At 40.3% G+C, this 123,608-nt stretch overlaps 1 protein-coding gene across 8 annotated transcripts; it reads right to left on the reverse strand.

Annotated features, from left to right (window-relative positions):
* Nucleotides 1-43,859: 43,859 nt before the first annotated feature.
* On the reverse strand, nucleotides 43,860-90,303 carry AKAP11 (A-kinase anchoring protein 11). Of its 8 annotated transcripts, XM_042926909.1 has the most exons (14): nucleotides 90,220-90,256; nucleotides 88,876-88,988; nucleotides 82,914-83,015; nucleotides 77,349-77,458; nucleotides 71,811-71,927; nucleotides 68,973-69,020; nucleotides 66,751-66,885; nucleotides 64,879-65,143; nucleotides 59,781-64,293; nucleotides 55,774-55,929; nucleotides 50,930-51,013; nucleotides 50,103-50,149; nucleotides 46,968-47,128; nucleotides 43,860-44,833 (listed from the first exon to the last, which is right to left on the reverse strand). In XM_042926909.1, exons 4-14 carry the CDS (start codon nucleotides 77,406-77,408, stop codon nucleotides 44,693-44,695), a joined length of 5,727 nt encoding a protein of 1,908 aa, XP_042782843.1. In that variant the 5' UTR covers nucleotides 77,409-77,458; nucleotides 82,914-83,015; nucleotides 88,876-88,988; nucleotides 90,220-90,256; the 3' UTR covers nucleotides 43,860-44,692. The 8 variants fall into 8 exon arrangements, with proteins under 8 accessions (XP_042782843.1, XP_042782876.1, XP_042782853.1 ...); XM_042926942.1 differs by lacking the exons at nucleotides 82,914-83,015; nucleotides 88,876-88,988 and adding an exon at nucleotides 86,750-86,844 and having other exon boundaries at nucleotides 90,220-90,287; XM_042926919.1 differs by lacking the exon at nucleotides 82,914-83,015.
* Between the last annotated feature and the right edge of the window lie 33,305 nt (nucleotides 90,304-123,608).

The raw sequence follows: 123,608 nt of genomic DNA on the forward strand, positions 1-123,608 counted from the left end.
CGTGCCTGTGGGATTTGTAAAATTCCACCCCAACCTCTGAATCAAAATCTTTAGCCATTGGCCCAGGCATCATTCTATGTTAGAAGTTGCACAGGTGACTTTGAAGCAGGGGTCCAGTTGAAAAGCAGCATCACACAGAGAATCCGGTAGACATAGAATCGGAAGCATGGTGGGGGCACCAGAGTGGTTCACTAAGGAGTTCGGGGAAGAGGGTCCAGGGGAATGACTCGTGAGCTGAATCCTTGAGTGAGGAGGAATTTGCCCAGAGGACAAGGAGAGGAGGAGCAAGAGGGTTGTGTGTGCAAAGGCACAGAGGCGCGCATGTGAGGACGCTCTGGTCTAGATGAATGTGATGCCGGGGGCCAGCAGAGAGCTAAATCAGAGGCAGGTCACAGCAGGCTTGGGGCACCGTGGCAAGAGCTTGACTTTAGCCCGTGGACTAAGGATCTCTTAAGCAAGAAAAGATTGGGATCAGATTTGCAGCTTAGAAAAAATGTCTTTGACCTCTGCATGGGAGGAAGGTTGGAGGTGGACAATCGGAGTCCATCAGAAGCCAGAGAGAAAGGTGATGCGGGCTGACCCGAGGCAGCGGTACCGGGGAGGGTAAGGGAAGGGCAGTTCCAGAGTCGAGTTGGAATCAATGTGACTTAGTGATGGGCTGGAGGTGAGGGGGAAGGAATGAGTCTAAGAGGACTCTGCAGCCTCTGGCTGTGGTGAGTGGATGGCTGGAGGTGCTGTTAACCAGAAGGGGGACGGGGAGGGAGGAGGAGGAGGAGGAGGAGGAGAAGGAGAAGGAGGAGAAGGAGAAGAAGAGGAAGGGAAATGCCCAGCACCTGGGGGAGCCCCTGGAGAGCTCAGTGTGGTGCATGCTGACTGGCGAGCACCTGTGCAGTGCCCAGGTGGGACTGTGCAGCAGGCAGCCAGCACAGAAGTCTGACTCACGGGAGAGTACAGGGCAACAAGTTTTTAGTACACATTATCTGACATGATGGGGTGTGGGTGACCCTTCCAGCAGACACAGAGACACCTGAGGAACCTGGGGTCTACTCCCAGCAAACCTCACTATCCACCCACCTGTTAGAGAGGATCTGGACACGTCTCCTCCATGTATAGAGGCATCAGGGCTAACAACAACCCTTAGCTCAAAGCGAAAAGCCTAATGCTCAATGACCACCCGTGGATTATGGAATCAAGTTCATAACCATTAATCTAGCAGGTCCAACCTCATTTCCCAGTCTCAACTTCTTCTACTCCCCTTAGAGAACCTGTTCGTTTCTCCTTCCTCCAAACCAACCCTACTCTTTCATGCTTCTCTATCTTTGAACTGATTCCCCAACACCTAATACCATCACAAAGCGGGAGCCCCAAAAGTGTATGAAGAATAAATGGTGAGTGAATGAATGAATGAATGAATGGAAATCCTCCCCCTCAAGGGCCTCATTTTGCCTTCTACAAGTGGTAGAGTCCTCAAAGTCCTGAAAGAAGTGAGCAGCAGCTTTTTACCTGGAGAAGCACAGAGAGGGAAGCCTCCTCTGGGAAAAACAAAAGGGAGAGGCTTGGGCAGAGTGATAAAAGCCCATGGCACTGGGATCAAAGATGATCTGACAAATTACCGTCTGAAACGTTCAGGGTAAAGTGGGTAGAAATGTTTGCCCCCCTGTCGTCTATTCTCAACCTAACAGCCAGAGTGATCCTGTTAGAACACAAGCCAGATCCCCGCACTCCTCTGCTAAAACCCTCCCTTGGCCCATCTCTTGCTCAGAGAAGCCAAGTCCTTATGGTGACACTTCAGGCCCTCCAGGATAGGGTTCCCTATCCCCATCTGACTTCCTCTCCCCCTCTTGTCCTCCTCTTATTACTCTCCCCTCCACTATCATTACTATTCACCACTCCAGCCACACTGGTCTCCTTGCTGTTCATTCGAGTTCATCACACATGCTCCTACCCCAGGGCCTTTGTACTGGCTCTTCCTTCTGCCTGCACGGAACACTCTTCCTCTTAACAGCCCCCCAAACCACTCTTCTGCCCCCAAACTCAACTATTCCAGGAAAACGTGGTGAGGGAGGTTTGAGGGGCCTCCTTCTTCCTGAGACAAGGTAGCTTCGTTCGTTTTATTTAATTTTTGATTTGGGAACAACAGGCTCATGAGGCTGACTGCTGTGGATGGCAGATGATGCATTTTAGGTTCTCTCTCTTTCCTAAAACACTCGACATTGTAAAATAATCTCAATCCGTTAGAAGGCGGAGCATCTTTGGCCAGCTACACCGTGGCTTTTGTCTTAACGCCGGCAGCCCAAGGCCTCCCTTGGCCTTATCTGAAGACACACTGGGCCGACTTGTTCGTGGTAGCGGGACCACGGGCTCTGCTTCTCAAATCCTCCATTTGCTTATGTTCATTGAGCAACTAGGATGTAGTCCCACACCTGGCACACTTAGCACAGTATCTGCAGGAACACCTGACACCTCGCTCCTCACTAGAGCACAGGTGCAGGTGTATGAGGAAGCACGGGCTGCAGTGTGGGGGCACACGGACCTCGCGCCGCCCCCCTCACTTCTCCATCCCTCTGCTCCCATCATGATCATCTCCTTGGTATTCCCAGACCGCGCCGGCCCCACTCCTGCCTGGGGTCTTTGTACTTACTGCTCCCTCTGTCCGGAACCCTCTTCCCGGCGTATGAACATAGCCAACTTCTTTCCTTCTGCCAGTCTTGGCATTTGAAAAGTCTTCTCATCAAAATGACGCGTGCATACACACACGATCTCCTTTCATTGCTCCCTACCCCCTTATCCTGGTTTATTTTCTTCCCAGAACTTAGCAGCATTAGATATATTATATAGAGATATAGATATAGATGTTATAGATATATAGATATATAATTAATTTTTAAATTTCTGTCTTCCCTTCCCCTATTTCATAATGAAAAATCCTGGTTTATTTTCTTCCCAGAACTTAGCAGCATTAGATATATTATATAGAGATATAGATATAGATGTTATAGATATAGATATATAATTAATTTTTAAATTTCTGTCTTCCCTTCCCCTATTTCATAATGAAAATTCCATGAAAGCAGGGACTATTTTGGTCGTAACTATTGGGAGGTGCTCCATAAATACTTGTTGAATAAATGAACAACAAATTAATACATCCCTGCAGCAGCTTCAGGCACCACGTCCATATTCAAAGCAGAAAGAAGGGGAAAGAATTGTTCTAGCAATCGCTACAGGAAATTCTCAACTTTTAATGTTTGTGGGCCCTGCTCCTGGGCTCCCAGGGAAGCTCTACTTTTTACCGAGGTCAGAATGAGTCAGCAAAACCTCAAAGCATGGGCTCTATTTCTGCCCCAAGCGCTGGACATTGTATTTCTGCTTCGTTAAAAAATAAAATAACCAAAAAAAAAAAAAAAAAAAGAACATTCCAAACAAAAAGATAAGAAAAACAAGAAAACCTCCCTGATTCCCATAAGAAAAAAGTCATACAGCCTTGCACATACTAAAACCATAAGATAAAGTCTGTAACTTTCTGGAATGTCCTTCCTCATGATGATTTATAACTCTTTATGTAAAAAGCATGTATAACCCTGCATCAAATGTTCCTTTCCCAGAGCACTCCCTTCTTTGTGAAGAGTGGGTATCCTGGACAGTTGTCCTAACTCAGACTCAAATCAAACTCTTTTCCTTTCCCTTTAATTTTTAAGAAACGGGTTGCTCAGTTCGCATCAGCACAATGTTTGTACTTGTATCAGGAAAGCAAAATTTTGCCGGGCCCCTGACTTCCATTTACGTCCCTTTGGCCAGAATGCGAGTACACTGCCCACCCCCACCCCCCCCCCCCCCCCCCAGCAAGGACAGCAAACAAGGGAGGGGTGGCAAGGAAAGCAAATATTTAGCTTTTACCACCTGTTAATGGAGGCACCCAAGGGAGAAGGGTTAGGAATGGTGCTGGATTAGCCAAAACAGTGTGGCCACAAGAGACGACACTAATAGAAACAAACACAGAAGGATCACTACATATTTAAAAGAGATCAATTCCATAAAAACACCTAAAATGTCTATAGGGTTTAAATTACATATGTACCTATTTTTTCCCACCACCGTCCAGGACTGGTATACTGGTCGTAAAATAAGCCAATGGGCCAAATAATCCAAACTGTTTTTCTACTGCTATGAGGATACATATTTGTCAATTAAGAAAGAGATCAAAAAGTGGGCTGGAGACATAGATTTGGGGGAACTTAGGGAGGACGTGGCCAAACACTCTCATTTTTTAGCTGAGGAAACAGGAGCCAAATGGTTATGCAACTGACTCAAAGCCACCCAACTAAATTGACTGTATATAAACAATGAAAAAGTTTAAATCTTACTCCAAGGGCGTGGTGAGTGTATTAGTTTCCTATCACTACCGTAACAAATGACCAGAGACTGGGGAGCTTCGGACAAATTTACGGTCTCACACTTCAGGAAGCCAGAAGTCCAAAATCAGCTTCACTGGGCCGAAATCAAGGTATCAGAACGGTGCTCCCTCCAGAGGCATGAGTATCTCTTCTGCCTTCTGGTGGCCTCCAGCATTCCTTGGCTTGTGGCCCCACTGCTCTGATCTCTGCCCTTAAGGTCACACTGCCTCTTCCTCTTCTGTGTGAAATCTCCCTCTGACTTCCTTTCATAATAACACATGTGATTGTATTCAGGGCCCATTTGGATAATCCAGGATAATTTCTTCATCTCAAAATCCTTAATTAGTCACTTCTGCAATCATCATTGTTTTGCTGTATAAGGTAACATTCACAGATTCCAGGGATTAGGATGTGCATGTTTTTGTGGGACCATTTTTCAGCCCGACACAGAGTGAGTGGAGAGAATAACCGAGTGTTACAAATTCGTTAGTAGAGTTAGTGGCAGAACTGGGATTAGAGTGTTTGGCTTCAGACCCCCATGGGGTTCCGTGGCCCTTGCAGCCTCTCACACAGGCTTATCTAATGGATTAAGAAGGGACACACATTTGAAATGTTTACAATAATTATAAGGAAATATACCTTCATGGATTCATAGAAGTTTAGCAATCTTCAAGTCTATGCTAGCAATTTATGTATGTTGCTTAATTTAACAACTGTTCTCAAGGTTATACTAAGATGACCAAGGCTGTAGCTTCTATGAATTTAGATGTGTGCAGCCCCATCTGACAATTGGTGGGGCAGGACCCAAATGGGTTCATTTGCCTGAGGGTCAATGAACCTCTTGGGAATGACAACAAGGAGACCTGGTGGGGATGATTTGGGGCCCCTGAAGGTCATTATTGACATTTTCCATTTCCTCCTTAACTACTTGCAGTTCCTCACCAAACCACACCACTGCATTTCCTTTATACACACATACACACATATATCACTTTTTACCATGGCTAACTCCCATCTTACTTCAAAATTTGGCTAAGGTATTGCTTTTGTCTGGATTGTTTGCCTGCCGGGTGCTCTGTTACCGTATTATCATTTCTCTGTCACCTTATCTAATTCCTTTGGGGTGGGGGGGCCTGGGTGGCTCAGTCGGTTAAGCGGTTGAGTATCTGACTCTCGGTTTTGGCTCAGGTCATGATCTCGCACTTCATGAGTTCAAGCCCCTCATAGGGTTCTATGATGGCAGCGCGGAGTCTAATTAGGATTCTCTCTCTCTCTCTCTCTCTCTCTGCCCCTCCCCCCCTCACATTGTATCTGTCTCTCTCAAATAAATAAATAAACTTAAAAAAAATAAATAAATCCTTTGGGGGCTGGGACCTTATTTTTTCTGTCTGTATCTCCAGCTTCTAATGCATTGAACGAGCACCCAGTAAATGACAAACGGTATGGATAGATGGATCTAGAGAAAGTGAGAAGTTATAATTCTTACACCAGAGATAACAGCTAAGAATAGGAAGTTAGTGGGATGCCTAGGTGGCTCAGTCAGTTAAGTATCCAACTCTCGGTTTCAGCTTAGGTCATGATCTTGCGGCTTTGTGGGTTTGAGCCCCACATAGGGCTCTCTGCTGACAGAGTGAGCCTACCTGGAATTCTCTCTCTCTTCCCCTACCCGACTTGCACTGTCTCTGTCTCTCTCAAAATGAATAAATAAACTTAAAAAAAAGAATAGGAAGTTAGCATTTGCTGCATAACAAACAGCTCCAAAACTTAATGACTTAAACCATTTTATTTATTGTTTGTTTTTAAGATAATTTTTAAATGTTTATTTATTTACCTTGAGAGAGAGAGAGAGAGAGATAGTGGGGGAAAGGCAGAGAGGAAATCTCAAGGAGGCTCCGCACTGTCAGTGCAGAGCTGGACTGAGGGCTCGGTCCGACGAACCATGAGATCATGACCTGAGCTGAAATCAGGAGTCAGACGCTTAACCGACTGAACCACCCAGGCGCCCCCAAACCAATCATGTATTTAGTTTGTGGTTCTTCAGGTCACAATTAGGGCTGGACTGAGCTGCATCATTTTTCTGATCTGATATGGGATCAGATGATCTTGACTGGGTTTGTTTCTGCTTCTACTGACAGCTGGTGAGTTGACTGAGGCTGGCTAGTTTATGATGGCCTTGCTAGGCTAGTTGGGACAACTGGGGCATCTCTCCATATGGCTGTTATCCTCCAACAGCTTGCCCAGGCATGCTTACTCAGTAGATTCAGAGTTCCCAGCAGTAACAGCAGAAGCTACATGATTTCTTGAGACCTAGGATCAAAACTTCCCCAAAGAAACTTGATCCAAGAAAGTCACAAAATGAAATACAAAGGATGGGAAAATAGACTTCAACTCTTACTAAAAAGAGTTGCGGAATACTGTGGCCATTTTGGAAATTGACCTTAGAAGAGGATGAAGGGAATAACCGAGTTCTACTTTTCCACCTGTGTTCAGACTGTTCCTTTAATTTTTAGGTGTCTCCTTATCTCCAATCTCCACTCTCATTCCTCTCCTCTGGCCAAACTACCCTGATTTGTGCATCTTTTTGTTTGTATACCTTCCTACAAAACGTATACGGGTATTTGTGTGTATGTTTCTATTTTATGTAAAATTTCATTTGTGTATATCTCTCTATTGTTTTACTCAGCTTTATGATGCCTTTAAGATCAATCTGTGATACTATGATCCATCTAATGCCATTCTCATGTTTATGGATCTACCCCATTCAATCATAATGCGTTTATAAAGCGATTGTCGGATTCAGTTAGCTAACATTTTAGCTAAGGATTGTGCATTTATTACATTCAACAGTGAAATGGGCCCATGATGAGCACTGGGTGTGGTATGTAAGTGATGAATCACTAAATTCTACTCCTGAAACCAATATTCCACTATATGTTAACTAACTGGAATTTAAATAAAAACTTGAAATAATATAAATAAATAGATAAATACAAAAATAAGTGAAATATGACGATTGCTTTAATGTGAAAAAATAAAAAGAAATGAGCTGATATTGTTTCATAGCTGTAGAACATAGTCTACATGCTACTCATTCTTTGGTATTTCTAGAGGCTTTCTTTGTGGCTTAATAAATGGTCTGTTTTCTTTGTGGAACTTCTCCTGTGTCCCTCTTACAATAAGTCTATGTATGGAGCTTTCTATGTTTTGATATGGGTTGTTTAACCTATTCTTCCACCTGTAATTCTAGGAAATTGAATGCTGGTTCCTTGGTTTCTCCAAACATTTTTCTTCTTCTTCTTCTTCTTCTTCTTCTTCTTCTTCTTCTTCTTCTTCTTCTCCTCCTTCTTCTCCTTCTTCTCCTTCTCCTTCTCCTCCTCCTCCTCCTCCTCCTCCCCCTCCTTCTTCTTCTCCTTTTTAATATTTTTCTCTTTCTGGGATTCCTACCAGATGAATAATGGCACTTATTCTCATATCTTCTGGGTCCTTGGCTTTTATTGTAATGTTCTGTCTCTTGACCCTTTCCTTCTAGGAGAGTTCTTCATCTGATATTGTAACTCACAAGCTTAGTCTCAGCCAGATTCTTCCAAGTATTCACCCCTTCACCATGTTACTGAGCTCAACTACTAAATTTTTCACACCTGCTTCCATTTTGTTCTTTTTTACTTCTTGGCCTTGCTTTGCAACACTTGTTTCGTAGCGTCCCTTATCTCTCTAGGTGTATGTAATTGTGTGCCAGTGCCAACTTCACGCTGTCCGACTTGTCTTGAAGGCAGTTACGGGGACTCAGAGCTCATTTCCCCTGGGGGCATGAGGTCCTTTGTCAGGGCATGTGTTTTGGGGAAGAGCCAGGAGCCCTAGTGTGTGTCACTGTGGATGAGGGGAAGGGGGATGTGGCCCTACTGGGGAGCCCCAGACCCCACAGAAGCTTTGTTGGTTGCTCCCATTTGGTGCTTCTTCACCAAGTCCCTACTCCAGCCAGAGCTATACACTTAAATGCTTAAGGATGCACCAAGCAGAAAAGACAGTCTTCTCACTTCACAACCTAGAAGGAGAGAGGAGGCTGCAAGTCAGCAAGTCGTCTGCACCTGTTTCCTGACGCCTGAGTCCAGCAGGGCTCTTGCGTTGCCCTGAGGTCACACGGGGGGCAAGGCACGCCACTGTATAGTCTCCTACTGCTGCTGTAACAAATTACCACAAACTTCATGGCTTACAAGCACAGAAATTCATTCTCTTATAGTTCTGGAGGTCAGAAATTCTCAATCGGTTTCAATAGGCTAACGTGTCAAGGTGTCAGGAGGACTGGTTCCTTCTGGGGACTCTGGGGCAGAATCCATTTCCTTGACTTTTTCAGCTTCTAATGGCCCCTTCTACCTTCAAATCTTTTTTTTTTTTCTTTTAATGTTTGTTTTTGAGAGAGAGAAAGAGTGTGATCAGGGGAGGGGCAGAGGGAGAGGGAGACACAGAACCCGAAGCAGGCTCCAGGCTGTCAGCCCAGAGCCCGATGTGGGGCTTGAACCCACAAACGGTGAGATCATGACCTGAGCCAAAGTTGGACGCTTAACCGACTGAGCCACACAGGCGCCCCAACCCCTTCTATCTTCAAAGTACATCCTACCTCTGCTTCTGGGGCTACATCACCTTCTCTTGACTGACTCCTCCTGTGTCCCTCTTAAAGGGAGGGTTGTGATTCCATCAGGCCCCCCAGATAATCCGGGATGATCTCCTCACCTCAAGATTCTTAACTCCATCACATCTGCGAAGTCCTCTAGCTATATAAAGGTCATATTTACAAGGTCCAGGGATTAGGATATGGACATACTGGGGAGCCTTTCATCCACCTACCACAACCACTCAGGCTCATTCAAGCTGAGGAAACTTAGATCACACAAACATTCTTGAAACACCTACTAAGTACAGAGTGTTACGCTAAGTGGGGGAGGGGTGTTGGGAAGCATGGAATTTACACATGTAAATGAGGCTGCATGTCTCCCTAGAAAGTCACAGTACAGACGTAGTAGGGAAGACAGATATGTCGAAAAATAGGATGTGGGCTGCCTGTGAAATGAAGCTGCTTCAAGCTTCCAGAGTATCATATTGCAACGTGCTTGGTGGGGTGGCCAGGCTAGAAGGACCTTCAGATTCTCGAGTATCGGTGCTCCCCTGGAGGTGACGTGAGGCAGGGGGCACTCTTCTTGAGTCGTCAGTCTCCCTGACTGGGCAGGTTGTGTGCACCTGGTTGTCAGAAGTGGGGAGGTGGGGTAAAAATGGATATGCAGCTCAGCTCGTGTCCTCATGGGAGTTCAGGCCGGCGAGAGAGACAGCCGCACAGCAAATGGTGGAGAGTAACACGGTGTGCTGGGACACAGCTGTCACCAGGGTCAGGGAGGTCTGGCTAACCACCAGGCGCCCAGTACCAGCAAAAGCTCCAGCGGTTCCTGGATGAGAAAGGAGATAAGGGTGGCCCGGGTGGGAGAACCGCAACCACACGGAGGTCTGAAGGGGCAGATGCATCCTGCAAACGGTGAGCAGGCAGGTGCTCTGGGCCCTTTTAGAGCCTCTCTCTGCCTTCTGAGCTCTGAAGAAGAGATCAGCATCAAAGCCCTCCTTGGCCACCCCCTCTGACCTTCCCTCTCTCTCTCCCTTCTTCTCTCCCAGAGACGTTACAGGTGATCACAGTACCTTTCCACACCACCCCGGGAACCCAAGCCCTTACGTTACAACAAACCGAATGCCCAAGGGCTTGGCAAGGCACATAGGAAAATCAGTTGTACTGATGCTGTCAGCCCTCAAAAGGCCTCCTGACCATCATTCATCTCCAGAAACTCTTATCTCATGTTCTTACAGCACCTGCCTTCAAAGGCCTGAGCGCCTCCCAAATGCCTTATGGCACCTGAACGTAGGCGGGGCTCAGCCCCCTGATCTTCCCTCACTGATGAGAAAAGGGGCCAGCAGGACACCAGACCTCCTATGCAGGCCCTTCCTGGAGCCAGTGCTCAGACCCAGAAACCCACTGCTTCTGGGCTCAGTGTAGCCAGATCACAGAGGACGCCTAGGCTACAGCTTTGTTGTTACAAGACAGAATCAGAAGATAATAAAGATTCTCCAAGCTGACTTTGGCTGGGGCCTTTATTTTTCCCCCCACCCGATCCTGCTGCTCCAACAGAAAGAAAGACTGAAAAAGCACCACCTCTCTCCATCTTCCTGCATGGTATTATTTCCACGGCGTCACAGAGGAAACACATAAAAATTGCCCAAGCATGGGAAAATAGAGAATGACTATTGTATGATAGAAATTGGACCAGATACCTCACTAGATATCTGAGACCATGAAGAGTGTGTCTCCTTCATAAACACTGAATCAGGAAATCCACAAAGACCAAACTGACGTCATAGTTCCCTTCTGGCTAATAATCATTCCTTAACTTGACAGAAATAAACAGCACCCAACGGCTGATGCCGAGGGAGTGTGCAACCCCCTCACTGGGAGGGCCCTGGGAGACTACGCGGGCTGCTCTATAGACTGCTTACTTTGTGCACTGATCGAGGGTGAGCAAGCATCTGCCCAGATATATGGGCGGTATTTGCCGTGGGGGACATCACAGCAAGGCTACCCTTGCTCTGTAGGGGGGCTGGGGGCCAGGGGCCGGGGCCACGTGGATTACCCTAAACAACGCTGGCACTCCGGTCAGGGAATGACAACACGTTGGCTGTGATTCAAGCCCAGTTCAGAAACACAGCTACGGAGAAGGGGACTCTGGCAGATCTCCCATTGTGGACTGACTGGTGGCATTCAGAAAACCACCATCACGAAGTTGTTATGGTCGTTTATTCATAATTTCCGTGGCTTGCTTGAATGGGTTATATTTGCTCCATGAGTAACACAGAAGGCACTGCCATGTTTTTACCCCAGATGTGGAATTAAATCATCCTACTCTTTCAATTATCTATTTCCTAAGTTTGAAAACAAAAAGTGGGTTGTATCTCATCGGATAATCCTGCAGCTTCTAAGGAGTCTGTAATTCTTCAGCATTTGATCTGGACACATTTGTAGCATCTAAGGAAATATCAAGACCAGATAATGTGAGAATCTCTAAGGACATTGATGTTTTAGTAGAGCATATTTTGCAAATCGTAAGAAAGCAAATTCAATGATTTTTTGGCCATCGGCTTACAGTAAATTAGGAAAAAAAGAATTCAAATAAAAACTAATTTGTACCCTCTGTGAGGACAAAAAAACCACTCCAAACTTCAATTCCCTTGCATCTCTTAATGTACTTAACATAAAGGATTATGGACTCTGACTTCTTTGGTATCAACTTTTCCTACTAAATGGTTGAGGGCTGGGGCTGGGGCCTGAGGCTGGGGCTGAGGCTAGGGACAAGGGACCGGGGCTGGGGACTGGGGCTGGGGGCCGGGGGCCTGGGGTAGAGCAGAGGGCTGGGGGCCTGGGGTAGGGCTGGGGGTTGGGGGCCTGGGGTAGGGCTGGGGGTTGGGGGCCTGGGGTAGGGCTGGGGGCTGAGGGGGCTGGGGTAGGGCTGGGGGCTGGGGGCCCGGGGTCGGGCTGGGGGCTGAGGAGGCTGGGGTAGGGCTGGGGGCTGGGGGCTTGGGTAGGGCTGGGGGCCTCGGGTAAGGCTGGGGCCGGGGGCCTGGGGTAGAGCTGGGGGCTGGGAGCCTGGGGTAGGGCTGGGGGCTGAGGGGGCTGGGGTAGGGCTGGGGGCTGGGGGCCTGGGGTCGGGCTGGGGGCTGGGAGCCTGGGGTAGGGCTGGGGGCTGGGGGCCTGGGGTAGGGCTGGGGGCTGGGAGCCTGGGATAGGGCTGGGGGCTGAGGGGGCTGGGGTAGGGCTGGGGGCTGGGGGCCTGGAGTAGAGCTGGGGGCTGGGGGCCTGAGGTAGGGCTCGGGCTGGGAGCCTGGGGTAGGGCTGGGGGCTGGGAGCCTGGGGTAGGGCTGGGGGCTGAGGGGGCTGGGGTAGGGCTGGGGGCCTGGGGTAAGGCTGGGGCCGGGGGCCTGGGGTAGAGCTGGGGGCTGGGAGCCTGGGGTAGGGCTGGGGGCTGAGGGGGCTGGGGTAGGGCTGGGGGCTGGGGGCTGGGGGCCTGGGGTAGGGCTGGGGCAGGGCTGGGGCTGGGAGCCTGGGGTAGGGCTGGGGGCTAGGGGCCTGGGGTAGGGCTGGGGGCTGGGGGCCTGGGGTAGGGCTGGGGCCAGGGGTAGGGCATGGATTGGAACTTAGCAGGGAGGCAGTTGGTTTACTACAGCCCTTTACAAATCTGTTGAAAAATAGGCTATTGCTTCTATTGCCAAATCTTCTTTCAAGAACCTCTGAATAATTTCTTTTTCTCCATACTGCGCAAATATATTTTTAAAATCTGCATTTCCAATAATGCACGGTAGTTCTGTTAGTTGTATATATCAAACCCTATCTGTCAAGTGAAATAACCCTAACTCAAAATCTTTAGGGAGAAAAGGGGAACTTACTTGCTCCCATGATTGGGACATCTAGGAGGTCATGCTAGCATCAGGCGCCCTGGATCCCTGAAGTTCACAAGCTGCCTTCAGGATGCCAGCTCTTTTTCCCAAACTTTCAGTTCTGCCTTCCTCCCTCCCGGCTTCATTCTTGGCAAGCTCATTCCACATGGTGGCAAAGATAGACTCCTACAACCCCAGGTCTTTATGATTTTTTAGCCCTCCGATCTCAGGAATAAATCTGGCCTGAGAGACAGAGTGGGGACTCCAGAAACGTGATGAGGTCATTCTCTCTCTGTACCCACCCCCAGTAATCTCAGCTCTGCAGGTCTCTGTATGTCAGCCTCACTCTCCTGCTGTCAGTTGCACTTCCCCCCAGGCGCAGAGAGAAGGGGCACGTGGGGTCATAGATAGCTTCAATCTTGCATCATCCCCGCTCAGCAACTCCGGGGGAAAGACAGAGATTATCATTTCCATGTTCATATAAAATCCCCGGAGAGGCCCCTGATTGCTTTGACTCAAGTACTACACCAACAGCCCATTACCTCGGCCTGGGGGTAGAATACCATGATTGCCAGACCTGAGTCCTGTACCCATGACTGTAGTTGGGGCAAGGGATGATTAACTGCAGTTAGGAACCCCATCAAATTCGAATGCATCCCCCTCCCCACCCCCAAAGGATTTGCACTGCTCTTTGGGAAGTGACCCAAACTTTTCACAGTCCCACCTCAGTTACCCACACCCAAGTGCAACCTTCGAGTGCTGGCAGCCTCCTGCAGCTCTGGCTGCCATGGACGATGCAGCTGTAAACCTGTGGCCCGACCTCTCTTTTACACTGAGGAGTGCAAAACGTTTGCTTAAATAAGCAAGTACGGTATTAGCTTACTATTGCTGCTCTGCAAATTACCGTAAACTTAGTGACTGAAAATAATAGAATCTTCTTATCTTAGAGTTCTGGAAGCCAGAAGTCCAAAATGGTCTCCACTGGGCAGAAACAAAGATACGGTCAGGGCCACACTCCCTCCAGAGGCTCTAGAAGAGAGTGTGTTCCTTTGTCTTTCCCGGCTTCTAGTGCTGCAGTCCTTGCCCACGGCACCTTCCTCCACCTTCAAAGCCAGATCATAGCATGTTCAAACCTGTCTCTGCAGCCATCATCACATTGCCTTCTGCTTTTTGTGTCAAATCCCTCTCTGCCTCCCTCTACTGATTACAGTTAGGGCTCATCCAGATAATTGGGGATAATCTCCCCATTTCAAGATCTTTAACCTTATCAGCAAAATCCCTCGTACCATATAAGGTAACAATCACAGGTTTGAGGGATTCGGACCTGGACATCTTTGGGACCATTATTCAGTTTACCACCAAGGTGTTAGAGGTAGAATAAGCATTTTGAAGAAGAAGGCAGGTCCTTACAGCTGCAAGGCCAGTGAGATGGAAGGGTAGAGAGAGGGGAAGGGTGGCTGAGGTGAGGCCAGAAGAGCAAGCAAGAAACGGACCTTCCAGAGCCTGTGCCCTGAGGAAGATTTGGTTCTTTTTCCTAGTGCGTTGTAAACCCATTTTGGGTGGGAAAGAGGAATGCATTTCCATTTTTTTAAATATTTATTAATTTTTGAGAGAGAAAGAGGGGTTGAGCAGGGGAGGGGCTGAGAGAGAGGGAGACAGAGAATCCAAAGCACACTCTACTCTGTCAGCGCAGAGCCCGAGGAACCCATGAACTGTGAGATCATGACCTGAGCTGAAGTTGGTGTCTCTACTGACTGAGCCACCCAGGAGGCCCTATGTTTGCATTTCATAAGAGATCACTCCTTCAGTAGTGTGGAAGGAGCCTGGAGGAAGAGGGCCAGGGAAGATGGAGGAAGACCAAGTTAGGAAGCCAACACGGCAGTCTCAGTGAGAGGTGGTGACGGCTTGCATGGCGACAGGGCAGTAGAAATGGAAAGAGGGAGACAGGAGAACAAATTAGTGAGAACGCTGGTAAGACTTGGTAATGAATCTAGAGGAAGAGTGCCAGAGAGGGCAGTATAAAAGATAATTCCTGGACTTCTGGCTTACATAAATAATGGGCATTCAGGACAACTAGAAGAAAACCAGGAGGGGATATTGGGAGAAGAGTGGTCAGCATGCGCTTAGCTTGGAACCTAAATTCATGGTGCCCTGGGGAGCTGAAGACCTGAATTTAGAACTCATCAGTATAGAAGTAGCCACTGAAACCCTTGTCTTAGATGGTGATGCACTGGAAGGAAGAAGGAATGAAAAGAGAGGGGGTGGAGGATCTAGCCTGAAGAAATACCAACACTTACTGGCTGGATACAAAGGGGAAATTTTTCAAAAGAGGCTGAAAAGGAGTAGCCACAAAGAGAGGGTCGCCTTACAAAAGCCTGGGAAGAGTGTTTCAAGAAGGAAGTGCTCAGCAGGGTCAAATGGTGGGGAGCAATTCAATAGGATAAGGACTAAAAGCCACCCATAGGATGTAAATGCAGCATCTAAGTACGGTACATTTACAACCTCCTCATCACCACCAATCACACACACACACACACACACACACACACACACACACCACAGCAACTTGCACGTAGCATGTATTCACTAAATATTGATACATCCATCACCTTAATAATCTGCACTGCATCATAGGAGGTGTAGGGGAAAGAGCGTGACTTTAAATCCCAGACCATCCACTTGCCATGTGTAGTGTTTGGAACAAGTCCTCTCTGAGTCTTAATCTCCTCACCAGTAAAATGCATCTGGTAATGATGAGTTTAGCAGGGACCCAAGAAATGATGACTATACATAGTACTTTATTCCTCAAGGTGTTCTCTTGTGAATAATATCTTTTGATTCCAAGCACAACCCAATGATTTTGGCAAATAATAGGCTAGCAAGGTATCCAAGGACCCAGCTCTGGCCAGTTGCCAAACCAAATGCCAGTCTAGTGCTCTTGGAAGGAAAATGCTCTCAGGATCTCAGAGTTGTTGCTGTTTACCCTTATAGATGGATGGGTCAACCGTCATTCCTGGGCACCTGACATGACAGATTCTGAGTGTGGGGCTAGAGATATAAAGATGAGGGAGATATAGTTCCTGCCCTCTAGGGAGTCACGGTCCCAGGAAGGAGACAGGTACTATAAATAGATAACTATAATATCACATGACAAACTCTCCAATGGGGAGCCTTAAGGACAAAGCACCGTGGGAACACAGTGGAAGGAAAAGTGAACTCTGGAACATGGGGGAAGGAAAAGAGAAACCTGAAAAGCCTTGGTAAGTAAGAAAAAGGCTTTAAAAATATCCCGACTTAAGCTATGATTTTCTTTTCCTTTCATTAGAATCATAGCATTTCAGAGCCAGAACAGACCTTTTAAATTATCACCTTCTTACACCAGAGATGGCAAATTTGAAGACCAGAGAGGTGAGGTAACATCCCAAGGACAAGAGTGGGAAAAATATCCAGGAGTCCCAATGTCCAGTCCAAAGTTCTTCAACCACGGCTGAAAGTCAGGAATGGAGTCAGCTAGCACAAAGGGCTCTCCTGAGCACTCAGATGGGCTGGCCAGGGGGTTCGGGCAGGAATGGACTGCCATAATCTGAAAGAGCCCCTCAAATCATGAAGACCAGACCCTGGAGGCATTGTTGGGCATTCACTGGAAGGTAGTTAAGAGACAAACAGTGGTTTCTCCCTTCCAGTAGGTTATATAGCTGGCATTAGAAAAAATGGAAGAAACAGCAGAACAGAGAGTCTTCATAGAACCCTCAGTAACACTGGGACAAGGTCATGCTGGGAATAGGGAGAAAATGGCTACTTACTCTGTATAGATTGGAGGAGGAACTATTGCAAAGTTTCCACATTAAAAAAGCAAGACTGAAGCCCCATAATTTCTAGGATATTTGATACAGTAAATTCAGACAATGAAGTACTAAAATATTAACCTCAATAATCCAGACCCATTTAAGGAATGACAGAAAATTAGAAAATCGGACGTGGAAAAACAAAATAAAATCAATCATTTCAAGTAGATGAACAGATTGTTGTCAAGTAAAGCCTTTGGAAGTTAAATAAAAAGAGTAGATAGATCAGTAATGTCAGATACCACACACTGTTTGTTTGTGAACAGACACCTGTACCAAAACTTGATGATACTTTAGAAGTTTGTTTCCTGAAAATTTAACCGAAGTCTTTCACTTTGTAAACCCTGTCTTTATAGATGGTAAAAAACATAAGCTTCTATCAGCCCCTTTTGGAACTGCGAATTCCATGTGGAGCTCAAATAAATTAATTTGGAAAGTCCCTTGAATTCTTTGGAAACGAATCAGACCTGTGGGTCGTTTTTCTGAGTCTCACTATGGCCACTGTCAATATTTTATAGTGATGCTTTCTTAAACAACTTGAACAAGGAGGGAAGAGTCTAATCCAAGATAGTTAACGTAGTGATAAGCAAACAGATCTGTCTGAAGACAGCATTTTTTAAAGTAAGAGTATATGGTTAAGAAGACTAAATACAGTAAGGTTTCATTTATCCAGCATTGCTAAGTGATGAGTTTGACTGTATACGTGCGTTTTCCAAATAACAGCTGATTTCCCCTTGATGAAGATTATTTTAATATGTGCTAAACACTTCGCCACTAGATTACATGAGCCAGTCTATTATGTCTTTCCTAAGCCCTTGTGTTAACATTTGCAGTAGTAAAATGTGTTCACAGGGTTGTGGAGTCCCTAGGGTTTCCACTGTGGACCCAACTGCGACACTTTCTTAATTCTTATGTGGCCCTCTTCACTGCTTGGCCCCCCTTCTCACAATTGTTGGTATGCCTTCCTCCCGCGGTCGTTCCCCCCTTTTAATTTGATACATTAAACAGTTTGTCCTATTATTTCCCGTTTTCAATTATGAAAATAACACAGGCTTATTCCATAAAACTTAAAAAGCCATGAACATAATTTCAAGTTAATGGAAAATTTTAAAATATTCACCTGCTCATACACAGATGTTCCTTTCTTGTCTTCTTTTTTAAAACTCATGGATCTGTTTTAAAGTATATTCAGAAAGCACCCGATGCCATAATGACTGATAAAAGGTGTAATCTGGTTTTTTGCGCTTAGTATAACAAATTTTTTGTTATCTATATATTTAAAAATTTTTCAAAAGAGAGATTTTTTTCACTAACAACAATTCTCCTTGTACCTCACACATGGGCAATCTCTGGTTTTTCTATACCACCTTGAGGATGGATGCAATACTTCATATCACATCCCCAAAGTAACTCCACCTCACAAAGCACGAGTGGCAAATACAGATTGCACTGAAGAGTTTATGGAAAGAAGGGAAGAATTTACTTCCAAAATTAGAATTTGATACTATCCACCAAGATGAAATGTATTACAATAATCATGGGTACATTGTTTGTAACGCGAAGGAGATATAATATTCCACTGGATTTATATATAAAAGACGAAATACTATGTTGTCATTTAAAATAGTCATATAGTCCATGTTGCAGATATGAAATGATTGCTAAGATATGTTATAAAGTAGAACTGTAAGGTGCAAAATGATTCATAGAAGTATGTATGTATAAGGACACATGCACATATACATATTTCAGATTCAGAGGAAAGAAGGCACATTTATTTAGATTTATATATAAATATATACATATATATTTATATATATAATTTATATATTATATATTTTTTATTTTATTTTATGTTATAATACTTTATTATTATATATTATATACTTTATTTATATATCATATATTTTTTATTTTATATATAATATATAAATTTATATTTTATAATATATAATATATAACATATAATATACAAATCTAGAAACTCCACCTGATTCTGGAAGGACACACAAGAAATGTCACAGTGAAGGCCTCAGGCTGGGGAGGCGCTGGATGACTGGGGATGGGAGAGTTTCATTTACTGTTCTCTCTCTATTTGTTGCTTTGCTGTGTGTATGTATTGTTCTTTTCAGTTCTTTCAACACCAATATGAATAATTCATTTAGTTTTTAAAACACAATAACAATAGCAAAAACTTATTATGTACTCTGTGCCAGGCAATAAAGGCTTTTACATGTATAATTTCATTTATTCCTCACGATAACCCTGAAAAATACCTACTATTATTATCTCCATTCTACAGAAAAAGAAACTAAGCAGCAGGAGAGTCAAGTACTTTGCCCATCGTCCAATGTCTGGGACCAATGCTTGGTTCAAACCCAGGCAGGGTAGCCCACAGGCCTGCATTCTTAAGCCCCTAAATATACAGGCTATGAGCACAAGACAAAAATAAAAGGCATAAAGTCATTTACAAAGTCAAAACAGATTTACACAAATAAATTATTCATTTTCGGGGGAAAAAAATTCCACACAAGTTTAAGGATACCTGTGCGTATTGTTTCCTACATCTTCTAAAAAGCTCAGAACTGGAAGTGACAGAAAACTGGTGAGAAAAGCTGCCTTCCCCCTGCAGAGAATTATGCCCAATATCTTTAATGTACGTATAAAGTGCATTTGATGCTGTTACCACAGAATAATAGAAAACACTCTTCTAACGTGGAAGCCCCAAACAGTGTCACTCCTACGTCCCTTCTCTTTCCTCTTCCCACATTTAGCTCCAAGTGCTGCCTGGTCATCTAAGGGACCCTGAGGATATGCCCTACTCCTGTGCTCTGCCGTCCCCCAGCCATTCTTACAACTGTATATTCCTGCCAGCCACAGGCCTACCTATCTTCAAGGTCACAATCAAATCCACCTGCCGTAAGACTCTCCTGATCATCACCTTGAAAGCCCACCTCTCCTTCCTTTGGCGCTTTCCTAACACTCCACTCAATAGAAATACAAGCAGACATAAATAATGCAAAAGAAATGTAAATTATGAAAAAAATGTATCCACCTGCCCCTTGCAGCATGGGTCTCTGGAGAGCAAGAACTAAATCTTTCCATTATTTACACTGCCACCCTCACACTGTCTGGCACAATATTTGACTAATTATTCAGTGAAGGTTTGCAAGAAATGGAACACGGGGAATGGCATGAGTCATCAAGAAAAACCAGGCAGATGGAAACACCGGGTGTATGCTGGGTCACCACTGGGCTCTGGGATGTTCGTTATCCTTGCTCTCTCCAAGGAGATGAAGGTGCCCTTCTCATGAGAAGCATGAACTTCCTGCCAAAGGAAGTGCATGCTTTGAAAGAAACAGGGCACATGCATCCTGCTTTAGGGAAACCTGTGTCATGCTGGTCCCCAAACTACATACAGCTGGGAATCCTCAAGACTACTGAAGAATTGCTAATGGAGTCAGAGGAGCCTCCATTCACACTCACTCTCCCAACCTCACTCCCCGTTTGTGTGTGGTGTGCGTTAGGCTGCAAAGGTAGTAGCAGCATACACATCAACTTCCAAATTACCAAGAGGGCTTATTGCTGTTTGGGAGAGAGTGGGGGCGGGGGGGGGGGGGGAGGGCACACGTGTGTGTGTGTGTGTGTGTGTGTGTGTATGTGTGCAAGCCAGGGGGAGGGGCTGGGGAAGGGCAGAGGGAGAGAGAGAGAGAGAGAGAGAGAGAGAATCCCAAGCAGGCTCCCTGCTCAGCATGGAGCCAACACAGAGCTCGATCCCACGACCCCGGGATCATGACCTGAGCCAAAATCAAAAGTTGGACGCTTAACCGACTGAGCCACCCAGGCGCCAGTTTTTGTTATTTTAAATCTTGTGTGTACTTGGCTTGGGAGAAGGTTAAGGCTCTAGAGTCAATGGAGGCTATCCACACCCAAACAAGAAGAGAGACTGCCCTCTTTGCAGGAGGAGGCAGAATGCTGAGGTGAGAGGTAGAAGGGGATAATGGACAAAGGGCCAAGAGGAAAGGGAACTTCTGAGAGCCCGTGCAAGGTCGGCTTCCCTTGTCCAAAGGAAACCCAAGAGGAGCCCCCAGAGACATGCCTGCACCACCCTCTGCCTGTGGGTGTGCTCCCATTTGGCCGTGAGGGAGAAGGGCCCCCCTTTTGATGAGGAACCAAGCCAACCCGTGAGTTGTGGCAATCATTGCAGGTTGGGACCCAGTAGCCAGGTCTCAGCATTTCAAGGTTTAAAACGCCAGGCTTCACTGAAGACTAGAAACTGCTTTCATATTTGGTAGCGTTCTAGATGCTAACAATTTAGGAGGAAGAAATGGGTGAGGGGGTAGCGTGGAATCGCACTGTGACCTCCCAGAGGAAGGGAATGAAGGAGGTGACCGCAAGGTCAGCGCTGGGTGGCCGGAAGCCCAGCTGAGCATCCGCAGGGAACACACAGGAAAGTACCTTCTCAGTGGGGGACAGGCCTGGAGAGGAACTGGCGGGAGGGAAGGGAGGGCAGCACAGTGCAGCCTGGGGCCAGAAGAGAGGGCCCAGGAAAGAGGTGGGGAGGCAGCTCCAGGGCAGAAACCCTGGGTCGCCATCCTAAAGACAAGACCCGTAGCTCCACCTAGCGCTTTGCAAATCCACAAAGACGCACAAAGATCTTTTTTTTTTTTAATCTTTATTTGTGTTTGCGCCCCTGTGAGAGTCGCATTCCGGTCGTAATGCGATTGTTGGTTTATTTGCGTGGATTCTGCTGTCTATCAACGTGCAATCATCGTCGCACACCTTTAAGAGTTTTATGAGTTGGAAGGAGAAAAACAAGGAAACCCTTATCAGCAGTTTCCTCAGCTGTACAACGAGGCGGTGCGTCTACCTCGGAATGTCATTATGAAAATGTCATTGAGTTGAGTGGGAGGACTTTTCTCAACTAGACACCATTCAACAGATGCAAGTCGCCTTACTGCCGTGGTCAACGTCACCTTTGCCATCGGGATTCCAGACCTGGAGTGGAAGCTCAAAGGAAAGCTACCCACCCACCCATCCCAAGACACAGATAGTTACACAGATTGTCGGAGTTGCTGGAGTTAGGGGTTGTTGGAGTCGTCGAAGTGTGTTGGCACACCCTTGCATTCGATTATTTCAGATGCAGTTCTTTTTTCCTCTTGACTTCAGGAGCGAAATTACAAATTCCTCCCAGGTGGCAGCAAGAGAATTAAAAGTAGAGCCCATCTGCACTCTTGCCTCAAATGGAAAAAAACAAAAAAACAAAAAAAACCAGACAGCAATCCCATTTCAAATGAATCTCCGCCATAAACTCAAGCCCAGCAACAGATGGGGAAAAGCCCTGAGAGACAATATACAACATCCCCGATCCCCAATAAAGATAATCAATAGTGGCTTAAGCGCTAAAAACCACAAGTGCTTCCAGATTGGCATTGAGCGTGCCAAGAATCATACCTGGAGGACAGCTCCTGCTGACAGGGTAGCCTGCCAGAGGGAGATTACCTGGAGGCAGTCCTTACAAGTCCTCAGCAGAACTGAGGGAGGATGTGTACTGGGGGGGGGGGGGGGGGGGAGATAGGGGGAGGGACATTTGGGTAAAGAGGAGGAAGAATAATCCAAATGGATAATATGGGGGGTGTACATAATAATAAGCAAGCGATTCCTGACATCACTCAGCAGTTTAAAAACACCATAATGTCAAGGAAGACATGTAATTTGTTGTTACCACAGATTAGAAATACTACCAGAAGCATTTTGCAAAGGTGAACAGATGTTCAACCACAGCAGAGGAGCCAAGGCAAATCTAGAAACCAAGGAAGAGCCAAGAAAAGCAGGAGCCAGTTACCTTCATGGCAGGACGGTTCTGTGTGTTGTTGTGTTTTGTCTTCACTGTAGAATGTTAAGAATTTGATGTGTCTATACAGCATGCCCTTCCCACAGTGACAGGCTTTGAATCTAATCCAGTTATAAAGGGTGGATGGCAGTGACCAAGGTAGTTGGAAGAAATGTTTCCCCATGTGTGTGCAAGTCTTCATGGACACACACACACACACACACACACACCACCTGCATACACACAGACACGCACTCAATACCCTATGTGAACACAAAGTCAATTCTTTCTCATTTCCATAGCACGGGCTTACCCACAGCCCAGTTTTTCCCTCACACAGCCCGTCTCTGAAGAACACCTCTACCCTACTCCACAGCTAGCCCCCTGTGTTTGTTGTCCAAGGTCTTTTCTGACCGTCTCTCTCATGGAAGTCACCAGAAAGTCCCAGCAAGCAGCTGAGATGGCTCCAGATCCTCTGACAGGGACGGGACGAGCTCAGGGCACCCAGCATCATACCTGTGGCCCAGGAGCCCTGCAGCTCCCAGGAAAATGCTTCATTGATGACTCTCCTCAGATGAGTCCTGGTCTCTTGACTGGGTTTGAATAACTGCCTTTTTGTGCATGCCCTGGCTATAGATGTTACAGAATAAACTGAGGAGATTTTGAAGACACAAGTTATTCTATGAGGTGTTTTTTTTTTTAATGACTTTGTCCCCTATCCACCAATAAGCAGGCCAGTTGGAAATTTCTGGTTTTGATGGCTGAGAACAGTAAATATTGAATTTTAGCATGTGCTGGAGCCTGTTGAAAATGTGGATTCTTGGAGCATCTTTCAGTGGAAGAAGGCTCCAGAGTGCTGAAAGAACCCCGCAGCAATGGGGATATATCAAAGGGATATGGGAGTCGACTGAAAGAACTCCCCGTGGACAAAGCGGGAGTGATTTGATTAAAAGTAGTATTAGCTTACAACCCAAAATCCATGAGGTTACACTGATATAAACAAATGATTGAATAGATAAATAAATGGAAAGAGTAGACAAATTTCCCATGCAGAAGAATTCCAAATTGTTTTACAGCTACTCTCCCCCTCAAGGTGGACAATACCTCCCCACTCCTTTTGTGTGGACTGCCCACAATGATATGCTTGCAAAGAGTACAGTGTGCAACGGTGGGAAAAAAAGAGTAAATTTACAGTGGAGAAACCTGTCAAAACCACCTCAGACAGGGAATCAAGGTTACCATCAACAATGAGTCATGGTGATAGTACATCCCCCTGATGTGATGTGACAAGAAGGGCACTTTACCTCTGTGGTCTTCCTTCCAGAAAGCCATAAGCCCAGTCTGACCATGAGAAAAACGTCAAACAAATCCTAATTGAGAAACATTCTTAAAAAAAACCCTCTCCCGGACTCCTCAAACCTCTTAAAGGTCATCAAATACAAGGATCCTCTGTATTTGGATCTCACAGCAAAGAGAAGTCTAAGGAGATATTTACATGACAATTAAATGAAAGGTGGTATCCTGGATAGGACCCTGTGATAGAAAAAGGGCATAATGTGAATAATGTGTGGACTTTCGTTAATAATGTGTCAGTATTGGTTCATTAACTGTAACAAATGTACCATACTCATATAAGATATGAATCAAGAAAATTGGGTGTGGCGGGGACGGGACCTCTCTGTACTGTCTTTGCAACTTTTCTATAAATCTAAAACTACTCTCAAATTAAAAGTTTATGTAAAGCAATTGGGATTCCTGCCTACCCCATCCCCAGAGGTTGTGACTCAGCAGGTCCGGTGGGAGACTCACTAACCTGCTAGAGCAAGCTAAGCAGGTGACATCATTGCAGGTGCCTGAGTAGTCTGTTAAAAGGCTACAATCCGGGTACATCTGTTTAAGCAGAAAGACAAATGGCTCCTGAAATGTCTACCCCCTCTATACTGGAGTGCCACTGGCTTCCAGGACAAAATTAACTGCTTCGCATCTGCCTGGCATGGGTAGTATCACCTGTACTAGGCCACTCTGAAAATGCTGTCATATTATTCCGTGGCCCTTCACCAAAGGCCACGTTTCCTCGGGTTTTGACAACCCTCCGTACAATCACCTCCACAAAGATAAGCTTTAAATGGTGATGATGAAAACAGACCGTGCCATGGCCTCTGCGAGCTAGCAAAATAAAGGAAATAAAAGGGGGAATAAAAGACATTGCTTCCAGGCACCTCTCAAACTGAACATAGTGTTACATGGACAAAAGCTATTCATTCAGCAGGAGGGGAGCAGGGGAGGGAATTCAACATGTGCATCTTCAAAGCTAGAGCCAACAATGCTCAGTCGTTCATGAGCTACTGCTATTTTCCAAAACTCTAAGATATTTTGTCTATGTTTGGTCAACTAAAAGAAACATAATTTTAATGAATGAGTGGTCTCCAGTTTTAAACAAGAGGCTTGGGGCTATTAAAATGGTTTATTTGAAGAGGATAAACATAGATGGCTTAAGGTTGTTATAGGTTATTATGAAATAGTTGGATTGTGTCTCTATTATTTTCTCCGTGGGTAGTTAATGCCCTGATCTCTTCATTAATATAGGCTTTTTGGCGGCCATGTTATTCATGTCCTGTGACTATGCATCTTCATAGTGAGAGGACGGTCGGTTGCTCCCAGGCGATATCGTTTGTTTTCACTTACAGACTTTCTTGAAGCATCAGGAAAAACTTAACTTTGCATGCGTGTGCATGTGCATGTGCTTGTGTGTGTGTGTGTGTGTGTGTGTGTGTGTGTTTAACCAACCAGCCATGCTGTCTGCCGAAGACAGCTCTGTGAGCAGGGCTATGGATATGAACACACGCTGTCTTCAATTACCAGACCATCAGCACTTTCTCCCTGGTCACACACACCATGCCCCAGCATGGGGGTCAGACTAATGAGCTCGGCCTACGTACCAGGCAACAGTCTCCACTGACAACACCGTCATGACTAATTCACTTTCTGGCTCCTGGGAATAAACGGTGACACTCTGTTTCTGACTAAAATGTAATGCGTTCTGAACCTTGCCAACCTCAGAGAAGGGCTGACTGTGGTATCCGACAGGCTAGCAGTCTTTCGGAGGGCCCGTGTGTAGATTTGCCTTTGGAAAACAGCCTAGGATTGGAGATTTTTGGTCTGAAGTAGAGAACCATGGAAAAAAAATTCATTGAAGAAATTTAGCCCAAATCCACGTTGCCAACCTCAAATTATTAGTTTCCATATAGAAAACAAAAATAAAGACAAGGACAAGGTAAAGTTTATTCCCCGGGCTGCTCTGCTACATGAATCATCCCAACCAAGTAACCAGGATATTTCCGTCCACAATACCTCAAAACAGACTCAAATGGCATTGCAATCAATTGTATTTCCCCATTTCTAATGGCACAAAGTTCATTTCAGTTAAGCAAATGACATCATACAGGGAAAAATAACCAGCAACATTTAGCTACATATAACCATGGTGGACAACTACAGTATGTTGGACCTATAATAACCATTGAACCACAACAGATCCCACAAATGTCAAAGCCATTGCTGCAGCAAAGCAACTGATCAGGATCCCAAATCCTGTGCCAGGATAATTTGTTTCAGAGGCAAATTATTTCTGCTATTTTAAAAAGTACTTCTAATCAGAGCCACTAATTCATCCTCACAGTGCCCTGTAGTGATAGATATAAACATGTACCTCCTTACACAAGCATGGTGAAAGAAACTAGAGGGAAGCTAAGTCAATCATGCAGCAAATCAGAGGAGAACCACAAGTTCAGATGAAGAATTTGTCTCCCGATTCTAAGCTCAACCCATGTACCCTCTGCATTACTGAGAAATTGCCACCGAGATAAGAAATAGGCCAGACAGAAATGCTGGAATTCTTCTTGGTATTTGGGTTTTTGACTCTGAGGCTGCCTTTTGGTTTCTAAACCTTTTTGATGTCTTTTCTGCTCTGGAAATGCTAACTGGCCCTGTGCAAGAGAGGTAAGGTAGGGCAACAGATACTGGTCAAAAGGGAAAAGGCCAGTCGTTGCATCTTGTTACCTTTCAGACCACAGTTTCTAGTTCCTGCAGGACAATTGTTCGAGACAAATTTGCCATCTTGTTGTGCCTTGTCAAAGCACCCTCTAGGGTCAGGAACATCAAATGCATGCTCTACAAACACATACTGAGCATGTGCCAGTCTCTCTGCTGGGTGCTGAGGATATAAAGACCTTTAGGACACCTGCTCTTTCAGTCCGGTATAGGAAGACACGAGAAAACCTGGCCTTTCCTCCTGGAAGCCTCTCTCTAATTATTCTCATCACAGCTTGCCACTTGGTTGGAGAACTTTACATCACTGAAGTGACCGCTTTCTATCCTTCAGTGATGCTCTATAGTAATGCTGACCCATAGAGGTATAGTGTGGGCCACAAATACATGCAGGGTAATTTAAATTTTCGAACAGTAACATTTTTTAAAAAGTTAAAAAAAGAACAGGTGAATACACTTTAATTATATATTTCATTTAAATCAATGTATCCAAAATAGTACCATTTCGACATGTAATCGAATGAATAAATTACTAATGAGATTTTTGTTCATACCACATCATCGAAATCTGTGTGCACTCTATACTTAGAGCACATCTCAACTTGAACTGGTCACATTTCAAGTGCTCGGTGGCCACATGTGGCTGGTGGCACAGCTCTAGACTCCTGGTCTGGCGTCTCTTTTACTCTGGGGAACTCAAAGTTTTCATTCAAACAAGAAAGTAATGTATCAGTTTCCTATTGTTGCTGTAACAAATTACTACACATTTAGTGGCGTAACACAACACAAATTTTATCATCTTACAGTTCTGTAGACCGGAAGTCTGACGTTCTCACGAGGCTAAAATCAGTGTCCTCAGGACCACATACATCCCTTTTGAAGACCCCAAGGGAGAATCCATTTCCTTGCCTTTTCCAGCTGCTACAGGCTGCCTGCTTTCATGGGCTCTTGGCCCCTTCCTCCACCTTCAAAGCCAGCTATGTGGCCTCTCTTTGACTCTCTCTGATCATGTCTTCCTCTGACTACAGCTGTGAAAGATTCTCCCACTTTAAGAAGATTAGATTGGGCCCACCTGGATAATCCAAAGTAATCTCCCCATCTCAAGGTCCTTAACTCTATTATGTCTACAAAGTCCCTTTTGCCATGTAAGGGAAAACATTCACAGGGTCTAAGGATAGGGACTTGGACATATTTGAAGGGTCATTATTCTGCCTACCACAGGCATCACGTTTTCTTGTGTGCTTTTTATTATAAAGAGACAAGAATAGACATTTAAAGTTGGGGGACTTGAAAGGCAATGCCTTTTGCCCTCAAGCTCATTTGGATTACCTCTCTTGGATAAGAAAGGGCCACTTTCATGAATTTCTACCTATGTCTCAGGACATGAGTTTTTTCTCTCACGTGCCATTGACCACTCATTCAAAAAAATATTTTAAGGTTTTATAGATACCAGACATGTACCAATCCCACAAAACAATGACAACCAAGTACCAAGAAGAAAATTATGGCGTAACATGGTAGTTCTTTTTAAAAAATAAGGGGTATTATTATTATTATTTTGAAACTTACTTACCGTGTTTGAAGCACACTAAGAGTGTGGCATTGTTCCCAAAATAAAGTTACTGATTTTCCAATATTGGGAACCTGAAGCTGTGTCTGATATAGAATATTCTCAACTCTAGACAACTGGAAATTACTAATGGGAAGAAATAACAGGAAGATCCCAAAAGAAGAACAATAATTTAAGAAAACAAAACTTTGTCAAAAAAATTCAGAATCATCAATACATAGAGCCAGAGACCAAAATGGGAATATAAGCAAAGACCAATACATACAAGATTTTCTTAGGAAAATGATCTTTTAAAGACTTTATGATGCAATTATGTGTTTATTCGCATGTAATAAATGCATCCTTTGAAGCTAGGTTAATATTTGCAACAGTTTCCTGCTACAAATGCATGTTGTTTATCACCTGGTTTATGGTGTTGGCCCTTTTATAAGCTTAATCATGAAACCAAAACTGTCAGGGCAGGAAAGAACTTCAGATCATTAAGTCCAGCCCACTCATTTTCAGATTAGGAAACAGGCCACACACTGGGAGATCAAGTAGCTTGCTCAAAGTCCTATAAGTGACTAGTGGGTCAACTCTAGACTGCAAACTCTCAGTTCACTGCTTCAAACCCTGGCCTGCCGGGGAGGGGTAAATCCTTATCACATCCATCCACCCATCCATCCATTCATTCAACAAACACTTGCCGCATGTCCACTATCTGCCAGATCCCGTGTTCTAGGGCTGAGGACACAATACAGGACAAAACTGGCAAAGTCCCAGCTCTAAGGAAGCTTACATTCTAGGGGGTAAAGAGGTAATAAATACATGCTTATCTCAGATGGGAAAGGGGCTAAGAAGGAAAATAAAGCAATGATGCAATAATATAATGTAAGAGGATAATAAGTGATGGAAGGTAGTTGCTATTTCACGGAAGATTGTATTGATAGGGGGACATTTTGAACACAGACTGAATTCGGAGTAAAATTTAGAGGACACTTAGGATAAAAGCTAATTATGAGTGGTGAGGACAGGATGAAATGCTAATAGAAAAATCCAAAAAACCTACTGAGGAGTGACGGAGACGGGTGGGAATGGGTCAGTTTTATTTTACCCATTTCCCTCCCAAGGAAAGGGGAGGCTTGAACACAGGAAGAATGCAGGTGGTGGCCATCTGCACATGCTCACCTGAGCACCCGAGCAGGCTGTGACCCGAGGTTCCCCCTGGGCGTACCTCTCCTGTGTGCCTGGCACTGTCTAGGTGGTGCCCGCGAAGACAGGTCCCACGACCACAGGGCAGCAGTTCTGACCTGAAACTGAGGGGTGAATCTGAGCAGAAGTGACCAAAGCATTGAGAAAATGGTCCAGGTTCTGGCTGGGGATGGAAGTGGATGGACCAGTAAGAAGAGACCTTGCAAGTCAGACTAGATATTAGGAGCCAGCCTAGCTGAAACAGGGCATGCCCGCCAGAGACTGAGAAATTGTTCAAGCAGTCAGGCTAATCGTGCCTAAGGAAGCTTTTTGCAAAGTTTACTTGGGTTTTTTCCGCAAGCCGTAGACTGTGCTGCTGTACCACCTTGAGGCTCAAAGTAACACTGCAGCTTTAAGAGAGCAGAGTGGATCCTCCGTGTACCTGGAGCAGGAGTCTGGGCTTCTGGTCCCTTCCCAGACTCCCTCATTGTAATAAAATGCTGTGTGCCCCTGGGTTGTTTTGAGCACTGCTCTGTTGTGAACCCCGTGGGAAAGGCTGTAGTAGCATCTGCGGAAGGGCAGTGCGTCTGGCCCTGCAGCTCTATGGCCAGGCCAGCTGGCTTGGGGGGTGCACGGGTACCCGCCTTAGCCCACACGGGGCTCAAGCATCTCAGTTCCTATTTCTTCAGCCTGAATCACAGGGCAGCGTCCCAGGAAGCCAGCATTTCCCCACTCTTGGCTGAGGACCACACTGGCTGTGCTACAGCTTTGCCCTTTTCAACATCCCCTGGCTAAATGGAGTCCTGGAGGCTCTGGTGTGAAGTGTCCTCCTCTATCTCCTTCCCTCCTCTGCCCACCTGCCTCCAGCATCTTCTTCTGATCCGGTCCCTTTGTAGGGCGACAGACACTCCTTATTGCAACATCCCCTATAAGGGTAAATAATGAAGCTTCATTATCAGGAGGTGGGGAGGGAATCCACATGTAGGAATACAGACTAGGAGATTCAAGAAAGACATAGAGATAAGACAGGCGATGGTAATAGCTTCCCTTTGATGACCTCCAAGGACAGCAGTCTCCTCCCTCACCCCTACCCGCCCCAACTTTAAGAGGTTGACAAACAGAAAACCCAGGTAATGTTTACCTTTTCCAGGGGGAAATTCAGGAAACACAAAAAAGTGTCCGGACTGGTTTTTTCCTTAATTTTCAGTTGTGCTCGAACATTTTTCTTCAAAGTTTTTCTTTTTTTTGCAAAATTTTTAGAAACCACCTAATTAATACATTCTGCAGACTTCTTTGAATAAATTTTGTTGAGTAATTTATTTTATTTTAAATGTTTATTTTGAGAGAGAGAGAGAGAGCAGGGGAGGGGCAGAGAGAGAGGGAGAGAATCTCAAGCAGGGTCTGTGCTTTCAGCACAGAGCCCAAAGCGGGGCTTGATCTCATAAACCATGAATACAGGACCTGAGCTGAAATCAAGAGTCTGATGCTTAACCGAGTTACCCAGGCACCCCAAGTAATTTATTTTAAATGCATTTTTCCATTGTGAAGTATACTTCACATTAAAAATATTATATAAGGGGGCGCCTGGGTGGCTCAGTCGGTTGAGTGTCCAACTTCGGCTCAGGTCATGATCTCGCAGTTCGTGAGTTCGAGCCCTGCGTCGGGCTCTGTGCTGACAGCTCAGGGCCTGGAGCCTGCTTCAGATTCTGTGTCTCCCTCTCTCTCTGCCCCTTCCCCGCTCATGCTCTCTGTCTCCCAAAAATGAATAAACGTTAAAAACATTTTTTTAAATATTATATAATGGATGTGTCTAATTTGAAGAAAATGAGTTGAACATCCAGGTACTCACCATTCATAAGTAGAATATTACTGGTACTTTGGAAGTCTCTCCTGTGTCCTCTTCCTTTCTCTCCTCTCCACAAGCAATTCCTTGTCTTGAATTTTGTATTACTTATTCCTTATATTTTTATAGTTATGTATATGTATATATATGTGTGTGTATATATATACATATATATGACTATGAAGGGATATGTATATATATACATATATGCATTTGTGTATATATAATAATACAGCGAATTATTTTGCCTATTTTTGAACTTTAGCTAAATAGACTCTTCTTGTATTCTTCTGTGACTTGCTCCTTTCGCTATTATATTTTTGCAATGCATCCATGTTGATGCATGTGGCTATGGCCCTTTTCTGCTGTTGTATAAAATTCCATTGGTTGCATATAACATGATTTATTCATCCAGTCTACTATTGATGAGCATTGTACATACCTCCTGGTGTATATATGGCAGATTATGTCTAGAGTTTATTTCTAACAGTAAAATTGTTGTGACATATGACACACAGAAGTCCAATTTAAGTAGGTACTACTCAATCCTTTCCCAGAGCAGTTGTACCAATTTCACAGATCAGGTTGCCCTGGAAACAGATTCAAATATTCCCATATAGGAAATTTATTGGGGGATGCTCTTGGGAACACCCATAAGGGATGAGGGAAGCAGGATTTAGATCTACTGTCTTATTTGGTGCTTCCTAGTTTTTGGTCCAGTTGTGTTTCTTTTTCTATTTTTTTTTTTTCTTTTTGAGAGAGAGAGAGAGAGCACATGCAAGCAGAGGGAGAGCAAATCTTTTTTCAAAACAATGTTTATTTTTGAGAGAGCAAGTGTGCATGAGAGCTGAGGGGCAGAGAGAGAGGTGGACAGATGATCCAAAGCGAGCTCTGTGCTAACAGCAGAGAGCCCGATGAGGGGCTCGAACTCTCAAACCGTGAGATCATGACCTGAGACAAAGTCAGATGCTTAACTAAATCTTAAGCAGGCTCTCCGCCCAGCATAGAGCCCAACACGGGGCTCCATCTCACCGACCGAGAGATCATGACTAGAGCTGCAATCAAGTTGGACGCTTAACCGACTGAGGCGAGCCACCCAGGCTACCTTTTCTTAACTTCTATTTTTTTCTCTACTAGTTTGAACATATGCAATTTATTTATATTCTCTTACTGATTGCACTGGAAATTTTAGCTTGCTTATTCAATAATCTAGAAAAGTAGATAAATATATGTACAACTTTTCCTAGAAAATTTAATGTGTATTGTTTTTGCTTGAGGGTTGTTGGGTTTCTTGAAAACTGTGGATGGTTCTTCTATCATTTCTGGAAAATTTCCAGCGAATTTCTTTTCAAATACTAATTCTACACTGTCTTCTCCCTCTTCTCCTTCTGTAACTATTGGACATGTGTCAGCTCTCCTTTCCCTCAATGTCACTTAACCTCTCTCTCATACGTCCCATCTTTGTTTTTCTACACTGTATTCTGGAGAATTTTTTCCAAGTCACTAATTCTCTCTCAGGTATGTCTAATCTGCTGTTAAACTTACCCACTGAGTGTTCTCATTTCAATTATTTTAGTTTTCCTTTTTAGAAGTTTGTTTTTAAAGTGTATTTTCGTTCTGTTGATATTTTTATAAGACTTACTGAAGTATAATTTCCATAGCCCCAAATTCATCCTTTTTAAATGTGCAATTCAATGGATTTTAGTATCTTCAGAGACTTGTACAATCATTAACATGTTTATCACCCGAAAGGAAACTCATACGCATAAAGCAGTCACTTTCCTTTTTCTTCAGTCTCCAGTCTACTAATCTACTTTCTGTCACTATGGATCTGCTTATTCTGGGTATTATGTATAAATGGAATCATATAATATGTGGCCTCTAGTGTCCGTTGTCTTACACAGCACAGTTTTTAAGGTTCATCTGTGTTGTAGCTTATGTCCCTACTTTATTCCTTTTAATGGCTAAACAATCTTCTATTATATGGATAAACCACATCTTGTATATCTATCAGTTGATTGACATTTGGGTCATTTCCACTTTGGGGTTATTATGAGTAATGCCACGAACATTCATGTATAAGTTTTTGTGCCGATATGTTTTCATTTCTCTTGGGTATATATATCCTTAGAAGTGGAATTGTTGGATCACATGGTAACTCTGTCTCACTTTTTTGAGGAACTGTCAAACTGTTTTAAAAATGGCTGCATTTTTAATTCCCACCAATAGAGTATGAGGGTCCCGATTTCTTCACATCCTTGTTATTGTCCATCTTTTTTTTTTGTTATACTATCCTAGTGGGTGTGGACAGGTCCCCTATTCATATTTAAGCTTCCATTTATGTCTTAAAAATATCTAACACAACTACTTTTTTTTTTTAATTTTTTTCAACACTTATTTATTTTTGAGAGAGAAAAACCGAGCATGAGCAGGGGAGGGGGCAGAGAGAGAGGGAGACAGAATCTGAAGCAGGCTCCAGGCTCTGAGCTGTCAGCACAGAGCCTGACCTGGGGCTCGAACTCACGAAGCATGAGGTCATGAACTGAGCCGAAGTCAGACACTTAACCAACTGAGCCATCCAGGTGCCCTCTAACACAACTACTTTTTATTCTGTTTGATAACGCTAACATAGAGCATCTTTGAACTGATTTCCACTCTGTCATTTCTGCTGCTTCCTGCTCATGGTCTTGTAATTTGTTTCTTTTATCTAAGCTTCTTATTGTTTGGGGGAATTTAAATTGGAAATAATTGAAACCTAGGACGGAGGGGGACTTTCAAGAGGATTCCTGTTTGCCTCTGATAAGTGCATAGAAGCATTAACAGAAAAATGTTAAACTAAATTCTCAGCTTGGGGTTTTGAGACCACCCAGGCAGGATGAATTTAGACTACAAAAACTCACATGAAAATCAGTTTATCAAGTCTCAGAAAAAAATTTTTCCCCTTGATTCACTGCCAAAGGTCTGAACAGAGAAGTTTTCTTCCAATCCGCAGGGTGGGAGAGTCGTGGGTTTTTTCCCCCTCCCAACTTCACTTTCATACTGTGGGAATGGTCCTTTGGGGTCTTCACTTTGGCCAGGCCCAAAAGCTCGGTGTGATCGTTCAATTTCTGTGCCAACTTTGCTAGGCCACAGCGTCGACACTTTTAACATTTCACTTTCTTTCCCCAATCCCCCAGGAGAGGACTATTTTTTCCCCTAACACCTGCCATCTCTTCTTCCTGTCCAATATCACGCTCTCCTACTTCTGTTGGAGACAGGCATCAGAGCAGAGAGGGAAAGGTCAAAGATAACGGACTTCTCAAAGGTGTTCAACCCGAATGACTAGAACAACGTATGGGAGAGTGTACCCAGGAGGAGATGCCTGCCTGCTGGGGCAAGACGAACTCAACTTGAAATGCTTACCTTGTAAAGACGGTCAACTTTGTAACTAAGGCTCAAAGCGGCACCACATAACAGGAATGCAAAGAAAATACAACATTATATACACATCAGTCAAACCGAAGAGTTCAGGTCAAGGTATCTCCAGCCAAGAGTGGCAAGATTCATCAGCCACCGAACTTGAAAAGCCCAAAGGTGAATGTGGAAATTTTAAAAAGACGTTTGGGCAAACAGTTAGGAAATAAAAGAAATCCCAGTTGTATAACATAAACGTGTGGGAGAAAAACGTGCCAGTGTAAATAAATAGCTGTTGTCTCTATGTATTGTGACAGGTAATTCTGTCACCTTTTGGCTTTTGGTTTTTTAATATGGTGACACAGTGTAATGTAATGAGAACAGGAGCCTGGCAGACCCGGGCATTACCTCTATGCCCACTGGGTAAGACACTTCACTTCTTTCAACCCAAGTTTTCTCACGTGAAAACAGGAACACTAATGACAAGGTTGGTATCTGAATTCAATAACACAAAGGGCCTGCCATAGACAGTAAGTAGAAATTATAAGAACAGTATTGCATTGGGGTGGTTGCTCCTTCTCGCTTTCATTTTCTATGTTAATTGTTATTTGAAACACTGCTTCTTCACTGTTTCCATAGCATTCAATACCCTTCTTATGAAAGTAGTATATTCATGGGGCACCCAGGTGGCTCAGTCAGTAAAGCGTCAGCTCAGGTCACAATCTCATGGTCTGTGGGTTCAAGCCCCGCGTCAGGCTCTATCCTGACAGCTCAGAGCCTGGAGCCTGCTTCGGATTCTGTGTCTCCCTCTCTCTGCCGCTCCCCCACTCACACTCTGTCCCTCTCTCTCTCTCTGTCTCTCTCAAAAATAAATAAATAAACATTAAAAATTTTTTTAAAAAAAGAAAGCTGTACATTCAGCAGTTTTTCTCAGCACAGGTAAGTAAACTGTAAATTCTTTTGGTCTATTAGAAATTACCTTGATTTTATGTTCACTCCTGAGGAATAGTTTATAAGCACATGCCATTCTAGGTCTGACTTTAACCAGCACTGGAAGATATCATTCTTTTATCTCTGGACTTCTGTCACAACAGCAAACTGCTGTGAGTCAAACTGCTGCTTTACAGGTAATCCACCTGTTCTCTCTAGTTGTTTTTGAGATGATCGCTTTGCAGCTGTTTCTATAAACGGTGTGGTGCATGTGTGTGCACACACATACACATTAAATGCAACGTATACACAGAATTGCATAGATCTATACCAACAATTTAACCACTATTCGAGGCAAGAAACAGAGGATTATTGACACCACATTAGCCTCCTGTATATCATACGTCTGTCTGCCCCAGGAGTAATCACTAACCCGGCTTTTACGGTAACCATTTCCTGGCTTTTGACCCTTTCAGACCGACGTCTAACAGTAACTTACAACAGCTAATCCAAGCTTGGAAACATCTTATTTTCGCACAATTGCTGTATAGCATAAACTGGTAATGTGGCGGTCTCTAGGAGGGCTGCTTGGTGGCCGGAGAGCAGCAGTAAGGACTTGTTACCATATGTCCTTATGCCTTTTAGAATTGCATCATCATTTGCATGTATGGCCCTTTGAAAAAAAGATAAATAACAATACAGAAATAAAAGGGGTGTCAAGGATAAAGCACATGGAGGACAGCAAAACAAATTTTTTTTAAGTATTACGTGTAAATTATTATGAGTAGTTGCCTGGGAGGAGAAATTGGATGAAATATCAAAACATCCTCTTGAACGCATCAAACAGCTTATATATAGATTATCGAGGAATCAATGGATCAAAATCTAACAAAAGTGAAGAACCCCAGGTAAACTCAGCACTTAATACCACTTTTTTGTCATAGGAATATTTGCCAAACCTGAAGAAAAAACCGTGATACAGACTAGTGTTTTGGCCGCCTCATCAGCGTTAGAAAAGCAAAAGTCATTTCTCTCCACCCGTTCTAACAAAGGGATTCTCAAAAACCACCCCCTTTTGGCTGGAGCCCTGAGGGGCTGCACCCTTCATACGCGGGCCCCGCCCCAACGTGCAGCACAATTGCCAGCCACCTGACTTATTCAGAAAACTTTGAGGCTTGAATTTAAATTAAGGAGCTCCAAAACTAGTTGTGCGCCCAGGCACCCGGCAGACGCACAGGAAAGTCCCCCCCAGAGGAAAATACCACCATCCCAGGCCTTCGCTCTCTAGACGATACAGATAGGTTAGAAGTGGCAGAGTTGTGATTTTAAATCAAGCTCTTTTGACCCTAAAGCCTACGTTCTTCAACTTTACTAAACTGCCATGGGAGAAATTAGGGATATATGGGAAAGCAGGTCACCTAATCCAAAGTTAGGAGGTGTTGAGATTTCTTACGAAACTTGCAGAAGTGATCAGCCAGCACGACAGATGTGTCCAAGGACAAGCACATTGTTGTTCATGGAAAGGGTCTGGTCCCTTTTTATACACGTTCAATTTGGGGAGAGCAAGCTGAAATCTGCTGCTAATTTCTACCTCACTGATCCTTACCTGGTCCTCTAGGGCCACAAGTGTCCATCTGTCTCCACTGACAGACCTTTGTATGTTTAAGGATGGTTTTGAGGTCATCCCTCCCTCCCCTGCCTCGCCTTCTCCAGGCCAAGCGGCCTTTTGTCTTTCGGTGAAAACTCAATTAAATCGTTTTTATTTTTAGCTCCTTCAGCATTAGACAGTCACGAATGTGGATGGTTCAGTTTATCTATGTCCTTCGTAAAATGGTATCTGGGACTAAACCTAAAACTCTAGGCATGGTCTATAAAGCACAGGGTCAAGTAAGACTATCACTCACCATGCCACAAGTTTAAAACCAACTGCTACAGTAGAAAAAACCCGCATTACTGCAGTATAGACAACTATAAACACTTTCTTTAAGCATCTGAGTGAGAGCTATCTAAGATGCTTACATATTTTTCAAGATGTGTCACAACTCCTCAGCTTCTAGCCAAACTGGTCTTTGGTTCTTCAAATAAGCCGCAAGCTTATTTGATATCGAGGAAGCCTTCTCAAGGTGTGTTTGCTCTACTGAAAAACCTCTCTACCTCCCTGAACCACCCTGACTCCCTTTGCCTGGTTGGTTCCCACTGGGCTCAACCCTAGCTTATGCCTCAGCATCACATTTTTAGGGAAGCCCAATTAGGCTCCTCTGTTTTAGGTTCCCATCACCCTTACAACAGTAAATATTTTTATAATTACTCATTTAATGACTCTTCTTCACTAAACAATAAACTTCATAGAGGCAGGGACTAATATTAGAGCATTTTTCCCCCCCAAACATATTCCACTCCCAAAAGGGCACTGGCAATGGCATACTTTCTCTCCCTGCAGACTTTTAGGACTCTGATATAAGCCTTGAAGGTCTCTCACCTCCCACTACCCTGTACTTAATTACACAGAACTAATTGGGGCGCCTGGGTGGCTCAGTCCGTTAAGCGTCCAACTTCAGCTCAGGTCATGATCTCACGGTTTGTGAGTTCGAGTCCCGCATCGGGATCTGTGCTGACAGCTCAGAGCCTGAAGCCTGCTTTGGATTCTGTGTCTCCCTCTCTCTGTTCCTCCCCCACTCACAGTCTCTCTCTCTCTCTCAAAAATAAATCAAGATTTAAAAAATTTAAAAACTAATATTCACCTCCTGCCTTACTAGAGCACTTAGCCATTTGGGTCTACTGGGGCATTACTGGATCAGACTCATTCAACATACTGACTCTATCTCCCCAGCTCTACCAGCTCTGTATCCATTGCAGACTCTGCCATTTAACCAGGGACCACTTCTGGAAGCCACGGCTTCTTAGGGTTCAAGGCAGTGAAGAGGTCAGCTGGCTTGCCCAAACCTAGGCAACTTAAGTTTGCCCAACATTTGCCACAATGCTTCTGAGGTGATTCGAAGACATATAGGTTGGAAAAGCTATTGTAACATTTTAGTCTCCCCAGAATCCACATGCCCCACAACTACCCATATTGTTATAAACGGAAATAGAGATGAGGTTGATTTCATACCTAAGGAATTCTGGCAGCTTCTTCCTTTTTTTTTAAAGCCTTGTTCTGACTCTTCAGAAGTCTACATCATTGTCAGCCCTTATGGGATCTCTAAGCATCAATTCCTGTGTTCATAGGATTTATGTAACAGGGAGAAAACTAAGTTAATATCAAGAAAGTCATAAAAAAATTATTTGGAGGAAACCATTTGAGCCCAAAATATTCAATTTGTAGAAGTATGAAAACAGAACCTCCCCACATTTGGAGGAAAATGTCAAGTCATAGTTCAGTCACAAGGACGACCAACGGGGGGAAAAAACAGATTCAGAAGTTCCTTGTCCTAGTTTATTGCAATTGTTTGAATACCATCCTTGGAAATGGAATTGTTACTGTGTAATGCTTCACAATGCTCTTAGACACCCCTGGTTGGTATATTCCAACACAATCTTCACCCAAGGCGGTATAAAACAGCTCTACATCCAATGGCCCATGGTACACCATGTGCTGACCCTCTAGACAAACACTGACCTATCTATTTAACAAGTCTTTGGCAACACATTTGCAAAATGTCAAGAAGCCACAATTGTTCATTCCTTTGTCCATATAAAATGCCTTGTTAAAATACAGATACTAGGTTTCTGGTATTCTAATAGCCAGTTGAAGAATTCTATTGAAAAAAGAAATGGACATCTGATAAAATCTGCTTTCGGTAAACTTGTGATCTCTCCCCTTCTTTCTTGTCTACATAAAAAAACAAAGCAAAACTGTGCTTTTAAACAACTAGGATTTGTCTTTTGCTCAGGAGCAGTAAACCCAAGTTTATAATTTCTAGAACCTTTCTCTCCTCTTTGAGCAATCCTGGAGAATGGAAGAGTTGCTAGAGTATTGTCCAGTGTTGCTAAGCATGTTATCTCCCCTGCTTTAAGTCAGAGGTTGCATCACAAACACCGATAGGGTCCCAATGGGCAACAGAAACGCGCCCAGTGCAGCAGGTCATGCTGGAGGCAAAAAACCCTGCTAAGCCCAGACTAAAGTGGCCATCATTCGGCTCCTGACAAACTGTCACCACAAAGTCCAATGGGTGTTTCCAGAGCTTCAGAGCTTTCCAGAGCTAAATTTCAAGAGAAGCTGAAATACAAAACATATTCAAATGTGACATCTCCTTATTTTTAAGTGTTAATAATTAGCTCTCACATTGGGCCAAACCATTTCAATGGGCAGATATCGTACACAGGATCGTTTAAACCCTCGCTCTAAGCTAACAAGTCTATTTAGGTGTCTGTTTAAAGGGCGGGGGGGTACCAAAAAGTCAAATTTGGAGCTCTGATTCTCTCTTGAAAAAACGTTTATTTTTATCTCTTTCCAATCTAAAATATTACCCTCCTTGCCCTAGAGCACAAAAGTAAAAGGAGGTGATTACAAGCCTACCAAGGAAGGAAAAAAGAATGTAACCACCACTCCTAAGGAGAAAGCTTCACACATTCTTTGCTCCTGTTGTAAACACAATGCTGCAAAAAGCTCTTAGATTTTCACTCTTACCCTTTTTGCACAATAGCATTCCTCCTTGGATATGTGACCTCTTTCCACCTTTCACAATTTGAAAAATCTGCACTCACTCTTCGGGTCCCATCCCTCACCCTCCTCCCTGTCCCAGCCAAGACAGACTGCAAATGAGCCCAACGTGCAAAACTGAGCCCTTTCTCCTTTTTAGAATTACAGGCTAAGGAATCTTGCTTACTTTTTCTCAGCATTTTCTGAATTGTTTTCTTGGTGACCGGGATCCACTCATGCCCAAGTCATTACCTGCTATCGTCACCTCCTAGCATTTTGCAACATTCATACAAAGCTAGAAAATCATTCCCTAATTTCTGGTCTTTACATACCTAAGTCAAATTCCATTAGCAACAAACAGTTAGCATCTAACTTTTAAGCGCCTGATGCTACATGGCATGACAAATATGCTCTCTATATCCTACAGAAGGAGTGCTGGATCCAGGTCAGAAGAATTCCCTACCACGCAAGCATAATACTCTACGGGGCACTTAAATACAGAACAGACTGGGCCAACAGCCTTTGAAGTCACTTATGTCAGCATCAGAGGCACCTGAACATGTAGCTAGAATCTAGTGTCCGACTAAAAATACCTAGCCTCTCTTGTTCTTGGAAACCATGTTAGAAGCATAAGGATCGTGCAATGAGTCTTCTATCATGGAAGTTCCACTTGTATGCCTTTGTTTAGTTCAGAACAGAGAAGTTAACAAGATATTACAGAATGGAAACGAAGGCCAGGCATCTCTTAAGTTTATTGGAGAATTCTTAGTTGGGAGAGGAAAGATCACAGACAAATAATTCATAAAAGATAAAAAGAACAATTAATTGCAAATTATTACAAAAGTAATTTCTGAAATGTTTATTTTGAGCCACTGCAAAAACAAAATTATAGTGCATCCTGAAGTTCATATTTTGATAAATGAACATATTAAATGACTGAAAAGCCAAAAAAAAGTCACCGTTATACAAGATCTTAATGTAGTAATTCTGCACAAATAAACAGCTACGATTACTCAAAGCTGCTTTTACTATATATATATTAAACAAGAATGTGAATTACTTCAAACACTGCACAAGTAACCAAAGTTAGCAAATCCAGCAATATTAAAACCTGATATTAAATAGTATTCAAACATTACAGCAAAAACAAAACAATGAACTTCTAGAACTACAATCCTACCCATGTGAAAGGAATGTACAGGGATGGAAAAAACAATAATAAATAAATAAAGTGACAAGAGTGACCAACACTGCATCTGCGTCTTCAGAGCAGGAATCCAGTAAGTGAGTAAATGTGTGCAGGGTCTTTTGCTAAAAACGGAAACAAAAATGCATTTCACTTTTCGCTTTAGTATAATCACGTAATTCCCACTGATGCTCTAACTGTCTTGTGCTGGTGACAGGTGGGCAGGGTTTTCAATGGAAAGCATTTTCCCTACACCCTGAGTGTGGATGCATTAATATTTTTTTTTAAACTGTGGAAAGTTTCTTTTGAGAAATATAAAATTTAAAGCAATATACTGATGGGAAAGTGATAGTTATTTGTGAAAGAATACTACTAGCTAAATAATTAACTAAGAAGACATCTGACTCTGGACTCTGATGATGAGTCAGGGTTAAGGTCTGCGACTGGGAAATGTGCACTGATGTCAAAGCCATGTGAGTAAATGATCTTTCACTTTATACATGGTACATTTAATAAGTAATTAAATTCTCCTGCCAGCAACATAAAACCCTTATTTAAGCAAAATGGAAGTATTATGAATTGAATTAATTCACGTCAAATATCTGAAAGGGTAAGTGGAACATTTTTCAAAGTATAAAGATGTTATCACGTATATTCACCGAGTGAATACTCTCAGAGGTTTTATTACTTCATTAAATTCTATCAACCATCCCAATAGATATTTTAATTTTCTTCTGTGATTTACAAATGAATCATTCATTTTGTATAAATCAGGAAGTATTTTCAAAATCAACATTAATAACATCCAAAATATAAATGTAGTTTAAACGTGGCTTGGGAAAAGACTATCAAAGAATTGTTACATTTCGGTCTAAAATAATGTTCTAAAAAAAAAAAAAAAACCTATCAGAAGGCCTCGTCCACTTTCTTCCCACAGATCCTTCAAGGGTTCTGAAATTGATAAACAGAATTCAACTCAACGCACATCACAACTTAACAGTTCTGAGTAAGACATGGTAATTTCATAAGAGCCAAAATGCACAGAATGGCAAGATCACAATGTTATATAATACAAATAGGTCAAGTAGATCTGTAATAAAATAAGACGGGTAGTCCTCAACAAACAGAGCTGTTCTGAAGACTGGGCAACCAAACAGACGGAACATGTCTTTGGAATAATCACAAAGTGCCTTTAAAGAATGTGAGTTTAGACTGCACTTGATTAAAAGATACTTCTCTCCCTACAAGGAGCTTTAACTCACGCTTCTTTTCACATCTGCCAATACTTAATATTTTTCTCTATGCCCCTGCGTGAAACTGATACAGGGGTAGAGTTCCACTAGGATTCTTACCATGCATGCTAACTAACACCTAAAGACTGGTCTGTCCTTACGTCGTGGCTAAATCAGGGAACTCTGAATCCAGCAAAGCTCCAGGTAAATGCAGAGAAACCAAAGACAGGAGGAAAATCTTCAAAATGATTTCTACCATAATAGAAATAAACATAAACACTTTCAAGCACAGAAAGTTTTAACGAAACTAATATATTTTCACTTTAGCTGAAAAGAAAGTCCGAACACAATCTGGCTGTTAATCACACCCGTACATATATCCAAGTTACTAAACACAACTTGATAGTTATATACTTGTAAAAATTCAATCCAAGCTTAATAAACCATAAATCTGTGTTATCATCAACAACCCAGGTGCCAGCATGTATAAACCCAGTCCAGTGCTGCTAAATCTCAAGTTCTGAGAAGCAAAAGACAGAAACAATTCTGGTTATATACATTTCCTGCATTTCTCCACCTCAAAAAATACTTGAAGAAACTTTAGGCAAATTTATTTTTAAGGCTCACTCCATTTCTGTATCTTAAGTTGAGAAAAAACAAAGCTTACAATGTAATCTCAAAATATTTAAGTGGCTTTTGGTATTTTTCTTACAAAGCAAATTTTACTCTCTCATTACAAAATACATTTCTCTACCATAATTATTAATTCAAATTAATGTAAGTGCCCTTATTCCTTGCCCCTTGGTGGGTGCTATGTCTTCTACACTTTGTGCAGCTTCCAGAACAGTCAGTGCTCAGGGAAAAAGAAAATGCAATGGCAGGAAAAAAGAAAATGTAATGGAGCAAAACCAAAGCCCCCAACAAAAGGTGATTTACTCTAGATTATAAAATCCACTAATGGAAGAACCAAAAACTCACACGCGCATACCCTCACGTACAAAACCAACACACAAGCACTATTCGAGTCAACTTGCAGTTTCTAAAGACAAGGTAGTAAAAAAACACAGAGCCCAGAAAAATCATGTCAGTCAACTTTACAAAACAGTGCAGATACTATTTTATCGGGGAGAGGGAGCCTGGGCATCCCTTCTTTTTCTAGAAAAAGCTCATCCTTGCTAAGAAGAGAGTTGTTTGTTTTTCAAAAATCCAACAGTGAAAATTATTGGGCTTCTCTAAATGCATTTCCATATTAACATTAATTTTTAAAATTTTAACATGTTTTGCACCTTTATTTTAATTTATAGGATAAATTAGGGATGCAAAATAGTTAAAAAAAAAACAAGAAATAAAAATTCTTACTGCACAATCTTTATAGACATTTTATTTTAAAGCACCTTTTAAATGTCAACAGTGGGTTTCTAACCAAGAAAACAGTAAAATAAAAAAGGGCACAAACCCACTAGGCAAGTCAAAAATATTCCTCTACACACACACACACACACACACACACACACACACACACACACACTTTCATGCCAGATGGATTGGCAACATTAGCAAATAATGTCATTTAATGAAAGGCTGGGGAAACTATCATTTACGGTATTTAGAGAAACCTAAAATACTAACGTTTCTAAGAAATTAAATAGTTTGGGGGGATTCAAAAACCTACCAATAGCTGAGCTATGAAAATAAAAATGACTTTTAAAAATAAGAAAAAAATTCTATTGGGGGAAGAAAAACCATTAGCCTCAAAGCTATTTTGTCAGATTAGTTCTTAACAGGATAGCATTTGTCTGCAACGTCCTTGGCCGCCTGGGTGCGGTTCATAGCAGCACTAACTTGGATGCAAAAAGAATGCTGTCAGTCAGTGTCCCTGAAAACCTCATGGTCAGACCTTCCGTCAAATCAGTGTTCTTAGGATCTTAACACACTATGCACGTGTCTAGAAGAATAAATGAAGATCATATTTGACAGAGATTACAAAAGTATGAACTATATATATACAACGTGGGATGACGGAATGCGCTTTTAAAAAGCTCTATCTACTTCCCTCCCAGTTCACGGTAAGTGGTAACAGTTTACCCTATGCATCCTTATCTGTTACTTCCTCTCCCCAAACAATAAAATGGACCGGCTGTGCGTTTGTTCTATGCGTTTTCCAAGAGCCAGTCAAACAGTGACTTGCACCTCTCCTCCCCCGGCGTCTTCTCCCGCATGTCATAGTACCGCAGCACAGCCTGCAGGAGGTCCCCCACCTTCCATCCCTTTCCTTGTAGTCGTTTTGAAAGCTAGGAAGAAAGAAAAGCATGTCCAACATTAACCAAAGACAATTTTCTAACAATCAAGTTTTCATTTTTATTTTTAATATCAGATCACTGTAAGAATCCTGCTGCCTGTGGTTAAAATATTATTCCCCAGTTTTATAATGAAGTCTTCTCCACTAAATCACCACCCCTTTACACAAATTAAACCCTCTTGCTTCCTGCCTTTGACAAACACATCTCCTTCACAGAATGACACTCTGGGATCGTTGGGAGACAGAACTCCACAAACCTCACCCACCAGATAGTCTGTGGGAGTCTAGTCTCCATTTCTACACCAAATTCTTGACCTAACTAAATACATCTGCCACACCCTCAATCAGGAACATAAAATAATAAAGATAATGTCAATCTTAATAGAACGATGTGGATTTTTCCTTTCACAACATGCAGTGTGGCTTTTTTCTGGAATACACACTCTGGCCTCAATGGAAACACGGCTTTCTAAGTTAAGAAATGTTAGTGTTTCGACAAAAAACCACCAAAGTAAATAAATATTGTGGTGATCATTTCACAATATATACAAATATCAAATCATTATGCTGTATACCTGAAACTAATATAATGTTATATTTCAACTACACCTCAATTTTTTTTTAAAAAGTAAATACAGGTTTAAATAAACTCTATTGTCACCAGAATCAGAACATGTCTTCACTCATTTTTTTTTTTCTCTTTAGTCCTGTAAAAACTAATTTTGTAATATAAATATGCTTAACCTTTTTAAAAAGTATCCTTTCAGAGATATAATTCACAGAGCATACACTTCATCCACTTAAAGTTTACTAGTCAATGGTTTTTAGTATACTCCCCCCGTTGAATGCAACTCTTACCACAATCGATGTTAAAACATGTTTCACTACACCAAAAGGAAAGCTCTACTTATTAGTAAACACGCCCATTTGTCACAAACCACTCAACTCTAGGCAATCACTAATCTACTCCAGTCTCTATAGATTTGCCCATTTTGGCCATTTCATATAAATGTAACCATAAAACATATGCTAGGTTACTTGGGAAGAGGTCCCTTGCCCCAAGCACTAACATGCTCACGCTCAGTTCTACTGAAGGCCTTCCTTAGTCCTCAGTTTATCCATGACTAAATGACTTGAAAATGTTTGCCTCTCTACAGTCAGTTCTGACACTTTTCCTACCCATTCCTTCTCCCTGACAATTCATTCCTTGAGCATCTCTTTCCGTCTTATTTTCTCCTTCTGCTCACAAACAGAAACCTAAACTAGAAAACTCCAAAAAGTCCAAGTAAAAACAAATTACAAAATGCCAAAAAAAATTATTTTTACCAATGCCTTTTTCACATATTTCTTTCAACAATATCTTTGTAAATCCTAAACCAGGAATCAAGAGTAACTGGATTGTTCCTTTTTTGTTATTACAGATCAATATATACTGGTTACTCATTGGACTATTCTATACCTATAGGAAGATTAAACCAAAATTCTGGTAAGGAAAATTCTGGGACAAAAACCTTAACACTATAAACCAAAACTCTTGACTAACAAGGTGCCTGGCAAACAGTTAAGTAAGTTCTCAATAAAGACATCCTATTAATGCATCGAATCTGACTGTTCTATTATTAGAGCCCTATTAAGTCCTCAAAGTGGTTCATGATCCCTTATGAAATGTTTAAACCTTTACTGGCTTTTGAGTATGCTAGTGTCTCCCACTAGAGAGGCTAGATTAACAGAGTAGGAGACATACTAATTACAAGGCACAATTATGAATCAATTTAAAACAAAGAATAACTCAGTTTTTGCATACGAACACATGTTTATTAACGGCACCTAACTTGGAGTACTTAGGATGTGCCAGACACTAGATTAAGCATCTTTTTACATCCTCACAAAAGCTCTGTGAGGTAAACTCCACAGTCATTTTCACAGTGCAGTTAAGGACACGGAGACTGGGGAGCTTGCCTGTGGTTATGGCACAGCGGACATCTGGACCCAACTATGAGACTCTACCGCCTAAACGTTTACGCCCTCTGCTATCAAGGGGCATCTTACTAGACCAACCACGTGACACAGAGTAGCACGTACGGCGAAACGTATCCTCACAAACACTCTATACGGCAGGTCCTTACTTGCATAAACTCCTTCTTCGCAGAGTCATGAAGACAAAGTTCTGCCACTTCAGCCTCCGAAGCGACGAGCCACTGAAGGATAATCCTTAGCTGGGGGTCTACTGTGCACGGCTCCATGTCGATATTTGTAATGAGCAGAATCTTTCGGTCTTGCTCCAAACCTAATATTGACATGTAAGCAATATAAAGTAAAACTCATCAATTTGATTCTCAACACCTCTGGTTTCCCAGGATAGGTACTTCCCATTTCTTAAGATTCCAGCCAACGCTGGAAAAAAATCCATCCTTTCTTACTCCTATGTTGACATCAACTAAAACATTTATTTGAAAGGGCAAAACAATTCTACAACAAAGGAGTAACACTGATCGTCTACTGAGAGCACAGATGTAAAACTCTACTTTGAGGCACTGAATTCAGATCCTTTATAAGTGCCATAATTTGTGTCAAAATACAATACACAGGTAAAGAAAGAGAAACCGAACTATAAAGCTATAATTACCACCAAAATAGAAGTGAAACACAAAAATACAATCTCAAATAAATAAACCTATTAAATGGACTTTAAGAAAGCTGCTTGAACTGAGAGAAGGAAGCAGCAAGCCCTTGTATCACACGTATTACATCATAAGCAACGTTCTAAGCTCTTCTGCTACACAAACTCCGGGAATCCTCACACCCACCCTATGAGGTGGGAACTACGTGAGAGATGTGAGGCAAAGAGAGATCCAGAGTATGACAGTGGGGAGGTGGCTGAACCAGGATGTGAACACAGGCAGTCTGGCTCCATGCTCTGTGTAATCACTTCATTCTTTAGGCAGAATGGGGGAAAAAATGTCATATGCAGCCACTTAATATCCCAAGCGCCAGACTGGGGAATTTTCTGGCACTCCTTGATAAATAAAAAACTGCTCTCAAGTTTCCTTTTTTAATGAGAAGTACGTTTTCAACATAAGGAAGGACGAATCGCTGTTGATGATAAAACTAATGACCTGTGGGCCCATATCAAGTGTTTACCCACTCCAGCTTAACGATGGCTGAGCAAAAAGCCGAGCTGAGACGAGGGCCCTCCCACACAAGAGATGCACGGTGGGCACGCTGGCAGACATCACGCCAGTTTGTACCAGCAATGGAAATTTGGTGGTGGATGGCCCTGACTCTTCTTGAGGGCACTGGAGGGCATTCTAGACTACCACTGATCATTTTTAGCATGTGTTGGTTCCTAATTTTTTCATTTAAAAAAACGGATCCGTGTCACGCTTTAAGATAAACGTACTGCCTTTTTCCTCCTCTCCCCCCACTGACTCTCAATCAAAAACGGGTCTAGTGCACTATGATACCAGGCGTGGCCTCAGGGCCATTCAGTGAATCCTGCAGAGGTCATGGGGTCGGAAGCTAAGTCACCTCAAGACTTCTCTGTATTACTGGCTTTCTCAGCTCAGAGCTCCTGGCTCTTTGGAGAGGTTACTAAACTCCAGCAAAAAGGGAAGGAGCTGACCTACTGCAACTATAAACAACAATGAAAAGTAGGATTTCCATAATTTTGAATCTTTCTATAAATTCGTTTCAATCCATCTCCTAATTTACCAATTCCTAATTTAACAAAATTGAAAGTTGGCCACAATTTTCTACATGATGAGAAGACTGGGATCTCAAAGGTGAGTGATGGCATGGCATATATCCACATGTAATTCTGATTTCTATCTATTCACAAAAGAAACCCTAAAGAGCTTGCTAGTGCCAAAAGTAAACTTTGAAAATGAATTTCATTATTTATATTCACCTGTATCTTCTTTTCTCTTATTCATTCCTCAGTAAAGTCAGTTAAGTAATGACTAGTTCATTAGAGAAAATACTCACCACACGCATTTACACCATGTACTGCCTTTGGAATAACTTTGCTCACAGGCATGACTTGGGAAAAAGGATACAATTTTTCTAGACAAAGTCAACACTCTTTAAGTCAACAAAAATAAAGCAAATTATTACCCAGCCTATCTGTGACTCTAAAAGTATTGTCCTACTCCTACTTCATATCTGATGACAAAAACTTACTTCTAGAAGCCCTATATGAAGAATGTCTATTGAGCAGAAGCATTGGCACTAAAAAATAATCACCTCAGTTCGGAGGATTGTATCTCAAAAACCGGTACGTGACCTCCCTAAATAAGGAAGGCATAATTGGTGACAAAACTGATTGGAAACTCAGGTATTATGAAAGTACATTTCAAGAAATTCATTTGGGAAATTTTCTCAGTTTGTCTACTTGCAAAGAAAGGATGAAAAAAATCACTAGTTCAAAAACAGTATCTCAAACAGTATGAATATTTTTAGGTGTCACTAGAGATTGTTGGTATTTTCATAATTAAAAAAAATAAAGATTTTTGGAAAATAAATCAATAGCCATCTAATCACAATGAAAATTCATCTTCGGCACGGAAAGTTTCTATGTTCGCTCAGATATTCTAATATATTTGAATTAAGCATTATAAATGATGGTCCACAACTCTGTGACCAATGGTGTCCAGTATTTACATACTTAGAACTATATTCATCAAAGAAAGAATTGAGTATTTTCTTCAAATATGTATATGTTTATGTATGTATATGTAACATACATATGTATGTAACTCATATGTATATGAGTTTAGGAATAGAATTGAGAGAGGGAAGAATTTATTTTAAAATATCTTTTAATTTTTATTTATTGATTTATGAAAGATCAACATTAAAACACTAATTCTAGAAGCTACTAGTTTGGGAGGAAAAAACTAGGGCATATGCCATAATTATAATAAATTATATCTTATAATGTAAGGGTTTTATGTTTTTAAAAAGATAATTATACAGAGAGATTATCATAAATTTCCCTCTCCAATAATTAAATAATTCTTTTAAAGCATGTCAGCCTTTACACCAATGGGCAGGCACTTCATTAGTTTAGCAATCAAATAGTACAAATTGTTTAACAAAGGACCTGACATTGGATACATTAGTACAAGAATATCCTGATTTGTAATGTAAATACCCCGATTTATAATAAAACTGGAGACTGACAAAAATGGACAGGTTAAAGACTCTTCTAGAACCTTATACAAAAAACACACAAACACTTTGAAAAACAAATCGTCAATTACCTTCTACATCATCCTCATGATCTTCATCTTTATCATCTGGCCCATCACTTTTCAAATAAAAAAAACAGAAGCAGTTAAAAAAATGGCTTTAGTTAATAATAGTATTAAAACTAATTCTTAAAACGTGGTAAAGAATGAATGTTACGATGATATGTGACACTTAAAAAGGGAAGAAATGCCAATAAAAAAGGAAGCTTTGCTTCTCACACCATTTCATGTTAAAATCTGAATTGTAAATGATGCCTAGATAGGTCATCGATAACTAAGAGGTTTTACCTTACCGTGATACAGAACACCAAGTAATTTCATGATAAAACTTATTTTAAAATAACGCTGAAATATTCTACTAATTTGGTTTTAGATAACACAGCATTTGAATTATCACAGAATGCCATGAATAATTATTAATGCTTCTGTTGATCCCATGTACATATTTTTTAACAGGGTAAAAAAACACCTTTTTCCTACACTTTTCTTATATATGAAATAAAATTACATACAAAAACAAAATAAACCAATAAACCCAAACCCCAGAAATCCTGTAGGAAGCAAGCTCTTTTTAATGAAATAATAATCGGTAGAATGAAAAAGAGCAAGCAGAGCAACGCATGCATAGACGCAACACATTTTGCAATTAGATGTCAGTCATGTCTTAGCATAATTGAATTTTTTCATTAGATGTAAATTGTCAAGCAGAATCACGTCCAAATATAGGAGAAAAGCAGACTGAAACATACTGGCACTGTAACCCACATTCTTTTAAGAATATGACATCATGCATTAGTGTGAAAGACTCATCAGTTTTTAAGTTTCTGGACTGGACCAACCTGTCTGTTGTTGGAAAGGATAAATTGTCCTCATACAAATCTCCTTCTAAACCAAGACTGCTCCAGCTACTGCTGTTACCATTACTGCCAGAAGAAGAAAAGAACAGAGCTGAACCAGAAAATGAATAGTAAAGAAGACCTTGGTTTTCCTTGGAACAGCTTCTGTCAGTGGTAACTGGGAGGTTCGGAAGCTGCCCCGGAGGAGTGGGGCATCCTTGGAGGGAGAGACCATCACTGCTACTGGAAAAGGTACTTGACAGCTTCGGACATTGAAAGTTTTCTTACTTGCCCTCAACAGATCAGGAAAATTATTCTAAACCTGTATTTATTTTACACATGAACATAACAGAAAGACTTTTAGGACAGCAAATGGATGCACAAAGTAAGAAGCTTCACGATTTAATTAAGGTCTACGACAAATCTTGGGATATAATTTGTAAAAAGCCAATACCCTTCAGTTTGGGTAAAATTTTAAAAAGACCGTAGGTTAACATTCTCTCAGCTCTTTAGACAGCGCAAACACTGATGGGCTGGGTAGGTGGGGATGAAATGACAGGCACAAAAACATAGCCCCGAACAGACCTTTTGTACCTACTTGGAGAAAAGATGTTTTCTGATTTTAAAATACTCTTATTATGTCAATGACCTTCATTTCATACATTATGTATAATTCAGTAGGTGGCAAATATTATACACTTTCTTCAGAATATTGAATAACCAAGGCTCAGTTAAGCAATGCACCTGTCTGGTGGGCCAGTCACCAGTGCCACACAGAGAACTTCTTGAACTACCTAACTAGAAGAAGAAAGCAACTAGATTCTCAAACTGCGGCAAAGCAATAAAACACAAAAAGCGACTGTGTTCAGAAACAAAATAAAGTTAAAAATTTCAGATTAAAACCTAAACATGCAATTTAAAATTCTAAATCACTAAAATAATTAGTAAGCACATTAGTTCGCAGTGATAAGCAGCTTATATTTCCCCACATTATGCTAGGCAATTATAAAAATTAATATTTATACAAACCAAAATTTTGGTTCTAAAAAGTGAATTAACACAAAATCATCCTCTGTGCATCAGTAGATGTTGAAAAGGTTACCAACAAAGGGACAATTATTTAAACGTTATAAAGAGTTTCCAAGCAATTTCAACAATTTGCATATCCATCTTTACTCTGGCACTATCACACTGTCACACACTATAATGTCTTCGAAAATAAAAGCTAAAACTGAGCAGTGCCTTTTCAACCTATGTTCAAAAAAATACAGCTCTATCCTAAAACCATTAAAACAACCAGAGTTATGCCTATGTAGCCTGCTGTCAAACAAATCGAGAATGGAAAAACATGGAGATACCGAAGGGACAGACGACTATGAGCCAAAGAGAAAGAAAAAATTGATGATCTCAAGCACTTCATTTACATCTACCAATAGAACGATTTTTCTAAACAAAGAAAAATACTACAAAATTAAAATTCTTCCTCATTCCCTGACAACAATGACCCCTCCTTTTAATTAATAATAAAAACCCATCACCTAGATTTTAAGTGAACATGAAAAGAAATAACAGCTGAAGAATGTAAAGACCAAAAATTCAAACTCCCTCTATTTAACCTCATTCCCTCACCTCTGCTGCCCCTCAAAATGGATCAGATTTAAAGTTAGGACCATAGAATTTTTCATCTAACCAGGACACTTTTGGAAATGAAAGAAGTCACCATTAATAACTATACCAGAACAGCAGAAGCAAACCAGGACTGTCCTGAGCAATGATCATCTGACATTAATCCAATACAAAACAACTTAATTTCTTCACTTAACAGTCTTCATATTTCATTCTTGAACACTGTCCTGTTTCCACCATTTTCTTTTATACCTTTTCCTATTTCCTATCTCTTCCTATTTGTGTATTTTCCTTTTACATCTTCTCATGTTTCCAATGTCTAGAACAGGCATACCTCCAACCAGTGGGAGTCTAGGGCTAAAATTCTTTATTGTGGTTTTCAGCCATATGAAGATGACTATCGACTTTGACATATCTCATAAAGATGATCTCAAAACTTCTGCAAGCCCGGCCCCACCTCTTACCTAATCCACTATATAACTACTAAGATTCACAGACTGCTTGAAGTACTTGAAGAGATGCATGTACCAGGTCTCTTCCTGATCAAATAACTATACATTCCTCATAAACACTTGTGTACTTTGAAATTATTGGTTTTTTTTAACTGTTGCCCTCTACTAAACCTCCTATTTAGAGTGAAAGCACGTAGAGTGTCCAAACTGGAGTCTTTTATCTCCTATCTGATCTCTGTACCAGAAAACAGCACATGTCATCAAAGACAAAACATGTGAAGTCATGTATTTTAAGTGTGGTCTCTGAAGCAGCTGCATTAAAATCATCTGAGGTGCTTACCAAGCATGCAGATTCTTGGGACCTCCGATGACCTAATGAATCTTAATCTCTGGGAGGTGAGGCCCTGGAACCTGTATATCCAACATGCACTCTACCAACCCTGGAGAGGCCCTAGTTTTTCTTTGTGCTTGAACCTTAATAACCACACAGCATAAGAGTTCTTATTAAAACTGTGCTCAGGGGCGCCTGGGTGGCTCAGTCGGTTGGGCGGCCGACTTCGGCTCAGGTCATGATCTCGCAGTCCGTGAGTTCGAGCCCCGCGTCGGGCTCTGTGCTGACAGCTCAGAGCCTGGAGCCTGCTTCAGATTCTGTGTTTCCCTCTCTCTGACCCTCCCCCGTTCATGCTCTGTCTCTCTCTGTCTCAAAAATAAATAAACGTTAAAAAAAAAAAACAACAAAAAACTGTGCTCAATTAAAACTACAGGTGTGTTTCTGACAAAATGCTATCAAGCTAAGTTTTTCCCATCCCAAATTCAAACAGTTAATTTTCTGAGCCAAATGTATGTACCCATGTTAAACATAATCATTTTAGTCTCAGCCTGATTTGGTCTTTTTGAAACTTGGTTCTGTTAAAGAGATTTTTTTAAATGTTCGTTTTAAGCCATTCACACATAATGAGCACAGTAGTCCCTTCTTATCTGTGGAGGATGCATTCCAAGACCCCCAGTGGGTGCCTGAAACCACAGACAGTACTGAACCCCATATATACTATGGTTTTTTTCTTTACATATCTACCTACGATGAAGCTTAATTTATAAATTAGGCACAGTAAGAGACTGACAACAAAATCTAACAATAAACTAGAATAATTATAACAATATATGGTAATAAAAGTTATGTGAATGTGGTCTCTGTCTCTCAAGACATCTTATTGTATGTACTCACTATTCTTGTGATGAGGTGAAAAGATAAATTGCCTACGTGTTGAGATGAAGTGCAGCCAATGATGCAGGCACAGTAACATAGTAACGTAATGTTAGGCTACAATGACCTTCTGACAACATGTCAGAAGGAGGGCCATCTTCTTCTAGACCTTGACTGACTGCGGGTAACTGAAACCACGGAAAAGCAAAACCACAGATAAGGAAGTGGGGAAGGACTACTTACTCTCCAGCACTGATAAAATGCAAAAGAGGACAGAACCAAGGACAGAGCCATCAAATCGGACAACATCCTGCAGAGTTCTTCTACTGGCGACAGGCCCCTTAATGCCACGGGCCACTAACCCTGGTTCTCTCATTTTAACCCCAGGATTTCCAAAGCAACAACATCAACCCTCACGGAAATTCTAGAAACCTGTATTTCTCCAAGATGAGAGAAGAATTTTAGTGTTAACTTCCTATACCAGGTTAGAGTCATGGAAAAGGCCACATGATGTTTGTGATATTACCCCTACGTCCCACTACCACTTTTAAAGACTGCCTTTTGGGAACTCGATTTTAAGATGTATTGGTGGTTTACGCAGCATTTTAAGAAACTATGACAGAACAGATGTTCTATAAAAATATTAATACTGGTTAATCCAAGCATCAAACAAAATGCTCTGAGATGATGTGTTCTAACAGGTGAAAAGCCATTTCTTTTCCTTCCTCCCCTCCTTCCATGGTCTTCTCGCCTCCCCCTACTGCTCAGTCACTTCCAAGGGTTCTGTTCAACTGAAGCCTCACAGGGTCCCTTCCACAGCCTGAAACTAAGAACCCTTTCCTCTCCCTACACTCAGCTGTGGAGGGCATTTATTATTTCCAATTATCAATTAATGTGGGTCAGAATTTATGGCATTTTATAGTTTAGTCAGGAATGCCTTTATAGAGTTAATAGAAGAAAAAATGTACTGCAATTAATAAAATATTCAAAGGAATGTTATTATGAACAAAATTAACTAAGAAAAGTTATATATGAGGTTAAGTGCCTTCTGCTGTACAAAACCGTATTTTTATGATGAGTTTATGTATTATTTCCAGTCAGTCACATATAAATGCTCTAGGTCATTTTGTTCCTCAATAGCAGGCTAAGTGAGAACTCCTTCTCCAGAAAGATATTACTTTAACTAATAACAAGAAAATTCCAGGGCCATTTTGATACCTTTTACAGATAACTGTCCTTTACCCCAGACTAGAAAGAAAAAAGAAGTACCCTTTTTAAAGTAAGAAATACATTTTTTCCATCAAAACTTCACAAAAGTCTGGGAAAATTCTCAGGGTATAAATCCAAATGTATGCAATATTTTTCATATCAACTACTGGCACACCCAAAGAAAATTAGCTTGGCTTGTTACTGTATCTAATACATGTGCAAAACCATTAGAACCGTATTATGGATAATAAAGTATGTTTTAAAAACAATGGCAGAATTTTCAAATTCATAATTCTTAAACCCCCGGTGTGAAGCTACTTCTGAGGTCTGAGGATCACACGTACAACTTCAGTTACCTTTCACTTAGGTGATGAAAACTGCTGCTCTCATCCTGGTGTTCATCTTCAAAACTTAAATTGGACCAGCTGCCAGTGCTGTCATCACCAATACTGAGGTTCAGCTGCTGGCTGCCCAGAGACTCAGTTGACTGAAAGTCTTCTATTTCTTTTGGACTAGAAGGAAGGAAGGGAGAGAGGGAGGGGAAAAAGAAAACCAATCCGAAAGCATCAGATTCTGAATTCTAAGGCTATCAATTTGACGATAAAGAGGACAAAAACAAGACACAATATTCAGAGCCACACCAGTGGCCCATCCAACACTTTGTGTCTGCTAATGAAGAGACTTTGTAGGAGAGCATACTAATTTCAAAGTGAACTGAGCTCTATCTGTTATGGATCCACCCAAGTGCTACATTTATCTAACTTCTCTTTAAAGCAGTTCATATTTTAACTGGGACCTTAAGTTTACCACCTACTTTTAAGGCTGTACTTTTTTTTTTTTTATTTTTTTTTTTTTTTAACGTTTATTTATTTTTGAGACAGAGAGAGAGAGACAGAGCATGAACAGGGGAGGGGCAGAGAGAGAGGGAGACACAGAATCTGAAACAGGCTCCAGGCTCTGAGCTGTCAGCACAGAGCCGGACGTGGGGCTCGAACTCACGGAACACGAGATCGTGACCTGAGCTGAAGTCGGCCGCTTAACCGACTGAGCCACCCAGGCGCCCCTTAAGGCTGTACTTTTATTTGTACTGACAGGAAGCTCTTTCTGGCTTTAAGAATAAAAAAGCAGTTTGAGGAATTCAACTACTGTCAATCAAGCCTACAGTCAAACCAGCCAGATCTCTTTAAAATTTTGAGCATGGATCATAACCCTTCTCATTATTTTTTTCAATGAAGAAGAGACATTTACATTTTTATTCCATCTTCACAAGAAAGACCATTCACTATTCAATTACTCTAACTGCCCATTCTATATTTTGTTCTCAACTTAACAGTTTAAAAATTGTATTTTTAAAGACGATGAGGAAAAATGTTAGTCTTTTGATCAAAACCTCTGGTGGCCTCTCACCGATCAGAGTCCAGATCCTTATACTTGCTGGTATGATTCCCTCTCGTGATTCCCTCCATCTTGTTTCACCTCTTACTCTCCCCAGCTCACCAACGTCAGCCATGCAGCCTCTGTGCTATTTCCCCAACATGCACAATCCTACCCCTTTGTCTGGTACCAATTCCCACATGACTTCTTCTCTCTTCACCCTGGGCTCTTGGCTCAAATGTTACTCAGTGTTGCTTCCCTAGCTACTGCCCACCATCCCCACCTGCTGCCACTGACCACCACCATCCATCGTCACCCTACCCCACCCCACCCCACCTCTATCCACCTCTCTTTTAGTTTTCCTCCAAAGCCCTTATCACTCTGTGACATATTTCATAATTTACTTCTTTGTCTTATTCCATTGGAACATAAGCTCCAGAGAACACGTATTTTTGACCGTCTTACTTATTTCTGTATTCCCAGTGCCTGGGATAGATCCTGAACTGCCCACCCCCTTGGGGGCTATCTTCATTTTATATTTAAGATACAGCAACCAGAATTATAGTGGATGGGCACATTACAGTTTTGAGCCATAATGGAGCACTCCTTTGTTCTTTTTTTTAAACACTTCTCTGGAATGTGCCACAATCTAATGGTTTTTTGGCTGAAATGACCCACTAGATGAGGTCCAGAGAAGAGTTTTAATGACTGCTGAGTTATTCTGCCTCATAAATAACAGCTCAGAATACAGTTTAGATGTTTGCTCTTCTAAAAATGCACTACCATATAATTCCCCATTTAATACTCACATACCACCCTTCTGTACATTATAGCTCTGTGAAATATTTATGGTTATTTTCACGAATCAAACATTTGCAAGAAAGGGGACACTAGTGAAAGAATCCAAACGATACCTTTAAAAATAATCCATCTGAATGAATCCCCCTTAAAGCTTCAAAGGCAAACCATTTTAACATCAGAAACAGAAACTGGGAAACAGCACACTATACACACTAGAGTCAACTTTTAACGATCAGCACTTATAGAACCCTAGCCCAGTTATTAAGAAAAGAAGAGAAAAGGGAAAAGAAATACAAAGCAATATTCCACTGGCCTTGACAAAACGTTGGAATAGACAGCACCAGCTTTTATGAACAAGTCCAAGGGCTGACTTACTCACCCAAGGGAGTAGGAAGGGAAAGTGAAAATACTGAGCTATCAATAATAGCATTTGCCAGGCCCTCGAGGGATGTCTTAGAGACTCCAATCTAGAGGTGAGTCTCTTTTTCTCCCACAGGCCTGGGGAGGCGCACAGGGAGAAACATTTAAAATAGTCTGAGGCTAATTTTATTTGAGGAAGATTGCTACAGGGGTAGAAAAGCCTAGTTTACTACAACTTATTTATCCATATATTTATTAACCACTTCTTATATGTCTATCATCATATTAAGAACTGATAGGTAATCATGAACAAAGAAAATGCAGGTCTAGGACAAAAGTTTGCAAATATTTACCATAAAGGGCCAAAGAGCAAACACTTAGGCACCGTTGGCCACAGATCTCTATTCCAACTACTCAATTCTGCAACTAAAGCATAGAATCAGCCACAGACAATACATAAATGAATGAGCACAGCTGTGTCCCAACATAACTTTATGTGAGGAACATAAAATTTGAATTTCATATAATTTTCACGTCACAAAATAGTATTCTTTTGATTTATCAACCACCGAGGAAATGTAAACACCAGTCTTAGCTCACAGATGATTACAAATAAAACAAAAAGCAGTGGCCAGATCTGGCCCGTGGGTTATAGTGTGCCAACTCCTGCTCTAGGAGAAAGGAGGCTGCCTGGTAGGGACCGCCCAGAAACAGCTCAAGAGGACGCTATGGAACAACTGCAGTCCAAGGTCCTCAACAAACCATCTCCCTATTTTAAGATGGCTAAGAAGAGAGACAGACATTGCCACGGCTTTGACAAAAGCCACTAAAAAATCTGAGAAAATCCTGTGACTCCATTAAATCCCACCCCGACTCTAGGAACTTTCTCTTTTCAGTGGGACTAGCAAAATCCTACCAGCTAATAACAGTGATGATCCTGATGCTTCCCAGGGAGGCAAAAAAGGTTAAAAGCGCAAATCTGAACTCAAGTGTCAGAGTCTCTGAGCACAAGACACAGCACAAGACCCTGTGAGGCTCTTAGAAATGTCCCCTTAGATAGGGGCCTATCAAGAGAAGGGAGGGGCGCCTGGGTGGCTCAGTGGGTTAAGCGTCGACTTCAGCTCAGGTCATGATCTCTCGGTTTGTGAGTTGGAGACCCGTGTTGGGCTCTGTGCTGACAGCTCGGAGCCTGGAGCCTGCTTCAGATACTCTGTCTGTCTGTCTGTCTCTCTCTCCCCTCCCCTGCTTACTCTCTGTCTCCCCCCCCACAAAAGTAAATACAATAAACATTAAAAAAAGAATCTTAAAAAAAAAAAAAAAAAAAGAAGCAGTGATAGCAGCAGTGAAAATCTTTGTTTTTAAAGCTTTCTTCCTCACAGCAATTGGTTAAATTATGTTCTTTATAAGAAAACTTACCTTTGTGAAGAGAAAAAAATAAAACACTATAAAAAAATTTAATCTCAGAGTAGTTGGTTATCATTTGCTTTATACATTTGCTGTATAAAACCCTCCAGCTGTTCTTTCAATCCAGCTTTACCTACTTCGTAGCTCTGTGAACGAGGCAAGGTGACCATCCTCCCTAAGCTTCTTTTTCCAGCTTGGGAGATGGTTAACACCTCCCCTCAGAGGGCTGCTGGGGAAAAAATGAGACAACACAGACGAGGACTAATGTACAGGATATGAAACAATACACAAATGTAGTATGGAAAATTTTTTGTTAACTTAGGAGTTAAAAATAATTGTACCTTTCGGAACAGGACCTAAGACCCATATGATCAAGTTTAACGTTTCATTCTATCCTAAGACCCAAAAGAAATCTGAGACTCACCTGCTAACAGCACGTCCAACATTGGTCATCGCCGACGTCATTATTTCTGTGGTAAGGCTTTCAGCAAAGCTAACGCCATCCTGTCCAATCCCGCTGTCAGCCACCAGACTGGTATTGCTCAGTTCTCTCTCTGCTTTTTCAATAGCTTCAGCAACTATCTTCTCCGCAAGCACTGTCTTCTTATCAAGACCAACATGAATTTGTGGGACATCAAGATGAAAAATTCTAGATTCCTGATAGATGTTGCTAAGTTTTGACTTAGAAGCTGGCTGACTAGTAGCAAGTGAATCCTGCCTGGAAACATGTTGAGATGAATTTCCAGTGCAATCGTGCAGTTCTTTACGGTCACAATATCTGCAGGGTTGACTTATAAGAGGTGACAACTTTTCTGCATAAGTGACCCTATCAGCTGCTTTTGTGGACTCAGACGCATGGAAAACTGCAGATCCTAAACTGAGCTCTAAGGTATCATCCGCTACTTTTTTCGCATACTGTTCTATAGCTTGAACCACACTCTCTCCATAACCAAACCCATTTAAGCTGCCTGTACTGTGGTAAAATCTGTGATTTTGCGGGGAAGGCTGAAGAGCCTGAGGAAATTCTGGCTCAGCGGGTGACCTGGTTTCTTCATCACGTCCAGACTTTTCATAAAGGCAAGAATCTGTTAAGGATTTTGGCAAGCCAACTGTAGACACTGTCAGCTCTTTTTTAACATCTCTTGTTACGCTGTGAGCAAGAGAGGCTGAAAAACTATACAGTTCAGAGCAGTCATTTTTGTATGTATCCAGCGTCCATTCACAAGTTTTATTTTTGCAAAGGTAAACTCCACTTCTTTTACTTTGCCGTTCGTGATCTACTTCTTGGTGGTGTCCTTTATTTAAGAATATTAAGAGGTCGTTCTTGGTTGTCACCTGTGAGCTCTGCACGGAGAACATTTTTGAGCCGCACTTCATTTGGACTGCCTTCGCTGCTTCTCGTAATCCCGACTTAACAGATCGATAGGCAAGTCTATTGGCATACTGATCCATTATTAACTCACTATTACCACCTTCCTGTTTGAGCACTTGGATAATGTGACCAGCATATTCGTCTGTCACGCTTTCGCAGCTGGGATACTTGTACGTCAGACCAGACACACAAGAACTTGGTGGTAATGAAAGACTGGACGGATCTACTTCTTTGGGGTCTGCTAGAGCCTCCATCTCCAACTTCTCTTCTGATCTATCGTCTCGGCCACCGTCCACGTAACAACTATTCCTCCTTTGCCTGAAAAGCACACAGCTTCTAACTTTTGCTATTTTCTCAGCCTCCGTAATGACTTCTGCTGCCAGGTCACCTGCAAAATTGCATAATATTTGTAAGTTTTCCTCTGAGTGACTTAAAGCAGTAGGTGACACACTTCTTTGACTCTTCACAGTTAAGCAAGGGCTTTTAACCTTGGGTTCCTGAGTTACTTTATTATCTAAATGGGAAGCTGCCATTTCTGTGGCCAGAGAAATGATGTGCGTAGCTAACGATTCCGCAAACTGAACTTTCTTCCCTGAGTGCTCTGACTTCACATCCACTTCCGGATGCTCTTCGTCTTCACTGCTTTCCACTTCTTCTGAAAGAGATCGCATGAGTTTCAACATGAACTCTTCTTTTTCTATAGTATTTTGTTCACTTTCAGACAAACTACCAACAGATGAGTTGTGAGGCGTAGAGGGTGGTGTAGCAGGTGCGAATTCTTTTGCCAATTCCCCCTTGAGCTTTTTGGTTAACTTCTTGATATCCCATTCAGAACTAGCCTGGGATGGTACTAGAGGAGTGGATGGAGGAGTATCGGGTATCACATTGCCGTCTCTAATCTTCTGTTTATCTTCCACGTGCAAACCATCTACACACGTAAGCACTGTAGAGGAGAAAGTATGTGAATGAGGACAAGGGTGGTCTTGACCAAAACACAAGGGCTCAAGTGCTGCATTATTCAAATTATCCTTTTTCATGGATTTGTCTTTAGCAACTTCCTTCAAATCAGGTTTCTGACCCACAATTGTCAGACAAGGTTGTGGTGTCTCTAAAGAAAATCCATGAACTATAGAACCTTTACATTCTGGAACACAGTCCTTTCCTACTGAAAGTGAACAGGGGGTTAAGTGATCTTGACCATCGAGAAATTTGGGGAACTTTTCCAAGGTCAACTGTGACTCTTCTCCAGGAACAAGCAAGTTTTCCTTGCATTCAGCATTTTTATCTACATTTGAGATCGCTGATTTGCTTTTATCGATGGAATGTTTAATAATAGATTTAGATAATCGATCAGCAAACATATCCTTATTGCTAACTTCGCTCTGTTGCACTGTTGCTTGATCAGAACAGAAAGGAAGGGTTTCTCCCTTTACTGTTTTAGTTACACCATCTGTTTGTTCATCAACTGTTTTTGTACATTTGAATGATGTCATTGACTCTAAAGTTTCATTTACAATCGTATGCACCATTGCTGCAGAAAAGTTGTTAATAATCACAGGATCACTTGTTAATTTTGAAGAGCTCTGCACTTCAGCAGCATCATTAGTTGGTTTAAAGTCATTCTGGTTACCTGGATTGTGGTCTGAGGGTAAACAAATATTTCTGAGACACGCTACTTCCTCGTCTTTGTTTTTTGTGGTAACACATGTCTGGATAGAATCGCCATTCAAATTACTATCATCCGATGACCGACGAGATTTTGACTGATATATATTAGATGAGATATGATATGGGAGAAGGGCACTTCCTGCCAAGGGTACTGGTATCGAAGTAACAATTCCAGAAGTACAAAACAAGGCCTGCTGTACTGTGTATTCCTTTTTATGTTCCTGCATGGGTTTGGTCTCCATAAGGGTCTGGTTGTTAAAAGCAGGGGAAAACGTGGAGGTCTGTGTCGGCGGCACTAAATTTCCTGCACTGGCATCCTTTATGGTATCTGTGGAAACACTAACTGCTGCCTTGGTTGAGAAGGTCACACCGGCTTGTGAAAGCTCGATGAATGCTTCCTGTAATACAGACTCAGACAGGTCTTTTGCGTAGGACTTCACTGCTTTGTCTTCATAGTCAAACGGCCAACGCTGTGGAGATGCGGGTGTTGGGGGACAGGAAAACTGACACACCTCCATGATGCCTTCAAAAACAAGCTCTTCCGCAAGATCCGCAGCAAACCGAGCGACTGTGTTTGTGAATATCTGCTTTTTTACATACTGTAAATCCCTGAAAGCATTTGATAAAGCTTCACTCACCAAAAAATTAGCCAGACCACTAACAGCACGTTCTCTCAGTGAAAACGCACACTGTCTTCTCAGCTCGTTAAATGCCATCTGAAAAACAGAGGATGTCAATTTGATAGCCAGGTGACACAATGCATTGGTACACGAAGAGACTCCTTTCTGTAAGTCTTTAAATGCACTGCCAAAACTTTTTTCCACAAGGTCTGAGGCAAATTTCTGAATAGTATCTTTAATCATCAAGGATTTATTTTTAGATTTACTTTTTTGATCAAGGCTTCCACTGTGAAGAGCTGTGGTTTTATTTTCTCCCTTCTTAATGCTATTAATGTCTGATGTGGCATTAGTATGTTGGGTATGAAGAACAGAGCCCAGAACCTTACATGAGATGCTATTCGCATAATCCTCATAGGTGTAATAAACAGAATCATGATCTTCATGAATCCTATCTCCACCAATATCTGTTTGGCAAAAACATTCAGCAGGAGTACAACCTCCAAGAGGGCTAAAGGCAGAGGATCGAATAGGGCTAAACAAACCACTGTCCTCCCCTGACGCCTTCACTGGGCGAGGTGAATCCGGGGCATCACACAGGTTACTGTAAGGGGATTCTGGTTTACGAGGAGTTGGCTTTCTAACGTTAGCTGGGAGAGCTGGACGCTCAAACTTGAATTTTTGAGGATTCATAGTAGTAGTTACAGAACAAGATTTTTCATGTTTGTGTCCTTTCTTTTGCGACGGCTTCCCTACAACAGGATCTTTTAGAAATGGACAAGAAGTCTCTAAAGTTTGTTCTAACTCATCAAACTGATCAAAACTATCAAAAAATTCACTTACTTCTGAGTCTGAATCCTCTATATCATCTTTCATCACAGGAATTTTAGGTAACTCAAGTTTTGCTTTTAAACTTTTTTGATATCCTTCTTCATCCAAGAAAATAACAGGACTTGGACTTGAGCATTCAGATTCAGAGGAATAGGCAGGAGAAGAAGAAAACAACATTTTCTGTGTATCACTACCTTTATCTGAAGCATTAGATGATCTATAGAAACTCTTTTGGATCCAAGGCTCAGAAATTAATGTTGTGACTGAAGTTTTCACAGAAGGTAGTTCTTTATGTCCCAGCATATTTATTAAGGAAGTTGAAGGTTTAGCCAATGACTTCTGCCTCCCAGAGCTAACCAGAATTCTTAAATCATGGGTTTCTAGATGGTGACCAGAAGAAGTCTGTGAAGCAGCATCACACTGGCTCTTTAGTGCAGCAATGCTTATTCCTATAGGAAAAGAATAAAGTGATCAAATTATTCTTGAACAGAATCTTTTAAAAATTAATTCACATCAATGGGAGTAAGTAGACTTTAAGCATGAAATATTTATTTGTAACATAAATGATTTCTACACTCTGTGGTTTACCAGATTCCTCCCAAATGAATTTGAGAGCAAATACACCTTTCACTAACATAATTTCATTTTACCTCACACATGGGGATATCTGGGTCTACAAAATGCTTAGTTTCTTGTCGCTGTGTGTTAGAAACACTAATATCGTCCCTCTGCCAGCTAACCCTTCTCAAATTTGAACCCAGGCATGGTCCAAACACTTAATGTAATGAAGCAAACACTGCTTGAACAGTACTACCAAAATAAGAACAGAAATAGCAAAACTAAAAACCAGGTAGCAATGAACTTAAAAATCATAAGAAAAATTCCTTGCACAATCAAAAAAACAAACAGGTAAAATGCTGAAACGGTATCAAATTTCAAAATAAATTTCAGTGGAACAGGCAGCCTTAAAACTTTTAAATCGAACATCAGACTTTAATTTCCTATTTCAAGAGAAAGTCTAGTAAAGAACAAACCATCAGTAAATGGCTTTAAAGGCTCTTCTTCCTCTAAGTGCTCAAAAGCAGTGACAAAGTCATCCTCTATGGAAGACACGGACTGGTTGGTGTCGTCATCATCTTCCTGAGCAGTCTCAAGTTGGCGCTTCTGATGCAAGTATGTGTCCAGGGTATATCTTATACCAGTAGCGTATTTACTTAGCAGGCTAAAGATAAAATCAATTCTGAGCCTTGGTAATGTAGGTGACACTCTCATGACACAGAGCATTCCAGAATGGTGACTCTTGGGGAAAATGAAAGATGATAAAAAATAATTTTAATTTCAACATGTATTATACAAACAAAGCACAGTATCTGGAAAGTGAAGTCTAGAAATAACACAATCTTGGGAAAAAAAGAAATGCATGGATCCTGGAAGGCTCCCTGATTTTGTATTGTTTAATTCTTTTCTTCATTCTTTCTCTACATTTCTCACTTCCCAATCTCTTTTCCTCCCAATCTCTCTCCCATCCGGCATTCAAATTCCACCTCCTCTAGCTCCTTAAATGTTACAGAACTTACCACCCATACCCTTGGCAATTATGCTTTCCTATGTTACTATAAGCCCTAGGAGTTCCCTTGCTCATTAACCTAGCTCACCAACTACACTGTAAACTGCATGAGGGCAAGAACCAGGTTCTGTTCTATTTTTGTATCCCATTTTACAGTGGCTTCCAGCATGATACCACCTTCTCTCCTATTATAAAAGAATCTTCCCCTCCTTTGACCTAAATTCCCCTAGTTTTACAATTTACCATGATGTTTACAGCTTTGATCAGGAATCTAAGTCATCAGATTTTTTTCCATATGTATTACCTTAAAAAACGCAAATATTGACAAATGACTTACTGGAAAAGGTGGAAACTAAATAGCTAATCACCTCTTGTAATCCTAGCAAATAAAACAAAGTAAATATAAATGAAGAATATAATTAAGGAAATGAGGCAAGCAGTTCTATTGTTATCTGTAGACCTCCATTGAACACTGTAGTTTTTTAATACTTGGAATAATAAGTAACTCAAATTTTAAACCCACTAACTCAATTTTTAGGAGGTAAAAAATGCAAAGCATTTATCTTTGATGTATTATTAACAAAATAATACTTAGTATAAGAACGGAAAGCTGAAGGTTATAAAACTAACTAGCTGTCTGAAATGGTGACATTTTTATTTACAAATAAAGAACATGTCTTCCAATGTCCACTTTACACTGAATTTTTTTAACCAGAAAACAAGTTAAAGTATGTTCTCTAAAACACAATATTTATGGGGCGCCTGGGTGGCTCAGTCGGTTGAGCGTCCGACTTCAGCTCAGGTCACGATCTCACGGTCCGTGAGTTCGAGCCCCGCGTCGGGCTCTGGGCTGACGGCTCAGAGCCTGGAGCCTGCTTCCGATTCTGTGTCTCCCTCTCTCTCTGCCCCTCCCCCGCTCATGCTCTGTCTCTCTCTGTCTCAAAAATAAATAAATATTAAAAAAAAAAAAAAAACCACACAATATTTATATAAATTTGGAAATGGTCATAAAAGGGGAAAGTGCCTACAGTTTATACAAAGGCAGAAGAAATTCAAGAAACCCAGAAATGTATTTTCTAAAACAAATTAATATGTATTGGGCATTATCATTTAGGGAACTTCACACATGAAAAATCTAATTGAAAGCTATGGCCAAAGTTATTCAATCCTTCAGTAATTTCAAAGCTTCATGAGTTATGTTTCTTATAAATAGTATTTCCTTGAGACAGCATTTAAAAAAAAAAGAAACTTGAAGCATTTAAAAGTTTAATACTCTCCATCAAATGTCATTGTAAAATTTGCCCTGAAAAACTCATTAGAAATTATATATAAAAGTTACCTGATTTGGAGAACCATTGTTTCCATCTGATGATTTATTTATATCCTTCATACAAATAATTTCATTTTCATTTAGACTGCAGAAGTGCAGTGAATTCAGAAGATCTGGAAGTTCCAAAGAAACTGCAGCTAAATCCTAATTTAAAACGATACAATAAATAACACTTTAAAAAAATTTTTTTTTTTAAGTTTATTTGAGAGAGAGAGAGAGCACACATGCAGAAGGGGCAGAGAGAGGGGGAGAGAGAGAGAATCCCAAGCAGGATTTGTACTGTCAGTGCAAAGCCTGACTCAGGTCTCAAACTCATGAACCGTGAGATCATGACCAGAGCCAAAGTCAGACGCTTAACCGACTGAACCACCCAGCTGCCCCATAACACTTTTGTTAAGACTCCTATAATGTGGGCTTTGTCTGAAAATCATAAGGTCCACTGGTTAATATAATTTCCAGTTCAAAATAGTTAATATAGTTTATCATACACAATCAATTTAACTTAAAAATAAAATGTACTAAAATATTGTAATACCTGCTGTTTCTGCAGTCTTTTCAAGTACTGATATCAAGCTACAAAGCATTTTTACATGGTACCTCCTGAATCCATGACAATTAGGCTTTTAAGAGTTTTTAGCTGCAAATATCAACCTGCAATCTTCAGGTTAACCATGGAATTTTCATACATATAGAGATTCTTCCCAATAGAATGTACTTCGCGGAGCTTAAGTTTTATATTTGCAAAATACAAATCTATTTTTCAGCCTTTCCTCTCCAACATATTGTATTAGATTTTAACTGAAAAATTTATGAAGATATAAAGAAAATAGATTTTGTTATTTTACTTATTTGTCCTTTTTATGTAAATATTTAACCCAGTGAAAGAATTATTAATGTCTTTGACCCCTCAAAGAGTACTTTCCTTTATAAACATGGCTTTATCAGTAACTCTTAAAGAGGAACTACAGTACGAGACAAATACTTTAGGGGGTGCCTGGGTGACTCAGTCGGTTAAGCATCTGACTTCAGCTCAGGTCATGATCTCACAGTTCGTGAGTTCGAGCCCCAAGTGCGGCTCTGTGCTGATACCTCAGATCCTGAAGCCTGCTTCAGATTCTGTGTCTCCCTCTCTCTCTCTACCCCTCCCCTGCTCATGTTCTGTCTCTCTCTGTCTCAAAAATAAATAAACATTAAAAAAAAATACTTCAGAACACTTCTCTTTTCAGCCTTATGTTCTCAGGAATATGTCTTCTCTTGTGCCTTCTGTCTAAGCTATCTCCTTCAGGGGCGCCTGGGTGGCTCAGTCAGCTAAGCGTCCGACTCTTGGTCTCGGCTCAGGTCATGATCTCACAGTTGGCGTGTTCAAGCCCTCCATCAGGGCTGACAGTGTGAAGCCTGTTAGGGATTCTCTCTCTGCCCCTCCTCCACACGTGTGCACACATATACACACACTCTCAAAACAAATACACTTTCAACAATTAAATAAAAATAAACTATTTCCTTCAGGCAAAGGCACAATCAAAACACACGGCAGAATTTTCATTATCACCTGATATGCATTATTCATAAAGAAGTGAACGGTATTACCTCTTCTATTAGGAGACACTTTACTACCACAAAAGGAAACACGTGGCAACCACAAATATTAAGAAGCAGCATAAGGTATAAAAAAAAAGTATGCCTACCACATCTGCAAGAGCTTCAACCCTCTTTATGTAACTGTGAAACTTTCCTTTGCTGATCATAATCTCAACTACCAGTCTCTCTCTAAATACCTGCCAAAATCAGGCTAAAATTTTTGCATTAGCTAATCACTAGTTTTTACAAATTTCGCCTTCTAAATTTAACACTATCTCAATTAAAAATATAATAATCTGAGGAAGTCAGATTTTGAGGCCATCCAAAATAAAAAAGAAGTCTTACTTTCTACGTTATGCACAGAATGGAAGGAAAGTTAGCCTGTGGCTTGCAGCCTTCTCAGATATATCACACTTGTGGTCTCCTAACCTAAAACTGCTCTCTGTAACAAGAATACTCTGCAAATGCTAGAAGTGAAAATGCCCAAAGCACACTCAAAAGCAGATCTCAAAATGTCATCTTTTAGCTTCAAATAGGAATGATAACAGAAGAGTTGAATGTACATTTTAGGCAAATAAGGCAAATTTCATGGTCTCAAATTTTGTTCCAAATAATCTCTCATGGTCTTTTCCAGTTCAATAAATCAACCATACCTGTATGTGAGCGGCATCTGTTTCTTCATTAAAACCTAGAAATGTGACCTGAATAAAAAAGGAATAAATCTCCATTGAGTTTTTAAGTCTTATCTCAATTATTGACAGAGCTGAGAAATAGAAAAAAGCACATAAAATGTTAAAATGTTGACTGCTATATACAAATGTTGAATCATTCTGTAATATACCTGAAACTGATTATGCTACAGGTTGATTATACCTCAATTAAAAACATTTTTTAAATGCTGTCATGGACAAAATGATTCCAATTTTCAAAGATCCGCACAAAGGATTTTTACCAAAGAACTGGCTCCGTAATGCAGCTCTTCAACCTTCCCCATGTCCACTCCATTCGCAAATTTAATCAGTTCTATTCCACACACCCATCTCCTATACGTCCGCTTCTCTCCATGCCCCTGCCACCACCACCTCCCTGCATGACTACAGTCCTGTCCCACCCGGTCTCAGGAATGATGTCACCTCCTTGTCAAAACCCTTCCACACCTCCCACTGCAAAGTCCTAACTGAGGCTCCAAGGTTCTGGGTTAGCTGGTGCTTTCAACCTTTCCTTGCTTACAGTCATACACATGGGTCCCCTTTCTGGGTCTAGAACATGCCTAAGAGCTTTGCAGTAATGCCCCTCAACCTGGATCACTGCTCCTCGGATGTTTACATGCCTCGCTCCTCCTCATTCTTCAAGAGCCAACTTAAATGTCACCCCCTCAGAGAGGCCTTCCCTGGGTAGGCCCCCAAGACTCCTTACTGACTCCCTGTGATATTACCACTTATTTCCTTCAACACCCATAGAATAGAGATTTCTCTGCAAAAGTTTATATAAATTAAATTCCTAAAGAATATCTAATGGCATGAGAAAATGTCACATTACGTAAAAAGGACAAGTTACAGAAAAGATGACACAGGTATATACACAATTTCAACCTTATTTTTAAAAACATACACATGAAAAACAATACTGGAAGGCGACACACCAAGTAAGCAGTGATTACCTCTAGATGGTAGAATTATAAGTGTTCTTATTTTTTGCTACTTTTTTTCACCATGTTTTTCTTTTCCCCTAATTCGTAAGATTAATTACAGGCATTCTTTTTCATGATTTCAGTATTTCTTAATTTTCTATAAGCATTACATACTACTTTTGTAACCCCCAAAAAGTATTATTTTTAAAATTTATATTATCTTTAGGTCTGCCACATCATAGGAAGGAAAATTTTCCATTTGAAGACAAAAATCTACTAAACAAGTACTATGACTAAAAATATGAAATACTTAAATGACAGCAATATGGATAATCAATTCTCAAGAATTATGGGAAAGCAGCATAGTTAAAACAGAAAGCAACACTCAATGTACTTTTTATCCCTTTCTGATGAGTTACAACCAAGTCACAATATTCTATTACCCCGGGATCCCTATTCTGATATGGTTATTACTTCCCAAAAGTGTTCAGTTAATTCCAGGTTTCTAGGTACATTGTTTGGCTCCAAGAGCCAATCTCCTCATCTATAAAACTTAAAGCAATACAACTCCTCTTCCACGGTTGGGAGGGTTAACAAGACAATGTGGAGGAAAGTGCCTGGCACAGCACAGGCACTCAGTAACAAAGAGACACTTAAAAACAAGCTTCCTTTCTTCGAAAAAATACTTTGAGCTACGCACACACTCAAGTGAGACAGAAATTCCTGCTATTCTTTCAAGTTTCCTTTTACTGTATACAAAAGAGAAAATAAGTTGACATGGGGTTTTGAAGATGCCAGTAGTTTTATATTTCCCATCGACCAAGGAAGGCTTTGCCAAGGAATGTGGGCTCGGAAAGGCACTACGTCAGCAGCTAGAGAAAACAGGCTGGAAAACTGAGGGCAGAAGGACACAGGAGACCTGTCACACTTGGCAACAAGTGAAGAGATTAAGGGTGGCTGGGCTTTACTAAAGTAAAGCAGGAGGGATAACAAAGAAGATAACAGGCAAGAGCCACAGAAATTAGCAGACACAAATAGAAAAGGCTTGGGTCAGAGAACACTAGGCCTAAAAGGTATGCTCATTAGCCTGTGGAACTATCTCAAGTATAGTTTCTCAAGGAGTATGGAAGAAAAGCATTCCCCAAAATAAGAAAATCCATTTGACAATAATTTATATATATATATATATATATATATATATATATATGAAAATCCCTATTTTTTATTAGATCCTTGGTTTCAAAAAAAATTTTTTTTTAACTAACATACTTATCATCTTTGAGCTTGAATAACCTAATATCTTACTTCTCTCATTTGGTAACATTGGTAACATGAATGTGTTGATTAACTACAGCTGTATTGCAAGAAAAAATTTACTTCTTTTCACAGTAATAAATCCAAACAAAGACTGGAAACACTGATGTAGCATAGAAATAGGTGAGCAAGTAGTTAGTATACCTTTAGTATATATATTAATTTCAAAATAAATTTATCACTACTTTTTCATTTTGTATCAAAGTGCTGAATTTAAATAACCAAGAAAACTAACAATAGCCAAAAAAATGAATATATGAAAATAGTATATATTTCATGTTTCAGAGTACAGCAGGAATCATCTAATATAGTGCTGTATGTCCAATGAGTGATCAACAATGTCTATGCACTGAATTAAATGTGCTCGTTATAATACACTAAGACAATTATGTTGGTGGATATTTAAAACAGGTATTTCTCATACTGAATTAATATAGAGAGATTTTAAACAATTTAAAAATAGACGATGCAGCTTTACAAAGGATGAAAATACACAAAAGTACCATGTGTTTTATTAGGAAAAGATATAGAAAGTATTATGTCAAACCTCAGTCAAATTGGCATGTTCCTCCTGCTTTAAACAGTCCTCCGCTGATACACTGCATAGTTCCTTCTCACTCTGTAATAAAGACTTGACCGACTGGAACACATCTTCACTGAAACTCTGAAAATAAAAGATACTCTTAATTTAGTTAATTCTAAGACAAGGTAAAAGATCCTGGAGATATTCTACTTTTAAGTGTACCGTCACTAACTCTCCAATTAATATGCATTTGATAGCTACAGAATATCCACAGAATTCAATAGAGCTGAGAGGAAGAAAGAACAAAAGGCTTATTTAAGTAGAGTTCCAAGTGATCAAAACACACACACACCACAGCCCAGGCATTCGACCTATTAGAAGCTCATGAGGCCCTCACAATGGGTACACTTACTCTTACCCTACACTAAAACCCAACAGACTACATGCCTGATTTCCTAGTCATTGGCAGAACAGAAGCAACAATTTATATAAGGAGTGAGATGATGTGGAAACTGTAATAAGGCATGCTAACCAAAGTGATTACTCTCATAACAAAGTTGGAGATGGAAGAGAAAGAGAGTAACCTGAACTAACGCTTTTCAGGGTCTTAACACAACTAGATGATAAGGCTTTCCAGATTTGGCAGAAGAAAGGTCACAAGTGCAAAGGAACAGATGGAAGAAAAATTTATATAAAGAAAATAATGAGTATGACAGTCAGACATAAAGAGAATGTTAATTTCCTTCTACCATATTCTCCTTCCACTGATTTGTTGATCTGCTCTTCTATCAGAAATGTCCTTACTCTCTAATCTTCCCCTGTAGAAATCCTACCCAGTCCAAGACCTATGAAGATTTTCCCACCCCTTAGTCATTATCAAAGTGTCTATTGTATTGCCTGCACACTGAGATCATGAAGTCCATATCATAACACATCACCATTACTGTCTCTACATGTATTTGTCTTTCCTACCATTAAACTAAATTATTAAGGTCAGAGACTACATTTTATTCAATGCTTCCTCAGATTTCAGTACCTTACGTACTATATGAACTCAGTAAATGTTTGCTAATTTTAATAAATTAGAAATTAGTGGAAATCTTTGGTTTAAGAGATACACGTAATATGAAACCAAAGCAGTCAAGAAAATAACGTGATGTTAAATTTGAATACGAATTATCAATATGAACTCATGATTCTTTAAACACATGTACTACATTTTTCCATTAAAAGATCACAGAAGCAGGGTGCCTGGGTGGCTCAGTTGTTTAAGGGTCTGGTTCTTGGTTTTGGCTCAGGTCATGGTCTCGCAGATTCGTGGGTTCCAGCCCCACACTGGGCTCTAAGCTGGCAATGAGGAGCCTGCTTGGGATTCCCTCTTTCCTCTCTCACTGCCCCTCCCAGACTCGTGCCGTCCCTCTCTCTAAATAAATAAATTCATTAAAAAAGAAAAAAAGATCACAGAAGCAACGACCCTCAGTAGTAATGAGCATACCCAGCACCCAGATTTTGGTTTCTAAATACCATTTGCTAATAAAAGAACTACAGCTCCTTAGGAAAATGGCTGGTTCCAAGCTGGAGGCAGAGAAAACATGATGTGTGGATGGAACATCTTAATTGTGACAGAAAGCAATGAAGACCTCAGGGACTAACTGGGTCATTTCAAAAGAACACAGAAGCAATAGGTGAAGGGGATTAAGAGCACACTTGTTGTGAGAAGCACTGAGTGATGTAAAGAATTGTTGAATCACTATATTGTGTACCCGAAACTAATACAACACCGTATGTTACTTTTTAATTCCTTTTTAATTCCAGTGTATGTACATACATACATACACTGGAATTAAAAAAAGAAAACAGAAGCCAACTTGAAGGAATTCCTACTGGCCAAACTTGGGCATCTAAAAAATAAAAATAGTTAATGGATCATAACAACTGGATTAAAAAAAAAATCTATGAATCCATTAAAAGAGACAGATAAAAGGATGGGGGTTGGGGGAAAATATGTGTATATATAAGAATGCTGGATGACAAATAAGGAAAGAATAACAAAATTTAAAAATGTCATTTGTAACTCCCAAAGTAATTAGTGATTTAGGGAAAGATTATCAACGTATCCTAATCACTGGGTTAAAAGCTACTGGAGGAGAACAGGATACTCTCTCTCAGCATCATCCTACAGATTACTTAACTGTACTAATTACAAAGGACACATGTCTTTATATTGGTGATATCTGGTGATACTGGGGGAAGACCAAAGAGACACAATACCCAAGTAAGTGTGAATCTTGACTGGATCCTACCTAGATGAAGAACAAAGTAAAAATATCAAGGATATCTGAGACAATTAGGGAAATTTGTATATGAACTGCATGTTAGATGATGCTACTGAATTAATAATTTTCTGAGGGGCTCTCATGATGCTGATGTTCCTAAGAGATGCCTGCAGCATACTCTCACATGGTTTCAAAAGGGGAGTACGTTTGTGTGTGCACATGTATTTATATACACACACAAACAGAATGGGTTGGCAAAATGTTAACAGAGGGTGAACCTAAGTGAAGAGTATGTATAGTGTTCACTGCACTGAGTTTTTTTTCCTCAGCTTTTCTATGGGCTTAAAAATATTCTATGTGGCGCCCGGGTGGCTCAGTCGGTTAAGCATCCAACTCTTGATTTTGGCTCAGGTCATGATCTTGTGGTTTGTGAGATCGAGGCCCACATCAGGCTCTACACTGGCAGTGTAGATTCTCTCTCTCTCGCTCTCTCTGCCTCTCTCCTGCTCTTTCTCTCTCTCAAAATAAGTAAAAATAAACTTAAAAAAATATTCTAAGTTTTAAATGATTCTGTTTTCATTAATGAGTGGAGGTTTTCAGAATAATGTACAAACAACTCAAAAAAAGGAAAAAATCTGAAATCTGAACCTGAACTACTGATATAAATTCATGGCACTGAAAGGACAATGAGTACTCCTAGTACCCAGGGTACTTGGTTCCTAAATACTATTCAGGGTTTTTTGGGAAAATAGCCAATTTCAGGTCTGAGGAAGGGTAAGTAGATGGTGAAGCTGGGTCAATCTGTTATACTAGAAAGTAGGGAAGCAATCAAAGAATTAAGAGCCTGAGACAAAACGACACAGGCACCAGCTTAGAGGGACTCCCAGGGACCAAGTTAGAGACCCTCTGAGCAACTTAAACTAATAAGTAAATGCATAAATGACTATAAATAAAAGATTGGAAAATACAGAATTTTTAAATCCATGCGTCGAGCAATACAAATGAATGAATGAATGAGAATAAACTCACTTGCATATTACACCAAATCACTAATCTGAAAATTGGTAATTCAAGGGCATTTACCATGTCTTTTTAGGAGATACTGTAGTTCATTTAACCTTAATGAGAGAAAGGTTTTCTTTAAGAATTCTCGCTAACTGGGGAGCCTGGATGGCACAGTGAGTTAGTTAAGCATCTGACTGGCTCAGATCATGATCTCACAGTTTGTGAGTTGGAGCCCCGCATCGGCTTCTGTGCTGACAGCTGAGCCTGGAGCCTGCTTCGGATTCTGTGTCTCCCTCTTTCTCTGCCCCTCCCCGCCTCATGCTCTGTCTCTCTCTCTCTCTCTCTCTCTCTCAAAAATAAATAATAAACATTTCAAAAAGTTAAAAAAAAAAAAGAGTTCTAGCTAATAAATGTAAAAGGAATGATAACATTAGGAAAATCATCATTTTGCAGCTTCCAGGAAATAAGATTCTGGAAAGGGTCATCAAGGATGCCAAATAGACAAAAGGTTGCTGGAAAAAACAAGATACTTGCACACAGCCATGTATCACCCTCATAGATTATTTGATAACTAGAAAATATAAAATATACTTTTAAAATGGACAGTTCTGGCAGAGTGATTACCTTCATCAACTGATCAATTTTTGTATCACTGATCACACGAAAACCTGAAATTCTGTCCTCACATCATTCTATACATTATTCTTGCCAAAAATGTTTAACCTGAATCTAATCAAGCATTTACACCTAACTTCTAGAACCTACGAAATGCAGAAGAAAGAGGAATAAGTTAAATACCACTGTGAGAAAACAACCAGACAGATCCAAAATGTGGGACATTGTACAAGAAACTGGTCCAGTCTGTTCAAGAAGTCAGTCTTGAATTTTAATAAATCAAAAAAAAAAAAAAGAGGGGAAACTCTCAGACCAAAAGTAACATAAATAAGTCATAATTATCGAGTGCAACTTAAGGCCTAGAAGCCTAGACTGAATCCAAAATGGGGGTGGGGAGGACTGCAAAAGAGATTTCAAGGATAATAAAGGAAATCTGAGTACATCTGGATATTGGATAGTAGGGAATTATACTGAATTTTCTTGAATGTGATCCTTGCACTACTTTTATACAATAACTGTATTATTGTTATGTGGGAGGATACTGTGATCCCTGGGAGAAGCACACTCAAGCATTCAGGAGTGAAGAGACATTAAGACCATAACTTTCAAGTTGGTTCTGCCACAAAGTAGACACGTGCGTGTACACACACACAAACACACACACACACACACACACACACAGAGTAAACAAAACAAAATACAACTGACCCTTGAACAACATGGTTTGAATTGCATGGGTACACTTACATGTGGATTTTTTTCAATGAACATGGTACGATACCATATATGTATTTTCTCCTCCTTATGATTTTCTTAATATTTCCTTTTCTCTAGAATTTACTTTAAGAACACAGAATATAATACATATACAAAATATGGGTCAATCAACTGTTTAAGTTATTGTTAAGGCTTCACATCAAGAGTAGGCTGTTAGTGGTTAAGTTTCTGGGGAACCAAAATTTGTACATGATTTCTGACTGCACAGGGGTTGATGCTCCTAACTCTGACATTGTTCAATGTTTACTTTATTAACAACTGTTGAATATGGTTGATTCGTATGAAAGTTTATGTGTAGGTGTGCTATGAATTTAACTCTTCTTTATGCTTGAAATTTTTCATAATAAAATGTTAGGGGAAAAAAAGGTCAAGAAATGGAAGAGTAACCAAACTGTCTTAAGAGGAAAAAAGAGGGTTCTTCCACCAACTACAAACAAAGGATCAGGAATCATATTTATTTTGCTCACTACTGATTATCCAATACCTAGCACAGCGCCTGGAATGTAATAAACACTCAAATTTACATTTGCTGAATGAATGAGTAAATGGTAATATTTTGGGGCAAAGGTAAAGGTACGTAAGAAAACTTATAGCTGATGTTTACATTGCTAAAAGATGGAAGATCTTGAGAAAATAAAAAACAGAAAACTATCTGTTGAGAAGAAATGGGGAGGCATTGCAATCTCTGGGAAATAAAGTTGACTGTCTCCATTACCTCATAACACTATTTTCATATATGCCAATTCTGCAAGATTTTAATATTACTAATTACAATATTGAGATTCGTTTAAAAATAAGAATATCATACAGCTGCTTAACGAGATCTTAAAAAGTGATCAACATTTTTATTAAAACTATCACTAAAAGAAATCTAACACAGTGAACTTACTTTTCTGACAGATGCTCTAGTCTTCACGTGACTGTTTCTCGAAGTCTGGACGGCTGCCATAACTATATTGCTTTTCTGTGTAATCAATGAAGAATTAGTCCATAAAACACCTAAAGAAAACACATTAAAAAAAAACTACTGATTTCAGCGATTCAGGCAAGCATTTTGTCCTAAAATAAGGTCTTTAAATTCAGTCATTTAAAAAAATTAAAACATAAAACAAAAATTCTGAGACATAAACAATTATTATAAAGTAGTTTACCCTTATTTATTCAATCTCACTGCCTTTGTGAGGTTTTTTTTTTTGTTTTTTTATTTTTGTGTTTTTACAAATAAGAAAATACTTGAAAGTCTTAATAAGAAGTGTTTAGAAAACCTTTTAAAATCTAAAATAGTGAAGATTACAAAAAAATCCGAGCCTTCTTGCCTCCCAAAAGTCACTCTAACCCTACAGCAACCGTGAATGTGTGAATGTTTTTTACACCTTCTTATTTCTTGGGTAGAAATATTTGATAATATACAAATGAGAATATGAAATCTGTGTAGATAAAATAAAATCACATAAACAATAACAAATTCCTTATTTAGCCATCTTAACAGCATACCAATGACTAGAGTTAAAAAAAAATCCAAGTTAAATGATTAAGAGTACTTACAACACATGTACACGTGTATACACATACACACACACACACACACACACACACACACACACACCCCTCTTGGAAGAAACTCTGAAACTAAAGGACTTAAACTTTTTATCAATGTTTTAAGGCAGTACCTTTGAGAGTTCTGAATTAACCATTCAAAATTCACATCTGACCACACAGTACCTTGTTCATTTAAAATCTACTTGGACTCGATGCTATGGATACAGGGGAGAATAAAGCAAAATGGCCCTTGGGTTCAGAGCGTTGGAAGAAAAACATTTTATTATAGTAAAGAATGAGAATAGGAAGTGAATTCTAAATCATTAAATAACTAAAAAATTTGAATCAATAAAGATTTAAGAAATGGTTAGTTTCAACCAAACTGGCCTTACCAAGAATTAACCTAGTTGAGGTTTTCAAGGCATCCGATTAATGTAAGTTTACACTATGAAAAGATTTATACGCAAAATCAAACATCAACTAGTTTCCATCAGAACTGCAAAAAAAACCCCCTAAATTTCAGTGGAGTTCTAATTTTATACTCTTTCACCGTACAGATAAAACCAAAGTGTGTATGCATGCGCATAGATTCTAATTTTTTTTATTTATTTAGAGAGAGAGGGTGCGCAAGTGGGGGAGGGGTAGAGAGAGAGGGAGAAAGAGAATCTCCCAATCCGGGACTCGAACCCACAAACCATGAGATCATGATCTGAGCCAAAATCCCACGCTTAACCAACTTAGCCACCCAGGTGCCTCTAGGTTCTAATTTCTAATAAAGAATTATGATGCTATTCTATTCTGAACTAGGATAAATCCTAGTGGTCTCTTTAATAATAAAATGTGACTAATGACTAGAATTGAAGTAGGACTGTGAGAAAGGCAAGGGAGGTCTCAACAGTACAAGATAAAGAGCAACATACCAGGACTCACAAGAGTACCATTTGTGTCCTTGTTCTTCCTCTCATTAGCTTGGTTTCCTCCAGGTAAATTGAAGTATCTTTGGATCTGTTTCCTCAATGCACATATCAACTTACTTACTGGAGAAGTTTATTGTAAGAATGAAATGGAAAATAATTTATAGGAGGCATTTTGGAAACTATAAATAATAGTTAAAAGAAAAATTAAAATATTTACTTACAGGCCAAAATGATCAAGGGGGCCAAATTCTCAAAACGAGGTATAAACATAAAAGTTTATGTGGCCAAGGCAAGACAATAATCCTTTTTACTCCTCTTTACCCATAGAGTTCTCTTCAACTGCCAGAAACCCTCAGAGGCAAAGGGACTTGCCTTAAGTACCATATAAAATACAAAGGCCAACACAAGGGTTCCAGAAAAGGAAAATTCTCAAACACGGCGCCTGAGTCAACTAGCATCTTTCTGGTGGGCAAAAGTGTAATGCAAATCTAAACTCTGAAAATATTCCTGTGCTATGATACAACAATTCTACTTTTGGGAACTCATCAAAGAAAACAATGATCCTAGAGCATCTAGGGTCCTAGCGAGAGCTTCTAAGGCTCCAAGTGCTTTACTAAGAGATTTACATGAAGATCTCATTTAATCCTTAGGACTGGTACAGTAGTACTACTCCAGTTTTACAATGAGAAAAACTGAGGCAAGGACGAGTTAAGCAACTCATGCAGGCCCACACAGTAAGCAGGAGAGCTGAGATTCAAATCCAAACCTTCAAACTCTAGCACCCCAGGTCTTAACCAGTATAAATGTTTGAAAAGGTGTTCAAACACCAGTGTTAAGGTCTGAAAAGGTATTCAAACACACTTTATACTGGAAAGAAATAAGAAGCACTCTAGATGCCAGACAGGAGAGTGACTGAGTAACTGAGATGCATTCCCTGTTGATGCAATCATGTTAAAAATAACACTGAAGGGGGTGCCTGGATGGCTCAGTTGGTTAAGCGTCTGACTTCGGCTCAGGTCATGATCCCCCAGTTCACGGGTTCAAGCCCCACGTCAGACTCTGCTGACAGCTCAGAGCCTGCTCTGGATTTTCTGTCTCCCTCTCTGCCACTCTCTCTCTCAAAAATAAACATTAAAAACAACAAAAGTGTAAAAAAAACCACATCTCTTCCTAAATAACTACAACACTGAAAGACAGAGGAACAGCGCATAAGGCATCTTCCCCTTCTCTGACTCCTGAAAGGGCGGAGTTGGGGAAAGAGATGGGAAAAAGCAATCACCTTTGCAGCTGCTAACCAAAGTCAATAATGAGCAAAGATTACACACTCAGGAAAGAAGGTGACTGGTTATCTAGATGAGCCGCTTACCGGAAGGTGCTGTGACATGCCAGGCCCCTGACAAGGAGGTTGGGGGAGGCCAGGGTGCTCTGAGACAACATCCCGGATTTGACACCTCTAATTACCCCAGTGCTCTACCTACAATACTCCTGAATAGCAGACTGGGGCAGAACACTCTTTTCACAGTGCAGTACTAAAGCAAATAGAATCCAGTATTTAACAGACCTATGAAGGAACATTAAAAACATAAAATAAAAAAGTAAAAATACACTAAAGACAAAAAAAAAAAAAAAAAAAAAGCCCAGACAAATATAATCATGTCACCCAAAACCCATATAATCTATTTTCAGACCACTACCTCAGAATTTATATTAATAAAAAAGAAACTATATTTAGTTCTGTATCTTCACTCATTTTCTGAACCCTACTCCATCTCTTTGTGTTTAACGTAACACGAGTAAAATATTATCTCACAAAGGGAAAAATCTATCTCACAAAGGGAGAATAATCTTTGCAACAGCCTATCCAAGTGAATCCAACGCGACAGTGTGACTCATACCTCTGGTAAAGCAAAGAAAAAAAAATGTATCTTTGGAAATGATGTGAAGACAGATGGGGGGAAAAGCAACAGAGCACGGTTTCTTCACCACCTTATATATTTCGAGGGAATGCAGTTTTAGCCAGATTTCACAAGAGGAGCAAAACTACAGTGTTTTCCCCTAAACACCTTTGTGTTATGATGATAAACTTTTCACTGAATGCTTTTTTGATTTGTGCCCTATCACAGGTAAATAAACAAGAGTCCTAAGCAGGGAATAAAACAAAGTGTGTTTCTCTACAAAGAAATTAGAGTGATCCAGATCATTTTTTGAAAGCAGATCAGAGAGAAGAAAGTACAGACAGACAGGGCAGACAACTGAAAAGTAAGCTGCTACAGCTCACTGAGGACACAGGCTATAAAGACAATACCATGAAATAATCAAAATCCCCTCAGAAGCAACCAAAAGGCAGAATGGATATTGCTAAAGACATCGGAACACCAAGGGAATCTTAAGAAATATCACAGAATACAAACAGATGAAAGCATTGGAAAACAATTATGAAGAATATAGAAAACACACATATGGGGCACTTTGAATAAATTACACTTATCTTAGGATCCTGTGATTCCCCTTCTTAAAATTTATCCTACATATACACTTGCACAAAATTCATAAATATATATGTGAAAGAATAGTCACTAAAACAAAAAAAAAACTAAAAATAATCTAGAAGCCCATCAATTCAAATAAATTATACTGCATTCGTATGACTGATTTTTACCAGCTGTTAGAATTAGATGAATACACACTGATGTGACAGCATTACCACAAAATATTAAGGGGAAAAGCAAATTGCAGAACAGTGTAAACAGTACGCTCTTCACTTGTCATTAAAAAAAAAATTACATGAGCCAACTCTGTGTGTATATTTGTATAGGCCTCGGAAATACCATAATGGATATAGACTAAACTCATGATAGTGGTCATTCATGACAACTGGGACTTTTTTTTAATGTTATGAAATGTCACATACCTATAATATGGGAAGATGATACACTGTTAAGTAAAATAAGTTTCCACATGTTCACAGTATCCCATTTTTGGGTAAAATCTGTATAACTGCACGTGTGTTATTTGTATATGCGACATAAAAGAGAACATGTACTAGATGGGTACAAACATTGTTTTTTTTACCTAAGTAGACGCAATTATGCTGGTTTTATTCTTCTGGATGTACAGAAGTTCTTTTATAATCAGAAAATAAGTACTTCCCACGTCTTTCCTCCTCTCCTCTGGCCTAAGAAATTTTCAAGTTGGCATCATCTATTTCCTGACCTTTTTATAGCATGAGTTAACCAAGCCAAGGAGTCTCTGAAACCCCTTCCTTGTCTTCTATCAACACTCTCGTCCTATTTTGACTCTCTTCCTATGGCACTGGTTCTCAAACTTCAGCACAGGTGTGGATCAGCTTATTTCTAACCCGTTCCACCCCGGAAGATCCAGATTCAGGAGGTCTACATGGAATCCTGAAATCTATACCTTTAACAAGTACCCTCTGTGATTTCTAAATGAGAACACTTCTCTCTCTCTAGGTACTACATTAGTCTCCTTCTCTAAATTTTTTCACAACTTGTTACTCAAACGCTAATATTTCTAACCTTCATCCTTGTCCTTTGTGGTATTCAGTCTACCTAGTTTTCCAAGGATATTCAATCTCTACCTCTGATTTTAACTGTGCAAATAAGTCCCTAGTGTCTATCTCCAGTTCAACTCCTGTACCTGTGTTTCAGTTCCTTGGGTCCAATTTTCTATTCAATACTTCTAACTAAATATCCCAGTTACTCCAAAATTGGTACGTCCAAAAACTGAATAAAACTTTCTCTCTAAACAATTTCTCTCCATAGAGCCAGTAAACCAACTGAGCCAGCAGGCTAAGCTGGAAACTGGCTTTTCCCTCAATCCCTATAGACTACCACATCTAGTCAGTCACCAAATCCTGACCTGTCACCCTCCTAAGCTTCCCTCAAACCTACCCTCTCTTCCATCAGCTAAACTGTCATTTACTCTTCATGCATCAGTTGAAGGACCTCCCTCCTTGAGGAAGACTTGGCTCATCTTACCAATCCTTCCTTGCCCAAACAGTAGCCACCACCTCTGTGCTCTCCCAAGGTGGGTTGTCCCAGTCCATTTTTTTTTTCCTGCTTCCTTCCTTTTGTGAATTTCTGGAGGACAAAAATGTTTTATTGTATTTATATTCTAACACAGAAGGCAAATCAAACATCTGCTGAATAAATAAAAAGTCTTTGAAGAGGCAAGTATACCTTCAAATGTTTCAATGGGTACTTCTACATTTAATGAATCATTATCAGCTTCCAGTAATTTCTAATTTTACAATATTTGATAACACAGTAAATGCTCCAAAAACACGTGCTGGCCAAATTCCAAATGGCCAAGTGTTAAAATTAATATTCTGTTAAATATAAATACAACAAAGTGGGGCAAAAAATATGTGAAACATTAGTTTTCAAACATTAGGCAACAGGTAACCCAAGCTTTTCACTGCCAAAAGAAGGGAAACACTGGCCGCTGGCTACTTTCAGGTCACAGCACAGACAGGAGAAAGCCAAGTGTTCTGATGGTCTCAGCAAGTTGCAGACGAAGAGATGAGAGTCTGGGAAGGCCAAGGTGGCTAGAACGCTCAGGGTACAGCACTGGAGAGAGAGCTCACAAAGACTGAGAGCATCAGAGAGTTGCAGATGGGTTCTTCTAGGGACCCTGGTCAAATACTGACCTATGCCAAGTGTCAGAGGTTGGGGAAATAACCACCAAACAGCAGCAGGCCAAACAATACCTGGAGCCAGACAGGGTTTGGAATAATCTGCACCCCCACCAACCGGAGTGGAAAAAAAGCTGTGTAATATATCAGGCAATGGATGGGCTCCTCAGACGGAATTTACCTTAGCTGGGGGACTAAGGGAGCACTACAGTGAGGCTTTTCTGCAGGCGCACTAACAAAACTCAAAAGCAAGCCTCAAAACAATCTGACAGATTCCAAACAACCTAACCATGAACCCCAACTAAACCCAACACTTAAAAAATACAACAAAACTGAAAAAAAAACCACACACACACAACAAAATCGAGCAAGCAATAGCATAAACCTGAACGGCCAGCACACAGTCAAAAATTACCCGTGGAGGAGAAAAATATGACCCATAAGCAGGAGGAAAGAAGGAAAGTAGTGCAGACCCAGAAATGACAAATGGAAGGACAAATGGAATGAACAGAAAAGATGTCAAAATTATACTACGAGCACGTTCCATATACTCAAAAGGGAAGAGGAAAACATGATCATAAGGAGAGAACAGAAAATATAAGAGACCCAAACCAAACCTCTAGAGTTAAAAATAAATCTAAAATAAAACCATACTGGGTGCAATCAACAGCAGATTAAACACTGCAACAGAAAGTGAACTTCAAGACATAGCAAAAGAAGCAATCAAAACTGAAGCACAGAGAGAAGCCTACAAACAAACAAGGCAGCATCAGTGACTCACTGTGAAAGGTGAGTAACTGGAATCCCCAAAAAGGTGGGGGACAGGAGTAATCTATGAAGATAAAATGGCTCAGAATTTCCAAAAGTTGATGAAAACCATAAACTGACAGATACAAGAGAGATCAACGAATCCTAAGAAAAATGAACATAAAGAAAACCACACCAAGGTACATCATAACCCAGTTTCTGAAAACTAGGGATAGAGAATTCTTAAAAGCAACCAGAGAGAAAAGTATATATTACATAAAGAGGAACAAAGAAAGACAGCAGACTTCTTGTCAGAAACTATGCAGAGCCATAAATAAAACCGAGCAACATCTAAAAAAATGTGTCAACTGAGATATCTATACCCACAGAAAGTATCTTTTAAAAATTAAGGCAAAATAAGTTTATTTGAGCTAAAAAAAAAAAAAAAAAAGCTGTGAGAACTCACCACCTGCCAACCATCAGTAGAATAAAGGTTAAAAGAAATTCTATGGTCAAAAAACAAAAAACAATACCAGATAGAAGTCTGAATCTAAACAACAAGTTTAGAATGCCTGAAAGGGTAAATATGAGGGTAATATAAAAGCTTTTTCAGAGCTATTTTCTTTTTGTTTAATCCCTTAAAAAAAAACTATTTAAACTAAAAGTGATAACAATGTATGAATGGGGTTTACAACATACACAAGTAAAATGCGTTACAAAATAAAACAGAGTGTGGCGGGCTGGAGTTAGAAAAATGCTGTTCCTTCAGTATACAAAAAGTGATACTGATAAGTTAAAGTTATCTTGTAAACCCCAGAGCAACCATTAAAAACAAAACAATAACACCTGACAGGCCAACAGCGGCATTAGGGTGAAATATCTCTCCTTTCTGCAAAAATCAGGAAGCTAAGGCTAATCTTCACAAGATTCTCTAAGAGTGCAATTACATAATATATGTAAAAACAGTACCTGATATAGCAGGAATTGATATAGTGGGAATTCAAACGTTTGCTTCTTTCTTAGGAACAGACTTGCTGTTTAGCTTATAATATCTAAAAATACCACGGCTATCAGTTACTATTTTGTTTTTCCTTTCAAAACAATAATCAATCATATAAAAAGACCTAATTTGTGTTTGACCTAAATGATTATCTATTAAGATATTTGCTTCTCTAATTTCCTGCACACCAACAATAAATACAGCTAAAAAAAAAACCTAAAATCTTCAGGCTGTGCTTTCAGTGTGAATACACAGCTTAGAAGTTGAAGCAATATTCTTAATCTTCTACATAACCCCCATCTACACGATTATTTTAACAAAAAATATGTTCAGAATTTTAACCTAGGAAAACATTTCTCTTTATCAGTGACATCTATTCTGCCATGACACAAAGAATTGTACTGGTGAAAAGACATTTAAGTAGCTCTTGCAAATAGTGATAAAGCTCCACCCTAACCCACCAGTAGCAGAAATGAGTGAATGGATCTGCTTTGCAAATGGCCCAGTGCTTGGCCCATAACGAGGCATTCTAAAAGCCTGTGCAGAACCTATTAACCGATAGGATATATCAAGCATTAAAAAAAAAAAAGAATGTGAAAGATAATTTTAAGGTTTCAAGCTTGGGGATGTGGAAGAAAAGTGGAGCCTTTGCCAATTACAGGGTAACCGGAAGACAGTGTTTATGTCAATGTAATATCCAAAGTCACCTAAAATATATACATTTAGTTGGGGAGGTCAGAACTAGTGATGTTACTACAGGAGTCATCTATATATACAGAGCTTGAAAGCTGATCCTAGAGACTGGGAAAGAACAGAGAAGATCAAGAAAGAATCTTAGGGGGCAACCATGATAAAAGGTTGCCGGGCAGGTAAACAAAGAACCACAAACAAGTGGCAGTTTGAAAAGGAGGCAAGGTAGAGATTTAGAAAAATTTAGTGTCACTGGAGTCAAGAGACAGTTTTATGTCTAGAGTGGTCAGCATTAAACTTATACTAAACTCCTGAGGGTAGAAATGATACTCCTTTCATCTCTGAATGCTGCAGGAGTTCATATCGTGGCACCTGCCACACAGAATGCACTTAGTAGTAATCATACTACATCCTTACACTGTGCCAGTGAGGTACTGCTTAATTGCTGTTGAACAGAACTCACATTTCTCACAACAGAAGTTGCTGTTAATATACCCATCTTACATACAGAGAGACTGAGGCACGAAGCATTTACATAATTTGCCTTCATTCAGAAACCTAGAAGAATCCATCCTGAAAGAGACCGTTACTGGGAGCGAGTTCAATGCAGTACTAGAGGGGAAAATGCCAACTGCAGGATGTTAATGGACACCAGAGGTTCCCGTCATTCCTCTCTGTCCATCCCCTCTTTATTCGAGAACTTGTGGTACTCAGTCTAAGAAAGTACAAACTGTGAGACGCACCTAAGTCTCCTCCTCATCCATTTACCCATTCTCCTCTTCGCCGGTCCTCAGCCAACTGGACTACGACTCCATACTCGACCCACAGGATTATCCGTCTAGAAATTTAGAATTAAGAGACGCAGATACTCGTTGAGACTCATGCTACAAAAGCAAAGTGAGTCTGGTGTTGGCACCACAGCAAACCAAAGTTTCATGCAAGCCAAAGTCAGGGGGAAGCAGAAACCAAGAGCCTTAAAGAGAGCCAATCGAAAAGGAATTGCTTCAAAAGACATAATAGCGTCCAGAGTGCCAAAGAACAGAGGAGCAGACACAGAAGACCACGTGTTCCCAGAGAAAAACTGGAAGAGTAACTGTCTGAAGATTTTCTAGTTCCCAGGACCCTAAGTTGGACTTCATGCAATGGGCTTCAGAAGCAACCCACCAAATGTGTTGACAAATACTTTTTTGTTTATTTATTTATTTTGAGAGAGACAGAGACCGTGCCAGTAGGGGAGGAGCAGAGAGAGAGGGAGAGAGAGAATCCCAAGCAGGATCCGCACTGCCAGAGCACAACCCCACACAGGGCTGGAACTCAGGAACCAGGAGATCGGGACCTGAGGCAAAAGGAAGAGTTGGAAGCTTAACCAACTGAGTTGCCCAGGGCCCCTGACAAACGCGTTTTTTAACTAAGTTCATTCAAATGGGTTTGTGACCCTTGCAGCCAAATAACCCTCAAGCCATTAAAAAGGTCAAAGGAAAACCATTGACTAAGCAGCTACTATAAGCTTCAAAATAACCTTGAGGTATTTTGACTCTCACCATCAGGGATGAGGAAATAGAAACTCAGCTATATTAAGTAACAGATTTGCCTGACACCAAAACCCAAACTCTTTCTATCTTGCCTCACTTTCATTCTAGTTCCATCCAATCTGTTCCAGACCACCACACCATTTATTTACCTTACTTTTTCCCATGAAACATTCTCAGATTAAGCCAAAAGTGTTAACCTTTCTCCTTTTAACCTGTTCAGTTTCTAATCTATTCATTTCAAACATCTTTCCTCTAGTAAGTATTTAACAATAAAATGAACTTTCATATGCAAAGATGAGTGGCAGCATGAAGGCATTTGAATCTGTTTGGTCTGCTTCTGAACTGATACAGTATTTTTCTTTTCCTTTCCCAAATTTACCAGTTGGTACAGCCTTAAGTCAAGCCCGAGCTAAGTGTAGATCACTTCCTGGACTCGTTCCGCTTTCATTCCCTCCAAATGACTGACTCTATTACTAAAATGCAGGCCACTTGACAGAAAAAGGACAAATTTGGCTTGCCTAAATAATTACCCTACCCAAAACTACTTCAATTATTTTTCAAAGGCAAGACAAAACAAATATCTACATCCTAAAAGCTTGAAACCCTTACCAAAAGGTTATAAAGACTAGGAAAAAAAAATTATTTTTCTGTCCTTGAAAACCAGTTTGCCAAGAGGAATGGGAGGTCTTTTAAAATCTAGACCAGTCTCGGGGCGCCTGGGTGGCTCCATCGGTTAAGCGTCCGACTTCGGCTCAGGTCATGATCTCTCAGTTTGTGAGTTTGAGCCCGCGACTGGCTATGTGCTGACAGCTAGGAGCCTGGAGCCTGCTTCCCATCCTGTGTCCCCCAGTCTCTCGGCCCCTCCCTTGCTCATGCTCTGTCTCTCTCTGTCTCTCAATAATAAATAAATGTTTTTAAAAAATGAAACAATAAAATAAAATCTAGACCAGTCTCTTTTGCCCATTAAGTTTTTCACATTTTCTCCAAGCATGGAACAGAACTCCACTGCCGATTTACAAGTGGAAATTTCCCTAAAAATGACCAAAATATATCATCTGATTTGATCTGATTTCTTTTTCCAGACAGTATGTTCCTGGAATTTAAAAAAAAAAAAAAAAAAAGTGTACTATCCTTCTTCCAATCTCTAAAGGTAAAGGAGATTCTTCAGATTCTAGATTTATCCTAGGAATTTAGAAGCTAAAGCTCTCACTGTGGTTCAGGGTCTTCAGGAGGTCCCCTATCCTCAACAACCGAGAAATATCACTAGCCCAGGAGTATACCTGTAGGCCCTCAGCAATAGTGCAGTTACTTAGGTATATACACTAATCACTAGTTACCAGTTCAGCCTGGGAATCCGTTTTTCTGACTGCCTTACATTCTTTGATCTCTCATAAACCGAGCTGTTACAGCCACAACCAACAGTGAAATTCCCGGTCAACCCTGGGTATTTCTGCCAAAAAGAACATAAGAAAGTAAGAAAAACCATGTTACTACTTGAAAAGGGGACTAGGTGTTTAAAAAGATGCGTTAAATTGCACTATTTTAACTGACACTAATCGTGCTGGGAACTGTGCTGTCATTTACTCTAAAATCATAAACAAGACACTAAAATCACCTCTGCATTACTGAGTACCTTATATTTTGAATACTCTGTATTTTCTATACATTTCCCTGACATTTAAAAATCACTATGAATCAATGGAACATCCCTAACAAGGTGGAAAGAAGCTAAGAAAAGTTTATATGTTATGCAAGGGACTGAATAATTATGATGCTGAAAAGAGAACCAAAATTTTTAACTCTGGTTTGCACTAATACCATCAGGTATGTGTCAGCTGTATTTCTCATCCTGAACATCTTAAGCCTAAACCACTTCCAGTTTAATAAGGTTTTAGAGGAGAGGGAAAGCAGAACTGTTACAAAGCTGTACCACGGTAGTGGTTTAGATTCTACTGCCACTGCCATTTTACCAACGTTTTTTAATACTTCGGTCACATCTACCTATTTTTGTGTAAAGCGAGGTAGGTGCCTGGAATTATAAAAGTACACCAAATCCATTCGCAATATGGATGGCCAGCATTTAAACCATCAACAAACAGCCTCGGAGAAATTTTGACAGCAAATCCAAACATCAACACTCCGAGGAGCTGCTTGACGCCTTCCGTTTCTGTCACAAGACTTGGGTTGCGCCTGGTTCCAACGCTCGGAGGTTCTGACAGTGAAGGATGCTGCTCGGGGACAAAGTGCAACGTCCTCCTCCTCCGGTATACGCTCCTGTGCGCGCACTACGAACACAAACTAAGCACACGCACCGCTACGCACCGAAAAGACCCGGCTCGGAAGACCATTCTGGGGATGGAAACTGAGCCTGTCATTCAAAGGGGCTGCATGCAACTCGGCCCCCACGCTCCGGACCCAGAAGACCCGTCTCGAGCCCGAGGATGTCCCCTCCCCCCGAGGCCCGGTGCCATGGGATTCCTCCCTCCGTCCCGCTCCTCCCGCTCTCCTCCCACCGCCGAGCGAAGGCGCAGCTCTGGGCAGCCCCGCAATCAGAGCAGGGACTGCAGACAGAGAGGCTGGGGCGCCCGAGCCGGGCCGCCCCAGCCACCGCGGCCCCGCACCACGCCGCCACCCCGGCCAACGCGCGGCTTTTGCTGCGGGCGGATCCGCACCCGCCTCACCTGGGGGCCGCAGCCTCCGCAGCTCACAGGCATGTCACCGGCCCGCAACGACCAGTCGCGCGAGCCGCCGAGCAGGCGGGCGCCCCCTCCCGCACCAGCCCCCGGCCCTACCCCCCTCCCCGCCTCCCCGCCTCCCCGCCTCCCCGCCCCGCGGGCCCGCCCCCGCCCTGCCCACCCCCGGCTTCCGCCGCCGCAGTTCCAGACCGCAACACCACCTAATCCCCACACCTCCCACTCACTCTCGCGAGAGGGTGCGGCGCCTCTCGCGAGAAGAACTCTGTCACCAAGCCCGCGCAAAAGTGGGTGGGCTTTTAAAAAATGAAAGAACGAACAGGAAAAACCTTCCCACGTGCTCTGGGGCTGCTAGCGGATCGGCCCCGCGCGTCTCGTGACGTCCAAGCGGCCGCTCTATTGGCCAGGATCCGCTCAGCCTTGGGAGCTTTAAACTCCAGGCTGACCTACGAACCTGCGGCGAACGTCTTGCGCGCTTCCTGATCCGTTACCATGGAAACGGTTTAACCCTTTCCTCTGGCAAAATACCCAAGCTGTGGCTGGCTCTGCAGGTTTGGTTTCAGGCCCTTACTCCTCGCTTTCGAACCCTTGGTCTTACCCCTGGGGTCAGCTGGGCTGCTTCTTCGCCACAGGCTAGCCTCGCTTTGTTCTGATTGCCGTGGTTCTTCCCAAAGCAGCAGCCCCACCAGATCTGACGGCCCAAGTAAGGCTCATCCTTTGGGGGTGGCTCCGCCCCTTCTCTCCAGCATCTCTAGGGAGGACCACTCACAGCGCTTCAGGCCCACGGCCCTATCCGAACCTCAACAATTGGCATAAAGGGATCTCCGGGCCCTAGTGCTCACCCTTACCAATTTACGCGGCATCGGAATCAGGAAGTAAAGCATTGGTCACGGAGAAACCAAGCTCTAGATGAAAATCTAATGTGTGATTATTTACATTTGCAATCGGAAGGGCTGGTCCAGTCAAGTTGCACAGTCTCCTCATGGACATCTATTAAAAGGTGGAAATACCTGATAGATGAGAAAGGCATTTTGAAGTATATCCTCATTATGAGTTTTGGACTGTTTGGGAGAGGGGGACAGGGAACAAAGGGTGCATACATACTTTATTTCTTCCTTCAATAAGTTTTTGTTGAGATAGTACAAATGTTAGACACTACTCCATCTGTCTTCTGAGTAGTGATGAAGACAAATGAGTCTAGGTTCTAGGAAGCTTATGGGGGGAGGCAGAAAGAAAAACTATTTGTTTGCCTTAAGCTCAATGCAAAGAAAATACAGTAAATGATGTGATGGTGATTGTGATTGGGTGGCTGCTTGAGGGGCCGACCTTTGGAGGAGATGGTAAGCAGTGATTTGCCTAAGAGGCAGGCAAACATCAGAGGGAAGAGCCTTCTAGGCAAAGGAGACAGCTAATTCAAAGGCCTTAAATTGGATTTGAGGGAAAAAAGATGAGAAAGTAAGAAGAAATAAGGTCGGAGAAGTAAATAAATATGTGCCAGATCCTGTAAGATTTTGTAAGCTAGGAAAGTAATTGTTGGGAAGTTAAATGCAATGGAAAGCGGTGGAGAATTCTAAAGAGGGAAGAGATACCTATGCTGTACTTTTGTCTTTAAAGCTCTTCCCTGCAGAGAACTGATTGTAGGTTCTGAACCTTTTAGAATCTGAACTGATTTCAGAACCTTTTAGGTTTCAGAGGAAGCAAGGAGATTGAGACTTGTAGTCCAGGACAGACACAATCCTGAAAGACTTCATTCCCAATGACCTTGACATTATCCATTTGGTCAGAGCATTGGTGCCGTTTAATGCCTTCTGTTAAAAACATCTGGCTACATCTTCACTGACTGCTATTTAATGACAGTAAAAGAAATAAATGGAAATTTTTTGTTACTTGGGCACATGAATGTCCCGAAAAGAAAGTCACATTTGATTTTTTTTCTCATCCATTTATACCACACAGATAACCACCTCTTTTGTCTATTCCTAAAGTCAGATCTAAGAAAAACAAACATAAAGTGATGTTCAATGTAGATATTTATTCCTGGGTATCAGATTTAAACAGATAGAAGTTGAAGGCTAGAAAATGAAGGTATTTCACTAAAAAACAGAAATCAGGAACAAGTTTGAACTGGAAGACCTCTCATTAACTGCTAAAGCAACCAAATCAAGGTTCCTTATCATTCTTGAGTCTCAACTTCCTCATACATAAAACAAGGCAATTTAACTAGCCTACACACAAAGTGGTTAAGCCTGAATTACACTTTGGCATGCACGCACCAGTAACACGGAAGCTGGAAAGGGAAATGTGATAAATTTGTATAAAATCTAAGAGGGTCCGTAGCACAAGACAAATGAAATTGGATTTGTGTGCACATACACCACACATACACACACACACACACACACACCAGCTGAGGAGCTATGAAACTGATTAATACAGATACCAGGAATGCTTCCCTAAGAAATCTTGGCCTTCTCAGAGTGTGAAAACGGAAGCATTGCCACCTGCTCAACCTCATATTCCCGGTAGCTATTTTGAACCTATGTACTATTTAATAAATAATGGTTCACATGTACCTAATCAAGACTGAAGGAATGGAAAATATTTAAGAGATCTGAGGCAACATTTTAAAGTTAGGCTAACACTTTAATTTTAATGAAAATAAGATTTCAAGGAACATTACAGGGTTCTTTTTTAAAAGGAAAAATGCTAAAAAGAGAAAAGTTCTTCTTTTAACAAATTAAGACCATTCTTTGAAAATGTTGAAAAAATGGAACACTCTTGAGTGCTGTTTGCAGTCATGATGATTAACCGAACCAGCTGCGTGGTACTGCTAATTTAGATGAACAACGGGCTCAACTCTGTCATTCTAACATGTATTAATAGAGCCATAAATCCTCCCAACTCCCCCTTAGCAGGACAGTCTTTGTGGTATCTTTTGCTAGCTACAATTAGTCAGAGTACAACGAACATGAAGGGAGAAGAAATTTAGGATTGAGATCCATTTCTACAGATGTCCCTAGTTCCTGGATTCTTTTTAAAATTATTTTGCTTTAGCAGCTTTATTGAGATATAATCCACATGCCATACAATTCATCCACTTGACGAGTACAATTCAATATTATTTCGGTATATTCCCAGAGCTGTGCAGTCATCACCAAAATCTAATTTTAGAACGATTTTGTCCCCGCTAAAAGAAACTCCACAGTCATTAGCAGTCAATCCCCACCTCCTCCCCAGCCCGAAGCAACCACTGATCTCCTTTATGTCCCTACCTTTGCCTGTTCTGGACACTTCGTATAAATGGAATTATACAATATGTGGTCATTGGCGTCAGCTTCATTCACTTAGCTAAATGTTTTCAAGGGTCATCCATGCTGTAGCCTGTGATGACTAAATGAAGAAAGTACTTCATTTCTTTTTATTGCCAAATGATGATTCCATTGTATTCCGTTTATCAGTTAATAGACATGTGGGTTGTGTCCACTTTGGGACTCTTGGGAATAGTGCTGCTTTGAGCATTTGTGTCTAAGTTTTGTGTGGACATTCGTTATTCTTTCTTAATACTTTAAAAGATAAAATGTACCCAGTTTACAAAGTCTATATTTCTTTTCCTAGCACTTTCCTAGCACTTTTCCTAGCATTTCTAACCCTAGCCAGGGTTACTTCGCTCCTGGCTTTGTCTTTCTTGCCTGCTGTTTGAACTGTGTGCTCTCTTCCCCCACAGGGCTGGCATTTCTACTCTGGCAGCTCAGATCTGACAGTGTCATCCCCCTGCTTAAAAGGCTTCAGTGGCTTCTTATGGTTCCACCAATGATCTTTCTTTCTCTCTTCTGTTGTTCTCTCTCTCTCAGAAAGTCTGTTTTTTTTTTCCACTTCCTCAAAATAGGGCCAGATCCTCTCTGCTTTGGAGCCTTCCCACGAGATCTTCCTTCAGCACTGAGTGTTCTCTGTCCACCCCTTAGCCTCTGCATGCCTGAGAATCCCTCAGCATTCAGCTCTACTCTCAAGAACTCAAGAACTCTTGTACTAATTCCCCAGACTAGGTAAGCTCCTCCCCATCTGGACTCTACTTTTTCTCCAGTGCATTTAGCAACTTAGAATGATTTTGATTTGAGTGATTATTTGGTCTTTCTCCTCTGCTAGACCGTAGAATCCATGAGCAGGACCACATCTATTTTTACTTACACATGCCTGGCACATAGTAAGTGTTATTCATTACTCATTATCTATTCATTGAAAGGAAGGAAGGAAGGAAGGAAGGAAGGAAGGAAGGAAGGAAGGAAAAAGAAGGGGAAGGGGGAAGGGAGGTATCTTCACAGCTTATTCTGTGTTCTATTTTTCCTTCCCTTGCTAGTGTTGAAATAAGTTTCTAGGCCCAAGGTGGAGCTGCTCCCGCCCAGGATGCCACCTCAGCAAACCAAAGCTTAAATAACTTTTGTGTCTGTGTAAATGCTCCACTAGACCAAAAACATAGTATATCCAGTCAGCCAGTCCCCCCAAACCAAGCCAACTCTAGGCTCTATGCTTATTTGTTTCTTCTCACTCCAAGCAAAGCTGGGGTGCCTGGGTGGCTCAGTAGGTTGAGCATCCGACTTCGGCTCAGGTCATGATCTCATGGTTTTGTGAGTTCAAGCCCCGCATCGGGCTCTGTGCTGACAGCTCAGAGCCTGGAGTCTGCTTTCGATTCTGTCTCCCTCTCTCTGCCCCTCCCCCACTCATGCTCTGTCTCTCTGCCTTGGAAATAAATAAACATTAAAAAATTAAAAACAAGCAAACAAAGTTGACAATGTGGCCCCAACCAATCAGATATTTCCCACTTTTCCTTTTCCCTGCTCTTTTTTCTTTAGTCTATAAAAGCTTCCCGACTTCTGCCCCATTTTGCAGTTCTCCAAAGGAAACTGTCCACTTAAGGAAGTGTGAAATAAAGTTTATTTGTATCACCTAAGTTGTTTCCTTTAATCATTTTTTAATACTAGGAATCTTCAGTAAAGTCTTGATAAATGGTATAAACCAAATCTGTCCTGTTATAAGAGGAATTAATGGAAAGCTTGTTCTATGCCTGGGATGGTGTAGGAGGGGCCACAAGTGTCCCCTTCCCATGCTCCCTATACAAGGTGATGTGGAGAGGGGAAGACCAGTACTAAGGAGCCAAGGCAGCGTGTGACCAGTCAGAGAACACAGGCTTTGTCTAAGTGCACCTAAGATTGTACCAAGGAACAAGAAACGTCTCACGTGTCCCCAGGGGACATTTTAGTGGGCTAATTTCTAGTAATCAAGTTGGCAGTGTCTCCTCCAATGTAATTTTGCTATTTAACGGAAATGTTACTTTCATCTGTTTGCATAGTCTAATGGAGCCAAGACATTTGGATTATATGCACAGGAAAGAAATTTGGCCCAGCAAGTTCCAGTGAATTGTTCTAGATCACATAGGGGCACTAAATCCCACCATTTAGACTAAAATTAGCTGGTTTAGTCTGGTTCCACCTATACAAAACTAGCCTCTCAGCTTAATGCCCCTAATGACCTTTAGACTACAAAGGCAGGCATCGGCTTTCCCCCTGAGCTTTACACTAGCAATCTCTGACAGCCAGAAGCAGATTCCATGTCGCTTCCTGTTTGAAAGCTTAGGTCTCCCTTTGGCCCACTTGCCGAATTCCTGTTTCCTGCCTGAGTGATGGCCCCAGCTGGCAGTTCTTGTAAGAGAGAGAAGTCAAGTCCTTTTTTTTTCACATTGCTCAGTTTTTGGATTTTGTTTTTTTGTGGTAATAAATTAATATACACTCATTATGTAGAACACCGGAAAATACAGGAAAAGATAATGGAGCAGACCACCTCTTTTGGTGGGTGATTTACATACATTATTTAATAGTAGTTAATAAACCAACGTAAAACATACTGGAAGTGGAAAACTGTGGACATTATAATTTCATCAGCCATTTAACATATAAAAATGCTTTTCAAATTTGAAAGATAAAGTACCTTGGGGTGCCTGGCTGCCTCAGTTGGTTAAGCCTCCAATTCTTGATTTTGGCTCAGGTCATGGTCTCAGGGTTTGTGAGATCAAGCCCTGGGGTGGGTTGGGCTCTGCACTGACAGCAGAGATCCTGCTTGGGATTCTCTCTCCCTCTCTCTCTTCCCCTCCCCCCTCCCCTTCCCACCCACCCCTCCAACCCATCCCTGTGCACACATGTTCTCTCTCTCTCAAATAAGCTTTAAAAAAAAAAAGCTAAAGTGTCTCATCAAGCCTTTGTTTTAAAAGTATGTATATTATACCACAATCTGATATGCCTTTTAACTTACATACTTACCTAATTCTTTTGTAGTGAATCTCTTGAAGAACAGAAACACATCTGAACCATTATAACATAATACCTAGTCATGGCTTCATATATTGTAGGTCTTCATTAAATGCCCAACGACTTCTAAAATCATGACTATAATTATTAGCAAATAGTACAGATGATAATTTAGAAGTGCCACTCCAAATTAGACTTCTGAATGAGCAAAATAAAGTTGACTGCTATTATATATTGTACTAGAGTAAAGTGAGTCTTCCTTTCTTTTTTAAGATTATTTATTTATCTTTGGAGAGAGAGAGAGAGAGAGAGAGCGAGCACATGAGTGAAGGAGAGGCAGAGAATCCTCAGCAGGATCCACACTGTCAGTACAGAGCCCAGCACCAGCTTGGAACTCAAGAACCATGAGATCATTACCTGAGCTGAAACCAAGAGTCAGACGCTTAACCAGCTGAGCCACCCAGGCACCCTTGAGTCTTCTGATTTAAATCATCATTGTCATAACTAAATTACTGACTCAACTTCCAATAAATAAAATACTACTTCTGTACTATCTTTTAGGAAAATGTAATACGTTCTTGTCTGAAATTCAAAAACAAATAATCATTCATAAATGTAATTACTTCATAAGAAAGTCTTAAAGATATCATTGCCCGACTGATTTTAAATGGTTGATACAGAATTAATTATAAAATAGAAGCACAAAGTTTTATAAAAAGCTTTCATTATAGGGGTGCCGGGCTGGTTCAGTTGGAGGAGTATGTGACTTGATCTTGGGGTCATGAGTTTGAGCCCCACATTGGGTGTAAAGATTACTTAAATAAATAACTTTTTTAAAAAGCTTATGTTTGACGTCTCCAATTCAAAGAAGCACAGATGTAATCAAACATTTCAAATACACTTAGTATAAGTAAATGGAAAAATGCTTTAATCTGCAAAAAAACATTATACATAACTTTTCAGAAATGTCTTTTGCAAAGATGAAATACACTTCCTCTTCATGTGAGCCAACAGTATACATGCTTACTACTTAAAAAAAGATATTTGATAACTTCTCCTGGATTAGGTATCTAAAGGGCCAGGAAAGTCCTTTGAATAGTGTCATAAATTTATGACAAGATAAAGCAGATCCTAGAACAAGTTGTTCCTGGGTCTATCATTCCTTGTTGCTTGGCTGCTTTGCTTTTCAAAGGAAATATTAACATGCAGATAAGAACATCCTTATTTATTAGTTAACTCACACGAAATTCAGCCGAAATGTCTTTATGTGATTAGATCTTTAAAAGTAGGTAATACTCATGCATGCAAAGCATGAATATTGATTGCATGCCTATTTATGGTCCAGGAAGCATTAAACGTTGTGATAAAAATCTAGGCCCTAAAGTAGCAGGACTTTTAAGATACCTTAAATTCTTCCTAGGCTTTATTCTACTTGGGGTTTTAAGTCATTGAACCATGCTAGAGATGTCTAGTCTAGCCCCATACTAATGTTGATTCCTATTTGTTTTGGGTTTCCTGGGATCAACCTTGAACAAATTGGCTCCCCTTCCCTGCAATGGAACTTGTGACATCAGCCTTCTGCAGGACAGAGTGGGATTCCTCAGAGCCAGTCCTCAAGAACTCCAAAGTAGCCCAGTATCTCTGGTTTGGGCTAGACAAACCACTAAGACAAAAATGTCTTAGACTTTGGTTCTTCCAGAGGGAAGGGTGTGGATTTGGGTTCAAGTATAAAGGGGAAAATAATCAGTACTGCATTAGAATGGAAAGTGTTATCTTTATAAACAGTGGGTATCAAATTTCTTAGCATCTATGCAATTTATTTTTAACATACCCTTTTTACGCCCAAATTTATAAAGTCCCAATCTCTTTCTTTTTCGTATTCTGCTCTTATCTCTAAATTGATTTTAAAATTCTTCCTTTTGAAGATGTGTCCTTATCTCACATTTGATTATACAGGTTGCCATCCTTATCAGTTGCTGTAATAAGATTCTTACCAAGATCTTGTTCTCTTGAAACATCATGCCTATAGGCAGGGTATAATGGGCGTAACAGGATTCCTGCAGAGCTCCAATTTAACAGTTTAATGGCCTATAATTTTCTCTCTCTCTTTCAGCTGTTCAGTAGCTATTTTGAAATTGCCGAATAAACTCCTGATGAAAATAGGTGTGCAATAAAATGAAGTCTGATAAATTTTGTGGATGGCTTGAGGAAATGCCATTATTACTATTTTTTTTTTTAACGTTTTTTCATTTTTGAGAGACAGGGAGAGACAGTGTGCATGGGTGGGGAGGGTGGAGGGGCAGAGAGAGGGAGACACAGAATCTGAAGGAGGCTCCAGGCTCTGAGCTATCAGCACAAAGCTGGACATGGGGCTCAAACTCACAAAACGAGAGATCATGACCTGAGCTGAAGTGAGACGCTCAACCGACTGAGCCACCCAGGCGCTCAGGAAATGCCAATGTTTTATGGGAAACAGAAGTCAGCATTTTACATGGTGCTGATTGGATTTTGGTTTCAAACCCTGTGCCATTCAAACTTTAATATTTGCCTGCATTTTCAAAATAACTTTTAAAGTTATCAGGAGCATTTCTTGTTCACTGAACTCTTTATGCAATTCTAAGAATTCTCAACAAGGTTCTAGGAGGAATTAAAGTGCTATAATTGAAAGCTGCTGAAATGTACATTACCCTATCCAAGTTTTATTTATTTATTTATTTATTTATTTTTTGATTTTACTTTTTAGTAATCTCTACACCCAATGTCAGGCTCAAACTTGTGACCTTGAGATCAAGAGTCTCATGCTCTTCCAACTGAGCCAGACAGGCACCCATATCCTATCTGATTCTTAATCATTATTACCTCTCCACACCAGCATCCACTGAAGTGCTTGCATTTTTAGCTCTATCTACTTATAAGGTCAACGCTGTTTTCTGCTATAGCAACCCCACATTAAAATATGACCAGACAATGCCATTTTGCAAATAGCTCTTTCTGCAGAAATAACACTTGCTTCTTAGATACTGTACAGAATCCATATACCAGTCCCTTCTGCTAGTACCTGGCAAATGCTTCCCCTCCTTGTTTTCAACAATCTGATTCACCACCTCCATTGGGCGCAGGGTTCTGTGACACCACAATGTTTCATCTTCTGTTCTAGCTTGTATTGGACCTCTTGTCTCTCATCCTGAAATGTCAAATAATATGTGAAGAGACCAAGTAAATCCTCTACTTGGCCTCAGAAAGAAGTCTCTCGCAAATCACGTGCATGTCATAGAAAATTAACTTGAATTCTGCCCTCTGCTCGTTTGTTCGCTTCAGCCAACTTAAGGTTCTATTTACTTTAACTCATGACTTTTATAACCGCGGGTCAAACAGTGAAAGTAACGGAATGCAACGATATACAACACATATGCAAGAACAAACACCTGCTGGGAGAGGCAAGCCAAAGACTTTCTGTGCCCACTGCCAAGCATTCAGTTTCCCTGGGCCACCTTCATAATGGATTTCCTCACTAAGCTCCCTGCCTTTCAGTAATATAAAACCAGCTCCATGGCTGTTCCAATAACAAGTGGCTGGCTCACTTCCACCCATGCCAGGAGCCACTGGGATATATTCATATTGGTCATCTTTTACCTCCACAAAGCATCAACAACATTGCTCTGGTCTGGGGATCCCCCTGCTTTTATATTCAGGGTGACTTTATACCCTGTTTTTACCCAGTGCGCTCACATACAGTCCTGGCACACTCAAAGTTTTTGCCTATTGTTAGCGCCTCTTTTCTTTCTCAAAAATATCTCAGCATAGAAAATAAATTATTAGGACATCTTATTTATATTCTGCCTTGCACAGAATCGCTTCTTTACCTCCCGGGTCTAAAGGACCTGGCCCAAGATACCACCCAGACTGCTAGCTGGGCAGAAATAACCAGCCAAACCTAAAGCTGTCTCTTCAGCTCCACTCTTCTTCCCACTACCAAGCTAACCAACTGATTGTTTCTCCTTCCCACCATCTAACTTGTTTCTTTAAATGTCATCTGCCCTTATCTCAGAACACCAAATGTACATGAGCTACATTTTCTAACTAAGGAACTTCCTGGGCTTTATTCTCTTTGTCAGTGTTTGTGGTCATAGAATAGGTTGAGGAATTCTAAGCCACAAAAGAGCATTCTTGACAGGATCTCTTGAGGAAGCCCAAATGACCTTGAAACCATATGTCAGCAGGGGACCCCAGGACACCCCTAGCGGGATGTTACTAGTCTCCATAACATCTTCATAACTTCTCTTCCTACAAACTTTCAACCAGCTGCATGGCACCCTTATCATCTTCTCAGCACTATAGCTGTCATGTGGGTGACCTACAACTACAGCCCTTAAATGCTCTCAGAATCTACAGCTCTCAAATGCATCAGCCTCTCCTTTGTTTTGCCAAATTCAACTCCTACCCTTCGTGTTAACAAAGACCATTCAGGAATACGCAGTTCATGGCATACTAAATTCATGGATGCACTGGAAACGACAGCAACAACAATACCACCACTCCAAAAAATGTAATGCAAGCAGACGGGGACTGCCACCTCACCATTTGGAGACCATGGCTACTACCCTGCAGAGATGATGCAGAGGTCCATAATGCTGGGATTTCTATTGCCATCTGGTCCCTAGAAAACTTCAGTCCATTTAAAGGATGTGGCATCACCTCCTATCCCTAAGGATCTGACTCCCCCTGAGAATTCTTGAAAAAATATTTGGCAGGAAGCCTTCATAAGATAAATCTCTCTAGACTCTGACTCTGCCCGGCTCCTGTTTCACCTATCATTTTTTGCTTCTTTACGACCAGTTTGACAGGTATGCCACTTGAAGGTAGGCAGGGACGATGTCTTGTTTATTGCTGTCACAGAAAAAGACTAGGTCTCAGATTTTGGCAATAGCATCAATTATACAACAAACACGTTTCTGCTGCTCTGCTACATCTTTTCACTCTCTCTTTTCATATGTTTGCCTGAAGAATGGGCACAAAATAGCAGCGGAGGTCTGGAATCAGGGTCCATAGATTTGAAGATAATGGGGCTTCAGGTTGGGTACGGCTCAGTTGCTAAAGAAGCTAAATCAGACATGAGCCGTAATAGTCTCTAAGAGGACAATAAACAGAGGGATCTTGGGGAGAAGCAAAAAGCCCACCTAGGTAGAGCCAGAAAGAAATCTTCAGACAGCAGAAGGGCCAAGCCGTTCAAAGGCAGAGCTATTCAGGAGACCTAAAGGAATTGCTTACAGATGTTGTATTTCACAAGGCAAGTAGCTTGGGAATGTGCCTTCCTGGGCACACACTTAAAAAGACTCACAATGCCCCAGTCATCTCTAAGACAAATGGTTATATTTCCAAGAAGTACTTTATCTCTAGGCTGAGGAGTGAGTGAAAGAGAGACAGCTGTGTTCTAATAAGTGGATTTCTATTTTGAGGGTCTGGATCTCAAGAGTCTTTAATTTGATCAGTCTGACACAGGTTAGGAAGGAAGTCTGAAAGCTTAGCAAGTGCTGAGAGCTGTAAATTTTCATCACTCTTAGCTGGGCTATCTATTACCCTCCTCCACTAGATTGGGACAGGCTTTAGGCAATGGAGCTGAATGGAAATCCAGTGGGAGCTCTGAGCTTCACATCCAAAGAATAGTTCATGAATGCAACAGGTGTCAAAAGATCCAATACCAGGTATAAGAGGAGATCCAAAAAGCTGATAAGACATCAAGGAATCTAGGCTCAAGAGATACTCAACAACCCAGGCTGACATCTGGCAAGCACTAAGAAAGGGTATCAACAGATAAAATGGCCTCTATCCATATGGGTGCAGGAGTAGGACATCAGCTGGCAAAGAAAAATGGCCCAAACAAGGGAAGCCTCCAATCCCCAGTCGACACCATAGTTACAAAGAAACAAGGTTCAATGAAGAACTACATTCTATGAATAAGGAAACAAAGTTATTAGATTTGGGGCATAAGATCAGAGCCAACACCAAGGGTATTTTGTGCATCCTAAAGAAATTTTGAAGTAAGGATAAATCCTAGAGCTGGGTTCCGGGTTGTTCTGCAGAGAGAAGATGGAGGCACAGGTGGGAGTTGGTGGAGTAGAGTTTTAAATTATGAAACACTTAAAACAAACTGAAAATAATATAACATAGTTTTGAAGAAGCAAAATGTTCCAGGTACAGATAAAGCTTTATTCTCACTATCTTTTCTGTTTCCTTTCTCTCCATAGGAAACCACCATCCTGAAACTGATGCATATCATAACCATTCATGTCTTTATACTTTTACTACATAGGTATGAACCTGTAAATAATATATACTATTTGAGGGTATAAATTTTTACATAAATGTTATGTGGTGTATATATTTAGCAACTTGCCTATTCTTAATGTTTGTTTGTTTATTTATTTGTTGAGAGACACAGTATGAATGGGGGAGGGCCAGAGAGAGAGGGAGACACAGAATCCGAAACAGGCTCCAGGCTCTGATCTGTCAGCACAGAGCCCAACACGGGGCTTGAACTGTGGAACGGTGAGGCCATGACGTGAGCCAAAGTTGGCCATTCAACCAACTGAGCCACCCAGGTACCCCATCAGTTGTCTATTTTTTTATTCAGCATTAAGAAATCCAACATAGTGATCAATGCATTGATTCATTTCATTCAATTGTATTAATAAATGACTTTATTTATCCACTCTACTACTATTAAATGTCTCTATTTTATGTTACTACAATCTTGCAGTAAACATCCTTATACATATCTCTTTGGGCCCATATGTATATATGAGTGGAACTGTTGGATCATAGAACAGACACGTCTTCAACTTACTAGGTATTACCAAATAGGTCTCCAAGAGGTTGTACTGATTTATATTCCCACCTGCAGTGTGCACAAATTTCCATTTCTTTTAATCCTTATTAAAAACAGTTTTGCCAATCTGAGGGACCTAAAATAATATTTTATTTCCCTGTATTTCTCTGGCTACGGTACCATTGAACATATTTTTAGATATTTATTAACATTGATTATTCTGAATTCCTTTGATGGAAATAGCCTGTTCATATAATTTGCCCATTTTTCTAGTGGCTTGTTTGGTTTTCAAAAATTGATTTGTATGAATTTATACAGATGGCCAAGAAGCACATGAAAAGATGCTGATAATGACAAATATCATTAGTCATTAAAGAAATGTAAAGTAAAACCACAGTGAGATAACCTGACCTACCAGAACTTACCTATTAGAATTGCCTTAAAAACTGATAATAACAAGTATGGCAAGGATGGGAGCAACAGGAACAAATACTCATACATCAATGATGGTAACAAAAATGCCACAGAACTTTGAAAAGTATTTGGCAGTTTCTTATAAATACATAAGTACATATCTTCCATATGACCCAGAAATCCTCTGTTGTTTAACTGAAAGAAAACTACATGTTCCTATAAACACCTGTATGCAACTTTTTATAAAGGTTGCATTCATAATCACTCCCAACTGAAAACACCACAATGTCTTTGATGGGCAAGAGGACAAATAAACTGGAATATCCATGTAATGAAATCCTTCTCAGCAACTAAAAGGAAAAACTACTGTTATAAACAATGAGATGGATAATTTCAAACTTTTTAAAGCTACATTAATTATATGAGACCTTAACTGCAGTGCTGATTACACAGCTCTATGCAGTTGTCAAAATGTATTGATCTGTACTAAAAGGAATGAATTTCCCTGCTTGCGAATTGTAGTTCAATAAGCCTGACTTTAAAAAATAAGTGATTTGTACAAGATATGTATATATATTACATATACATGTGTGTGTCATGTATCATGTATCATGTATACATTAGTATCATGTATACTAATCCATGGTGGTTTATTATTTTTTTTAATTTTTTAAATTAGTTTTCTTTATTTTTGAGAGGCAGAGACAGAGCACATGTAGAGGAGGGGCAGAGAGAGAGGGAGACACAGAATCCGAAGCAGGCTCCAGGCTCGGAGCTGTCAGCACAGAGCCGGATTCCGGGCCCGAACTCACGAACCGTGAGATCATGACCTGAGCCGAAGTCAGACACTCAACCGACTGAGTCACCAGGTGCCCTCTAATCCATGGTGGTTTATATGCTTAAAAACATTTTTTTCAGTCTGTGGTCTGTCTTTTGACTTTTATATGTTATTTACTATTTAACAGAACACTTACATGTTTATTTAGTCAAATTTATGAATCTTTTTTTTTAAAATGGGCTATGCTTTTAGTGCCTCACATAAAATAACTCTTCCTTAGCCCACTGACATAAAAATATTGTCTTGTGTTTTCATTTTGACATTTGAAGTTTTGCTTTTCATATTTATGTCTTTTATTTGTTAGAATTAATTTTGACTATGGGGTGAGGAAGGGATTTAATTTTTTCTTTTCTTTATGAACATCTAATTATTCCAGCACCACTTACTGGACAGTTTTTTTTCCCCCTTAACTATTAAGCATCAACCTTTTTTTTTTTTAAGATTTTATTTTTAAGTAATCTCTACCCCAACATGGGACTCAAACTCACAACCCTGAAATCAAGAGTTACAGGTTCTACTGACTAAGCCAGCCACGTGCCCCTAAGCATCAGTTTTCTTTCTTAATGTCTAGGGAACATGACTGACACCACCCAGATTTTTCTACATACATTTTTCATCCTCTAAAATAACATGACATTTGGAGTATCTGGCTGGCTGAGTAAGTAAAGCGTGTTCCTCTTGATTTCAGGATTGTGAGTTTGAGCCCCAAGTTGGGTATACAGATTACTTACATAAAACCTTAAATAAACAAACAATCAAACAAACAAGCAAATAAAATAACATGACATTCTACAAGCCAAAAACGTTGTCACTTCTGAGAGATGACATTAATAACAAATCAAGTGTTTATTATATGCTCTTTTTTAGAATAAAAATTCTAAAAAAAAAAAAATAGAAATCAAAGTCTCCCCCAAAGTTAGTTTTTAACAATTATTATCCATTTAAAAAAAGGAAAATCTGCATTCATGCTCGTAATACATAAACAAACTAAGAAGTATTCTGAGTATATATTAAAAATTCAATATACAAAAGATGAATCTAATGCTGTGGTTAAAAATAAATACATTTCCTCAATAATATTACAGACCAGATTATTAAAATGAGGACAGTCTAAAATGAATCTAATGTGAGCCATGTACATAATTTAAAATTTTGTAGTTAACAATATTAAGAGTTAGGAGGAACATGCAAAATTAATTCCATAATATATTTTCTTAACACAATATATCCACAATGTTATCATTTCAACACTTAACCAATGTAAGAATTATTATTGAGACATTTTACATTCTTTTTTCATATCAAGTTGCAAAATCTGATGTGTATATCTAAATTCATACTAGCCCCATTTCAAGTGTTCAATAGCCACACATAACTAGTGGCTACCATATTGGGTAGTGAGATTTGGTCTTTCCTTCACAACTGACTAAAAGTGCTGGATAAAATCTAAATGAAGAAAAGAGCCTAGAACGTTAAGCTTATCACTGAAACAGATTTTATTTGAGGGCATTTGCTAAAAGGGCTAAATTGAGCTCACAGGATCTCAGGAGGGAGATAGTCAAACTAGAACCCACCCTAGGTGGGGAATCTAACAGGAAAACCTCCTTCCTCCATTCAGCTAAAATACCAAAAGGTATTTTGACTTACTGGGGGAGAGTGTGAGGGTGAATCAAGGTAAGGGTGAATCAGAAATTAACCTGTCCCATGGGCCAGGACTAGACCATCTCCAGGGGGGAAAGCTACCTTTAAAACATTATTGATTCTTGTGAATAAAGTAAAAAAAAAATCATAAAGCAAAGGATTAAATGCTTGAAATTGGATAATAATGAAACCACATGTTAAAAGTTGGGGGTTGCATGAGACCTTGCCCAGGTCTTGCAAGGGCCCAGTCTTTCCCATTCAGTCCTGAGCAGGGCATGGGCCTCTGCCCATTGGAGGGCTTATCATGTGGAATTAGTGTGCAATTACAAGTCTGGTGTCTGGGGGGTTTGCTCTCCGGTCTGAACACCCATAGGATTTTTCCACCGAACTCCATCTCTCTGATTTAGAGACCTGTCCTGGGTTTCAGTCCACTGACTTCCCTTATGTGATTGAGCTTGTCCCTTGGATTTCTAGACAAACAGATGACCATCTTGCACCCATGAAAAGTGCCTAAAAAAAAAAAAAAAAAAGAAAAGAAAAGAAGAAAAAGAAAAGAAAAATTCTTTGTGGGATGTAGCTAAAGTAAGTACTTAGAGGAAAACTGATAATTTTACATGCTTTTATTAAAAATAAAGATGATATACTAATCATCCAACGAAAGAAGTTAGAAAACTAAAACAGAACAACCCCCCCCCCCCCAAATAGGAGGAAGTAAAGCTATGAGGAGACAGCTTTATAGATAATTCCTTCATACATTCAAAGAGCAGACAACTCTATTCTTACACAAGTTATTTTACAGAATAAGAAAGAAGAAATACTCTCTCAACTCATTTGAGTTACTGTAAACTTGAATCCCAAACTGGACAAGGGCAGTGAAATATCACTTAAGAACATAGAGGTAAGAGTTTTAAACAAAATATTGGGTGTCTGGGTGGCTCAGTTGGTTAAGCATCCAACTCTTGATTTCTGCTTAGGTCATCATCTCAGGGTTTGCCTGAGCCCTCCATCAAGCCCCACGTTTGGGGGTGCTTCACGCTGACAGAGGGGAGCCTCTTTAGGGTTTTCTCCCTCTCCCTCTCTCTGCCCCTCCCCTGCTTGGGTGCACACAGACTCTCTATCTCTCTCTTTCTCTCTCAATCAATAAATAAATAAACTTTAAAAAAAGAGTTCTAAACAAAATATTACAAGTAAGATATTCTCTTTATTCATTCAACAGACATGTTTTGAAGACCAGCCAGAAGCCAAGCTTTGTGTAATGCAATGGGAATGTGATGAATAATATATATTCTCTTGTTATTAAGAGAAAGCTAATTTGGTGGGAACAAAGCTGCATTAATAATTATGATGCAATATAATCGCTGTAGTCAAGATATGCAATGGGAACACAGGGTAATAAGAACAGAGACTAGAATGTCTAAGTGTGCCTTGGCAAATTTTAGAAGGTTCCACTGGGAGATTCCTTGAGCTGAGAATTGATGGATAAGCAGGAGTTTGACAGGTAGAGAAGAAGTGGTGTTGGTAGTAGAGATAGAGAGGAGAGTAGGGATGTATTTTAGGGTAGTTGTGTGTGTGTGTGTGCGTGTGTGTGTGTGTGTGTGTGTGTGCGCGCGCGCATGCGCACGTGTGTGTATGTGGAGGCAGGGAAGAATGGAACAGATGAGGACAAAAAAAACCCTAGCAATTCAGAGGAGGGCTTGGAAGTTTTCCTTTAATTTATACACAATACACAGGGGAAAGAAATGACTTTCGTTAGTATCTAAAATACTCTGTAAAGTTAACAGAGACTATAGAACAAATATGAGTAGGTATAAAAATGAATATAGGTTAGGGGCGCCTGGGTGGCTCAGTCGGTTGAGCATCCGACTTTGGCTCAGGTCATGATCTCATGGTCCGTGAGTTCAAGCCCTGTGTCGGGCTCTGTGCTGACAGTTCGGACCTCGGAGCCTGGAGCCTGCTTCGGATTCTGTGTCTCCCTCTCTCTCTGCCCCTCCCCTGCTCATGCTCTGTCTCTGTCTCAAAAATAAATAAAAACATTTTTTAAAAATTTTAAGATGAATATAGGTTAATATTTAAGTTTACAGAATTTACAATGAATTAATCCACTAATCTTAGTGTTTAACTTTAAATTTTTGCTTAGGCTTATTTTTGCTATTGTTTTTACTTCTATTATTTCAATATATTGAAGTCCATATAGAAAGTCTATGTCAAGATAACTTATTTTCTTGATGAAAATAGAAACTGATTTTTACTTTTAAATTTAAAAATTACTTCAGGCCAAAAAAACTAAAAAACATATTGCCAGCATGATATAATCACTTTCAAATCAGCTGATGTGCTTTAATAATTTGATTTCCAGTTGAAATGGCATAGTTCATCAAATTATAATTAGGCTAATTACAGTGTTCCATATTAGTGTTTCTTGTTAGTTGAAAAATTGTCATCATGTAATAATGAGCTTTTAGCCATTTATGCCTTTGGGCTGAATGAACTTTTATAGTAGTCTTAAGATATTTAATATTCTTATTATCAGTTTAATGGCCATTGGCTTCTGTCCCTTAATTGGTTATCAGTGTTGCTGAATTTCTGCAGGGATATATATTGAACAAATTATAAGAGATACATTTTATATCCTGTTTCAGATTTCTTATTAATTTCCAACTCAACTGCACTTGGTGAGTTCCCAGTTTGTATGACTTGGGTTTTTGAAATTCATGGACAACTGCTTGGAGCCCAGATCTTAGCCTTCAAGCTTCACTTTATTTTTGTTAGATGGTGGCTGTGGGTGAATGGAGAGGTTGGATCAGATCAGTGGTTCCTAAACTGGCTGCAGATAAGAATCCCCCAGGGAGGGTGATTAGAGGGTGGTCTGACCCCTCACCCAGAGATTGCAGTTCTGTAGGGCTGGAGTAGGTCCTGGACACTTTTACACATGCTTTCTGGATGATTCTCAAGCAGTCAACTGAGCACTGGAAATTGATGAACTAGTGTTGCATTTGAAAACTTGGGACCTGTGGGCGCTGACCTGTCAGTGCAGGGGTTGGGATGTGGTCTGTCTCTGTAAAGAACTTTATTGGAATATAGTCCTGCTCATCATTTATATATCATCTATGGCTGCTTTCCTGCTACAGTGGCGGAGTTGAGTGGACCTGCCAGAGACTGCATGGCTCACAAAACCAAAAATATTTACAGGCTGACCCTTTACAGAGAAAGTTTGCTTACCCTTTCACTACTGGGTTACAAAATCACTTCAATAGGTGGCAATCAGTATTAAAAAAAAATAAAACAGAAAATACCAATACTATTTAATGCATGCAAATACGTGCTGTGTTGTTAAATTTGCTATTATAAACATGCATGTTTGTATATGTGTATATGTGTGTATATATATACAGATATCTGTATATACACATACACTTGTGCATAATGGGGAATATGTATTTCTAATTGTGGGTAGCCGCCAAAAAAGTTTGAAAAAACCAAACTATAATCTGAGGTAGCTTTCATCTGTGGACTTTGAGCTGCCAGCGTGCTTTGGCAACATGGATGTGGGCGGGAGAGAGGAGGGAGTGGGACAGGAGCTACGCAGACAATATGCTTTACCTGACTCACTCTGTGCTTCTTGGGGGCTGCTTCCTACTTGGTAAGGCAGTGTCACTCCTTTAAGGAATGGTAGTGCTCAATGTCCGTGTTTGTTCAAAATGTCATTGCTAGAAGCAGAACCAACTAAAGTTGTGTGCAGGGTGTGAGGGCGCTCTAATGGGGCGAATACTAAATTTACAGGGTTGTCATAAGGAGTAAATGTACATAGAGGGCTTCAAACTGAGAGGTGCTATACGGTGCTATGATGCTACTAGCTTTTATCTGCAGCCTCTCATTCTTACAGTTGTACCCACATCCCAGTCGTAAGACTAGCTCCCGAATGTTACCAACCATAGCACTGATTGTCATGTTTTGTGAATGTACTAGTGGCGGTACAGGGACTAAGGGAGACAAACATTGGGGCCAGAGCTAGGGAAGGAAAGATGGGGTTCAAATTCTTGGACTGCTGGGACGATTCTTGTTTCTAAAAATAATAATAATACAGAAAAATCTGTATTTAGACTTCCCGGTGAAAATTCTAATTCGCTAGCACTATGCTATGGTCTGCATATTTGTTGGAATCCTAACCCCCAATGCTATTAGGAGGTGGGGACTTTTGGAGGTGATGAGGTCACGAGAGAACATCCCTCATTAATGGAATTAGTGCTCTTACAAATGAGACGCCAGAGAGCTCTCTGGACCTTTCTGCCCCATGAAGACACAGAGAGAAGATGGTCTTCTATGGCCAGAAAGTGGGCTTTCGCCAGAGACTGAACTTCCTCGCGCCTCGATCTTGGGATTTCCCGGCCTCCAGAACAGTAAGAAATAAATTTCTGTTGTTTAAAATCCACTCAGTCTATAGCATTTCGTTAGAGCAACCCAAAAGGACAAAGACAGACTATAAACTGTTGGCTGCCAAGATTAGGAAATGGGCTTTCTGATTAATCAAGAATCGTAATTACGTAAACACACCGCTTGTTAAAAAAGAATTCGTATAGTAAGAGATAATTTGCAATGTAAAGTGTAAGTAATTTAATATGATTCAGAAAGCCCTTTGGAATCAAGCTGTGCCTCAGGGTCACCATGGAGATGCATAAAAGTTTCGGTTGCTTTTAATGGGATGCTGAATGACAAGCTTTTTCAGAGTTTAAACTCAGGTTCCTTTGTTTCCTAATTTGGTTAGGGCCCTGGATATTTTTCATTTATGTATAATCAATTGCAGGATTGATAAACAGACCCCAAGGTGTTCTGGTCTTCTGATCAGATGCTTGAATCACTTCTGACTTAGTCAACAAATAGATATTGTGCATGACCATGTGCCAAGTACTTTTCCATACACTGGGTCGTACTAGTGAAAACATTTTCTTCTCACGAGGAGTTCACATTCTTGCAGCCTATGTCTGAACACTTTTCTCAAAAGGGAACACATTCTGTGACACAGCCCAGTGCATCTTTAGACATGGCAGTTTTTCTTGTCAATTTCACTTGCTTCTCACATTTAGAACGAATGCAAAACCAATCCTCTTTGATAGTCCTTCAAAGATTTGAAGACAATTCTTACATCCAACCTCCTATCCTCTTGTATCTACTCCCAATCTCCAACCTTGAAACACCCTCTACGCATTCTCTTCCTCTGTGCTCCCCACATATGTGGTGGCATATTTTTTTCATCGCATGCCACTCTGTTACAATAAACTGTCTTCATCACTCGACGGTAATCTCAAAGCATTACTCACAGCTCATTACCACTGGAGACAACACCTGCCATGCATTAGGTAACAAGTGCTTGTTGGTGAACTTCAAGGACTCATTGCTATAAGGATAAACTAAACTATATTTTACCATTAAGAATTCCCCCTCCTGGGGCATGTGGGTGGCTCAGCTGGTTAAGTGTCCAACTTTAGCCCAGGTCGTGATCTCATGATTTGTGGGTTCAAGCCCCACGTTGGGCTCTGTGCTGACAGCTCAGAGCCTGGAGCCTGCTTCGGATTCTGGGTCTCCCTCTCTCCCTCTCTCCCTCTCTGCCCTTCCCCTGCTCGTGCTCTTCCTCTGTCTCAAAAATAAGTAACGTTAAAAAAACAAAAAAAGAATTCCCCCACCAGATGGATCTTACCAAAAAATAAAAGAACTGAACTATTGTTACATGCAACGGTTTGGATGAAATCTCCACGGAATTGGGCTGGGGGGTGGGGGTGGGTGGGAATAAGTTGTATACTGTATGATTCCATTAATATAAAATGAAATGACAAAATTATAGAAGTGGAGATAGGATGGAGGCAGGAGGGAAGTAGGTGTGGCTATAAAGGGTAGCTCAGGGGATCCTTGTATGGCCTTGGGGTGAAAGAACTGTCCAGCATCTGGACTCTGTCAGTGTCAACAACCTGGTTGTGATATTGTACTATAGTTGTGCCGGATGTTATCATAGGGGGGAAATGGGTGAAAGGTACACATGATCTCTCTCTGTACTATTTTGTACAACTGTATGTGAATCTACAATGATCTCACAATTAAAAGTTTAATTAAAAAAATAAGACTTTCTCCCAGAAAGAAAGTAGGCTTCACACATTCTCCAAATGCATTCTTTTTATTTTGAGAAGGACGATCTCAAGGCAGTGCCCTTTGGGAAAGGCATCTCTCATCATCATGTACATCGAGATCAACCATTACTCCCAGCAAAGTACAAAAATACACACATCAGTGACTTCCGTACAATAAATACATAATCATGCATCCCACAATAAAAGGCACGGAAAACTGGTCACTTAGTAGTCATAAAAATTACTAGCTACATTAACAAAGCCACCCAAATTATCTGTATAAGTAACTGTAACAATATATTCCAAAGGTGAAAACACATAAAACATCTTTAAAATAGTATGCAATAAATATCTCAATTGTATATATTTAAAAAATTATGCCATTGTAAACAGCATGTAAACAAACAAAACACATTTCCTTACCATTATTAAAAGTAATTAGAGCCAAAGTTATAACCTCTGCTCTGTCAGGTATATTTCACTGGCAAATGTGCTAAGCAGTTAAAAGTTTCACTCTTTTCTGCAGCAAACAGAGCCCATTGTGTAATAATAAATAGACATGATCTGCATCTTTCAGATACAAGTAAAAGTTTTGAAACAGACTACCAAAATGTAGTAAATTCTTAACTATAAATAATACGGCAAAGGCTAGAGTAAAACTATCTTTTGCAATGTGAGGGACAAAAGGAGCTACACTGTCAGGTTTTCAACATGATAATAAACAGGAGGCAAATAATTATGATTATCTTTATGGGAAGGTAAATTAAGTGTCCAGCCAAGTCTCCTCCTTTTGTGGACCTTTTACAGTATTGAACAAAGAGTAAAATTGTATCAAACTAAAAATTTCTTTTCCTAGAGAACAAAGAAATGGTTGATACTTTATTTATATTGATGGGAAAGAATGACTTCAAAATATGCCTATCAAAAGGTAAAAATACACACACTTAAGGTTTTTTCCATACTTACTGACAATATTTTTTTTTCCTTCTCATAGAGGAACCCTATTGCCTAACCATCAATAAATATGTAGAGAAGTTAATTTTTTAGAACTCAAATATTTTTGCTTTCTTTCGTCAATATCAGTGCATTGTGGCATACAAATACTTGTAGTATATTTACTATATGCTCAGATAAGTATGCTACCTGTTAAATATTATTACTCTCTACTCCCCATTAAAAATTAAAAATAATTGAGGTGGAAATATCAACCCATTAACTTCAAACGGAGTCTTTGAACTATACTAGAAAGCATTACTTTATAATTCTTTTCCTTCTGCTGGGAGTTTACAGCCATACCTCATATATTTTGGTGTATGGCATTAATAGGGATAGATGCCTTTCTAAAATGGACTTGAAATTGAATTCATGTTCTAGAAATCTATTAGCCACTTGGACCACACATAGCACCTATAGAGATGGGGTTCTACGGGATTGATGAAACATATACTTGACGAGTGATGGTGAAAAATTATTTATGGCTGACCTCAAAGTGCAAAAACTGGACATAAAAATGGGATTAATTCTTCATGACGCAAAGTTTGTTTTTTTGGGTGGAATGAGATTATGCTAAAATAACCTGAGGAACATTTGGTTTAAACAGTGTCCCCCCAATTTCTCAGACTGTAGAAAATCATTCTGAAGACAGATTATTTTATTGTATAACCAGCATCTAATCAAGTGCCCCGTACAGAGCAGGTGGAAAAATGTCTCTTACATGAGCAAAGGAAGAGGGCATTTAATTTAATTACATGCATTTTTGATTACTATTTAACCTTAGGAATTATTAACTGTAAAGAATTTTTGTGTTGACCTCTATCACGATTTGGGGACATGGCTGAAGTCTTTTATAGAATCAGAAAACAAAACAAATGCTTAGGTAATAGATTTTAGTCTTTATGTTCTAGAAGGGGGGACAACAGGCACAAACAAGCCATCTTACATTTGCATCATAAAAAATGAAATAATCCTTAGCTATAAATGACCTGAAATCACACCAATTCAGCCTAGATCTCTGGTTGGCTATTACTTTTGAGAAACTTTCACCTTCATTATTAGTTCTGATTCTTTCCCAAATATCCTTCCTTATTTTGTCTAGGTGATCAATGCATGTGTTTATATAGACTGTAGACACTAAATGTGTCTGCGAAACAGCAAGGTGGTCTTTAGGGCATATGCATGAATTACAAACAAGAATTTGACAGCGATTTGAAAATTTTGTAAGCCTCGTTTTTAGAAACAAGAATTCAGGTTTGGTCAGATTTGGTAAACACTTCTGACGAAAAACTAACAAATGATTATCCTTTTCGAAACAATCTCTCTTCCTTGATGTTTATCTCCTGTTGGCACGTGTGCCCAGAGTGCACACATGCTCACCTGCTCATGAATACACACATCCCTCATGTGGCTCAGGGAAGTCTAAGCTTGCATTTGTGAAAGTATAAAATTATAGAGAAGTTTGGGTTCCATAGGACCTTCATTCTTTCAAAAACATTTACTGAAGTCTTATTATATGGTAGCTTCACACTGAGACTACAAAAATGGAGAAATTTGGTAGGGGGAGGAAAGGCAGGCATACACACACACACACACACACGCACACACACATATGAAATTACTGAAATGTGATGTTATTTTAACAGAGAAAGTTTCAAGATGCTATGCAACATGAATGAAATACTTAACTTTGGTTGGGAAGTCAGGTAGAGCTCCACGGAAAGTTAAATCTGAACCGAGTTTTGAATGAGTTGATCTCTAGCAAGTGATTATGCTAAGGCAATGAATTACAAAAGGCCTCTAGAGGAAATGGCAGCTGAAGATGGGAAGAGGCAAAGCCATAGAGACCCTTATCTATCACAGTAAGGGGTTAGGTTGCTATGCTCAAAAAAAAAAAAAAAAAAAAAAAAAAAAAAAAAAAGAACCTACCTAAGAAATTGTAGCAAAGGAATGACAAAGAAAATGCATTTCAGAAAGACCACTCCCACTCCGTTCAACCATGTGGAAGATGAACTAGAGGTAGGAAACAATGTATGTAGGAAAACCAGTTGCTGAAAAACTACGGCAAAAGCACAGGAGAGAAAAATCACGAAGGTCTGTATTGGCAGAGGGCTGAACTAAGGCAATGGAATTATCACTTTACTGCATATAATTAGAAATGGAACATAAAACGCCAATGCAACTTTTGAGACGGACAAAAAATGAAATGTGCAACTGCATAAATACTGAGAAAACTTTGATATATGAAATGCTTTTGCTCACACAATCCAAAACCAAGATTGGGGTTAAGCACTTGTTTTGTTCCATATTTTAGTTCAGGAGTTTCTTGGCAGAAGCAGGCAGTCACATCATGTTGCTATGAAAATTATGTCATCTCTCAAAAGCTTTTTGAAAGCTTTTCAAGTCAAAGAAGGAGAGGAAACAAAAGAACTGTCCAAGTTCGCAATTCATTCATCATTATGTATATTAAAAAATCTCTGCACAACAGATTTGTAAACAGGGTAGGTTCCAACAGAAGTTATAATTAATGTTAATTATACTAGGGCCGTCTGTATATCAGGTCATTGTGAGACACAAATACCCAGAAAAATAATTTCTTCCCGTCACTCTACCAAATCATTCTGGAATTGTTTAGAGACCCGTCTTCATGAAAACTAGGCTGTGTCATTAAGACAGATCCAAATCCCATGCAAATGAGTTCTGCTTTGGTCTTTTCTCTATATCATCCCGTTTACAGCCTCTTATAATTTCAACATTTTTAGGGGAAGGGGATGTAACAGGACCTTCAAGTTATCATATTATGCTATATTCAGGACAAAATTTTTAAGTTATCAGTTAATGACTGAATTCAAATGTTAGGTAAAAATAGAAGGCAATATTCACTTACCTTCATCGATATTTAATGATTTTAACATGGTTATTCGAATTTTTTCCCCTAAATTGTACTCAGATTTCCATTATAGCAATAATTAAAATAATCTCCAGTTTAGTTTCTTTACAGGAAGTTTTGCAGGTACTTTTCATGAGGGAGTACCATTCCACAGCCAGGAAATGTAGCTAACGATCCATGCTTCAGATCAAACAGCAAGAAAACCATTCAGAATTCATTTAGTACAGAGAGCAAGCGATGTCACAGCATGAAACAAGTAAGTCCCGTATTTCATTTTTGTAACCACTGATTTAAAGTGACATTTTTCTCTTTTGGGTGTTAATCTAAGAAAAGACATGAAGGTCTTAATTAAAAAAAAAAAATCAACCAATCTGCTACTATACAATGGTTGTTTGTGGTGAATGTAGAAAAAACAAAATGAATCTGAATTTCTGAAGATTTTAGAAATGAGAGTTTAGCCTGCCTTTAAATGAATAATATGAACCTGTAGTAAGTAAACAGGTGAAAATACCCATCCCCTACTCTGCTACAGAGACGATTAATGTAACTTCACTTTCATTTCAAACGCAACATCAGGGATATTAATCTGGACTTGTAATCTTCATGCTATAGTTTTGGAAGTCTTTCTTTGTATATCAAATGACAGTGGGAAAGAACTGGTAAATTTAAGGGGCGCCTGAAGGGCTCAGTCGGTTGAGTGTCTGACCAGCTCGGGTCCTGATCTCGCAGCTTGGGAGTTGAAGCCCCTCATCAGGCTCTCTGCTGTCAGAGTGGAGCCTGTTTCAGATGTCTGCCCCTCCCCCACTCACTGTCTCTGTGCTCTCAAAACAAATACACTTAAAGAAAAAACAATTGGGGGGCGCCTGGGTGGCGCAGTCGGTTAAGCGTCCGACTTCAGCCAGGTCACGATCTCGCGGTCCGTGAGTTCGAGCCCCGCGTCAGGCTCTGGGCTGATGGCTCGGAGCCTGGAGCCTGTTTCCGATTCTGTGTCTCCCTCTCTCTCTGCCCCTCCCCCGTTCATGCTCTGTCTCTCTCTGTCCCAAAAATAAATAAAAAACGTTGAAAAAAAAATTAAAAAAAAAAAAATAAAGCCATTGGAGTAGAGAACATTTAAAAAAAAAAAAAAAAAAAGAAAAAACAATTGGTAAATTTAAGTATGATTCACACTTACATAATTTCTTCGGTAAAAGAAGAATTACTAAGTACTTATAATTGATCATTTTGAGTGCTATGTCTCATTGGGAAAACTGCAACACCAAAACATACATAGTTTGTAGAAAAGGCATAGTGAGCCAGTGCCAGAGTCAGTTACAGAACCACCTAAATCTAAACCATATATCCATCTGCAGAATCATATAATTCAGCTATTTATAATATTGTAAATTCTAATAATCTTTTGTTGTTTCAAGTAAAAGGAAAATCTATCACTGCTAACAAATCTCAAGGCTTAGCAAGTTCATGAAAATCTCTTCAACTTGTGTGGTATGGTCTGATCCACATTTACAAATATTCTATGGGAACTAGCTAAGTCCTTCTGACTCATTCTCCTTCTGTCAATCACAAAGTTGACAAAGCACAGACATTTGCTTTGTAATAAACACAAATGATGAGGTCATCCAAACTACCTGCCTAAATGACTTCTAAATTGCAACAGTGGGATGAGCTCCCTGAATTCATTGGCTATTTTGGTAACATACAGATACAGTCTCAGACATCATGGGTGTAACTATTTTGGGTTTTGTGGTATTGTGCCTACTAGACATGGAACACATGTTCTGTGTTTCTACCATACAAGGTGAAAGATATCTATGTTCAAACTATTCATTTCCAAATCTTTGGCAAATATCCAGCTCAAGCTCCATTTTCGTTATAATGTTTCCATATTTCCATATAATGTTTCTCATATGTTTTTTTCTGCCTTTAATCATTGCTTATACAACAGTAAAATTAATACAAAACTCCGTATCTTTAAAATTATAGTAAATTCTTAATCTCCTGCTATTGTTCTTAAATAGTTCACAATTCACCTATTGCTCACACTGTAAAACAATAAAATGGTTGAATTTAGGGCTAGTTAAATTGTTTTCTTTGGTATGCAACATTGCCTCACCTTAAGTCAGAACATGTGATTTTATTCTGGTTGGTAGGTTATGCCCTTATGTTTTCAATTTCTAGCTTTTTAAAGAGTTGAACAGAGAATACTTTTTTAAAACAAAAATAACTCAAAACTCAATTCAAGCCTCACTGACTTAATTGACAGAAACAAATAAAGCATTAATCATCACGGTTACTATTTGTAAAGTAGACAAGAGTCAAATGCAAACACGTGTTTAAAAATATTCACCCTGGAATCTAAAGCTGGCCCCTTGAAGTTCGCGGTATTTTGGGGGTTTGAGAATTTCAATGTTCAGTTTAGTGTTATATTGGCATACAATCACAGAGCTCTCTCTCTTTTAAAAGAAAAATGGAAAGTTTATCACAGAAGTTCTGACTTGAAGATAAAATATATATTGGCAAAATCTAGCACAGTGAATCCCTTGGTTACATTAAATTCTTAATATTGGTGATTTTATTTTGGCTTTATTCCTTTTTTCTATATGTATTTTAAGTATGCAAATTATTTTTTAACAAAGTCCCTATTACTATTCAGTTACCTATGATGGTAAAAACAAAAAAATACCATTTTTTTTAAGAAGGAAAAAAAAACTGGGCATCTGTTTGACAGAAATGAGTACTTCAAGTATGTAAGTAAATCATTAACAGAGCTATTATACCCTAAGCCACAGCAGTAACAAAGAAAAGAGCTAGAATATGCATTTTGTATAAAGATTAAATTTCACAACATAATAAATAAATGCACTGATTTATACAACTTGAGAAAACCTTCTACTGATGATCACAAGTAATACTGTCTTATTATTCAGTTTGTTGATATGAGCACTGCCTCACACAGAGATTCAAAGGTAGAATTCTCACCTCCAAAGCCACAAAATATACAAAGCTGGTTTGTTATTAAATATTTTGTCTGCCAAAATTCCTGCAAACTAAAATACATCTTGGCAGTTTGAATAACCAGCATGATAATTATTTTGGTATCAAAAGATAAGAAAAATTTTAATATGAAAATTAATAAAACCAGTAAAAGGAGAAACCTGTTGTATAAATAGACATTTTAACACAAAAGTGAGACTTTTATCTCACTTAAGAGGAAGAAACAAATTTGATACAACTTACGTGAAGATTTGAAAATAATTATCATATCTTCCCAGCTCTAGATAAATATATTACTCCAATTTATTAATCATCTTCAATATACAATATATAACTCACAAAACTGGGAATGTTACAACACCAAAACCTTTCACAGCACTAGTTACCAGTTACCAGAACTGTAAGAAATCTTTAGCTACATATCAGCTTAATACTTAGAATATACAAATAGATATGGCTAACCTGTGGTAAACAATAGTGCAAACAGTAAGGACCACAAAATATATTCTTTTTCTTTTTAGCTTGTTTATCTAACTGCATTATCCTACTTCAATAGCATCATCAATGGAATATGAAACTTATCTTAATGCATTTTAAAAGTATCCCTATGTTCTTTTAGGTACGGTTAATTTACTCTTGAAATGCAATTCCTATGAAATACCCAGGCTATTTATAAATTCCTATACAATGAATAACTTGTAGCTAAAATGAAATATTTTAGGTGGAGTTTTTATAGCTTTTAAGTAGTGTCTTGGTTTCTATTTTTCTAACTTAAACTTGGGTGTGCATAAGAAATTAAGAGAGAAGATATAAATATATGTAAATAGAATATCTTAGTTACATAAGGGGAATCAATCTGTCCATCTACAGTAGTAATATGGGTCTTTATCTTAAACATTGTTACCGAGTTGAACGAAGTCTCAGTTACTGTTAAAGTTATTTTCCCGAAAATAACAGAAAGAAGTATACAAATAGGTACAGTCCAGCTGTCTTTTACCTCTCTGTTCTCTGTAATGATAAACATTTACAGTTTTTTCTTCTAACAGAAATATCTCAAAACAAAATCTGGAGACAATAACAAAGAGGAACAATAATAAAGGTAAAGAATCCTTTGGGTATTATAAAAACCAATAATCTTTGCCTTTTTAAAGTTTTGCGTGTTTCTTTAAGAAGGCATCCGATTGCAAAGGCATTGTGTTACCCATCTGACACGGAGATTGCTACACAAAAGTCACCTGGGAGATGCCATAGCAGAGACGGGTCCCAGGACCCATGGCCCTGGGCAAGGGGAAGCCAGAGGGGGAGAGGTGAGGCTACCGAGTGCTGTGGGAACTGCCCAGAGAGGTTATTCCATTGACCAATAGTTAGTATTTGAGGAATCTTCACTTTTCACTCTTTCCAACTGACTTTAAAAGCTTGGTGTTTTAAAACTGCCACTTGTATTATTATCAAACTCTGAACCCATGGTTTTACCCAACTTGCATCTGAAAAATGCAGGATGAGTTCATTTGGCAGGAAGAGGGCAGGAGAGATCCTAAATGTCAAGGTTGAGAGATGTAACATTTAAGGAACTTTAGTGAAAAACTATATCCTTGTAGGATTCACATCTGTAGAACATGAGAGTCCACTGTGTTGTCAGTTCAGTCAGAAATAACAGATAATGTACTTTAGAAATGATGTATATATAAGTTTCTGCTGTAATTTTCTAAGTCATAGCTTTGTATGAATATTTTCTTTCTTGATGCCTGTTAAAAATAACTTCTATCAAGACTCAAGTGGTGCCCTCTTTATTCATTAAAATTAGCTAAAGAATCTGTAGCCAGTAATGTTTTGGTAAACGATATCAATATGTAAAAATTATTAAGTGAAGGATTATTGACAATATATCATTGGGAAAGATCTTATTACAGAATAAAATAATTTGTATTTTGAGGATCAAAATATATCTCAGGTACTATTTTAAGGAATTATTAACTGTCTGAAAATCAAGATAAATTAGCCTTAAAAAAAAAGTCCAGCAAAACACGCCTTCCCGAGAGCTTTAATGACACATTCACTTTACTTGGAATCATTTTGGCTCTTTTTTTTTTCATGCTTACTGGTTCATTTAATGTGTGTGTGCTGTTTGTATCCTCAAGCATGAACTACGTCAACAGGATAATCTGCTGATAAGAGAAAGTGAAATGTACGAGCTGTAGGAGACTGACCTGGTCTTTACTTATCTCCTTACATATTCTTCTGAAATGTTCCCTGTGACTTAAGTTGTGAACAAATGAGAATGTGACATTAGCAAGAAACTGAGCAAATGTAGATTGTTAGTGACTTCAACATGAGGTAGGGAGCTGGAGAGAGGCCAGTTACGCCTGCCAGCCCATCCCCTTTCTATCTTAGCTACCCAAATACAACTCCTGGGTAGGCAGGGTTTATCTAGAACCAGAATTAGGAATAAGCATTCAGAAGAAAACTTAGCAAAGGTGATGAATGAGCTAAAGCTCCTTTCTGGGATTTCTAGGAAGTAGTGTGTTGGGGAGTGAGCTATTCGAGGGCTTTTTGAAGCATTCGGATCCCTAATATCTGGGAGCGATAAAATGTGGCTAGGCCAGTGCTAACCACCACCAAATCTTGTTTGCAAAGAAGATTGAAATTCAGTAGGTCTGGAGGGGACCTGAAATTCTGCATTTCTATAAGCTCCCAGGTGGCATGGATGCTGCTGGCCCAGGGACCACGTTTGAGTAGCAATGATCTAGACCAGTGTTGGCCAGTACGATTTTTGCAATGATGGAAATGTTTAACACCTGCCCTGTCTATTGTAGTTACTGCACACTTGAAACGTGGCTGGTGCAATGGAGAAATTAACTTTCTAATTAAATTAATGTAAATTTAAACAGCCACATGTGGCTAGTGCCTATAATACTGGACAGCAAGGGTCTCGACATTCACAGGTCATCTCTTCTCAGCCAGAGCAATCTATATCACGGTCCCGAAATCATCTAACCCGTCGGTTCATTTAGATTAGCAAGTTTCCTTTGTTAAAATGTGAACTGTAAAATTAGTTTTCTTTAAATTGTTTTCTTCCTAGCACTTTGTTCAGAGGATCCGCAACAGGCACTCAAGCGGGGAGAGGTGAAAGCAGTCATTCTGTAGTATGGAAGTTGATGAAGAAAGGGTAACAAAGAGTAGTGAGAATCTGAGCAACCATCAGTGCATTGGGCATGTGGGAAATGGGAGGCCAAAAGCTGGCAAGGAAACTCAGAAAGGGAGGTGGAATAACACTGAAGGGAAGAATTGAGTCCTTTGAAATTTTACTTAGGCCTGACCCTGTCCCTTTCCTTCTTGAAAAGCAAGTTTTGGAATGCCTGGCTGGCTCAGTCACTGTAGCATGTGACTCAGTCTCGGGGTTGTGAGTCAAGGCCCATGCTGCGTAGGGAGATTACTTAAAAATAAAATCTTTAAAAAAAAAAAAAAAAAAAAGGCAAGTTCTTCCTCACGGAAATAAGACTTGAAGGAAATGGATGCTGGCTGTGGTTCCCCTTCACCTCTCCCAAATTATCCAGGTGTGGGAGAGCATAGCAGGGAGGAACAGTACAGTTACAGCTGACAGTCAAGAGTAGGCTTAAGCTTCTCACCTCAGCTTCTGAATGGACCAGGGTACAGAGGCCACAACTGCACTCCCCTGAGCTGGGATCACCTCAGAGATCCCAGAGAGAAGCTCTTTCTACTTTCTATTTATAGCTCCATCTACTGTAAGAAGCTGGCTCCTCTGTGAGGCTGACAGGGGCCTAAGGAGGCTCTGAGGATACTATCCTGGCAAACAGGTGTGGGCAGAGTCATGTGTGTCCTACATAGCCATGCATAGACAAAGCATACAGGAAAGATTGCTCTAATTTAACGACAAAAAAAAAAAAAAAAAAAAAAAAAAGATACTGAAATTGTCATTTTAAAGGATTTTCCTCATCCAAAAGCCATCTGCAGGAAAACTCTAGTTAAGAGTCTATTAACTGAGGTTTTACAACATAAAGAGTTATTACCTAAGAGTAAAAAGATCAACATCAGCCAAAAAAATATTAATCATTTACATCTTACTCTCAAATTCTGAACATGTAATAGCTTAAGTCTCTTCTATTGGCAAAGGGGTATTTTGGGTGAGTGAAAATCAACCCAAAATTCATTCATGAGTCCCATGCCTCTCTGCACCTATACATTTCCCTTTTTGGTAGAGCTGGACAGGTATCTGTGACCTCAGCAGAATTCCGAGACTGTGCCATCTCTATTTTAATTTCACAGGGAAGTGCCTGGAAGAGAGCGGGACAACTTGCAGGGGACAGGGGGTGCGGATTATCAAGGGACTGGAAGAGAAGCCCTTTGATTTCAT

Source organism: Panthera leo, chromosome A1, assembly GCF_018350215.1.
Source record: "Panthera leo isolate Ple1 chromosome A1, P.leo_Ple1_pat1.1, whole genome shotgun sequence".
Taxonomy (NCBI): Eukaryota; Metazoa; Chordata; class Mammalia; order Carnivora; family Felidae; genus Panthera; species Panthera leo.

What these genes read in the sequence shown, in the direction of transcription:
- AKAP11 (XM_042926900.1), bottom strand. Translation starts at nt 77,408, where the DNA reads ATGGCAGCCGTCCAGACTTCGAGAAACAGTCACGTGAAGACTAGAGCA. An exon ending in TTTAAAGCCATTTACTGATG is followed by an intron (nt 64,294 to 64,878) that starts GTTTGTTCTTTA and finishes CTTTTCCTATAG; the next exon opens with GAATAAGCATTGCTGCACTA. An exon ending in TCATGAGGATGATGTAGAAG is followed by an intron (nt 47,129 to 50,102) that starts GTAATTGACGAT and finishes TGTCAATATTAG; the next exon opens with GTTTGGAGCAAGACCGAAAG.